Below are 118,585 nucleotides of genomic sequence, written 5' to 3'. Positions count from 1 at the left end.
AGTCGGCCATCTTGGATACAACTTTTGTTTTTTCAATAGGAAGAGGGCCATGTGACACATCAAACTTATTGGTAATGTCACAAGAAAAACAATGGTGTGCTTGGTTTCAACGTAGCTTTATTCTTTCATGAGTTTTTTTACAAGTTTCTCCTTGTTCACAGCCATTGACATATCAAAGAGGTTAACACGTGTCATGTTCGGAGGCAATAAGACGCAGGGTTCTCAAGCACGAACCACTTTTATTGGCTTGTAGCAGCAGTGTACGTCGCTACATCAATTTCTGGAAAACACATATACACACCGGTCTCCTAGCGACCTCTAGTGGCTGCCCTCATGGTAGCCTTACTAGGACAACATAAACAGATTTCACAACATCTCCCCCTTTAACAAAAGTACTTTAAACATAAAACAGTGTTGTCAGAACGCAGGACATCACGGGGATAGACTACCCTCAGTCCTGATAAGGGATTATTCTGCCCTTAGAACATAGAAAGGAGATAGTCCTCAGTCTCTGAATCTGAGAGGTACTTTAATTTCCCGCCCCCTGGAAGTCACTCTCACAGGTGTGGTAGGGCGGAGAGGAGACCCCGGGACAGGGATTGGCGATGTCTGCCTTACTGGTGGTTCTTGGGAAGCGGCCGCCCCTTTAGTTGGAGTAGTCGGCGTAGCTGGAACAGTGCTCTGCTGCTGCTCCTCAGGATCAGCGGTGCCTGGGACAGGCTGAAGGTGTCGTCTGTTGCGGCGAGTCACGTTCCCATTCGCCATCTCCACCAAGTAGGATCTCGGCTCCTTAGACTTACTGATGACCTTGGCTGGAGTCGTCCACCCCTTTTCCCCGTCAAGCTTCACTACAACATCCTGGCCTGGGAGAAGCTCAGGAAGTGGACGAGCTGAATGTCTGCGGTTGTAGAAGAATCTGTAAGAGTCCTTAGCTGCAGCATCTCTTTGGCACACTGTGTCCCTATTGACTGGACTGGGCAGCAATGTCTTTTCGAGTACTGGGACGGTGGTGCGGATTTGACGTCCTGTCATAAGTTGAGCTGGGCTTGCACCGGTTGCTGCAATTGGTGTAGAGCGGTAACTCATTAAGGCTAAGCAGGGGTCAGGCTATTTGAGAATGTACTTGGCCGTTTGGACAGCTCTTTCAGCAGCTCCATTTGACTGGGGGTAATGAGGGCTCGACGTAGTGTGGGTGAAGCCATAACTCAGTTTGAAGTCTTGAAACTCTGATGATGTGAACTGCGTCCCATTATCACTGACCAGTTCTAACGGGATGCCCCATCTAACGAACATGTGTTTAAGCTTGTTAATGACCTGTCTGCTGGTTGTTGTAGTGAGGGAAGCAATCTCAATGTCTCTTGAAAAATAGTCAACAACGACAAGAAAGTTCTTACCCTCAAGCTCGCAAAGATCAGCTGCAATCTTTTGCCAGGGGCCATTGGGCAGAGGAGTAGTCACGAGAGGTTCCCGTCGCTGTGTAGGCTTGTGCTCTCTGCAAAAGTTGCATGACCTCACCTTATGTGTTATTTGAAGTCCAATGTTGGGCCACCACACTGTTGATCTTGCGCGCTCTCTACATTTAGTTAGTCCTTGGTGGCCTTCATGTAATTGGTCAAGGACACTGGGTCTGAGTGCTGTGGGAATTACGATGCGATCGTGGTAGAGCACTAGACCATCTGATTCTGAAAGGTGGCTTCTAGCTGCATAAAAGCCTTGCAGTGGTGAGCTCTTTGCCATTCTCCGAGGCCACCCTTGTCTGGTGAAGATGATTGCTTTTTGAAGTTCTGGATCCCTCTGTGTTGCTCTACGAATTTCCTCCAACTTATGTGACTTGATAGGTTTGCTTGTCACTACGTTGCTCACATATGCCTTGACCTGGCTGTCTGTCTCGGACGGGTAGCATCCATGCAGTGGATGTCTGGAGAGTGCGTCCGCCACCACTAACTGTTTACCGGGAACATGCTCAGCAGTGACATTGAATCGCATCAGTCGCATCAGCAATCTCTGACATCTCAGTGGCGTTTTATCAAGGTCGTATGAGTTGATCAAAGGCACCAAGGGCTTATGGTCAGTTTGTAGATGTACATGACCCATGCCTTGGATGTAGCGGGTAAAACGTTCGCAGGCCCAGACAGATGCTAAACACTCTTTTTCGATCTGCGAATATCTTTTCTCTGCGTCTGTGAGCGTGCGAGAACAAAAGGCAACAGGCCGTAACTCCCCGTCATTGTCCTGTAACAGTGCAGCACCCAGGCCATAGCTGCTGGCATCCGCACTGACAACTGTTGGTCGGCCTGCATCATAATAACAAAGTGCTGGTGCAGCCACGAGCATTGCTTTTGCTTTGTTGAATGCTCGCTCCTGAGGCTCGCCCCACACCCATACAGTCTCTTTTTTGAGTAGATTGGAGAGGGGGTGCAGCACCGTGGACAAGCCTGGCAGGAATTTTCCAACATAGTTTATTAATCCGAGTACCTGCCTGAGTTGTTCTACATTGGTGGGGCTGGGCATCCTGGCAATAGCCTCCACCTTGCCATCATCAGGTTTCACACCATCCGCACTGATGATGTGACCGAAGAACTGTAGTTCATTCTTTCCAAAGTGGCACTTGGACCTGTTGAGCTTAAGTCCTGATGCTTTGATTGTCTGTAATACTGCACCTAAGCGTTGGTCATGTTCCTCTTTGTTAGCCCCGAAAACCAATATGTCGTCCATCACGACGACAGTCCCCTCTAGGCCCTTGAGCAAGGTGCTCATGAGCTGCTGGAAGATCTCGGGTGCTGAAGTTATGCCAAATGGCAGGCGTCTGAAGCAAAACCTGCCCATGGGATTTATGAACGTGGTTAGTTTTTGGCAGCTGGGATCCAGTGGTATTTGCCAGAACCCACTGGAGGCATCCAAAGTGGAGAAAACTTTAGCCCCTGCTAACTTAGGAGTTATGTCATCCAATGTGGGCAAGATGTACCGTTCACGCTTTACTCCCTTATTCAGACGTTTTAAGTCCACACACACCCTGACCTCATCCTTGTTGCGCTTTGGAGCAGGCACCATTGGTGCCCACCAGTCTGTTGGCTCGGTGACTTCCTCAATGATGCCAAGTTTGAGCATGCGCTTTATTTCCTTTTCCACTTTTGGGAGGAGAGGAAAAGGCACCCGGCGTGGGGTGGTTACACTGTACGGCACTGCATCTTCGGTCAGCTCGATTTTTACAGGTTCACAGTTCAGCAGGCCAATTTCTCCGAACACATCCTCTGTTAAGTCACTACTGATTTTGTTAACTCTAGTGACTAATCCCATTCGCTTTGCCACTGTCTTCCCCAGTAGGTTACTTGCATATTGCCCTTTTATAACTGTAATCCAGTACTGGTACTTTTGGCCTTTGTACTCTGTAGTAGCAAGGAATTTACCCATGCACTTGACTTTTCCACCAGGGCTGTACACAGTTGGCTTACACTGGATAAGTTTGGGTCTCTGCTGTAGCTTATTAAGGGTCGTTTCTGTCATAACAGTGGTGTCTGCGCCTGTATCAATTTTGAAATCAACTGGACTGCCATTTACCAATAGCTCAATGTCCCAGTCGGCATCTGAGCCTGACTCCTCAATGACTGTTGTTTTTGGCTCAATTACTGCTCCCAGGAAAAGCTCCCCTATGAAGAATGAATCCTCATCTGAGTCCTCTACAGCCTCAGCCCTGACCTCTTTTAGCATTTTGGTTTTGCATACAACTTCAAAGTGTCCCAACTTATTGCACTTTCTGCATCTTTTATTGCGGGCTGGGCAGTTTTGTCTTTTGTCATGCACCTTGTTGCATCTTTGGCATTTTGGTTTACTCTTACCATGTTGTTGCTCATGTACCTGATGAGGTTGGCAGTAACTCCTTCTCATGCTGTTATAATGCCTCTGTTTCACCTCATTCACCGTGCTTTCCACTCGGTCTGCACTTTGCTGTCTGACTTGTTCACTCTGGCGTGCTAGTTGAATGGCTCTATCCAAAGTTAAGTCCGCCTCGAGCTGGAGTTTTTGTGAAACATCTTTGTCAATTAATCCAATGACGATACGATCCCGGATCTGCTCGTCTTTACTGCCGCCGAACTCGCAGTGCTGCGCGAGCTCGTACAGGCTCCGCACGAAAGCCTCGACAGTCTCCCCGGCCCTCTGGCTCCGTTTGTGAAAACAGGCACGGTCGTGGATAACATTTCTCTTTGGGACAAAGTGCTCATCGAACTTTTGTATAACCAGATCATACTCAAACTGCGGACTTGGCCTGGCCTCCGTAGCAGCAGGAAACACAAATGAGCCATATATTGGTTCGGCATCTCTCCCCATGGAGTAAAGAAGCAAGTTCACCTGCACTTCGCCGCTCTCCATCCCTAGCTTGGACGCCACTCGAAAACGGGAGAATCTCTGCCGCCATATCGGCCACTCCGCCGGCTGTGTAAAGTCGAACGGCTCCGGAGGTCCAAATTTAGCCATTTCTTCGTGTAACTCGGCGTGAAGTCCTCAATTCTGACACCATGTCATGTTCGGAGGCAATAAGACGCAGGGTTCTCAAGCACGAACCACTTTTATTGGCTTGTAGCAGCAGTGTACGTCGCTACATCAATTTCTGGAAAACACATATACACACCGGTCTCCTAGCGACCTCTAGTGGCTGCCCTCATGGTAGCCTTACTAGGACAACATAAACAGATTTCACAACAACACGTGAGGAGTGGATTGAAATTGTGTTGATATTTGGTGAACGCAGTAACCAGGTCATTGTAGCAGATTTCAATGCAAGACACCCTACGAGACCACCCTCTAAAAGTTGCCCTTTTAGTAGAGTTATGGCTGAACCACATAAAAATATATCATTAATTTTAATCTCCCCAATCAATGATAATGTTATGTTGGAATGTTGTTAAAGAGGGTCAAAAAAGTTTTCAACCCAGTTTGTTTTGCAGATTCTGTACAGCAGCTTTAATATAGGGAGAACACAACTTCCAGATTGTACGAGTAAAATTAGTTGTTTGTTTGTTTTTCTTTGCCAGTTTAACAGTTTCTGTTTTGCCTGTCACTGTTCCCTGTCTGTTTCCTTACCTGTTCTTCCTGACCTTGTACTTTCTTCTCATGTTCCCCTCTTTCCTCTCTCCCTCTTTGGACTGACAATCATACACAAATAGATTGTATTCAATTAGATGAAAAAATTACATTAATATGAAAAAAGATACTATTAAGATCACTAATAAAAAAGTCCTCTCTCAGTGTACTTTCAACCAAAAGGCAAATAACCAAATCACATGTACATCTAATAAAAGATATAAATATTGAAACACTGATCCAACATTATCCTTGATTGACGGATCATTTGATTTTACACTTTTACCTGAATGTGGCTCCTTTTTTGAAAAAACTTCCTTATATCCATTATGAACCTGGCTGTCCCTCTGTACACAAAAACAAACACACACACACACACACACACACACACACACACACACACACACACACACACACACACACACACACACACAACAGGAGTTATAAGCAGGGCTGCACGTAAGTGGTCTGCAGGTGCGCATTCGCTGTCAAAATAAAAGACGCGCACCAGATAAGTTGGAATGCGCGTTTGCATATATAAGATGTGGACAGGGTGGAGCAACAGTTTGACAACCCTCGGAGTATGTAGCAGGGACTAAACACGATCGCAGAATTTAGAGGGAAAACCAGCACACTGCAGACCACGGCCTCTCTGTGTGAGGATCTAAACGTATTCTACGCTAGATTCGACACAGCGAACACCATGAGACCGGACAGTGTGCGCACCGCGGATGACGTCAGTGCGCACACTGTGTCTGAGGAGGATGTGCGGAGGTGCTTCAGGAAGGTGAACGCACGCAAAGCTACTGGTCCGGACGGGATTCCCGGCCGCGTCCTCAGGTCATGCGCGGCTCAGCTGGCTGGAGTGTTCACACACATCTTCAACCTTTCCCTCTCTCTGTCTGTAGTCCCAGCCTGCTTCAAAATGGCCACCGTCGTCCCTGTACCCAAATCCTCCACCATCTCCTCATTGAACGACTGGCGACCTGTAGCCCTGACCCCCATCGTAAGCAAATGCTTCGAGAAGCTGGTCAGGGACTTCATCTGCTCTGCACTACCCGACTCACTGGACCCTCTACAGTTCGCATACCGCCACAACAGGTCCACTGATGATGCCATAGCCCTGACACTACACACTGCCCTGTCACACCTGGAGAAGAGAGACACGTATGTGAGGATGCTGTTTGTAGATTACAGCTCAGCATTCAATACCATCGTTCCCTCGAAGCTGGACAGGAAACTGCAGGATCTAGGACTGAGCAGCTCCCTCTGCAGCTGGATCCTTAGCTTCCTGTCTGACAGACGCCAAGTGGTCAGACTGGGCAGCATCACCTCATCCCCCATCACACTGAACACTGGTGCTCCACAGGGGTGTGTACTGAGCCCTCTCCTATACTCACTCTACACCTACGACTGCACGGCCACTAACAACTCCAACATCATTGTGAAGTTTGCGGACGACACTACAGTGGTGGGTCTTATCACCAATGGTGATGAGAGGGCTTACAGGGAGGAGGTCAGCGCCCTGACCCACTGGTGTCAAGACAACCATCTCACCCTCAACGTCGCAAAGACAAAGGAGTTGATAGTGGACTTCCGGAGGTGCAGAGAAGTACACACCCCCATCACCATCAACGGCGCTGCTGTGGAGAGAGTGAGCAGCTTCCGGTTCCTTGGCGTACATCTGGCTGAGGATCTTACGTGGTCAGTACACACAAACAAAATAGTGAAGAAGGCACAGCAGCGCCTCTTCTTTCTCAGGAGACTGAAAAGATTCGGCATGAGCCCCCGCATCCTCAGGACCTTCTATCACTGTGCCATTGAGAGCATCCTCACTGGATGCATCACCACCTGGTATGGCAACAGCACCGCCTACAACTGCAAAGCTCTCCAGCGAGTAGTGCGGTGCTCTGAACGGATAATTGGAGGTGAGCTTCCCTCCCTCCAAGACATCTACAGGAAGCGCTGCCTGAGGAAAGCGGGGAGGATCATCAAGGACTCCAGTCACCCCAGCCATAAACTGTTCAGACTACTTCCATCAGGAAGGAGGTTCTGCAGCATCCGGTCCCGTACCAGCAGACTGAGAGACAGCTTCTTCCATCAGGCCATCAGACTGATGAACACTTCATAGACACCTCAGCTTCACTACTGGAACTTTAACATTATGCACTCCATACTGTACAGTAATGCCACTGTTTTGCACATGTCTCAACTCTGTATATTTTTTATATATTTTATTTATTGTTTACTCTATTTAATTTGTAAAATATGTGTACACACACACACACACACACACACACACACACACACACACACGTAGAAAAATATTTAGTATACACATCCAGAAACGCATATACTATTATATATTGTACATATATTTATTAGTTTCAGATGTAGCTATTCTTGTATTTTGCTTGTTTACATTATTGTATTTTGCACAACTCTGTTGCTTGTGAAGCTCGCACACAAGAATTTCACTCACATGTGCTGTACCAATGTACCTGCACATGTGATGTGACAATAAAAGTGATTTGATTTGAAGATGTTCTGGAGGAGGACAGACATTTGTTCAGAATTCTTAAAGATGTCGAAGAAGCAAGCTCCGTAAGCAATTACTTTGGTGTTCCTCCACCGCAAAAGAAGCACGTATTCTCTGAATTTCTTGGAATTTCCAGGAATACGCGCTAGGGTCTTATTTTGACAGCGAATGCGCACCTGCGGACCACTTATGTGCAGCCCTGGTTATAAGGTTAATGGGCATCCAGTCAGTTGGCTAGTTAGTACCTTAGGTTTAATGTTGGCACTGTTAAGGTTCAACATATTGGGGATGGACACCAGAGGAAAAACCCACAATAACAACACTGGTCCGGTCGGGTTGAGTCAAACGATGATTTAATGATCACACACGTGGGAGATGGACACTGTATGCAGACAGTCTCAGATCTCGTCTCAAAAAACACATCACCATAGTTTTATGAAATCAGGGTATTAGAACGCCCCTTCATGCGTAGTGACAGGTGCAATACAATCAATGTTGACAAGTTTATTTAACACAAAGAATAACATTGTTTCCTTCCCGAGGGCAGACGCTGACTGCCCCCGTCTCCTGGAACCGTCTGTACCCTGCTAAGACACAACATGGCAGCTACAAGGACTCTTTCATTTACTCAGACCATCAGTGTGTATTGCTCTAAATCAAGTATATAATATTAAATGAATATTGCTGGATCAGCTACTTCTACTTAAAACATATTAAAACATGACTAAGCACAAAATCACCAAGAATAACATCTTATAAGTGCTGTGTAAGCGCGTGCGGCCTTCCAAGCTCAAAGCCTTTGCCCTCCATAGATCAGCCAGACTCGCGCTGGCTGTAGCTTTTAACCTTTAATTAACTTGAGCACAACTCTAAAATAAGCAACAAACTGCAATGTGTATGGAATGATCAGGGTTACATCTGCAATGGAAAATCATGTTATTATTCTGGTACCTGCAAGGAAAAAGATCAAACTGAAATTATAGCCATCACTGTAAATGCAAAAGATAATGTAAGGTCAAAAACTTCAATTTATGTTTAATGCAAAGCTGGTTATATACTTCTAATGAACTAATAATGCCATATTAAAATAATGAATGAAAATGAGAAAAACATCCCCTCCTTATTTTACAGCACATATGACAAAATAACCAGCTTCTCTCATTCCATTTCAAACAGTACAGTGGTAACACAGTAGGCTGTGGACAATTGTAAGTTTTTGATTTTAAATAGGCTATATAAATTTCAGTGGGAGAAACAGGACGGTCAAATGTCGCTGATTTTACTACAGAGTAGGACGGATTGTAGGGTAGGGTAGCAAACATAACACATTTTCAACACTGCAGGTTACCTGGTGTAATGTTTTTCAGCTAAAAAGAAACATGGCCTGACTCCTACCTAACTATATAAAGAGTAACTGAAGGTTAAATTCAGCTAACATGTCCTATTTTAAGCCAGGGACTCACACCTCTGCTCCGCTGCGTCTCAGCCACCATAGCTCTTGCAGACAGGGCGCTAGAGCCAGAGAAGGCTGGCTGAAAAAAAAACTTTTTTGGGGGGGGGGGCGGATATCTATACTTTTGTTGTTAAACTATTACGTCTCAACCAAGTACTGTATGTTTTTTTATATTTTTTTATATTTTTAGTAGTGTGTTACACAAACAGCAAATATTGTCCAAAAACAGTAAGAAACCTTTGGGGTGCTTTGATTCATTTTGGGGGTGATTCATTTTGGGGGTGCTGAAGCACCCCTATCTTCAGCACCCCCAAAATGGGCTAAAAACGCCCCTGCTCTGAACCCTTGGTACTTCTCCAGCTTCTCGTGTTCCTTTTTCCTGATTTTGCTGTCATTCGGTATCGCAACGTCTATATCTCAGCCATCTTCCTCTCAGTGTCCACCACTACTATGTCCAGTTGGTTAGTCATCATCATTTTGTCTGTCAGTATCTGGAAGTCTCACAGGATCTTAGCTCGGTCTTTCTCAACCACCCTAGGTGGCGTGTCCCATTTTGACCTCAGGACTTCCAGGCCATACTTGGCACAGATGTTCCTGTACACTATGTCAGCCACTTGGTTATGGCGTTTCCATGTGTGCCCTGCCTGCTAGCATCTTGCACCCTGCTGTTATATGCTGGATTGTCTCAGAGTCATCTTTACACAACCTGCACCTGGGCCTTGCCTGGTGTGGTAGAGCCCAGCCTCAATGGTTTTTGTGCTCAGAGCTTGTTCCTGTGCTGCCATGATTAGTGCCTCTGTTCTGTCTTTCAGTCCAGGTTTGTTCAGCCACTGGTAGGCTTTCTGGATGTCAGCTACTTCCTCTATCTGCCGGTGGTACATACCATGCAGGGTCCTGTCCTTCCATGACGGTTCCTCCTCTTGCTCCTCTTTTTGGGTTTCTGCTGCCTGTGGTATTCACTGAGCACACGGTTGGTCATTGCCATCTTTCTGATGTACTCGTGGGTGTTCACTGTCTCATCCTGAACTGTGGTACTGACATTCACTAGTCCCTGGCCTCCTTCCTTCCACTTAGCATACAGCTTCAGGGTGCCGGATTGGTGAAACCTATCCATGCCTGGTCAGGAGCTTACCCCTCTTGATGTCAGTGGCTTCTATCTCTTCCTTTGGCCAGCTTATTATCCCAGCAGGGTACCTGATCATGGGCAGGGCATGGGTTTTAATAGCCCAGATCTTGTTCTTACTGTTCAGCTGACTTCTCAGGACTTGCCTGTCCCTCTGCAGGTACTTGGTGGTTGCAGCTGTCCTAGCAGCCTCTTCAGGGTCCCCGTTTGCCTGTGGGTTTCCCATGTACTTGTAGCTGTCCTTGATGTCTGCAATGTTGCCTTCTGGTAGTTTGATCCCCTCAGTTTTGACTACCTTCCCTGTCTTTGTTATCATCTGACTACACTTCTCCAGTCCGAATGACATTCCGATGTCCTTGCTGTAGATCCAGTTCGTCTCCTTGGCAGATCCCACACTTGATGGCAACCTGTGTTAGGGGCTTGAAGTTGGCCTCTAGTGTTGTAGGCCCCATTCCCATTGAGTTCCTAATGAAGGCTCTTAGGGTACTGTTGATCTTGTACAATTCTAGTTATTCCAGGATCCAGATGTGGGGCATCGAGTCATAGGCCTTCTTGTAATCAATCCAGGCAATGCACAAGTTGGTCAACCTAATCTTGCAGTCTTGGGCGACTGCTCGGCTACCAGTAGCTGGTATTGCACTACTCTGGTATTGCTGCCAATTCCTTTCTGTTTCCGCTCATGTATTGAGCCATGTGCCTGTTCATCTTAACCACTATGATGCCCGACAGGAGCTTTCATGTGGTACTGGAATCCTACTGGAATCCTACCCTGAGGTAGCAGATTATGCTGACTCAATGCTAGGCCGGCCCCCGACAGGGAGCCCTCCTAGGAACAGGCCAAAGGAGAGGCGAGCCAGACGGGGAGGAGCTGAATGGAAGCTCCAGCGCTTGGTTAGCAAAGGAAGACTAACCTTCCAGGGTCATACTGTTCACAAAAGTGAAATGGGTGAGCTCCACGATCGGATTTCCACACAGAGGGACATTCAGGATTGCCTCATATTGTGTTTCTGTGAAACCTGGCTGGGTGAAAGGACATCCAACGAGGAAATAAAACCAGATGACTACACGGCCTTTAGGGAGGACTGAAGGACAAAAACGGTCCACTCACAAAAACTTGACCATGTCGATCACAACAAACGCAGCATGTGGCAGGGAATTAAATCTGTCACAAACTACAGGAGAACCGCAACTACCACAGACACCCAAGATGCCACCCTTCCAGGCAACCTTAACATGTTCTACGCCAGGTTTGACAGTCTGAACACAGACACACCCTCAAAGGGCCCCAGCGACCCCATGGACACTGCCTTCCAGATGACACACACACACACACACACACACACACACACACACACACAGTCCTGAAAGCTCTGAAGAAGGTACACCCCCACAAAGCTGTGGGACCCTATAGAGTTCCTTCCAGAGTTCTGAAGGCCTGTGGGGAATGTGATATCCTAGAACTAAGGAACCACGGACACTATGTTGACCTCACAGTCACTTCTTTATTATTCGGAACTGGGGCATGTGTCAGTGTGTGTGGCGCCACTTTCAAACAACTGTTGCCCCCTGGTGGACAAATCCCTGCTACAACATAACATTCCTCCCCCATTAAACTGAAACTACTCTGTAGTTTTAATCACTACATAAAATACCCACAAATAAAAACGTCCCCTTTATTAAAATGCAACAACCCAGTCCCCAGCCTTTACTGAAATTTCACTCTGTAATAATGAACCTTTAGTCCAACAGTCTTAGGTTAAACTATAACAGTTCACCATAATCTCCTTCTTATTATTGTCAATCACGGCACAAAGTCTCTCAGATGCTCAGGAGGTCTCTTGTTTCTTTGCGATCGCCGTAACCCAGTGGCTGGCGACTCCTGTGAATCACTATTTTCCATGTGTGGCTTCATCACTGGTGTAACTTGCACCTCCATGTTCCTCTCATCATTGTCTCCTGCCTCAGCGCTGATGATGGGTGCTGCTTTTAGAGGCTCGCCCAGTTGGCCTTCAGGCATTCCTGCTGACAGGTACGGCTCCAGGCAGGCAAACAGCTGATCTACGTGACGCCTCACCACTGTCCCATTGTCCAGCATCACCAAGTAGGAAACAGGCCCCGTCATCTCCTGTATAAGTCCTGGTATCCGTTTGGGTCCTCTGCCATAGTTTCTGGTATATACTGTGTCTCCAATGACAAACGTGCGCTCCTTGGCATGTCTATCATGATACAGTCTTTGGCTATCTTGTTTTGCTGTCACTTTCTGTTTCAAGTCAGAGTGTATGAGATCAAGAGTACACCTCAACTTCCGGCCCATCATCAACTCAGCAGGAGACCTCCACGTTGTGGACTGTGGTGTGATTCGGCAACTAAACAGAGCCCTGTTTAACTTGCTTGCCCGTGACAGTGTGTATACAGATGTATTATATATAAGAAACAAATATTGTTCATTTAATATGTTGCCATTACTAAATTTGGCTCAATGCTTACATATATGGGTAAAAAGGAAATGTACGAGCTGTGATAACTGTTTCTGATAGAATGAAGAGTAGACTGATATATGAAAAATTCCTTTATTGGGTGAGAAAATCAGACCATGTCATAACTGCTTTAAGTCACACAGAATAGATATCAGAGCCTTAAACAGGCTGGCTTCTGCTAAATGGGTCAAACTGGGCAGAAAGTCTACAAACACATAACATCCTTATAGAATATGATGTAACACTATAGATCAACTTAGCTCAGAATATATAAAGCATATAAACAGTTACAGTAATATGATGCAACAAACACAGCAGCTACTGATCCAAAATACTCAAAGCTTCATAGAACTGAAACCAACATTTATTTTTAGCTCCATTCTGCTGCTGCTGATACAGACTTTAGGTTTCTGAACATTAAACTTGTTGCTGCCTTTCATAGTGTGTAACTTGAAGGCCCTGAGTACTTTCTCCCACACTGGAAACACTGGGATGATCACATTATTTGAACATTACCTAATAAGACTGATTCAGCACAGACAGTTATGTTAAACTTTCCTAGCAGTCCTTCACAAACAGGGAACAGTCTGTCTATTCTCTCCATCTGTCAGCTGCTGCTGGCTCTTCCTCCTCCTCTTCCTCACACACTGCTGAGTTTGTCCTGGTGGATCATCAGGGGTGCAAAGCCTCACAGATGATGTGCAGCAGTGGGTCCCTCAGTCTGTCCTCACTCTGGACACTTGCAGTCGTCACACATGGAAATCAAATGTGTGATAAGCTGCAGGATTCAAACACAAGTGTAACTTATAAACACATGTTCATACTTTTATTCCACAATCAGAGAGAAAGAAACAGAGAGAGTGCAGGACAGACAGACAGGTGACAGTCTCAGGTGTACACACTGCTACACAACAGCACCAGAGAAGCAGGATTTAGTGTTTGTGTTATTACGAGTGTAAACAAGAAGAGTTCCAGATGGTGCAGTGGACACGTGTGACTGCTGTGATTAAAGCATCTTTCTTTCAGCTTAACGAGTGAACCGTCAGCTCGTTCAAACACACGTTAAAGTCCGTTTGGCTCGACACCACCGAACAGAGGCAGCAATATAACACAGCTAACATTAACAGGGCAGTGAATCCTGCTTGTGTCGTGATATTCAGGACTGCAAACCGAGCAGCATCACTGACTTTCAGCCTGTTGTGTTCGTGGATATATGACTGACTTTAATTATCCACAAAATCATCACATTCTCTGTAAGATTAAGGTCGACTATTGAACGGCGTATATTTTAAAGTAAAGGCTTTAAAACCAAATTAGTACTAACATCACTAATGTCACATAACTTTGCCGGCATGTGGCCAACAGTAATGTTTTAATGTTCTTCATTATTAAACATTCGCACATAAATAAGTGACATCATATTCAGTACTTACTTTTGAAAGTTTACTCTTAGGCCGCTCCGCTTCAGCCGTCTGCCGTATTTTTCGGCAAAATTATCCATACCCACCGCCACGCTATGAATTATGGGATATACGGGACCACGAAGTGCACTTCAAATTTGGGGAAATCGACGGCGCATTTGGAGTACGCATTTGTAGAACGCATTTGTAGAACACTTCGGATTGGGACAGCCGTCGTCGCGTCGCTCTGACGTAATAGGTCTTAAGCACTTTCTTCATTGCACCTTTCTGCAGCTACAATAGTTAGCTAACCTCTCTCCATGCTAATAATAATAATATTAGTATCAATGACAATAACAGTAATAATAATAATAATAATAATATGTCCTGTTTGCAGCCAAAGTCTGTATGTGTCACCAGATCTGATATTTCATGTTAATGGAACAGCTTTTGATTTGAGACATTATAATATTGGAAGAGTATGACAGTATGAAAAGTACCCAAAAGAGATACACATAACCAGGAACACAGATCACATCACCGCACACAGCACTCACAGCCTGTTTTTGTTTTTTCATACTATTCTTCAGTCTCCGTTATTATGAAGATCTCAAGAAGTCCATGCTTTAATTTAATTTATTTAGAAACTCACAGACCTGTCACAGGTTTAAACGAACTTAAAACACCTGAGTTTCCTAACGTATTTGCAGCCTGTTATAATTCTAGACAACGGGGAGTAGCAATTTTAATACATAAAAATGTTAATTTTACAGTACTCGATACAGTTATAGATCCAGAGGGTAGATTTCTAATTATTAAACTATCAATATTGAACAAAAAACTATGTATTGTAAGTATATATGGTCCAAATGTTGATGAACCCTCATTCTTCCACGGATTTTTTAGTGCACTCTCTGAACACTTAGATGGCACACTCATTCTTGGCGGTGACCTCAACCTTGGACTAAATGAAGACATGGATAGGCTCAACACAACAGGAACTCAGCGTAATTGGCAGTCCACAAATATAATCAAACAGTATATGAGCGACTTTGGCCTTCGCGATGCATGGCGCTCCCTTCACCCCACCAGTAAGGAATATACTTTTTTCTCACATGTTCATCACTCTTACTCTCGTCTGGATTATTTTCTGGTCAGCAGCTCACTGCTGAACGACATTTCAGACACTGAGATTCACCCTATAGCTGTCAGCGATCATGCTCCTGTATCTTTAACACTAATGCACAAGAATAATACTACGCCAAGTAAAAACTGGAGATTTAATACATCATTGCTTAAAGATGAAGACTTTATTAAATATTTTAAAAAGGAATGGACTTCATATTTAGACTTTAATGACACTCCCGGAATATCTGCTTCTGTTCTATGGGAAGCAGGGAAAGCTGTGATGAGAGGTAAAATAATTTCTTTCTCATCACACAAAAAGAAAGAAGAAAACAAAAATATTCAGGAATTAGAAAAAACTATCAAATCACTAGAAGAAGCCTACGCGTGCGACCAAGATCAGGAAACATTGAACAAAATACGCAAGACAAAACTAGAATTAAATGAAACTATTAATAAAAAAACACAATTCCTTATACAAAGACTTCGCTTGCAGAATTTTGAACACAGTAACAAATCAGGTCGATTTCTAGCTAACCACTTAAAAATAAATAAAGAAAAAACAACTATATGTGCTGCTAAAGATTTATCGGGGAACACAATATATGATCCTGGAAGAATAAACAACATTTTTAGGGATTTCTATGAAACTTTATACTCACCACAAATAAACCCATCAAAAAATGAAATTGATCTGTTTCTTGACAATGTAACTCTTCCAAAATTACTAGACAGTCAAGCAATGGAACTGGATTCGCCACTGACGCTAAGTGAACTCCAGGAAGCCCTGATAAGTATGCCCAATAATAAGGCTCCAGGTCCAGACGGCTTCCCTGCAGAATTCTACAAAGAATTCTGGACAATTCTGGCACCAGTATTCCACAGAGTGTTACAGGAAATCGAGGAAAATGGCAGACTACCACCAAATATGAATTCTGCCAACATTAGTCTCCTGCTAAAACCAGGCAAAGACCCTTTATTTCCCTCACGCTATCGTCCAATTTCTCTTTTAAATGTAGACCTTAAAATAATCTGCAAAGCTCTCTCAAAGAGATTAGAGAAAATGACCCCCCTCTTAATTCATCCTGACCAAACTGGTTTCATAAAAGGTCGGCACTCCTCAACAAACACTCGTAGATTACTTAATTTAATAGACTACTCATACGATAAAAACATCGAAACCATAATATTATCTCTAGATGCAGAAAAAGCGTTTGACAGAGTTAACTGGAAATTTTTATTCGCAACTTTACACAAATTTGGTTTTGGAAACTCTTTCATAAACTGGCTAAGAATATTATACAATTCCCCAACAGCTCGTATCAGAACAAATGACCAGACATCCTCCAGCTTCTGTCTCCTGAGGGGCACCAGACAGGGATGCCCACTCTCCCCTTCACTTTTTGCAATTTTTATCGAACCTCTAGCAGCAGCATTTAGACAGGCTACAACAATTAAGGGCATAAAATGTAAGAACATAGAACATAAAATCAGTCTCTATGCGGATGATGTGTTGCTTTTTCTGCAAAACACACAAACCAACCTCTCTGAGGTAATTACTCTAATAAACTGGTTTTCAAGAGTTTCAGATTATTCAATTAACTGGCCAAAATCTACAGTTCTCCCCATTAACTGCTCCTTCCATAATTCTTCCTCTGCCCCACTGCAATCCGGAAATATTAAATATTTAGGTATTAATGTTTCTCCTAAGCTTTCAGACTTAACTAAATTAAACCACATCCCACTTCTAAAGAAAGTAGAAGGCGATCTGACTAGATGGAAATGTTTACCCATATCACTCATGGGAAGGGTCGCCACTATAAAAATGATGATCTTGCCAAAAATAAATTACTTATTTTTGATGATCCCTAACAAACCATCACAAGATGGCGCCGAGTATGGCAGCCTTGTCGCGAGCTCCCCCAAGCAACAGCTTTTTTCTGTGTTTAATTTTACTTTTCCTTCATTTTTTCGCGAGTAGCACGTCTCCTTGTGTACGACCGACAAACCTTACTGGACATAAAAGACGGTCTTTCTTATAACTTTCCGGAGTTCAAGTTTTGCAACACGGACACTCCGTTTGCAGACCCCCCATTCATCTCACCTGAGACGCCTTTGTTCTCTGGCCCTGGAGGCCGCAAACGCCGACGCAGAGGGAGAAGATCTGGCGTTCTGGTTCGACTGAGACGGCGCACTAACAGACCACCGTTACCCAGTTTATTACTGGCTAATGTGCAGTCTCTGGAGAACAAGCTGTGCGAGCTTCGGGCACGGATCTCATTCCAGCGAGAGATGCGGGACTGCTGCGTGATCTGCCTCACAGAAACCTGGCTATCGGACAAAGTACCGGACTCCGCAATACAACTACCGGGGTTCTCCGTGCATCGCGCGGACAGGTCACAGGATCTTACTGGGAAAAGCAGAGGCGGTGGTGTGTGTTTCATGATCAACAACAGTTGGTGTGATTATGCGAACGTGCACCCGGTGAATTCCTTCTGCTCACCGGACCTGGAGTACCTGATGATTAAGTGCCGGCCATTCTGGCTACCGAGGGAATTTACAGCAGTGATTATTACGGCTGTTTACATTCCCCCACAAGCCGACACTGACCGAGCACTCAGGGAACTGTACAGCGCGATCAGCAGCGAGGAAACCGCACACCCAGAGGCAGCGTTTATCACGACCGGGGACTTTAATAAGGGAAACCTGAAGAAAGTCTCACCCAAACTCTACCAACACATCCACTTTAACACTCGTGGAAATCGGCTACTCGACCACTGCTACACCTCTTTCCGGGATGCGTACAAAGCCCTCCCCCGCGCCCCATTCGGCCAGTCAGATCACCGCTCCATCCTGCTCCTGCCCGCCTACAGGCAGAAGCTGAAACAGGAAGCTCCAACCCGGAGGGCGGTGCACTGTTGGACGGACCAATCGGAGTCTGCGCTGCGGGACTGTTTTGATCACACGGACTGGGAAATGTTTCACGTGGCTGCTAGGGACATTGATGAATACACAGACTCAGTCTGTGGATTTATCAGGAAATGAGTGGAAGATGTCGTCCCATCCAGAACAGTTAAATCCTTCCCAAATCAAAAACCCTGGATTAACGGAGATGTTCGCGCGGCACTGGCGGCACGGAACACCGCCTTTGCCTCCGCGAACACATCGGACTACAAACACGCACATTACCAACTCCGGAAGACGATCAAAGCAGCCAAACGTGAGTACAGGGACAGGGTGGAGCAACAGTTTGACAACCCTCGGAGTATGTGGCAGGGACTAAACACGATCACAGACTTTAGAGGGAAAACCAGCACACCGCAGACCACGGCCTCTCTGTGTGAGGATCTAAACGTATTCTACGCTAGATTCGACACAGCGAACACCATGAGACCGGACAGTGTGCGCACCGCGGATGACGTCAGTGCGCACACTGTGTCTGAGGAGGATGTGCGGAAGTGCTTCAGGAAGGTGAACGCACACAAAGCTACTGGTCCGGACGGGATTCCCGGCCGCGTCCTCAAGTCATGCGCGGCTCAGCTGGCTGGAGTGTTCACGCACATCTTCAACCTTTCCCTCTCTCTGTCTGTAGTCCCAGCCTGCTTCAAAATGGCCACCATCGTCCCTGTACCCAAATCCTCCACCATCTCCTCATTGAACGACTGGCGACCTGTAGCCCTGACCCCCATCGTGAGCAAATGCTTCGAGAAGCTGGTCAGGGACTTCATCTGCTCTGCACTACCCGACTCACTGGACCCTCTACAGTTCGCATACCGCCACAACAGGTCCACTGATGATGCCATAGCCCTGACACTACACACTGCCCTGTCACACCTGGAGAAGAGAGACACGTATGTGAGAATGCTGTTTGTAGATTACAGCTCAGCATTCAATACCATCGTTCCCTCGAAGCTGGACAGGAAACTGCAGGATCTAGGACTGAGCAGCTCCCTCTGCAGCTGGATCCTTAGCTTCCTGTCTGACAGACGCCAGGTGGTCAGACTGGGCAGCATCACCTCATCCCCCGTCACACTGAACACTGGTGCTCCACAGGGGTGTGTACTGAGCCCTCTCCTATACTCACTCTACACCTACGACTGCACGGCCACTAACAACTCCAACATCATTGTGAAGTTTGCGGACGACACTACAGTGGTGGGTCTTATCACCAATGGTGATGAGACGGCTTACAGGGAGGAGGTCAGCGCCCTGACCCACTGGTGTCAAGACAACCATCTCACCCTCAACGTTGCAAAGACAAAGGAGTTGATAGTGGACTTCCGGAGGTGCAGAGAAGTACACACCCCCATCACCATCAACGGCGCTGCTGTGGAGAGAGTGAGCAGCTTCCGGTTCCTTGGCGTACACCTGGCTGAGGATCTTACGTGGTCAGTACACACAAACAAAACAGTGAAGAAGGCGCAGCAGCGCCTCTTCTTTCTCAGGAGACTGAAAAGATTCGGCATGAGCCCCCGCATCCTCAGGACCTTCTATCACTGTGCCATTGAGAGCATCCTCACTGGATGCATCACCACCTGGTATGGCAACAGCACCGCCTACAACTGCAAAGCTCTCCAGCGAGTAGTGCGGTGCTCTGAACGGATAATTGGAGGTGAGCTTCCCTCCCTCCAAGACATCTACAGGAAGCGCTGCCTGAGGAAAGCGGGGAGGATCATCAAGGACTCCAGTCACCCCAGCCATAAACTGTTCAGACTACTTCCATCAGGAAGGAGGTTCTGCAGCATCCGGTCCCGAACCAGCAGACTGAGAGACAGCTTTTTCCATCAGGCCATCAGACTGCTGAACACTTCATAGACACCTCAGCTTCACTACTGGAACTTTAACATTATGCACTCCATACTGTACAGTAATGCCACTGTTTTGCACATGTCTCACTCTGTATATTTTATCTTATTTTATTTATTTTATATATTCTATTCATTGTTTACTCTATTTAATTTGTAAAATATGTGTACACACACACACACACGTAGAAAAATATTTAGTATACACATCCAGAAATGCATATACTATTATATATTGTACATATATTTATTAGTTTCAGATGTAGCCATTCTTGTATTTTGCTTGTTTACATTATTGTATTTTGCACAACTCTGTTGCTTGTGAAGCTCGCACACAAGAATTTCACTCACATGTGCTGTACCAATGTACCTGCACATGTGATGTGACAATAAAAGTGATTTGATTTGATTTGATTTGAAGATTGGTTCAGATCTCTGGATTCATATATTTCCAAATTCCTTTGGAAAGATAAACCCCCGCGCATCAGCTTAAAAACGCTACAAAGAACCAAGGATAGAGGAGGATTAGATCTGCCTAATTTTCACCAATACTTCTTAGCCAACAGGCTTCAGTTCATCTCAGAATGGTCAAAACATACCTTCTTAGATGAGCCCTGGCTAGATGTTGAACAGGCACTATGCAAGGATCTAGAGATTTCAGATCTACCATTTATCAGCTCAAACATCCAACGACATGAATGCTTTAAAAGCATCAACATCAGTTCTTCTCTGACAGCATGGTGGGAGTTTCTAAAAATAACGGAGTCTTCATTAATCCCATGCAAACGTACACCTATCTGGAATAACCCTGACATATTACAAAACAATAATATGATTAATTTCCCAGAATGGAGTTGTAAAGGAATTAAATACTTAGAACATATATTAGAGGGAACAGAATTTATTCCATTTGACAGACTAGTTGCACAATATGGGATCAACAAGAAAAGATTTTTAGAATATCAACAAATTAAATCCATAGTAAAAAAGAAATTTAACCTCAGTCAAGTTGAATTACAAACACCACCAAGTGCGGCACATTTCCTTACTCTTAAACCCCCCAAATTATTATCTAAAATATACAGAATGCTTTCTAAATTAGATGAATCAATATCCCTTCCTATTGCAAAGTGGGAAGCAGATCTATCAGTCAGTTTAGACCAAAACTTCTGGTCTCAGATTTGCTTAAAAACCTTTAAATTGATTAAAAATCCCAGTCTGCAATTAATACAATACAAAATACTACATAGAGTGCACTATACAGGTCATCGGATGTTCAAGATGGGCTTTACATCTTCCAACAACTGCTCACACTGTCAAGGCAATACACCAGACAATTACATTCACGCTCTTTGGTTCTGTCCTCCAGTGCAGAAGTTTTGGCGCGAGATATGTGAAGACTTATCAAAGTGTCTGAAATGTAACATTCCAACCTCCCCCTTAGTGTGTTTGTTGGGCAGCTTAGATAATGTCACTTCAGAAAAGAATATAGCCCATATGGTTTTCACTGCCCTATGCATAGCCAAGAAAACTGTCCTCATGAACTGGAAAAATAAAAACAATCTTAATTCTAACCAATATAGAAATTATCTATTAGATTACATTAGTCTTGATACAGCCTCTGCCACCACATCAGATCAATTGCTCTGGGCTCCTTTGATCTGCTCCATCACCTAGTGGGGGTGGGGGGTCATAGTTTGGTCCCGCCTTCACTGTTGTGATTGGTGTGGGGGTAGGGACAGGCTTAGGGCGTCAGGGGGTTCCCCGGAGGCATCTTCCTTGGGGGGCTCAACCCGGGGTAGCGGTCATGTCCGGTTGGGGGCTCTTTTGGCTCTCGGGTGACTGTTTCCTCGTGGCTGCGTGCAGCGGGGCTAGGGGAGGGTCTGTGCTGACGGACGTGGGTTACTGACCTGGTAGCCTGTCTGCCCCTGGGTGGGTCCGGGATGGGCGTGAGGTTCTGGGGGCGCTCCGTCTCTGGGCTGGGGCCCTGGCCGGGCCTCGGGGCCTTGGGTCCTGGTTGGTGTGTTGCCGGGGTTGTGGGCGGGTGGGTGCATGGGGGCCCATCCCTGGCGCAGGGTGCCGCCGGTGCGTCGAGCCACCTGGGGGCTCTTCAACTGGTGGGGGAGATTGTCACACCTTGCAGGAGCTTTCCTCTCCTCAGGAACTCTCTGCAGGAGGGGGAGATACAGGAGAGGTGGAGGAAGATCTCAGCCTGGGCGTCTATTGTCTCATGTAGTCTGGAAGATGAGTGGATGGTGGGGTGGGTGCAGTTTTCTCCGTGGTGGGGTTGGGTGGACTGTCCCGGGCTCTGTGGGGCCGGGGGGCGCTGCTGCGCTGGGCCCCGGTCAGGATGGGCCTGGGCCCCCTTTCCCTGGCGGGTCGCGGAGTATGGGAGTGCCTACTGGGGTCAGCGGGGGAGCTGGCCCCAGGGAGGGGTCACCTGCCCCTCCCTTCCTTCCCTCCCCATCTCCAGCTGCCTCCCTCTTCCCGCTCCACCACAACCACCCACACATGCAGGGCCTTGGAGTAGGGGTATGTCACCAGGGTGCAGAGGAGGCTACCCCCCCACAACTTAGACATTCACATTACTCACACTCTCATTACACATACATATAGGATCTTGGGGATACACGAAGTCCAAATTACCATCAGGGTGTACACCTCACCCCTGGCGTCGTTGCCCACCTCTCAATTTTGAATACACGTAGACATTGAGGGCTAGCAGGAGGGGCTATGCGCTTACCTGCTGCTCTCTGGCAGGTAGCTCCATGCCCTCCTGGGTTTTAAATGCACCTTAGAACACACATGCATCAACACTACAATGAGCGGGTGGAGGGAGGTTTGGAGTCTTCTCTCACCCCCGTTCTCTGCGGCCTGCTGGAGCGGGGGGGCTAGGAGGAGGAGTTGGCCGTCCGACTGCGGTCTGGAGTGTGGGGCCTCCCTGCTGCTGCGGATTCGGGGCGGTCTGCCTCTCCCCACCGCAGGGAAAAGGGTAACACCACCTGGGTCTGGGTGCAGTTCCCCCTCCAGGGGCAAGGGTACCTAGACCCGGTTTGTAGAGTACGCTTGGGGAGTGTGATCGTGTGTACAGCGTCTCTTTATGTCTGTCTCCACGTTGGTTGAGTGTGGAGTGAGTGCATATGAGAGCATGAGGGTGGGAATGGATGTTTGTATCTGTGTGTGCCTGTATGTCTGTGTCTATATGTCAGGTTGGGTGTCAGGCGCCACCTCTCTGGGGACATCTTAGGCCCTCCAAGGTTTGGAGGCCTATCTCCACCCACCACCACTTCCCCTGCCAGTGGCGGACTCCCTCAGGTGTCGGTGCGTTGGTGGTTCTTTGTGTCTGGGGGTGGGCGTCCGGGTACACACCGGCTCACTCCTTGGCGGCCGCTTATCGGGGCCTGGAGCCTGGGGCTCGCTCGGGCCACTTCGGAGGTGGGGTGCCCCCGGCCTCTCGGCCTGGGGCTCGGTCACTCAGGCACAGCTGGCTGCCGGCAGAGCTCACGGGCGCGTCACTGCAACTCCCCCTGGCTTCTGCTCCGCGGCTGCTGAGTGAGCCCTCATCTGGGACTCTCCTCAGCTCTTTCTGGGACAGTGGCACGGCTGCCCCTCTGTTGGTCTTCCTTGGTCTCTTGTGTTCTGGGGGCCTCTGGATGTCTGGAGTTTTGATCTCCTCCATACCTGCTTCATACCCTGGAGGACGGGGCTGTGGCCCCCCCACACTCCCTAGCAGATCATTACATGGAGAAACCTTTGGAATGCAAGCATGCTGATCCACACAGGTATGCACACAGGTGTACACAAGGGTGTTCACAGACGCGGACTACAGCTTTCTTGGCTGCTGCCTCAAAGCACATTGTGCGCTGTCTATCTTGCGTGCTGCACAATATCGTTTATTATTTAGTATCTACTGATATCTACTGCTAGCTAGTTTATTGTGATGGTGCCGTTTTTTTTTATTATCTTGCTCTTTGTTGTTTGCTTTCTCTTCTGTTTTTTTTCTCCATACAGGTGACCCAGGTGTTTTTTGTTTTTTTTTTGTTTTGTTTTTTTGTTTGTTTTTCTTTCTTCCCCTCCTTCTCACCGTCTCTTCTCCCCTTTGGTTTTCTTTCTCTCCCTCTCTTTCTTTCATTCTTTCTCCCTGTCCTATCCCCCAGTCATGTCTGTCCCGTTTGTAGCAACTGAAAATAAAATAAATTCATAATTATAATAAAGGTCAATCAAATGGACCAATATGGCAAGGCCATGATGATCCACTTGGTAAAATAAATCCGCTTAGTATCTTTCTTGGCCTTAAGACAACAATTCTGATGGCTAAAGATCCAAACGGGACACAAAAAAAAAAAAAAAAAAAAAAGAATTTATTTATTTAGGACAGTGCATGTTAATGAACATAAATGTAAAAAAATTACATGAATGTAAACATACCAGATTATAGCCAAGGGCTAATTTCCATCTGTTGTCCATAAAACATAAGAATAAAAAAAAAAAATAGACATAATAATTCATAAAAAATTCATAATTCATTCATAATAAAAACTCCATCACCAAACTCACACATACACACCATTCTATTCCAAAATAAAACATTAAAACTATACAACTTATACATGATCACTCACTTGATTTGCCCATAACCAGTTTTTATTTAGTTTATTTCTCCAATTATACAAAGAAAAGCTATTGGTGAAGCACATTTGAAATATCTTCAAACTGCTCTGAGCTTCCTCATTGCTATATTAGCTCTGCTGTGCATAAAGAGCAGCCAAACAAGGCGTTGGTAATAAATATGGTGTAGCTCTTCCAGCACTGTTCTCATTAAATCCAAATTGAAGCAGCGTCTGGTCTCTGTGCACTGTCACTACATAGGAAATGAGGGTCATTCTAGTGAAGCATGTTTATACACTTAAAGCAGACAGTAATGTCCAGCTTACAGCTGAACTCTTTGTGGCGGAGGTGTGGTCTCTGGCTCAGCTGTGGGGGAGGGGTGCTTCAGTGAGCTCAAGGGGTAGTGCCAGGGAGGCTGGTGGGACAGGTGCATGGAGTTGATTTAATGAGCTCTGTCACTCTTCTGTTGTGATATAGTGAAGCCGGAGCAGAGACTGGAGGAGACAGTCAGAGTGCAGCTGGGCAGCTGCAAGCGTGGGTGCAGAGCCGAACGACACAGAAAACTGTCAGTAGTATGTCACATAAATAATGCAAGCATAAACACGGTCAGTGTGTCCGTTTGTGGTCTTGTGCTGTGACTGTAGTTCTTTTTCGGTCTTTGGAAATATGACCTACATCACCATCTTAAACCACATTAGACAAACTCTTTATACAAACCAATATTTATTCTTGTAATTCTTGTATATATATATATATATATATATATATATATATATATATATATATATATATATATATATATATATACCTGAAGCAGATTTATGATGTTATACAACAAAAGACTGTAAGAAAACAGTGCAACTTTTCAAACAAATAATTGATTCCAAAGCTTGTGAAGGACTGGTGTAAGTCCCGTGTTATCCATCCTCACAAAGAAACCCACATAAGCTAAAAAGCAAACTGGGTTTTCTATAAATAAACAGAAATGAGAGGGGGGATATTTTAAGAAAGGGGGCACATTTGCATTCTGGCCCACATTAGCCAGTACAACAGTTAAGAGGTCAGCATCTCCTCAGCTGTCAATGTCAGCGGTATGAGCAGACCGAGTGTTGAGGTAGAGGACCCAAATGCCGATGCATGGCAACAGGATTATCTTAACAAAAGGCAAGCTTTTTATTAGCCTGTAATCCAGAAAGAAAAACCGAACATAGAATACAAAGAAAAAACTTTCAAATTACAGGAACTAAATTAGATAAAACATTAGGAGGTGCTGGGAGAAACTGGGGGGAAATTAGATGATGATCCAACAAAGAACATTATGATTAGGCTTGACACGTACAAAAGGTAAAAAAAAAAAAAAATGAAAACATGACAGATTTAACATGGATGATACTAAGGGTCAAAAATACAAAGGTGATTGTAAGAGGACAGGAGGGGGACGCTAAAGGGTACTAATAACCCTAAAACATTTAAACTAATCTTGACATGTATAATACACTGTGAAAACAATATGCAGTTAAAATAATTCACAAACACAGGGAAACCAAGGTATAAGAAAAGAATCAAGGAACATAAACAATAAAGAAATAACAAGATTCAAAACAAAACACTGTGTCAAAGTCCCAGACCATGACATCAGCTGTTATCTTTTATAGGCCTCAGTCAGTCCACTGAAACCCACACAAAGCAGAGGCAGATGATACATTTCAGAGAGCAAAATGTTAATCCTCCCACTTATGTATGTCAGGAGAAAACCACTGAAGTGAATGTAGATGCAGATTAGCTGCAAGCTAACTCTGGTACAATGCATTTAACAGCAACATTTATTTTAAGATTGTACATGATTCCTTCTCAAATAAAATCAATAAAGAATATGTTAATTAAAAAAAAATCTTAATCCCAAACTACAAGCTGATATCATCCAGACTAATCTGTTTACAAGCCATCTGGCATGTTTGATTGCTCCCAGATATCCTCAACAAATTATCAGATCACACAGTAAGACCTCCACCATAAGTGCAAGTGCATCAGTGCTGCAACTGTTTATGGGGAAGACAGCAAAATGCTGCAAAAGAGAGGTAGCTGTGCAGAGACTTAACCCTCATTATGAACGGGCTGCATTGTGGGAAGATAGAGGAAACAAAGTTGATAAATTGATATATATAAATGACCCCGGAGGAGCCTGGAGGTTCTCAAACAAGGAACTGTCACATTTCCTCACATGACTCCAAGAGATACTAAGCCTGCCCAAAATGGTTAGAATAATATGATATTTGTGTCAGTGTGTTTCCAACCCAGTCTTATGTGGTAAAATAGCTACAAAAGTGCAGTTTATTTATCTGTCCTGGAAACTAAGATACAGTATTTCAGGTGGAAGGATGCTTGCCATCACCACAGTTTTTACAGACTTCTCTGAGGGGAGTCGTCTCCCAGGAAACAAGGAAACCAGAGCTTTAGAGAAAGCAGTGACACTCCAAAATAACCAAACAGGGAAGGAAACAGACTAACTCTAAGAGGCTTTTCTCTCACTGGCTACACATAGAGAAGTGTTATGGGAATTCAATGAACATAGATGCCATAAAGATCTGCTATGTGCAATCCCCCCCCAAATTAAGAGCACAATACTAGATAGTGAAAACACCATGCTTAGACTAGATGCTGACTGGTTTAATTTCAGCTTGAATAGAACATGGGATGGCTATAGCTGAATTCAGTGAGAAAGAACCATTAAAAGGTTGATTTTTAGAGCGTTTCTTAAGGAAAATACTAAAACATATGACATAATTACCAAATTCCAACTTGAAAATACCACTTATATCAACATCCAAGTCAGTTAAAGAGCAGTTAAAGAGCTGCTAATGCTATTGCAATTCAAGATTGTAGACCTAACAGACTTCTGTAAGTGCTGTAAAGGCTATGCATATAAAATTTAAGCCCATGCTTATTATTTCGAGATTTGTTTTTAAAAAGAGACATATAATGTTATTCCAGTACTGAGTGAATGAGTAAATATTTCTGCAGTCTTTACAGGAACATGATGTCATTTACTGAGAAACATTTGACTGTGACAGAACTGGCAGAGCTGGCAGTGAAGACAGGAACAACAGGAAGTGAGCCACAGCTCTTCACTTTATGATCTATCTGATTTATCTAGTCACTTGTTAAACTTGCTCAGTGACAGGCAGACAAGGCCTCATTAAGAGTTGAATTAGAGTCAGAATGCTTCTGTAAAACAAAGATTTCTGCCGTTGATTTGAATACATTTATGAGGTTGTCCAGAACCTTTCATTAGTTCATTTGGTTGTGCTTATTGAATAAAGCTCATAGCAAAATGTGCTATTTTTATATACTTTAAATAGATCTGAGATCAAACACACTGACATGTATAAAACACAAATTGGTGTGAAATGAATCAGCTGTAATTGTCATGGTCTCCGTGCCTGCCCGGTCGGCCCCACAAGGCTACAATTGCTGTTTCTGTTCTCTCCCTCTCTGCCTGGGCGGAGCTCACTGTGGGCTCCCGCCCTTGGCCCACACACACACCTGACAACACTCACCCATCATCACCGGGAGCACTATTTGAGGCTGGAACACAGATCCTCTCGTCGCTGGATGATTGTACCCCTAACGTTAGTGTTCTCACAGCTCTTGTGCTTCATATTCGTGATTTGTGATTAGTTGGTGACCTGCCTTCTCGTCTGCCTCAGATCTTCCCCCCCCCCCGGACCTGCGACCTCCCTGCTGCGGGAACGTGTGTGAGTGTGAGCGAAGAAGACGTGAGCGAGTTACCCTGTGATTCCCCCGGAGTTTTGGATCCCTTCACTGTACATATATTGCACTGGCACTGTAAATAAACTACACCTTGGAGATACCTTACCGCTCTGCGTTTGAATCCCTGTACCAGATCGTGACAGTAATGGTGCTTTGCTTTTGTTTTTAAGGTGTTAGCTTTTACTTTCAGACACCAGAGACGAGTTTAGTTTTCTTCTGGCTGAGAAACAAGCTAAAAGGGCAGCACCTACTAGTGCTGTGCAAAACTGCACATTTTGGTATTGATCTGATACCAAGTAAATTAGAGCAGTATTACCACCCATATGGAAAAGATATATATAAATCTTATAAAGTTTGTATCTGTCTTGTGTGAAACTTGTATGAAAACCATACAAGAGTGAAAACAGATATAAGATCCCTTGAAAAATTGTATAATGAAACTTGTATGTTTTGGATACTTACTAAAACAATATATGAAAGTAATAAGAAAGTGGCCACTTTCATGAGTAAATCATATAAGTTTTTACTATTTCTTTTCCATATGGGCAGTACCGATACCTTTAACCTATAAAGGGACCTTATGTAGGGGAGAGCAGTGTTTCATGAATTATAAGCTGAATCATCGTACATTTGCCACATCTTAACACATTTCAATAAACACCAGCATAACAGTGTTGTTATTTTAACTATTTTTTACTTTTTGAAGGACTTTGGGTCTACGTCTGTTGTTTAAATGTGCTCTAGGCTATGAAGAATTGACGTGGTGATATCTGCAAGAAGATGAATGGATATTTGTTCATTAAAAAAAAGATTTAAAAAATGTATTTAACATGGTTCAGTGGGATAAAGTAGGGTTACACTGTAAAAAAATGTAATATAAAAATATTTTACAGTGTATTTTACAGTTTTGTACTGTTCTTCTAGAATAGCATTAAATTTACATAAATAGACAGTGATTTTACATTTCAAATGTAAATTAACGTAAAATCACTGTAAATGTAATAAAACATAATTTTCTTGTTTTTTTTTTAAATGTATTTGTCTGTACATATGCATATTTAGATTGTTAAAATACATTCACAAATGTATCATAATTTCACAAATATTTGTCCGTTATTTGAAAGATTGAACTGTTAAATTCAAATGTAATGATATGGAAAAATATATAAAATCATTCTTATAAACTTTTTTTTACATCAAATAATTGTTATTATCATTGCTATTTAGGGCAATCATGGCTCAAGAGTTGGCAGTTCGCCTTGTAATCAGAAGGTTGCTGGTTCGAGCCCAGCTCGGACACTCTCAGTCGTTGTGTCCTTGGGCAAGACACTTCACCTACCACCTACTGGTGATGGCCAGAGGGGAATTATAAAGTGGAATTGTAAAGCGCTTTGAGGGTCTCAAAGAGCGCTATATGAATGCAATCCATTATTATTTAAACCAACTGTTAACTGTATATTTCTGTACATTGAAGTATTATTATTCATATTGCCGCATTCATTGACCTTGTTTATAGGTAATTTCATTGTTTAGTCACATTAAACTGTTCCTAATTTAATGTTTAAAAGCGCTTGAAAAAGGCAAAATCCCATGTAAAATTAGGGCAACAAACTGTATTGTCATTACTGAAAATAACCGTATTTTCATGTGAACGTTATTTTCTGTTATTTTCTGGTATTATTTTGGCGCCCCAGCTGCTGGAATATTACTGTTTTTTTAGGATTTTTTTTTTACGGTTTAGGTTAACTGGTGATCCTAAATTGCCCATGGGTGTGAATGTTAGTGATGTGTCGGTCGCGAACGAAACGGTTCTTAGAGCCAACTCTTTGAAGTGAACGACGCGAGCCGGCTCCTTATTGGGAGCCATGGGTTGTTTTTTTTTCTTTCTCGCTCTCTCGCACTTTTTTTCCGCTTCACTCCGCACGCGAGCCTTGTGCTTTATGCTGGGAAGAGGGGGGAGGGGCGGTAGTTACACTCGTAGTAGCACAGGAACAGAGCGGGCGGGAGAGAGAGAGAAAGAGAGCCAGGGACAACAACGTCACATTAGAAAGGTGATCATCCACAACTATTTTCAGTTGCGGATGATAAAGGATTCAGAAAGTTTATTCATACAGGCCCATATGACAGAGAATGTGCCTCTTCTTTTTGTTTTCATATTTTAATTTATATTTAATTGTGTTGTGGTTTGCAGTGTTTTGTGTTGTTTCACTTAAATATTGTTTAAAAGGAATAAGCTGAAAATTTAAATAGTTACAAGTTGAAATGTAAATAGCTGTTTTTTGTATTATATGATTTATTTATTACATTTTATGTGAAGTGAATAAATAAAAGTATATTTACGGTGGCCCCTAGAGACAAAGCACATACAAACTCCAAAACACGTACAAACTCTGAAGCTGTACAAACCCCAAAACACGTAAAAACTCAGAAGCACGTACAAAACACAACAGAAGTGCTCCAGGATGCTAGGGGCAGTGTTGAGCTTTTGTTACCTAGTAGCTACACAAGCCAGGAAATACCAACGACTGGATTTGGTGTGTGGTAGTAACAGGTAAATGTTCCTTTTGTGCATAATTTTATATTGTTGTTAATAATAAATTAATTAAAGCAACAAAGCAACCTGAAGAGCCGGTTGGGAGCCGAAAGAGCCGGCTCTTTTTAGTGAGAGTGAGCGGTAGAGTGAGAGGAAGGCAGAACATCTAGTGTAGTGAAAGAAGAAGTAGAAATTGTAGTAGTTCAACTGGAGAAATGTTGCCAATTAACATTACCTCTTGCATGTCTTCAATTTGTGGATGAAAAACCAGAGTACCCAGAGCATATTTAATATAGTATAGCCAGAGTCATGTAATATCTTGTAGTATGAATTCAATGAAGGTGTCTTAGTACACTTCTCAAATATATGTTCAAGTAAAAGATCAATGATGTTATAACGAGCTAAGATCAAAAGGTTCATCCCATCCCCAAACACTTCTCATCTTCACAGGAAATATCGACACACTGCCACAAACATGAAGACGCTCCTTCATTTATGCAGCATAACCTCCCTCTCACAGGCCTCTGTGTGACTACCTGGATCCACAAGCCTAAATATAGCCAGTAAACACACACGTGCTCTGAAAGCACACGCATTTAGATAAAGGACAGATGTCAGATTTTTAATAAGTATTGAGTTTTTGGTCTTATTTTCATTTACGGCATTTTTGTCTTTGTCTTTCTTACTATTGATCTTTTCATCACATTTCTGTGTTTCATAGTCTTTGGTTGCAGCTGAAGTGTTAAAATGAAGTCATGAGGTCAAGGAAAATTGTGAGAGAAAATTAAGGAGTTACAAAATACTTTAAATACAAAATACTGTTCTCAGTTAGGTATTCATGCAAGATCCTATTCCATTTACGACCAGATTGTTTTAACCCATACAAGGATTTTTGTAATCTACAAACTAAACCTTCCCTCTTTTCATAACCTTCTGGCTGGTTAATGTAGACTTCATAACCAATGGGAGCGTGTAAATACGCAGTCTTCACATCCATTTGATGGCGTAACAGGTTCTCCTGCGCTACTTTCTGTAACAGAACTCTTATGTGGGTTAAGTTAGCTGTTGGTGGGAATGTCTCCCCACAATCTATCCACATCTTTTGACTGTAACCCTTGGCTACGAATCTTGCCTTGTATTTGTCAGTTCCTTCAATGTCACTCTTAAAGCATCTGTTCCGTGTTATAGCTGCAGTTTGAATGGAATTTTGGTAGCTGGCTCTCAATTAGCATGCACTTGCCCATTTCAAAAAGAGTACGCCACCTGCTCTTGGCTGTACCGTTCTGATGGGGTGAGTACGGGGCTGATGTCTCATGCTTAATGCCATTTTTTTTTAACAGGGTTTGGAAATCTCTGCATGTGAACTCTGTGCCATTGTCTGATCTGATGCATTTTACATTGCCATATGGTGCAACATCCGCTAGAAATTTCTCTGTTGCCTGTAGCGTATCAGTTTTTGTCTTCAGGAAATATACAAACACTGAGTTTGAATAATCATCAGTGAATAACTGTACATATTTGTACCCGTCAATAGATTCAGTGGCTATCGGACTGCTAAATCTGTGTGTACCATCTGTAAAGGAGCCTTTGCTCTTGTATCAGGATCTCTATTTCGGGTTTGTGCAAACTTTCCCTGGATACACACTTCACATTCCTGGTCAGGTCTATCGGTTCTCCCCTTAATCTGCATACCATTAACCACACCCTGCAATCTTACTACATCTTCGTAGTTGCAATTACCTAATATCTCATGCCATGCCTGTATGTCATGACACGTGTTACACTTACAGTATCATTACCCTCAACTTCAGTCTGCAAATAGTACAACTTGCCATACACATGAATGTTAAAGTTAGTACCGTCTTTGTGGGTAAACATGTCCTGCCCTTGTGACTGTTGCTCCTAATGCAGTGGCTGACTTTACTGAGAATATGTCCTGGAATAAACGGCGCATCTTTAAGCGTTGCTTTGTGTCATTGGCCTGTATTGTCAATCAGGAACACCTCTGCATCCCCCCTCTGTTGGGTGATGCCTCCGCACTGGGTAACGTCTGCCAGTTCCACGCTGTGTGACTCCGGTCTGAACGCATCGTCAAAGCTCTTGAATTTGGCGATGTCATTACTGGGTAGCCCCAGTGTCCACCAACAGGCCTTTCTCCTCAATGCTGTATGCTGACCAGAGATGGGCAAGTAACGCGTTACAAGTTACTTGTAATGCGTTACTTGTAACGTGTTACTGTAATCCGATTACTTTTTTCAAGTAACGAGTAAAGTAAGGGATTACTATTGCAAAAACGGTAATTAGATTACCGTTACTTTCCCGTAGGAACGCTGCGTTACTGCGTTACTAAAACCATGATTTTTTTGCGAGATTGTCTCATGACAGTGACGTAAGCGAGTGCGACATTCGTGACAACAGCTGTGTGCAGATTAACAATGGGTAATATCTCGAGTGCGGGAGAGAGTGTGAGCATGCAGCGTTTAAAGCGTGGAAGTACTGACCTTACTTTGAGTTTGATTCCATAAAAAGTGACAAAAACATTAGTGTCCGCTGTGCGTGGGAAGAAAACTTCTTTTTACACCGAAAAAAACCCCTAAACTTCCAAGCAAGCACCGAGTAGCTACGACGTAATGGGAAACTCACAGAGAAATTCGCGGATTCTTCCACTGACCACGGCACACCTGCACCAGGGTAAACCTCCGCCTACCTCACTCCTGCTTTATGGGTGAAAATAGACCAAAAGGACCGCTGAGTCTTTGACTTTATTTATTTGTTTTACTTGCATCTATTTGAAAGAGTGAGTGTAAACACACACAAAAAAAATTATTTCATGTGCTGGAATGTGCAGAAAATAGGTTTATATGTTAAACTAATTTCTTCCAGTCAGAGAATGTTGCATATAATTAAATGTTTGCTTGATGCATAAAGTTAAAAGATTAAAACTGATAAAACAAGTTTTAAAAAGGGACTTTTTTATTTGTTTACATTTTGTATGATGGATTATGCAGAAAAAGTAGAATTGGGCTGAAAGATCTATCACTTTATCACCTATTCAGGTTGTAAATCGTGTTTTTAAAAAGTAATTAAGTAACTAAGTAATTAATTACTTTTGAAAATAAGTAATCAGTAAAGTAACGGGATTACTTTTTGGGGGAAGTAATCAGTAATTAGTTACTGATTACTTTTTTCAAGTAACTTGACCAACACTGATGCTGACTATTGGACTTTGATGTCTGCACCCTTAATCCTGAAGGCATAATCCGGCGTTTCTGCTTTGGATCCGTTGCCACTCTCATCTGCAACCTTCCGCGCGCCATCTTGTTTGTCTTTATGTCTACATGTGGTACCACTGTGTGTGTTGCTTTTGCAATGACTGCACCACGTCCTCCACGTGGAGCACACTTTTGCTCGGTGGCCTTTCCACACTTGAAACACACAATGTCCACATCACTCTCGTATCTGCATTCTGTGCTTGATCTCGTGTGCTCACGCCCGTTTCTTACTCCTGTTTTCATTACATTGTCGCTACACTCCGATGCGCTTGTCTTTTCGGTGTCTTCAAAACTTCGTAGCTTTGTTTTGAACTCAGCAAATGTCATATCTTCCTTATCGTGGGTCATGTGTATTGCAAATGGTTTAAAACTTTCAGGTAGTCCCTTTAAAACCATAGCAATCAGTAATCCATCACCTAAAGTCTCACCCGTGTTGCGCAGCGCTGTAATGGCGGCCTCGGCTCTGATGACATAGTCTGTGACATTCTCTTCCCTCTTTTTCTGAAGGGATGTCAGCGTGGTGTACAGGTTGATGATTCGGGGCTTCCCCTTTCCAGCGTAGTAGTCCCTCAATATTTTTAATGCTTTTCTCCCATTATCAGGGGCATCTCTCATAATCAGTGAGAGGCTTTTATTGTCCAAAAATTGGATTAACTCGGCGTAAGCGTCGGCGTTCTTCTTACCATCTGCCGCTACTTCAGCCTTACTGTTCGGTTCCTTCAGAACAGTGTCTTTTAATCCCAACAAGTGCAAATATCCTAGCACCTTAGTTTCCCAAAGTTCATATTTGGTCTCATCTCCGTCAAACATAAGTCGAGGCAGCCTGCTTGCTCCTCGTTGATCCATGTTGCTATTTACCCGTTAGCCTGCTATCCATTGCGGCTCCGGATCTTCATAAGAAAAAACTCCTCTTCGAGTCAGCCCTGGGCCCATAACCTGTTGAGACTGTGTTGAGTATTGCAGCATTGACAGCGATCAACTCAAAGGAAAATGACGACGGAGGCAAAAATGTCCTTAATATTTTGGGAACTTTATTCCACCTTAACACGCGGCAAAACCTTTACTCACGGGTGCCATTTTTGTTTTGGTATACTTTCTTTTCAGGGGCGTGATGACTCAGCATACGTGCCCTTACAGTGAAAACAGTGCCTCCTTGTGGTGACAACTAAAATATTGTATCTGTTAAACAACAGTAACCATAATAGTAACATTAATCGTCTCCGTCCTTTTCTCTCCCCACATGCCGCTGCCATTCTTGTCCATAGCCTTGTTACTTCCCGGATTGATTATTGTAATTCACTTCTTTCTGGTCTTACCCAAAAATCCATCCACAAGCTCCAACGCGTCCAGAACTCTGCTGCCCGTATTATCACCAGGACCCCTTCTATCCACCACATCACTCCTGTCCTGCAGGAGTTTCATTGGCTCCCGGTCAAATATCGTATCAATTTCAAAATACTCTTGTACACATTTAAGGCTATTCATCATCTCTCTCCTCCATATCTCTCTGATCTGGTTCAGATCACCGCCCCATCTCGGTGTCTTCTTCCCTTTCTCTCTCTGTCCCCTCTCCCCGTCTTGCCACCATGGGGAGCAGGGCTTTCAGCTGCTCTGCTCCTCAACTCTGGAATTCCCTACCTTCTGATTTAAGAAACATCTCTTCCTTCTCTCTCTTTAAGTCCCAGCTCAAAACTCACTTGTTCAAAATAGCTTATCCCACATAACCTCTCCACTCTGCTATTTTAAATTTGTTTCATGTCTTATGCTTTTATGATTGTGTAAACTGCTTGCTTTTATGTTGCTTTTATTATTTTACTGTGTACAGTGTAAATAGTAAATGGCCTGCATTTGTAAAGCGCTTTTCTAGTCCTAAGGACCCCAAAGCGCTTTACACTACATTCAGTCATTCACCCATTCACACACACACATTCACACACTGGTGATGGCAGCTACATTGCAGCCACAGCTGCCCTGGGGCGCACTGACAGAGGCGAGGCTGCCGGACACTGGCGCCACCGGGCCCTCTGACCACCACCAGTGTCCTTGAGTGTTCTGAAAGGCGCTTTCAAATAAAATGTATTATTATTATTATTATTATTATTATTATTACAATGCAGTTCAACACATTTTATAACAGGAGTACACACGATGTATATCTTAACAGACTGTTGTTTCTATTTACTTAGCTGATTGGTTCTTACCATAATATGAATTCTAACAGTTGTCAAATATGGCTGTCAGCTGTGTACCAACCTGACTTCTGCACAACACAACTGATGGTCCCAACCCCATTAAGAAGACAAGAAATTCCACCAATGAACCCTGACAGCCACACCTGTGAAGGGAAACCATCTCAGGTGACTACTTCATGAAGCTCATTGAAAGAAAGCCAAGGGTTTGCAACGCTGTCAACAAAGCAAAGGGTGGCTACTTACAGGAATCTGAAATATAGGACATATTTAAAGTCATTTACAATTCGGCAATTTGTCAAAAAATATATACCTTGAAAGGTATTTCATATATGACGCTAAAATTTCATCATAACTGGTCACATTTTCAACCATATTGTAATTTTCACCATTATGCAAATTGGAGACAGTCAAGCAGAAGGCTGGGTTTATTTAAGACAGACTGACTATATCTGTGTGTATGTATAGCAAACTATAGTTGTGAAAGTTAGACACTAGAAAAGGTTTTTAAAAGGGTGAGCATCCAGCACATTTATAAATCTGGAAGCTTCTTTCAGCAAGGCTGCTCTGCTTTTTCTGCATGTGATTTGGCAGCAGGAGCAAGAGTACCAGATTGCAGAACAGCTCGGTGAGCCATCTGGGAGGGTGAGGTGAGAGCAGCGTAGGAGGCTTCATACACAAAGAGCAAAAAAAATGACACAGATGTGCATGTTGGATGACAAAAACAGCAACAGTGATGTGAGAAACCAGTTTTAGATCAGGTTGAACTGTATTTAACATTTAAATTTAAAATAATTGATTACACGGCAGCGCGGAGTAGAAGTGCTGTAACTAAGTTTAAGAATATAATTCACCCACTGTTATCATCTTCAATGCCCTGTACCAACACACAGCAGAGCAGCTACCGACAAGCTACTCCAACAACAGAGGTCGATTATTTTGTTAATCATTTTTAACTCTTTACTACGTATGACTGTGGATGCTGTAGCTCCTGTGATAAAGAGAGCCTCAAATAAGAATTACTTAACTCCCTGGTATAATTCTCAAACACTTACCTTAAAGCAGATAACTTGTAAGCTGGAGAGGAAATGACGTGTCAAAAATTTAGAAGAACATCATTTAGCCTGGAGAAATAGTTTGCTGCTTTACAGTGGGGCAAAAAAGTATTTAGTCAGCCACTGATTGTGCAAGTTCCCCCACTTAAAATGATGACAGAGGTCAGTAATTTGCACCAGAGGTACACTTCAACTGTGAGAGACAGAATGTGAAAAAAAAATCCATGAATCCACATGGTAGGATTTGTAAAGAATTTATTCGTAAATCAGGGTGGAAAATAAGTATTTGGTCACCTCAAACAAGGAAAATCTCTGGCTCTCACAGACCTGTAACGTCTTCTGTAAGAAGCTTTTCTGTCCCCCACTCGTTACCTGTATGAATGGCACCTGTTTGAACTCATCATCTGTATAAAAGACACCTGTCCACAGCCTCAAACAGTCAGACTCCAAACTCCGCCATGGCCAAGACCAAAGAGCTTTCGAAGGACACCAGGAAAAGTATTGTAGACCTGGACCAGACTGGGAAGAGTGAATCTACAATAGGCAAGCAGCTTGGTGTGAAAAAATCAACTGTGGGAGCAATCATCAGAAAATGGAAGACATACAAGACCACTGATAATCTCCCTCGATCTGGGGCTCCACGCAAGATCTCATCCCGTGGGGTCAAAATGATCATGAGAACGGTGAGCAAAGATCCCAGAACCACACGGGGGGACCTGGTGAATGACCTGCAGAGAGCTGGGACCAAAGTAACAAAGGTCACCATCAGTAACACACTACAACGGCAGGGAATCAAATCCCGCAGTGCCAGACGTGTTCCGCTGCTGAAGCCAGTGCATGTCCAGGCCCGTCTGAAGTTTGCCAGAGAGCACATGGATGATACAGCAGAGGATTGGGAGAATGTCATGTGGTCAGATGAAACCAAAGTAGAACTTTTTGGTATAAACTCAACTCGTCGTGTTTGGAGGAAGAAGAATACTGAGTTGCATCCCAAGAACAACATACCTACTGTGAAGCATGGGGGTGGAAACATCATGCTATGGGGCTGTTTTTCTGCCAAGGGGACAGGACGACTGATCCGTGTTAAGGACAGAATGAATGGGGCCATGTATCGTGAGATTTTGAGCCAAAACCTCCTTCCATCAGTGAGAACTTTGAAGATGAAACGAGGCTGGGTCTTCCAACATGACAATGATCCAAAACACACCGCCCGGGCAACAAAGGAGTGGCTCCGTAAGAAGCATTTGAAAGTCCTGGAGTGGCCTAGCCAGTCTCCAGACCTCAACCCCATAGAAAATCTGTGGCGGGAGTTGAAAGTCCGTGTTGCTCGGCGACAGCCCCAAAACATCACTGCTCTCGAGAAGATCTGCATGGAGGAATGGGCCAAAATACCAGCTACTGTGTGTGCAAACCTGGTAAAGACCTATAGTAAACGTTTGACCTCTGTTATTGCCAACAAAGGTTATGTTACAAAGTATTGAGTTGTATTTTTGTTATTGACCAAATACTTATTTTCCACCCTGATTTACGAATAAATTCTTTACAAATCCTACCATGTGGATTCATGGATTTTTCTTTCACATTCTGTCTCTCACAGTTGAAGTGTACCTCTGGTGCAAATTACTGACCTCTGTCATCATTTTAAGTGGGGGAACTTGCACAATCGGTGGCTGACTAAATACTTTTTTGCCCCACTGTATAAGAAAGCCCTCAAAGCTAGAACATTTTACCCCATCACTGATTGAAGAAAATAAGAACAACCCTAGGTTTCTCTTCAGCACTGTAGCCAGGCTGACAAAAAGTCAAGGTGCTGTTTACAAGTAATGTTAACGTTAACTAGTAATAACTATATCACAAATAAAATTTTAACCATTAGAGAAAAATTTCAATTACATTTTCAATACAATTTTATTTGTACAGCGCCAAATCACAACAACAGTTGCATCAAGGAGCTTTATATTGTAAGGTAGACCCTACAATAATAAATAGAGAGAAAAACCCAACAATCATATGACCCCCTATGAGCAGCACTTTGGCGACAGTGGGAAGAAACCTCCAGCAGAACCAGGCTCAGGGAGGGGCGGGGCCATCTGCCACGACTGGTTGGGGTGAGAGAAGGAAGACAGGATAAAGACATGCTGTGGAAGAGAGACAGAGATTAATAACAAGTATGATTCAATGCAGAGAGGTCTATTAACACATAGTGAGTGAGAAAGATGACTGAAGAAGAAAAACTCAATGCATCATGGGAATCCCCCAACAGCCTACACCTATTGCATATAAATAAGGGAGGATTCAGGGTCACCTGAGCCAGCCCTAACTATATGCTTTAGCAAAACGGAAAGTTTTAAGGAAAGAAAAGTTTTTATCTTAAGAATAGAGATAGTGTCTGTCTCCTGAATCCAAACTGGAAGCTGGTTCCACAGAAGAGGGGCCTGAAAACTGAACCATTCTACTTTTAAATACTCTAGGAACAACAAGTAGGCCTGCAGAGCGAGAGCGAAGTGCTCTAATAGGGTGATATGGTACTACAAGGTCATTAAGATAAGATGGGGCCTGATTATTTAAGACCTTGTATGTGAGGAGCAGGATTTTGAATTCAATTCTGGATTTAACAGGAAGCCAATGAAGGGAAGCCAAAACAGGAGAAATCTGCTCTCTCTTTCTAGTCCCTGTCAGGACTCTTGCTGCAGCATTTTGGACTAACATTATCTACAGCTACAGTTTGAGTAGTAGTAGTTCAACCATTACTTACAAAAACATCTGGAGACCCAGTGGTCTTAGCTAATTATAGGCCAATCTCCTTCCTTCCTTTCATATCAAACATCCTTGAAAGAGTAGTTGTCAAACAGCTAACAGATCATCTGCAGAGGCTTATTTGAAGAGTTTCAGTCAGGTTTCAGAGCTCATCACAGCACAGAAACAGCTTTAGTGAAGGTTACAAACGATCTTCTTATGGCCTCTGACAGTGGACTCATCTCTGTGCTTGTCCTGCTAGACCTTAGTGCAGCGTTCAATACTGTCGACCATAATATCCTATTAGAGCCATTAGAACATGCTGTAGGTATTACAGGTACTGCACTGCAGTGGTTTGTATCATATCTATCTAATAGACTCCAGTTTGTTCATGTAAATGGAGAGTCCTCTTCACACAGTAAAGTTAATTATGGTGTTCCACAGGGTTCAGTGCTAGGACCAATTCTGTTTACATTATACATGCTTCCCTTAGGCAGCATCATTAGAAGACATAGCATACATTTTCACTGCTATGCTGATGACACCCAGCTCTATCTGTCCATGAAGCCAGATAACACACACCAATGAGTTAAACTGCAGGAATGTCTTAAAGACATAAAGACCTGGATGGCCGCTAACTTTCTGCTTCTTAATTCAGATAAAACTGAGGTTATTGTACTCGGCCCTGAAAAGCTTAGAAATATGGTATCTAACCAGATTCTTCCTCTGGATGGCATTACCTTGGCCTCCAGTAACGCTGTGAGGAACCTTGGAGTCATTTTTGACCAGGACATGTCCTTCAATGCACATATTAAACAAATATGTAAGACTGCTTTCTTCCATTTGTGCATCATCTCTAAAGTTAGAAATATTGTCATGGCTACTGGACGGACTCACGCACAGACAGTTCTTTCTTTCAGAACAAAAGGAGATTATTTATTTACAACAGGGATCACCTCAGTGCTATATATGTACAGTGAGTTGGGAGGGGGGGGGGGGGTCCAGGGCTCCAGGGAGAGAGGGGGGGAGGGAAATCCACACACGCTTCCTCTTCCACTCAGTCACCGCCACAGCTCCTCCGCACACCCGCACTCCTCTTCGGCCGCACTCGCTCTGAAACTCCACACACGCTGCCACACCCAGGCAGGTCCCGTGATTTGGTCCAGAAGATGGATATCTACACACAGAATTCAACGTTAGTTCCACAGCAAAATACACACAGGGGATTCTTTTGATAATGCCGAGAGCATGAACTCAGGAGGTTCAACGTTCCAACGATGAGCTGCTCTGTGCCACTGCCTTAAATAGCAGCTGGGGAAATCAGCCAGATCAGCAGCAGGTGGAGACAATCACACAGGTGCATGGGCCAAGAGCGAGAGCCTGTAACGAGCTCCACCCAGGCAGAGAGGAGGAGGAGAGACAAAGAAAACAAAAAATCGGCCACGGCCATCTGTTATGGCCTATGGATCATTTGAATTTAAAGGGCTGTAAAGCGAGATACCACCGGGTGATCCGGGCTTTGGGCTTTGAGAAAACGTCCCCCTGCCCTGTGTTTGAGGCGTCCGTCTGCAGGATGAATGGGAGGGGAAAGTTAGGTGTGTGGAACAGTGGCTCCCCACAGAGAGCCTTTTTCACCTGCACATTTGCCACTCTGTCCACTGGACCAGATCTGGGGTGTCCTTTCAGGTGAGATCGGTCAAGGGCCTGATTGGGTCCGAAAACCGGAGAAGAACCGGAGATAGTAACCAGCCAACCCCAGAAACGTCTCACCTCCTTTTTAATCTTTGGGAGTAGGCAGGATGCAGTACCTGCTGTTTTCTACATCTGTGGACACACCTGTCCGTCTCTCAGTGGTACCCCAGATACTGTACCTCCCTCCATCCAACTGCACACTTCTTTGGGTTGGCCTCATGGATTTTAGAACCGTGGCCACCCGCTGCACATGCTCTGCCCAGGTGTCACTGTGGATGATCACGTCATCCAGGTAGGTGGCCACATATGCAACGTGTGGCTGCAGCACCTCATGAGGCGCTGGAAAGTGGCTGGGGCTCCGAACAAGCCGAAGTGTGACAAATGGTCAAACTTCAACCCGTACGAAGTGGAGAAGGCTGTCTTTTCCTTGGACTCTGCAGACAAGTGAATCTGCCAGTAACCATTAGTTAAATCCAGTGCAGTGAAAAATTAAGCTGTGCCTAACCAGTCCAGGAGCTCGTCCATCTGGAGCATGGGGTAGGCATAAAATCGTGACACTTCATTTAACTTGAGGTAGTCGACACAGAACCATTTAGACCCATCTTTCTTCATAACTAAAACTATGGGGCTACAGCAAGCACTGTGCAACTCTTCTATAACTCCCATTTTCAGCATTTCAGTCAATTCTTTCTGAACAATTTGTCACCTCAGGGCCCTGGGGAAGAAGAGTGGAGGTAAATGGATTAGTGTACGCTCTGCAGTGGCAGGCCCAGGAGGCTTCCTCCTCAGTGCTGGCACAGGAGGTGGTTACGGCTCACCACTCCCTCTGGCCAGGCAGCCAGGTGATCGTTCACAAGGGTAACCGTGGCTTCCAAGCTCACCGGTCTGTGGCAATGGAGCCAGCGCACTGTTTCCCTGGGCAGGCCATCCACAAACTGTTCTCGGACCACCATTGCCAGCACGCATCCGTTCCCCTCCAGTGTGATTACTTCACCTCCCTGGCACCATCCCACCACACCCCTGCGACATCCTGTCTTCCTTCTCTCACCCTAACCGGTCGCGGCAGTTGGCCGCCCCTCCCTGAGCCTGGATCTGCTGGAGGTTTTTCCCGGTCAAAAGGGAGTTTTTCCTTCCCACTGTCACCAAAGTGCTTGCTCATAGGGGGTCATATGATTGTTGGGTTTTTCTCTGTATATCTCTTATGTAGGCTCTACCTTACAATACGCCTTGATGCAACTGTTGTTGTGATTTGGCGCTGTATAAATTAAACCCCATTTAATTATCCAATCCTCTTATGTTCACGTCAGTGGAAAAATACAGGCACTTTGTTGGTAGCATTAATCGAATATTCAACCCAATACAAAAAAAAAAACCAACCAAACCACACAATGATTCCTCACAAAATATTTAATAACAGAATAAAAAACCGGTTAAATACAAGCATTGTCGAATAATATGAAGCACTTCTTCCTTCACTATTCTATAATGTAACAATATGTAAATCCTACATGTCAGAGTTTACCTGCATCTTCACAATGAATACATCCATCTGAGGAAAGTTTGCATAACATATATTCTACCCTCTCTGTTGCTGAAAGACCAGCTGTGCTCAAGAGATGCAAGTCATTGGACATGTTGCATAAATTATTAATAAATGCATACGGTTGGATTATGGGATTTGAGACAGGCATTGCATAGGCTTTTCGAAAGGGATACATGCATACATATCATAGGACTGAGTAGAACAGTGCAGCAAGGAGCAATGCCACACAAGTTATTCTTGATTCAGCATACAATGCAACACACATGATAGAAACACGTATGCGTTGTGTTACTATGTAACTCGTATACTGTATGCGTGGTGCCAAATACAGCCAATCCAATCTTTAAGGCTTTGTAACTGGATGCCTTTACTTTTATGTAGTACATATTTTCTTAATTTTTGTGTAAAGCTGCTACATGAAGCAAATATATTGTTGATCACTCAAATAAGTGACAGAAGAAAAAAAACAAATAAAAAACTCTGTCCATTGCTTTTGTTTAATCACCACTGATAAACCAGTGTGAACCACAGTGAAAGTTCAAACTTGACATTGTCAGGGGTGACACTGGGTTCATAGCATACCAGAAAAAGTAGGCCTTTGTGGCATGTGGCCCACATTTTTTTTCCAGGTTTCATAACCAAAAATATGTTATAAACACTAGATGACTCTGTACACACGGCGAGCCTCATATTGTAACCAGGTTCTTGTTGTAACCTTGATATGATAGTACATAAAGTAACAAATCACGAACTGAGATCAAGACTTTTCTATTGAAGTCAGAGGGGTATACAGTTTTACTGTTTAGTCAGGTTTCACCATTTATTTTTTAGAAATGTCAAATATGTTCAAAGTTGGACTAGAATGTACACTTTACACACTTCAGCAGTGCTTGCCACTTGATAAATGTAAATAAATTCTGAGAAATTACATAAAAATCTAAATCAGGAGAGAAGTGATTTCCAGCTCGATACGTCATTAAACATGAACACTTGGCCGGCAACAGGAATACCCATCCACCCTTTGGCACATTTTACTCTATTCTGACATCATCAGTGCACTGAGCTATAGACTCTTTTGTTCTTTATTACAAGCAACGCCCACTTCTTTGATCGACTGCAATGGCCTGCTCCCTCTCATTCTCAGTTATTTCAGATGCTGTCCTAAGAAACAGATAAGACAAATGGAACTAGATAAGCATAGCATGACCTGGAGACTTTTTAAGACAGTATTAAAGAGTCCATGTTCCTCCCCAGAAGTCAGAATACAAGGGCGGTCTAATCCAAACTACTGTATTTACTCCAACAGTGACCACATTTAGCTATTCTGCTTTTATGACAAATTAAGGGAATGCATTACTGTGAAAAGTGGCCATGACAGGTATCAGAGAGTCACCAGGAGCTTCTCCTTTACTCTTTACGTAGATGAGCAGAGCATCAGCATGATGATCAACACAGGAACTGTAGTCAGCTGCACTGATGATGTCACAACTTCAAAACACAAGCAAACAGTAAGCATATTGAAACGGGAAAAAAAAACCCAGACTGTCTGCAAATATAATAAAAATGTTCTAAGTGACGATAAAAGTCCTGGAGCTTCAGTGGACAAACCTCGAATTTGTTTACAGGGCTTTTTTTTTGTTAACTATAAAGGCTCTACTTTGAGCCTTTAATATTCCTGTTGACTCAACCTTTGGCAACCATCAGAAATAAAGCTTTTAAATTGCGACAAGGGTTTATTTGAGGAAATATGGTAAGATATTTGTCATTTAAAATGTATAAATGCCAAAGTACCGTGTCTAGCATTGCTGCTATAGTCTTTGGTTTCAGCCTTCTTGTTCAACAATTCTATGTATGAACTGTGACTTTGGCTTATCATGTTGTAATTTCTAAATCTCTCTTTGGTGGATTTAAATGGTCAAACTAAAACAATTCCAGTCAGCTGATAATCAGTCTCCAATCAAACAAGCACTGATCCACGTCTCCTCAAATTTTCAAAGTAAGAAAATTAGATTTATGTGAGTCTGGTAAAAATGATACTAAATGAAAATAAATAAATAAAAGAATCGAACGAATCTAAAAGTCCCAAGCTCAAACTCAAAAGCATGTCAGGACTTGTATTTTATAGATGTTAAGCTTTCTCCTGTCTTCATAGACACTTCACATCTGTAAATGATAATATTAAGAATGACTGATGTGCCAATTAATACTTCTAATGGTGATGGGCAGTTTTACACATGGTTAAGAGATCATGGTTTCATATAGTGAAAAAACCTTAGAAGACATTTAACCATGCAGTGCAGAATGCAAAATGTTGTTTGCATACACACGATGCTCTAGGTTGCACTATTCTTTTAGACTAGATCTGTCACAGAGAGATATGCACTGCAGACTTTAGACTGATCTGAAGTTTGGGTAGACCAGCTCTGTGGTTCTAGTACAGTTACATATGATCTTCAATCACAGGGGAATGCCGGGTCTTAGGTAATCAAGTCAACATTTCCTACATAATCCACAGCCCATCATAGAGTTTTCTGTTGTCAGGAAATCTCCTATGTGGGTGGAGGTCCTTCGTAGCGGAGCATGATGTTGAAGGATCGGGCAAAGTTGTTAGAGAGAGAGCAGCTATTGCCTTCATCCATGAGGGGCAGCAAGAAGGCCAGGAGCAGCAGAGCGAGGAAGAGGAGCCACAGAGGAAGAGCCAACCGACAAACCCGCTGCAGCAGTCCAGGTTTCTGCTGATGAAGAAGTAATACAGGGTTACTGGAACACATAGTTAATCAAACAAATGAATCCCCATTGACACATGTTAAAATGACCAACTATACAGCACTAAAAAGTGTGCTTGCTGCCCAGCACAAATAATGCTTCTGGCCTATTCTTAATTAATCCATTTGGAACTCTCAGAGCTTAAAGTTGGGTTACTTTGACTGAAAAAAGCAGTTGTAGCTAGTTGCTAATAGCAATGTCCCATGCAATTGCATTGCTGGTGCCTCTGTAATGGAGCAATAGCATGTCCAAGTCTACCCGTAAATTTTGGTGAAATTCTAATATTTCTTCTTTTTAACTTTGTTAGGCAGCACATTTGCAGTTCATGAATACTGCTTGCTAACCAAGCTACCCAAGGCTGCTAGCAATACTTGATAACAACACTGCACCATCAGTCATCATGCCTGGTTAAAAATAAACAAAAACAATATAAAAAAAAAAGTCGATATCACAGCAATCAAAACCATGTTTTATTCATCTCTACAGTGTTTTTATTAGCATCTATAACGTGAATGACAACAATGATATAGTTCTGTGATCATTCATCAGCTCTTAAAAAGAGAAAACCTGTTCAACAAGGAAATCTGCACCATTGCAAGCAGAAAGCAGAAGACAGCTCAGTCACACAGTCAGAAACAACACATACCAGAGCAAAATGACTCAGCTCAGGCCTCTGCCTCTTTTTTCTCAGACTTGTTATTCTGTGAATCATGTTTACCGCCTACATCCATCTTTCACCTTCTGAACACTGTATCACCAGCCTCACTGGTGGCAATGTGAAAACAACAAAACTGAGGTCTACACAGTGTAATACCAGGAAAAAGGCAGAAAAATATTTAAGATGCTTTGTATTGGTGTGTAGTACAAATAAAACTTCCCAAAATACACCATTGTTGTACTTCCTCACGTCAGATCTCTGTGCACTTTACTAATAACAATACATACAGATGGCTGAGGGACAAATTGATAGAAAACGCATTAATGAACTGGAATGAAGTCTTTGATAATGATGATGATTATGAGAATATGCACAATGCCTAATGAGCCACAATGGTTTTGTGTCGGGCATCATTGTGTTGTGTTTAGATTCACATTTTATGGTTTTTACTCAATGAAATATTTGTCAATGGAAAAATAGTGTATAGATTATGGTCACTAGTTACCATTTTTTCAACTTTCTGGAAAAAAACCAACCCTCAAATAACAGCAGCTCCTTCAGGACAATAACTGCAACTGAGTAAATGTAATAGCACTGCAGCTGTCTGAAAGGCTTTTCCAATATGTGGCTATTACTGTTAAAAAAGATATTTGGACGTTTCTTTGGTCCACTCTTCTTTACAATGTTGTAGCACTCCACCAACCAGGACTGTATTGTTGCCAGTGCTAAGCCACTCCCCAGTAAAAGACATATGACAGCCTATTTGTCAGAAGGACTCTCAAAGCACGAGAAACAAAATTCTCTGGTCTGATGAAACAAACATTGAACTCTTTGGCCTGAATGCCAAGCCCTCACCAACTCTAAAGAGCAGACCCCCTCCAACCCCCGACAGGGGCCTCAAACTTGCACAGGAGCTCAACAGCTTCTTTGCTTGATTTGAGACCACCCAACCCCCACTCCCCTTGCCCCCCACCTCCCCCTTCTCCCTCCAGAAGCATGAGGTCAGGAGGTGACTGAGAGCAGTGAACCCCAGGAGAGCTGCTGGCCCTGACAGCATCCCAGGAGCTGTGGTTAAAGCCTGCACGGACCAACCGGCAGGGGTCCTCACCAGGCTGTTCTACTTCTCCCTGACTCATGCTCGGGGCTGCGTTCTCAGACTCCTACTGTATGCCCTGTACACATATGACTGTACACCAACCCACCCAACCAATGTCATATCAACAAATATGCCGGTGACCACTGTGGTTGGGCTCATCTCTCATGGAGATGAGAGAGGGTACGGAGCAGATGAAGAGACCTTGTCCTGCTGGTGCTCAGAAAATAACCTGAAGCTGAATGTCCTCAACACAAAAGAACTCACAATGGACTTCAGGAGGTAAAAACAGGTCCACTCCACTCTCATTATAAATGGAAAACGAGTGGAATTTGTCTCCACCATCAGGTTTCTGGGCACCCACAACTCCACCAATCTCACCTGGACCCACAACAACAATGCCCTGGTAAAAAAGGCCCAGCAGCAGCTGCACTTCCTCCATGTCACGATGAACAATAACCTAGACCAGAAGCTGCTGCTGGCCTTCTATCGATCCTCAGTAGAGAGCGTTTTCTCCTAATTTCTGGGTGTTTGGTATGCAGAGGCCATAACTAACAACACAAAGGCTGTGTAGAGGGTAATTAACAGTGCCCCCCCCCCCCCCCAAAAAAAATCATAGACTGCCCTCTGCTGACCCCTGGAGGCCATTGTATGATTCTCCTGTCTCAGGAAAACCAGGGCTAAAGTTGACATCTTGCATCCTGCCCACCACCTGTTTGACCCGCTGCCCTCTGGTTGGCACCTCATGTCAATCAAGTCCCACACCTCCAGACTCACAAACGGCTTCTTCCCCTGGGCTATTTGGCTGTTACTAAACACTATCCCCTGACTCCCCACCCCCGCCTATTCACCTCACAAATCTGAGCCATGGTTAAGAGTAACCCCCATCACTCTGGCCGCTCACACATGGACTAAGTCTGTTCTTTGCACTACTTCCAAGCACTTTGCAACTTTTCTCTAATGTGTGCTTCTCTCTCTCTTTTGTATATTTCCCTCTCGATTGTATATATTTCTACTATTTGCTATTTATTCCAGCTGTCTACTATTTATTTTATTCCAACAGAGCTGGTTTGGGGCACCCACAATTTCGTTATACATGTACAATGACAATAAAGGGCTATTCTATTCTAGTCTATTCTATTGATCAGTGGCCACTGACCACTAATCAATGATCATTAATCAATGGTCATGAGAACTGGATGATCTTGGATTGTCTAAGAATTTCATCTCTGCTTTCCACAATGATGTGGTTCTGTCGGCTTCATCGGGTCGTGACCTCCAGCTCGCACTGGAGTGGTTCCCCGTTGAGTGTGAAGCGGCAGAAATGTGAATCAGCAAGTCTGAGGCCATGATCCTCAGCCAGAAAAGGGTCAGAGACGAGTTGCTGCCCAAAGTAGAGAGTATACCCCGTTTTTGTTTACAAGTGAGGCAGCAGGAGATTGAGAGGTAGATCACAGTAGAGATGGTTCGGGCATCTGACAAGGATGCCTCCTGGTGAGGCGTTCTGGGCATGTCCCACTGGGAGGAGGCCCCGGGCAGACCCGGGACACACTGGACAGATTATATCTCACGCTGGCCTGGGCTTATCTGCTCAGGGTGCTGCTCCCACGACCCAGCCCCAGATAGGCAGAAGGAGAAGGATAGATGGATGGATGGACTTTTGCACAATATACGATTTTAAATAATTATAACAAATAAAAATATTAAGTTGCAACTAAACGGAAAAGAATATAGGCCATTATCATAATTCAGAAAGAAACCTAAACAAGTAACAAACCAGAAAACAAAACAGCCTAAATGAAAGTTCTACCAGTCTCAGAGAAAATCTCCACCTTTGCAGGAAGTTTGTGCACGATTAAATAATTTTTCTTTAATTTTCTTTTAAATTGTAGCTGTCCAAGAGAGTCCAGGCTTTGTTGATGAATAAAGGTGGTCATTTATATTGCCACATATGCTGTTTTTTCATGTATATTTTAGTGAATATCCTTGCAAAATATAAACAAAAGCGGGTTACTCAAAAGCTTTGCACAGTACTCTCAATACAGTATATTCTAACAATGGCATTTCTGATTTCTATGACCTCTAAGCCAAAAATAAAAACATCCCTGAAATATTTCATATATTCACAACATTTTTTGAAATGATTTATGTTAGAAAAACAAACAAAAACAAACAAAATTCAAAATCAACAAAGTTAACTTTTTGTGACCAAGTAATATATCACATGATGCGCTCACCTGAACTGTTTTTTATACCCCAGCCTTAACAGTTACTTGATTTCAGCACAAAAATGTTGTTTTCTTGATTTAGTAACAAATCTTCATAATCACATTTTTCGTTTTAATCAGTTGTTAAATCTATTTAGAACAATTTACATGTACAAGCTGGAGTAGGTAGCCCACAGACTGTGATATTTTAATCTTCCAAGACTTCAACCAACTCTGTAACTAAAGTGAAAGAAATATTTTTTGACCGAGGATGCTTGTAGTTGTCATTTGAACATATCTGAACTCTGCTCTTACCTTTCGAGGTGGTGCTGCAATGGCTGCATCCTCCTGAGTGGCTGAGACTCTCTGCAGAGAAAAAAAACCTGCCCGTTATTTTACAGTGTTTTACCAGACTGTGCGCTGTGTCCTTTAGGATTATATGTTTTTATTTATATAAATGTTTTTATATAAACAGCCGTGTCTCAATACCTAGAGAACGTTGTTAAAATGCGTAACTTTAACATCATTACACAGTCCAGTGAAAAAGTAAGGGGACAAATCTCTTGTATGTCACATAAGTTAAGAAACCATCATAAAGACAGCAATAAATGTGAGACTAGCAAAGAACAGCAATAACAGATTGTTTAAAATCAAACAACTACATTTGGGCCCCGGATACCTGCTGTATGTATGCAGAAACCAGTCTGTTACTTTTTACCTCACCTTTCTCCTGTTATATGAAATATACTTTGTTTTTGTTTACAAGATGGATGGATGCATAGTTAACACCATAAGATCCACATAGATTCCATCACAGGGAAAACACAAACATGCAAATGTTTCTAATTTGTTAACTAGATATGTCGAGTGTGATTCGGTTTGCAGACCTGAGTAATAAGTTTGCCCCAAGTGCTCTCACAACACATTACTGGTCCTCTTTGCTCTTTCTGGCTTGCCATGGTATGGCGCTTGCAAATCATTCTTACGCTGATGGATGCATCAGCATATTTGGCATGCAGACTAGAGCAGACAGGGGATTGTACCACTAACCTTCTGATTAATAGGCGACCTGCTCTACCGCCTGAGCTACAGCCACCTAGGTGAAGCCTCATCAATACACATCAATTAGACTTTTTCATTCTTACAGCAGAAGCCAAGAAAAATAGTTTCCTGCTAGTTTTGTCTCTATAATGTTCAGAAGCCAGCGGTCCTCTCACCTTGGAACTGATCCTGTTCCTCACATCTCCGACATCCTTGAGCTTAGACTTGTAAAGCATCCAGCGGTAGCGGAGGTCCTCCAGGCCGGCCTCTTCTTTTGGTCCAGTACCAGCCTCACTGCTCTGGCTATCCTGGATCAACAGCTGAAACTGCTTCTGACCCCAGGACAGGTCAGCTCTCAGAGACTGCAACAGGACACAGATTTGACTCACAGAACTAGTTTTAATAAAATAAACAGTACAGGCTTTTCCTGGTGTTTGGATTGCTACTTCTGAGGCGAAATGCAAGATTTAGAACAACAAAACTCAAATTTTAACCACAAGAGGTCAGTATAACAGTGTCTTTTAACTTGCTCTGCAGGCTGATCATTAAAAAAATCTGACTACAATCACTATGCAAAATAATCACTTTGACACGTGAACAATTGTTATGCAAGATTATACAAAGTTCTAAAACCATAGCCACTCAGCAGATGAAAAAAACCACGAGGTCTGGCTCAAGGTGAACCAGAGGTTCTGTTAGAGCTTCATTGTTATGGTAAATGTGGGTCTTCAGGCAAAACTGTTGCTGACATGTGGAATTCTTTCCCACAGTATCAGAGAGTGCAGTACTTTGAAAACATGCTGTAAAGATTCTGACTCTTGCATGGATAAAGAATGTGGGAGGACTGGTATTCACCCTGATGCAGGAAACTAGTATGGTTACTCCATTTTTTTCCTGTGACATGGCTTATACTGTTTTCTACATGGTCTAATCTACTCGTGTATTTACATATCAGGTTCCTTATTACAGCCTTACACACTATGATATGTCTATGCAGACATAAAAGAGTGTTGACACAAACAATAACATTGATGTGAAAGGCTCTTCTTTGCATTTTCAAACACTGGCTGGAAAACATCTGAGCTACACATGGGTACGGTGTTGTACCCATGAGACCTTCTCAAGAGAAACAACTGGAACCTTAATAAGTGAAATATGACGCCCTTAACAACCGGCTCTAGTAATAACTGACTGATAGCTAATATACCAGCAATAAATAACAGGCTTTAACACCCTCAGATTTAATGATGTAGTTCTAAGCGATATTCATTGTCAGCCTAATGTAGCACATCCCTCTCCTTTAATATCAGTTTCAGTCTGCATAATGTGCAGTCATTAGAAAACAAAACTTGTTTTTGTAATGACAACATTATTTACCATAATAACCAATCAGCCTCAATCAATCAGACTTGGCCCCTGCCTTTCCCTGCACTGTCACAAGGTACCGGATCCCTGCAGGGCTGTATTCTCTGCCTCCTACTGTACACCTATGACTGTACACCAACGATGGGTGGGTCATCGCTGATGGAGATGAGACAGCGTACAGAGCCGAGGTACAGAGTTAGTCCCGCTGGTGCGCAAGAAATATTAAATTATAATAACACACTGGACAATGTGAAGAGCAGTTTCAGCAACAGGTTCCTTTAACCTGGCTGCCTGAGGAAAGCTACAGGAGGTCATTCCTTCCCGCTGCTATCGGACTGCTGAATTCATCCACTTGGGTCAGATCCACACATGTGGAACAGAATGAATCACACCTCAATGCACCCTGTCGCTTTTGTAGACTGCAACATATATTTGCACACATACTTGTCCTTTTATATTTATAAGTATATTTATATTTACTCCTCTATCTCAATAGTCTTCTTAATACTTATCAATATCTGGTTCTACGTTTCGTTTTATATGAGTGCTTGACGTTTGTTGCTATGACAACTCAGTTTCCCTCTGGGATTAATAAAGTCTGATTCTGAAGTTGCAGTGTGTTGGGCTATCCATGTACTCACATCAGTTTTTAAAGCTGGAGGTCTGTCACTGAGGACTGAAGGCAGATTTGGATGTTGGGACTGTAGACATGTACTCTGGACTGAGCTTCTCTGTTTGCACAGTTTTCCAGTCACGCTCTTTATCTTCAGTAACATTTCAGAGAGGATTTTCTTGTGTACTTAAAGCAGGACGCTGCTGCATGAACTAACCTGCAGTTGTTTTAACCTTTATTTAAAAATTTTCAGCTATGTCTCTTATTTCTTCATTGTTAACTTTACCGTGATTGTCACTGAATAGTTTGTGCGGTGGACAGTAAATGCTTATCCAGCTTTTCACCCCTTCCGCCTGTGAAAGCCTTCTTACAACAGACGTGTTTAGTAGGTTACGCACATCTTAAGAGGTTTATTTACTGCTGTTGCCGACTGCACTGACACAAACAACATCCAGAAATTCAAATATCCAGACCGAATGTTTTCAAAATGCAAAACATTTCACTAAAAGTTAACATTCTGCACTGACCAATTTTTATTACTAGATTGCTAGTTTTTGCAAGTTTCTGAATGGGCCTCATTACTGTGACACAGCTGTGACAATCACCAGGAGACATGACGGTAATTTCAGCACAATCAATATTGACTGAATGAAGCATGTGAAGCATGTGGACACAGCACCACAAATCTGAATAGAAATGTGACATCTGAAAAATATGAACACTATGATCTACTGCGAGTTGGTCTGTGACAACAACATTTGCAACAGTGTGTGTAATAACACTGTGTTACAGCACAGTTTCAGAGATACCGGCTCTCAAAACAAATAATCAAAGTATCAAAAACATAGTCACAATAAAAAAATCAATAAAAAAATCAATAAATAATGAACTGGTTATTCAGAAAAATCCACTGTAGATGTGTTTTCTGATACCAACACATCTACAGTCTGCAGAGAGTTTATTATACTAGATTATTTAGATATGAAGCCCTGCTGTTCTCCTTCCAACAGCTTCATTCTCTCTTGTTGACAAAATCCTCCGTCTAGCTAGATGTGCTGCATCAGAGAGATTTTGTTCTGAAGCTCAAACAGTCTGTGCTACCTTTTCCAACATCATACCAGTAAAATTATAGTCTGTGATTCATTGGCTACGTTGTAAAAGGTGTAAACACATGTATGTTAGCATTTTAGACCTATAACTGCAGTGTGTGTCTTCACAGTCCCACCATAACAATAAACAATTGCAGCCAGGCATACATTATGCAAATTAGGGCAAATCTCAGATGGATATGAGAGAAATCTTTTTTTTCTTAAACAAAAATATCACAATACAAGGATTCATCGATTAATTCATCAGTTTTTTGCTTCAGTGCTTCATTTAACACGAGGCTGTGTAGAGCGTAGTTTCTCCCTCCTATTTAAGAGGTTTCCATGATGACAGAGTATAGACAATTTTATTTTACGCTTGAACATGTTTTTAAAGTGCTGAACACACATAAAATATTTCCCTTAACTTCTGATTGGGCAAGACCTCAATTTGGGTAGCCTGAGCTAAATCCAGCCTAACCGGTGACCACCACCTGTCCTGGCATCTTTCTGCAACAAAAACGTCCTGACTGTTTGCACATTCACAAGCTCACCTTGAGTGTATCCTGCTTGAGTCTGACATCTTTGGCGCTGTGTGCTGCTCCTTTGGAGCTGAGAATCTCAGAGAGGAGTTCATTCTGTTTGAACAGCCAAGAATCAAACTCCTTCCTCCTGGATTCATGGTGTCCTTGGCTCCCCTGGAAAACCCCAAACAAGTAATGAAACATTTACATGCACACTAAAACACCTTAGTTAAAACACCAAGTGAAAAATGAAAACCATTTAAAACCCAGATTAGTGATTTAATAAAATTTTAAAAATCTATTTTATATTAACACACAAACTTGAACTTATTTTATATGTAGAAAATGCATTTTCAGATTGCCAAAAAGTCTCTCAGTTTTAGTGTTCCAGAGTATGAAAGTATGTTACCAAAGTATTTTAAAGTGTATAAGTTGCGTCTTTGTTGCCAAGCATATTGGGCCTTAGAGTAAATGTAAAAAAATTGAAACAATTCATTGATTTGTAGATCTCAGAAACCTATATTTTATTCACCTTAGAACATAGAAGACATGTCAAATGTTTATTAAAAATATTAGCATATTTTGAATGTGAGGGCAGCAACATGAAACTCAAAAAATACCGGCAACCGCCAGCGCTACCCCTCAGCATCGTAGTCGACACACCTATGGTATTAGTTATTAAATTCACAAGGTCTTCAGAAAACATGACGTCTGACCTCAAGGTTGAGGACAATGAGATTCAAACTTGCCTGAGATTTTTAGCAGCTGCACCTATGACCTTATATCAACATAAAACATTTGGCGCACAATGAAATATAAAATATGAGGAGGAGGAAGACCCTGGACTGCTGAGCAGCTAAAATCCTCTATGAGACAAGAATGGGATAATTTTCCTCTCCCACAAGTTCAACAGTTGCATATGGACTATTGGTAAAAGAAAAAGGAACACCACACAACTTCTTTGAGATGTGTTGTGGGCAACAAATTCAAAATGTTCTTTTCTTAAAATTAGTACACTTTCTCATTTCAGATGTTTGATATGTCTTCTATGGGTTTCTGAGGTCTGCAAATCACTGACTTCTGTTTTTATTTACATTTTACAAAGCAGCCCAAATTTTTTGGTGTATCAGTGATTGTACTGGTGGTTCAGAGAAGCATTTTCTTTCCCATGATAGAGGCAAACCCAAAACAACCAGTTAGTGGCTTCAATTGTGGGAGGACTGAATAATGTGTTTCACACATAAACCCTTTTTGGAATTGGTTTATAAAAGTCAATGATGTTGTGTGTTTATTGTTTGTATTAGATCAGTTTGCATTGACGGTTTTGGTTATTTAGTTATGGAACATCCATCCATCCATCCTCTGCTTATCCTTGTCAGAGTTGTGGAGGGCTGGAGCCTATCCTAGCTTTCTTAGGCTGAGAGGCAGGGTACACCCCTGGACAGTTTGCCAGTCTGCCGCAGGGCCAGTTATGGAGCATTTAGTGCTCCATAACTGATATAGTGCACTGATACTTGGGCACTATAGTAGCATACAAAACATAACAGTAACTTATGCAGGAAGTTGCTGTAAGTTAGCTTGGTAGAAAATAACAAAATCCTGCACAACAGTACCATTGAGTATTGAACTGGTGTTGCTGATGCTTTCTTGGCTGAGGGTCTTCTGATCTCTCCCACTCCTCCTCCTGAGATGAGGCATCCCCCTGCTTCTGTGCTGTCATCTCCAGAGCTAATCATTGGCGGCTGAGGATAGCTGGCCTGTGTAAATAATACTGCTTCCTCTCCGTCTTCTGCCAAGACACTGCTGTTACCTCCTATTGGCTTGTCATTGGAGACTCCCTGCTCATGGCCAGAGAAATCTACTTCATCTGTTTTGAAGGTCAGTGCACTTCCCTTGACTTTACTTGATGAAATAGGATTTTCAACATCTGGTTCAGCCAATATGTGGTAACCTCGTTGGCCCTGGTTCCACCCTTCCTGGCCAGTCATTAATGCTTCCTCCCTCCCTATCATTGCCTCCGACTTTCCTCCAAGTGCATGCATAGAGCCAGACGTCTTGGCAAAGTCAGACTCTCTCTGCTCTTTGGAACTGTTCAACAACCTGAAAGACAAAGAAATCCAGGTTTCATGCTGTCGTAACTCGTCAGTGGTACCAGTGGACAGAAACTTTCATGTCAAACCTCAGTGCCTACTTTAAACACAAAACCTGATTTCTTGGTTGTTTTGATATATATTAAAAAACAACATTTAGGAAACAGATCTGTCAGAGTGAGCCAAACCTAACTGTTTGCCATCCTTTTCTCAAAATTTATGCAGCGGGGACGGTCTTTCGTAGTTTAGAGACACTAAATCTAATATAAGACACTGAAAGCATTTAGAGCATTAAGAAACAAAAAACACAACAAAAAATAAGCAGCAAATATTTGAGTAGACATCTACAGCCAGCTAAGACGGAGAAACAAAAGCTACAGACACTGGTGTCATCAGTTACTAAACAAATAACCATGCTGTCTTTGTACTCTTTTAGGTAAACTGAGGGTTTAGAGACATTTCTGCAAACAGCCAGCCTTGATAGGACGGGTTTGTTGAAACACATTTATAATTAAAAAATGTGTCTATGAAGGACTCAAGCAGCAGCTAGTGCTGCTAAGATGTGTCCTTTTGGTATAGACAAGGCCAGAGCGATAAAGGAAAACAAGCTAGGAGCAGTATTGTGATAATACCACACACTGTGTTAGTACCACACACTAAGCTAGGCTGAAAAAAGGAACTGCTGTGTGCTTTTCTTGTACCTGTGCAGATTCAGACTCATTTCGTACAGGGCCAACCAAGAGTCTTTTAGGCGCTTCATGTCTCCAAGAATATGGACCTGCCCCTCCTCAGAAGTCTTCTTTAAAACTCCCTGACCCTGAATATCCACCTGCTGCAGCTGGAGCTCCTTCTCTGGGAACTCTCCCAGTGCTCTCTGTGGAAAAAGGGAAAGAAATACTTATACATAGCGGACAAACTAGACAAAATATATTTTTGTCTTAGCACTAAAGCCACAGTATCTTCTTTTATTCCACTTGCTTCAGTGATGCATGTCTCATTTTTATCAGTGATACAAAGTCAAATAAAATACCAATGTATTCCATCCATATTCCATATTGCTACTCTGCTCATGAGTAAAGCTTTGTCCACATTGGTAGCGATTTCCTCATTGCACATCTCTTTCAGCAGAGCTCGTTAACAATTGGACATTCTAGCTCCCAGCTGCCCAAGTAACCCTCTAATGCATTTACTATCAGCCCACAGTCTTTCTATGGTATCTGGTTGTTGGGTTGCTGTGAATCACTTCCTTTGTGGATGCAGCTGAAACGCACTCCCATTACCACGGGGACCACCGTTACCTTCACCCTCCACATCTTCTCTAGCTCTTCTCTGAGCTCTTAGTAATTCTCAAGCTTCTTATGTTCCTTCTTCCTGATATTGCCGTCATTCGGTATTGCTACATTTATCACTACGGCCATCTTCTTCTGCTTGTCTACCACTATGTCCAGTTGGTTAGCCGTCACCAGTTTGTCCGTCTGTATCTGGAAGTCCCACAGGATCTTAGCTCGGTCATTCTCCACCACCCTAGTGCGCGTCTCCCATTTGGACCTCGGGACTCGGCACAGATGTTTCTTCTCACTTGGTTATGGCGTTCCATGTATGCCTTGCCTGCTAGCATCTTGCACCCTGCTGTTATGTGCTGGATTGTCTCAGGGGCATCTTTACACAGCCTGCACCTGGGGTCTTGCCTGGTGTTGTAGACTCCACCCTCTAAGGATCTTGTAATTAGCACTTGTTCTTGTGCTGCCGTGATTAGTGCCTCTGTGCTGTCTTTCAGTCCAGCTTTATCCAAACACTGGTAGGATTTATGGATGCCACCTTCCTCTATCTGCTGGTGGTACATACCATGCAGGGTCCTGTCCTTCCATGATGGTTCCTCCTCTTTCTTGGGTTTCTGCTGCCTGAGTACTGAGCACCCGTTGTTTGGGATCTTCCTAATGTATTCGTGGATGTTCGTTGTCTTATCCTCGACTGTGGTACTGACACTCACTAGTCCCTAGCCTCCTTCCTTCCACTTAGCATACAGCCTCAGGACGCTGGACTTGGGGTGAAACCCCTCCGTGCATGGTCAGGAGCTTCCTGGTCTTTATGTCAGTAGCTTCTATCACCTCCTTTGGCCAACTTATTATCCCAGCAGGGTAACTGATCACGGGCAGGGCGTAGGTGTTGATAGCTGGGCTATGGATAGCCCAGATCTTGTTCTTACCGTTCAGCTGACTTCTCAGGACTTGCCTGACCCTCTGCAGGTACGTGGTGCTTGCAGCTTTCTAGCCTGTGGGATCCCCAGGTACTTGTAGCTGCCTTCTATGTCTGCACAAGTTTCCTCAGCCAGTAGGCGTGTACCATGTCAGGGCCTGGTGCTGTCTAACTCTTATAAATGGACTGGTTCTTATATAGCGCTTTATACAACTTGTGCATTCACCCATTAGCACTTTAAAAGATATTACTGTTTGTGTTCTTTCTTGGGTGGTGCGTGAGTGGGACCAATTTCTTTTTGCGTTCAATGCACGCCGAGACTAAGAACGTAACATGAATTGGGGGGCTCATCCATCCTTTTTTTTTTGTCTCGTCGGGTTGACTTGGAGCGCGAGCTTGTTCGTTCTTTGTTTGTTGCCATTGTCGCGGGTAGGTTACCAGTGTCCTTTGTTGGCTCTGTTTTTCTGGTTGGCAGTTTTATCTTGTGTGGGGGGTATGTGTTAGTATGAAATTTAAATTGGAGGATTTCACTTTAAGTCCAAATGAGGAAAAGTTGAACAGATGTAAAAAGGATGACCTCATTCTTATTGCCAATTTCTTTGATGTGACTGTGCCATTGAATGCAAAGAAAAAAAGAGCTGAAAGAGCTCCTGTGTGTTAAACTGCATGAAAGGGGGTTGTGTGGTGAGCCAGCTCCTGTGGAAGGAGTTGAGCTGGGAGCTGTTGCTGGTATTCCTGCCCCACTGAAAAATCTCCCTCCTCAAACTGGCCCTTCTGCAGACGAGCTGCAGTTAACACTGCGCATAAAAGAGGCTGAGTTAAAAAAGCAGCAGTTGGATGGCTTCCATGCACTTAAGGGTGAGGGCTCTGGAGATGCCAGTCCTCTTACACCTCGGTCACCACCTCCGCAGTCACCACCTCCGCAGTCACCATCCCGTAAGCCAGAAGACAGCTTTGATGTAAGTAGGCACATCAAATTAGTCCCAGCATTTAGAGAAACTGAGGTAGACTCTTATTTCACAGTGTTTGAGCGCATTGCAGGTGCACTACACTGGCCAAAGAATGTATGGTCTCTTTTACTTCAGTGAAAATTGGTGGGGAAAGCTCAAGAGGTATGCACAGCTCTTTCACGTGAGGACAGTTTGGACTATGACGTTGTCCTGCGTGCATACGAGCTTGTGCCAGAGGTTTATAGGCAAAAATTTAGGAATATGAAAAAATCTGCCACCCAGACTTATGTGGAGTTTGCCAGAGAAAAGAAAACACTGTTCGATAAATGGTGTCACGCTACCAAAGTAAAAACCTTAGATGACTTGTGTGAGCTGGTGTTGTTGTGGAAGAGTTCAAAAGTCAACTCCCAGAAAAAGCGATAACCTACTTAAACGAACAGAAGGTTACAACCCTTGCCGCTGCTGCTGTACAGGCTGATGAGTTTGCGCTGACACACAAAAGTGTGTTTACACCTCCTATTCACAACACACCAGGTTCAGTTAGCCCAAAAAACAGGTCTCCAAAGAACACCTGTCGTACCACCACCGCATCCACTGAAAATAGAGAATGTTATTATTGCCATGAGCAGGGATACCTCATTGCTGCTTGTTCCGTTCTCAAAAGAAAGGAACAGTCTGAGAAGGGTAAATCTCCTTCCCCAATAAACCTTCTACAGACCAAACTTCATGTCTTAGAAGGTGTGACTGTAATTCGAAGTGATAAAGTAGATAAAGAGTTCAAGCCTTGTGTGTCAGAAGGTTTTGTTTCATTATTGGGAGAAGAAAAGAGGGTTCCTGTCAGTATTTTGCGGGACACTGGTGCAAAACAGTCGCTCATTCGTGAGTGTCTTACCGTTCTCAGCTCAATCCTATTGTGGTGCCGATGTGTTAGCGTGGGGAGTTAGAATGTGTGTAATGCGTGTGCCTTTGCACTTTGTGCAGCTCTCGTCTCAGTTTGTGTCGGGTGAAGTTAAACTTGGTGAGCGACCCCAGTTACCAGCTGCAGGCATTGACATCATCCTTGGAAACAATCTAGCTGGCTGCAAGGTTTTTCCGTTGCCTGAGGTAGTCGAAACACCAGTTACAGACAACAGTGGTTTTGATCTTGTCACACCAAACTCTGTTCCTTTGTTTCCTGTGTGTGCTGTGACACGTGCGCAGGCAAACAAACATGGAGACTTGGTGGCTCTTAGTGACTCTTTCCTGAGTGATTCAGATCCAACAAGCGCACCACCCGACTGTGAAAGTACCCCTGTTTCAGTAGAGCTTCAGCCTGATGAGGAAGCTATGACACTCTCAGTAGATAAAGAGAAGCTTATAGAAGCCCAGAGAAATGATGAAAGCTTGTCATCCTGTTGGGCTTATGTGAAGGAACCTGGGAAATCTGCATCTTACCTCATTGAAGATTGTGTGCTGATGCGCTACTGGACTCCCAGTTCTGGCTGCACCCATGAGGGAGTGCAGCAAATTGTTGTTCCGCAGTCATTCCGTTCCCAGGTCCTAAGCTTAGCACATGACCACATCATGTCCAGTTACTTGGGAATCACAAAAACATACAACCGTATCCTCTGTTACTTCTTCTGGCCTGGTCTTAAATCTGATGTAGTAAAATTCTGCCGCTCATGCCATACATGTCAGCTTGTAGGTAAACCTAATCAGGTGATTCCTGTCGCACCGTTGCAACCCATTCCAGTCGTTGGAGAACCATTTGAGCATGTTATTGTTGATTGTGTTGGTCCTCTTCCAAAAACAAAATCCGGAAACCAATACCTCCTCACCATGATGTGCACTGCCACCCGTTATCCTGAGGCCATTCCGTTGCGCTCATTAAAAACCTGTGGGATTGTGAAAGCACTTGTTAAGTTCGTTTCTACCTTTGGACTGCCTAAACGCATCCAAACAGATCAGGGCAAAGTCATGACAGAGCTCGGTGTTAACCATCACACTTCCAGTGCGTATCACCCGGAGAGTCAGGGTGCATTAGAAAGGTTCCACCAAACTCTGAAAAACATGCTTCGCAAATTTTGCTCCGAGTCAAGCCGTGAGTGGGATGAGGAGTTGCCACTACTGTTGTTCGCCGTCAGGGAGACATGCTAGGAGTCTTTGGGGTTCAGTCCAGCTGATTTCGTTTTTGGCCACACTGTGCGCGGTCCGCTATGTCTTTTGAAAGAGAAATTTCTCTGAGATAGGCATCGTCCAAGAGAAAACATTCTGGACTATGTTAGTTTGTTTAGAGAGAGGCTGCACAATGCCTGCAATTTTGCTCGTGACGCGCTAGCAAAGGCTCAGGTCAGAATGAAAACCAATTTTGATAAAAAGTCTGTAGGGTTTTTTTTTTTTTCTTAGGGGGTGGACACCTGGGCGTGCCTACTGAGTAGTTGGGTGGAGTCTCTTCCTGTCCTGAGATTGGTTGATTGGTTGATCACCCCCAGTATTTAACCACCAAATGACAGCCACCTGGCCCCCTCTCTCCTAGCCTCCACGATCCAACAAAGGACCTGTGATTTTGATTTGTTTGTGTCTTTGCCCATTGATTTGCAAGTATAACCAAGTACAACCTTTTTGTGTGTGTGTCTGGCGTTAGAACCTTAATCTTGTAAATAGATTTGTAAAGTAGCAATTGTGGAGTTTTTTTCACCTTCTATATATTGTCCACTGGAGCAGCCTAGTAGGTGTGAGAAGCCATTTTTGTTGATTAAGTTTTCTCCTGTTTTTCGTTTAAAAAGTTAGGTAAGTGAATTGTCCTATATCTATCTATCTATCTATCTATCTATCTATCTATCTATCTAATTGTTTTTAGCACATCCAGTGTAACTGGCAAACACACACGGACCTCAGCTTCATGCCGGCGCCCCTCTATGCTCCACTCTCCTGTTGGGCTGTGGAAGGACATCAGCTTCTGCTTCATGATCATCAGCCACTTCTCGATGTTTAGAAGGCTGTCATGGAACCTCTCATGTTCTGCAACAATTTTGTCACTCTCATCTACCTTTGCCTGTATATAAAAGAAAAATACAAGTTAGACAAGCTTTGTCAGGAAAAAACAACTTAGAATCCATGCAGTGCAGGATTTAAAAAAAAGATAAAAAAGAAAAGGTCAGGAAAGAAGAAACATGCATCATGGAAAGTAGCTTAGTAGTAGCTACGTAGAAGCTTAAAACTATTGCAGTGTAAGTAAGGGAGGATTCAGTGTCACCTGAAAGAAGTTTTGTCAAAAAGGAACATTTTAAGCATAATCTTAAAAGAAGACAGGGTGTCTGTCTCCTGAATCCAAACTGTGAACTGGTTCGACAGATGAGGGGCCTGAAAGCTGAACGCTCTACCACCCATTCTACTTTTAAATACTGCAGGAACAACAAGTACACCAGCAGTCTGATACTGAAATGCTCTACTGGGATACTATGAGGTCTTCAAGATAAGATGATAATTCTAGGACATTCAAGGACATATGCTCTCTCTATCTAGTCTTTGTCTGTACTCACTGCAGCATTTTGGATCAAATGGAGGCTTTGTGGAGTTTTTAGGACATCCTAATAATACTGAATTACAATACTCCAGCCTAGAAGTAATAAATGCATGAACTAGTTTTGCAGGATCACTGAGACAGGATGTTTCTAATTTTATAGATATTGTGCAAATGTAAGAAAGCAATCCTAAATATTTGTTTTATATACATTCAAGAACATATGTTAAAAAGTCCTCCTGCCCGGGCATGCGTTACCTGCATGGGAGGAGCATGATTCCCACAAGGGCCAATAGCCAGAGTCCATCCTTGATGCCACAATTGCAGGCAAGTTATGGATCTGAACGGAAGTGGACTAATGCTGGCAAGTGTGCGTTCATAGAAACAGTAAGTCACATTGGGAACATATTTTATTTCAGTTGCATTTAATATACCCATGTGGACAGCTGTTATTATTAGCTGTGTGTCAGCAGCTATACTGTCAAAGCAAAGTAGGTAGTAGCCTGGCTTCACAGGCTACTCCTCATTTCTAAGTTGTTTTCAGTTGTTGTGGAGAATTAATGTTCACAAAGATTTTCCTTGATGTAGTTTCTGTGCTAGCATACAAACCTGTTTTTGCTAAGAACCCCTGTGTAAGCATAACGGCATTTGAGTGAGCAATTGTGTCGAGGGTGGTGTCGAGTCACAAATGAGAGAATTAGCCTAAATTGACTATGATTCTGTGTTTATTCATCCTGTTATGTCGTTATGATAATCCTTTTGTGGTATCCGTTTCTGTCCATGCATAATTTGGTATGGTGTTCTCTGTAATACTGAATGTGAGAGATGCTGAACCAGTGAAAGAGATGTTTATGTTATTTCTTATTTGTATTAATTTCAGAACCACGTCATTGTAAATAAAGTTCTTCAACACTGTGACATTATTCCACGTCTCTGACTGGACCTTATTACCAGGGATCAGTACAGAATCACGTTTCAGAGATAGCTTACTAGTGTGTCTGCTATAACAACATATGCTGGTCAAGAACTTAGAAGTACTACTGAAAGTTAAGCTAATGCATCCAGAGTAAGCATCTGATTAGATACCATGTTTCTAAGATTTTTAGGACAGAGTACAGTAACAGTTAATTGAGAAAGATCAATTGGAGAAAAAGAGTCTAAATAAATATCAGTGGTATGGAAAGTAGCTGTACTAGGGATGTTCCTAGCGACTGCATAACATTTAGGAAAATAATTTACTGGCACTGGGCATCAATTAAATATTTAACAGTTAGATTAAACGACAAGTAAGTCAATACGGATATGGGCTGTTGTCAACAGCAAAGATTAGTCGGCTAACATAATGTTATGTTTGTGAGATTATTTTTTCCCCTCTAATAGTTAGAGCTTTAATCTCAAGAAATTAATGAAGTCATTACTACTTAAGGTTAAAGCAGTGCTTGGCTCAACAGAGGTCTCCCTTTTTGTCAGCCTGGCTACAGTGCTGAAGAGAAACCTGGGCTTGTTCTTCTCTTCTTCAATCAGTGATGAATAGTAAGATGTTCTAGCCTTATGGGGGGCTTTTTCTTTTCTTTTTTTTTTTTTTTTTTTTAAAAACAGAGCAACAAAGTGTTTTTCCAGGCTAAATGAAGACCTTCGAAATCAGTGAAATGCCATTTCCTCTCCAGCTTATGAGTTATTTGCTTTAAGGTGCAGGTTTGTTATACAAGTCAGTCAAGTACTTCTGATTGAAGGCTCTTTTTCAGAGGAGCTAGAGGAAATTCTTAACACAATAATCAACCTCTGTGAATAGAGTTGGTGTAGCTGCTCTGCACTGTGTCAGCACATGGTATTGAAGGAAATAACAGTGGAGGACTTATATCCTTAAACTTTGTTACAGCACTTTCAGAAAGACATCTACTGTGATGAAATGTATTTCTCACTGCTGTGTAATCCATTATTGTAAAATGAAATGCTATTAGAAACAGATAAGACAAAACAGGATTTTGGGAGAAAACTGAGGTGTGTGAGGAAACACTGTTAAATGTTCAAATGTTCCAATTCCAGAACAAGATGTATAGTGTGATTTAAGTGGTGGGTGGGTTCCTTTACATTGCCAATTGTGTCTGTAATAATAGATTGTCATTTTCAGTATCTGCATGGATGTTAAAATTACCAACAATAATTTCTTTTTCCTGAGCTGAGCAATAAATCACATAAAAAGTCAGATGACAACACCTAACACTGCTTTTTTCTCTCCAGAGCATACCCCCAGCTCTCCATGTTACCTTCCACCTGCTCTGACTACAGATCACAATACTGTCTGCAAACATCACAGTCCACAGAGACTCCTGCATGACCTCATCCATCAACCTGTCCATCACCATAACAAGCAAGAAGGGGCTGAGAGCAGATCAGTGATGTAAACACTCGAACCTTCAACCTATCTGTCAACACACCTCACCACTGTCTCATTATTCTCCCATATTTCTCTGCCACTCCTGACATCTTCATGCGCCACACACCCTATCATATGCCTTTTCTAGATCCACAAAGACATAGTGAAGCTCCTCCACACTTTATTTATACGTCTCCATCAACACTCTCAAAGCAAAGATCACATCTGTGTTTCTCTTTCTCAGCATGAAGCCATACTGCTGCTCACTGATCATCGCCTCTCCTTTTTAAATCTAGCTTCAACAACTCTATCACATCTTCATGGTATGGCTCATCAACGTTATCCTTCAGTAGTTACTACAGCTCTGCACATCTTTCTTATTTCGTTTTCTGGTTCTTCCGGCACCGTCACCCGAGAAGGAGACGTTGCAGACCATCTGTCCCTTCTGTAATCATTGGAAATGTGTGAGACTTGCTGTTCATGGGCTTGAATCAAAAACAATCTTGCCTGCTGCCAAGATAAAAGTGTTTTGGATGGTTGAGGTCATGGTGGGTACTTATCTTGTTATTCAACATGATCATATTACTTCAGGGTCACAGATAATCTAACTCCAGCAGAAGTCAAGTACCCAGTTCCAGGGGAGTATTAGGAAAAATGGGCTATTCACACTTCTTATATGAATGTCCCCTCACCTTGACTGCAATGTGCAGATGTTTCCATTCATCACAGAGTTTCTCAAACTGAATCCTGTTGGTCTGACTGGAAGAGACCAGAGTCTCAAGTGCCATGACCTGGGCTTCATAGTCTTCTACATCCTTTAGGATGACCTGGAGACACAAAAGCAAGTGTGCACATGAAAAATAAATAAATAAATAAATAAAATTTTGTACACATCTAAACTTCAACTGAAGTGAACTTCAGTTTCACTAAGGGAAGAGGTACAGGCAAGATCAGACATTCACAGTTTGAAACATTCAAGATAACCAAAAGACTAATCACCTTTTCATAAAGCCCTCCAGCAGTACACAACAAAATTTATCAGCCTTTGTAACAACTGGTCACATAAAATAATGCAATTATTGACTATTTAAAGATGCATTATAAGAATCCAGCTGCTCTTATAGTCTCTTGGTTCATCATGTTGAATGCTTAACGTATGGAAACTACAGTGTTGCTTCATTACAGTCCTCGCCCTGAGAGACAAGCACTACATCATTCTCCTTAGTAATACTGGGATTTTGATGAAACAGTGTACAGCTTCACTGAACTGAAATACAGCGTGTCATAATAACAGTACTTCACTAACACACAGGAGTGACAGTAAATAATATTAAGTGTCTTATATATATTGTACAGATCAACTGTTAGAAAGAGATGTTAGGTTTTCATCAAATAATTTGTAGTAATGCAGCTGTCCTCTGAGAAATCCAGCAGTTTCTATCACAACAGTTACATTAACACTATTTTTCCTGCCTTTTATTTATCTGAATTGTTGATGTTTTCAGAGAAAAACACAAACGGAAAACCAGGATTACACTGCTGCATTATTGTGATACGTACATTACTCCTTTATCAGGTCAGCTAGTTTTCGAGCTGATCATTTGCACTGCTCTTGGCAGAATGCTGCTTATAACTGAAATAAACTAGCTGCATTTGTATTAGGGCTGCTCAATTAATCGAATTTTAATCACGATTACGATCTGGGCTTTCAACGATCATTAAAAACGACTGAGCCGATTATTAGCCCCTCCCTCGTGCTTTACTCTCGCGCTGCTCCGTGTGGCAAATCGAGCGCACCTCTCTGCATTTCGAACACGCATCACAACAATTAAGAGGACCCGAAGGAAGCTCGGAAAGCTAAGCAGAAGTTATTTGGAGAGGAGAGTGACTGCCGTTGGTTGAAAAGAGAGGTAAAAAAAAAAAAAAAAAACTTCAGTGGTGTGGAAACTGTTAAGGTTCGTTCGAGTTAGGGAAGAGAAGAAAGCAAGCCCAAGTCGAAGTAGGTGTCAAAAATAGTGATCTTTATTACACACTTTGCGCACTTAGTGTGGGAAAAGACAATTTGCAATCGAATCCTCTCGTCAACTGAAGCATCAGTCTCCTTATATTGCCTTTATGACATCACAGTTGGATCTTTACTGGAAATGATCTCAAATGATAACAATTCCCCGCCTATCCCAAAGTTTTCCCTTATATAGACATCAACTGCTACTCTTAAGAGAAAAACAAGTGTGTATTACATTGTGCATTTTGTGAAAGTGTATTTTATCAGACAAACTGTCCTCAGATGACCCTCCTATTATTACTAAGTGTGTAGGTGAACGTGCATGTAAGTAGAGGCCGGCGTACGTGCAGAACTACACGCAGGCCTGCCAGGGCCCAACAGGACTCGTGGATCTGTATGGTGTGACTGCTCTGCTCTAACGTGCAACAACTTTATATAAACAGTCAGTGTGCATTAATATAAACAGTCAGTGTGCATTAATATTTGCTCACAATAACACAGATGTAATTAACAGATTCTACTGTCAACAGATTCAACAATGGTAAATGATTAATCAATGATAACTGATTGTGAGAATACAAAATAAAATATCTCCTGATCACACTCCTCCTCTTTGGCCTTTTGAAAAAAGGCCAACATTTAGAGATATTGTGTCACTCCTCCGTCCAGGCGGCTTCTCGCAACGGCATCATATGTTCCGGACCAGCTGACCCAGCTGAACCAGAAGCTATGGCCCTGCTCACCAGATTACCCAACACCTGCCTCACCAGAGGAATGAGACAACACCCGATCAGCAACAAACCTAGAAAAACTAGAAGAGAAAACATGGCAGACATAAACAATCCCTTATATTGCCCAAAAACAGATGTGAACCAATCTCCCAGCCTTGAGTTCACGCCTGATTGCTCATGCATGGTTCTAGATAACGTTTTCAAATTTTCCAGCGCCCGCGTGACTGTTCCGTCCGGAGCTGTATTGTTGGGAATAAAGGTGCAACATAAATCTCCGAACATCGCGCACACGCCTCCCTTCTCGGCCAATAACATGTCCAGCGCCATGCGATTTTGGATTCCCATTAACGACGTCGGACCTAATTGTTCTGCAAGACCTTCCACCGCGTCCCTGGTGAGATTAGAGAGTCTCAACACATTATAATGAACATAATTAATGCGATCAACATTTTTATTGGGAGTCACCCACAGAAACACACTTTCAAACCCGGCCGCTATCTGATCAACTAACTTATACTCATCTGGAACTCCTCGGGGAACTCCTATTGAGTCTATCCAGGTTGGCGAGTCCCGTCTTGGATCATACTTGTGGATAGCTCCTGCGGCTCTCCTCCGTCTGGCTGTAGACACATCCGCACCTTGCTGTGGGATTGTCTCTAGCCTACTGCCTATGAGCATCAACGGTGCAGCTAGGCGCACCAGAGCACACGTTCCCACACTCCCCAAGGGAACTTGCACCACAAGGGTGTACTCCCCACAATAATAATATAGCCCACCTCTCGCCCAGGTGCCTATAATTGTGCTTGGGTCACTTACATCATTGGTAGTCCTACCTGTGATTGTCCTCTGGCACCAGCTTGGATTAATCCTTCCTAGCCTAAATCTCACTCTGTCTGTAGAAAACTCAAAACATGTATAATTATCTCGTTTTGGTGTGAATGAACCTGGTTGTGTGCGTTTATCAATTGGCGGATATAAACCTGACAAAGTGGTGCAGTTACCTGTGTCCACCGCCTCTCTAGTTAATCTCATCATGCAATTATATCCCCACTCATCCTCTGGATACAGAGGAGCGGGTTCAGTAAACAAATGTGGTCGAGCGGTAGCACAAGCAACACAATCAACCACTTTCTGCTCCTTAGCATTTTGAGCCACCCAATCTAACCAAAGATTCCTATCTCCAAAACCTGTGGCACGCTCTATCAACTCCTGAGGTCTTAACCTAGTATAATCAGTGGCAACAAACCATTTTTCTTCTGGATCCTTGTAAGTAACTGTCTCTACGGGATCCGTTTGCACCGTGAGATTCAGTGCTGAGTCATTTCCCAGCGGTTTAAACCTGGGATTAAATAAATTCACCCGAATTAACCCGAATGGATCTGTCCCTACTTTATCTACCCCTACTACTAAATAAAACGCACCTCCATCAAACCCAGGTTCAGGGAGTTCACTCCATGGTCCTAGGGAAAGAGTAATAGGGTTATTTGTAACAGAATAATCTCTCTGAATAGCTATTCCTTCAAGGGCCGGTGGCACCGTTGGCTGCCATCCTACTCCTGTCCACGCGACCACATCCTGCCAAGAACACCACTGATCCGTTACATAGGTGTAGGTGTCACTATCCCATGATGGGCCCCACACCGACTTAGGGTAACACATCATTGGATGATAACAAACCCACACATTATATGTTCTCCAGCTATTCCCGTCACCCGAGCATTTAATTACCTGACACAAATCGAATGTGAACGCTGTTGTAGATCCATTAACATACCCAAACTCGACTCCGCCACTGGCTTTGAGACACCCATCATCCCCACCTGAACCAACCGCACGCTTGACTTTTTTCGACGATTTGATCGGTTCGGGCTCAGGAGCGGATAGACCTCTGTGTCTGGGCAATTCACCTGTCTGCCAAAAAACAAAGAAACACGTTATAACACTTATTAACCCCAACACCCCCGTTATTTTCCAATTTTCCCACAATTTCATGATGACTGTTCCCAGGCTCATTTACTTTTACTCTATACTAAAAAGATAAAGTTACAAAAAGAGTATAAGGTTATGAGTATAAAAATATGCGAGTAACATACAAAACTATTACGATTCCTTCAAACTATCAAATACTTTAGACTAGAGCCCTAGCCTATTTAAGAGCCTGTAATGGATTCCTCCTTGGCGCGTGACGCTCCTCTTCTTTCTTCGCCTCACTCAGGTAGACTACTGAGGAGGACCGTGGCACAGGTGGAACGAGTATTATTCTGGCTCTATGTTCCCTCCTGCGTCGATTGGGTGGAAGCTAGCTCCAACAAACTCTCGTCCGCGACTGCACACTGAGACCAATGGAACCAGGTCTCCCCTTTTCCCTTTAGACGGACAGCACTGGTGGTTCGGGCAATTACTTCGAAAGGTCCGGTCCACCTTGGGTCTCTCCACTTTCGCTTAATGACCTTCAGCCACACCGCCTTGGCATCGGGGATGGACCTGTCCTCCGCTTTCACCCCTTCTCCAACCTGTTGTGTGAAACTAGACACAAGAGCTTTTAATTCTTTCCAACATTCAATATGTTTTCTATTACTTTTTACACTTTCTTCCGCCGGAACTGTTGTCCAAGGACCTGGAAACTGTCGTCCTGTCAACAGCTCATATGGTGTGAAACCTGTGGATTGATTAACACAACATCTTATTATCATCAATGCAACTGGCAGGGCTGCTACCCAATTTAGCCCCGTGTGAGCTGAAATCTTAGCAATTTTATTCTTCAGATTTAGATTCATTCTTTCTACCTTTCCCTGCGACTGGGGGTGATATACCGTGCCAAATCTATGTTGTAACCCCAGCTTCTGTTCTACCTCTGCCAAATCTTTGTTTTTGAAATGAGTCCCATTGTCGGACCTAATCCGCTTAGGGAAACCATGCCGGGGGATGTAATGATTGATTAAACACTTAATCACACTTTTTGCATCCTCCCTCTTGGTAGGCCATGCCTCAGGCCAACCCGTCAAAGCATCTACACTTACCAGTAGATATCGAACTCCTCCTGGACCTGGATCAATCATGTCAGTGAAGTCAATGACAATCTCTTCACCTGGTCTTTCTGGAATGGGGAACTTACCTGCCTCTGGTTTAATCACTGGCTTCGGATTGTGCTTCCCACAGATCAGACACGTCCTAGCCTTTTCCTTGATCATATCCTTCAAAAAGGGATGCCACCAATGGCACAGATGTCTCCCCATCTGGGCGACACCTACATGTCCAAGGCCGTGCGCTTCGGCAATCTTCTGTTTTGCCAAGTTGGCTGTCAACACTGGTCGACCGTCAGGTCCTCGCCAGAGACCTCCTTCTTCCCAGGCTCCTCGACTCTTCCAGATCCCCTTCTCTTCTGGGGCAGCCTCCCCTTGGGCCTTCCTGGCCTCCTCTAGCATGTTAACTCCTGATTCTTCTTCCACCGTTATTTGTACCATCTGTCGTGATGCTTTATAACCCGCTGCCTCTTTTGCAGCTCGATCGGCTTCCTGATTTCCTCTGGCCATCAGGCCGGTCCCTGAGGAGTGGCCTTTGCATTTTATGATGCTCACCTCCTCTGGATCTCCCAAGGCCTGCTCAAGTTCTTCCATTTCCTTTTTGTGGCAGATTGGTGCGTTATCTGCTGTCCTGAATCCTGCTCTTCTCCATTGGGCTAGCTCCACATGAGCTGCTCCAAAAGCATAAGCTGAGTCCGTGTAAATGTTGACTCTTTTTCCTTTTGCAAGTCTCAAAGCTCGACTTAGAGCAATTACTTCTGCTCTTTGGGCTGACTGCTGCCCTTCAAGTCTTCCAGCCTCCTTCACTTCAAATGCCGCCCCTTTTCTGCAAACTACCGCGTAGCCTGCTTTTAATCCTTCATTGTCCCTGTAGCAGCATCCATCAGTGAACCAATCTTCAGCTCCTGTCAGAGGTTCTGCTTTCAAGTCTTCTCTTATCTTCTCGTCCACTTCAGCTCTCTTTGCGCAGTCATGAGGTTCTCCTCCTGACTCCATTAAATCTGCCATGTTAATTCCTTCATGTGTGAAAGTCAAGTTAGGAGCGTCTAAAACTCTACACACTCTCTGTTGTGTAAGAGGTGTCATGGTGAAGGCTTGTGAATTAACATATGCCACCACACTGTGGGTGGTCAGCACCTTCAACGGATGGTCCCTCACTATATGTGCTGTCTTTTGTATAATTTTTGACACCCCAATGGCATGCTGAGTGCATCTCGGGTGCCTTGTCTCTAATGAATTCAGCCTGATGCTGACGTACATAAGTATATCTCTTCCTCCCCCTTTTTTCTGAAACAACACCCCATTAGCTATCCCGTGTGTTTCAGAAACATCAAGATAGAAGGGTTGTTCGTAATTAGGGATAGCAAGATCAGCCGATCTAGATAAGTCCTGTTTTAATGCAATAAATGCCGACTCAGTGGCCGATGTCCATGGCAGTTCAGCCTTAAGATTTCTGACACCTGCCGTTTTTACCAAATCCCTCAACAGGGCTGTTTTGCCTGCATAATTTGGAATGAAGTGCCGGCTGTATCCCGTTAACCCCAAGAATGAGAGCAACTCCTTAACCGTACGCGGTCTTGGATGTGTCAAAATCTGATCACGATGAGTGTTTAGCAGACCCACTGATTTGTGAGCAATGACACGGCCCAGAAATGTTACTTCTGGTCGGACCAACTGCAACTTTTCTTTACTGACCTTGAAACCGCACTCAGCGAGTCTCTTCAGTATGGTAAGTGAAGCTGCCGTGCATGCCGAAGCAGACGGAGCTGCAATGAGCAAATCATCAACATATTGCACTAGTGAACACCCCTCTGGGAGATGGCATGGCGATAAAGCTTCTTTCAACACTTGGTTGAAAATGCCAGGGGAAAGTGCAAACCCTTGTGGCAACCTTGTGTATCTGTACTGTTGTCCCCCATATGTGAATGAAAAAATGTCCCTCAGAGACTCATGCAATGGGAGACAGAAAAATGCATTCGCTAAATCAATACATGTAAACCACTTCTGGTCTGGTGTTAATGCCGTCAAGGCTGTGTATGGGTTTGGGACTGGCACCGTGTCAGTACGTAAAATGGCATTGATGGCTCTTAAGTCATGTGCCATTCTGTACTTTCCTGTCCCATGCTTCTCTACTGGCAAAATAGGAGTATTCCAGTAGGATTGAGAGGGCTCAAGCACCCCTACTTTCAATAGCCCCTCAATGGTTTCTGCAATTCCCTCCTCAGCTTCTCTCTTTTGCCTATACTGTGGTTTCCAAATTGGCGTTTCAGACTTCAGCTGGAACAAAACAGGCGAACACGTGGCCTGGCCCACATCCGTAGGCCCTGCTGACCACAAAGTGTCAGGAAGAGTCGCAAGTGCGGCAACTGCATCCGCATGGTCTGTTCTTTCTCTCCCATGAATTCTTGAGATTTGTTGATGCTCCAACATCACTGTGTCCTCTGATTGACAAGTGATACGATAAATTTTGCATTTTGGCGAGTACCAAACGTCTGGAATCTGAGTAGCTTGCCAGCCAGGTTCCTCGAGGGCTCTTTTGACCATCGTCCCCAGCTCCTTCGCCTGATGACTCTCATGGACCGCCAATGTTATATGGGGCACTGAATCAGGTCCCATTTTGAACCAAGGCCGTTGTTCGTCGGTTAATTTTACTGCTGCCGCGACACCCTCCGGACCGACATAGATGTTTTGAGAACACACATTCCAAGTCTGGCCTTCAAGGTCAGACTGGAACAGGTCCCTGTAAATTTCATCATCATTTCTATCATAATAGAGGGTGACATGGAACGGATCCCTGGGGGGAGAGAAGACTGCCAAGGCCATAATCCAAGGTTTCCACAACTGATATTGTCTTAGTATGCCTTCTTCCACCACACGACCCCAATAGATGTCAGCGGTCGTTTGTTCACAGTCTTTCAGCAAGTACTGGTTCTTTGAAAATGTCCCCAGGCACGGAAACTCTTTTCCTCCTGGAAGTGTCACTGTTAGTCCATCAGCTGAACACATGATGGTGGCCCCCAATTTAATGAGCAGATCCCTGCCCATCAAGTTCACAGGCACATGGGGAGACACCACATAGCTGTGCTTCAATGTCTGTTTTCCCAGCACCGTCAGGGCTGGATTGGTTGTTGGCAGCGTCATTGGTACCCCAGAAAACCCAACAACACTGACCACATGGTTGGAAAGTGTGGCACTGTTTGGTTTTTGTTTCAGTGTTGAATAGGTAGCCCCAGTGTCCACAAGGAAGGTCATTTCATCTCCTTCCACACTCATTGACAACATAGGATCTGCCACCCCCATGTTGTCTGGTCTCTGTGGGTCCCGTCAGTACAGCTCCTCCTCTCCGCCCCAGTATCCCAGGGGATACTGAGCCGCTGGCGCCATGCCTGGGTTTGGAGCTTGATGTCCCCTTGTCTGGCCCACTCTGCCTCGAAAAGTTCCCTGTGCCTGGGGTGATGATGAATAAGCTGTTTCTGGTAGCCATGGCGTAGGACAATTACGAGCCCAATGTCCTCGTCCTCCACACCTTCGGCATACATTCGGGTCCAGCATAGGTCCCCCCAGACCACGGCCCCTTGGTCCACCTCCCCTTTGGGATCCACCACGTCCCCTCAGCGACCTAGTAGCCCCCCAATTCCCCGCGGGTCTTCCTTGCCTTGGGAATTCATTGGCGGGCCATCGGTCATCAGGGTACAGAACCGGATTCAAATCTGGCCAATCAGGCCCCGGATTGCCCGGTGGCTGCGCCACCAGCATCTTCTTAGGTCCATCTTTGGTTTCCTTTTTCTTTTCATTTAGTTTTTCTCTCGCCTCTGCCAATTTCAATTTCACTAACTGCCCTTGCGCCTCCTCCAGCTCCTGTTTTTTCTTGTTGACCTCGTCTTTCTCCAGCTCAAGTCGATGTATAATGTGCCTCTCCCATTTTGCTGAATCCGCCACCGCAAAATCAGGATTCTTTTGTAAATCTGTTCTTACTCGTTCTGGGAGACCTGCTAATACTGCAGATCGGAACCACGCCCTTGGTTCACCATTCTGCCCAGGATGTTCACCAGTTTGAAGAATCCACTGTTCTTTTGCATGCTCCATAAACTCTCTAGGGGAATGTTCTGGGGTCCAAACAATCCTAGGTGTAGTGCCCATGTTATGAGTCGGATACTTCTCACGCACTGCGTCAGAGAGAGCATTTCGCACCCTTGCATAGGGGACGTCGTTTGGTTGGCATACAGTTCTTGCTATCTCTTCTACATCTGCGAGGCCTCCTCCTCTGAAGGTCCTCCCACCGATAGCTCGGAAATCTCCCAGGGCCAATTCCTCTCCTTCTGTAAGACTTCCTAGTCTCCTCAACCAAGCGGCTCCTCCCTCCGTGATTGGGGGCAGCTGCTTCACCAGAGCCTCAAGATCTCTGATATTGTAGGGGTGGTAGACTGGTTCACCCCTTCCACCCGTCAATAAAGGCATTGTGAGGGATAATTCCTCCTCTGCGTCACACTGCCCTTCTTCAGTTGGCAATGCAACAGTCTTCCTCTGGTTCTTCTCAAAGATGGACGGTCTTTTATCTCTTGGTTCCTCCAGAACCCTCCCAGAGCGAAGGATCGTCCTTCCTGTGGGAGTCTGAAACTTTGGGGCAAATCCTCCCCTTTGCAGGTTTGACACTTCTCTGGATTTTCGTGTGTTGCTTTCTACTGAGGCCGCCAAGTCCTTTTCCAAGGCATAAAGTGTTTGTGCTACGCTACGTGGTGTTGCTACGCCTTCCTCCTCCAATTTTCTCAAGAGGCGTTCCAGCTGTATCACGGCCTCCCGATTGTCAGATTCTTTTCCAAAAACGTGGCCTTGCCACTGTTCTTTCTCAGAATCATCAACCGTTGACCTCTGATTAGTTTTTCGGGTCGCCTTTGATGGCGCCTTCTGATACTGCATTGAAGGTGAGTCTTCCTCTGAAGTCCAGGCCTCCTGGGATGGATTTTCCTGGCTGGGCTGTTGCAATGTCACCTGTCCGGTACTTGTAGACGCCACAGGTTGAGCTTCTTCTGTAGCTCTATCTGGGCTAAAAAGAGAGGGAGGAATCAAGATCAACCCCCGTGTAGTAATTCCTTGTGATGTCCCAGCAACTGGGTGCGGCTGACTTACCTCTGATGCAGCTGCGGCTGATTGAGACTGCATTGCTTTCTGTGCAGGTGCCCCTGATTGTGGCTGCACTACTCCTGTGTCTGCCTCCACTGTGGCTGGAGCAGATGTCGATGGTGGAGGATTCTCCTGCAAGTTGACAATTCCACCTGTCACTTTTCCTGTTTTTCCTTCGGGCCCCCACATAGTACCACCCTCCAGGGCCACCACTGGACAAATATAAGGTGGGGGTGGGCCACTCAGGAAGTCCTTCAGGCTGGGATATAGCTTTCCCTCAGCCTCAGCTTCCTTTTTTAAGGCTGGCTGGATGTCGTTCACTTCCTCTTGCATCCAGTGGGAAACACCTTGGGAGATAATCATAAGCTTACAATACTTACTTTGTTTTTCCATCATAAGTTTCTTTTCAGCCTTTATTTTTCTCCCCTGGAAACGTCCTAAAGATTCCTCTTCAAGCTCCTTGATTCTCTCTTCACATTTCTCCCCTTGTCGTTGAAAGAGGGAGTGCAGAGGGATTCTGTCCTCCAATGTCTTCTGTTGATTTTCACATAATTCCTTCACTTCTTTTTCTAAATCCTGACACTGACGAGCAATCTCTTTTGAAGACGTCCCTTCAGTCATTTTAATGGCTTTCTTCAATTCCTGTATTTGCTCCTTCAGTGGCTTGTATCTCTTTCCCCCTCCAGGGGTCGCCTTTTCCTCTTCAGCCATTTTGCTTTTTGACCTCACTTACCTTACCAAAATGGCCGGTCTTAGGCTCCTCCCCTAGGGGTTGCCTCGTTGTATTTTCCTTTCGGCAGTCAGAATCTCACAAGCTGGTCAAGCCGAACTTCCGCTAGGCTCCAGCCTGAGAGAGAGAGACCGCCCACAGACACACACACACACACACACCCTCTAATCCTCCTTTCAAGCTCAAAGCTTGACAAACGTCTAATATAACAGTTTTAAGCACGCAAAGCCAGCGAAAATTCACTCTCACATTCACTTCCCTGACAACTACAAAGTTTTCACATACACGAATAATCCAAACAATCTACCATGCACCGTTTTCCCTCCTTATACGAGAGACTCAACCAACTTTTAAAAGCTTTATTTACACAACATCAAATAGAGCACAGATCTCTGCCTTTTCCAGGTAGAGAAAGAAATACGACCCAACTAAAAATCTCCCAACAATCACCCAAAGTTCTCAAATCTTGTCAAGATATTTATCCCCGCACTCCTACCTTACTGGAGTTTTACACAAGGGCTCATTACTCATGGAATTCTATTAAACCATAATCACATTAGGAAATCACCAACACAAGACTACAAGGTTTAGTTTATTTAATATACTGAAATCTTTCAACCATACTTCTGAGACCCCCCTTCACCTAACGAAAAGAAGCTCAGAAGGACAGAAAGGGAGAAATAGGGCCGCAGCTGTACACACACACACTCCGCTCGTACTCGCGCGCGTGTGCCCGCTACTGCGCAGCACCACACTACCCCTCCCCTCTCCTTCAGGAGAGATACACACACACTCTCTGTTCTCTGAGAGCGAGAGAAGAGAAAGGCGTTTTCGTTTTTTCACACTCTGAATCCACACAGAAAAAATTCAACAACACAAGACAGTTTATACAATTTACACTTTTAAATGCACAGACACACGAGTAATTTATATACAGTATACACACGGGCCCCATAGACGTCATATACCAGAAGAGGTTACTCCTAACTTTTTTGACTAATTTAAAAGCACCTATAGCCCAGGCCTCGCCTTGCTGGTCAATACACACCTCGGGAACGCCCTCCCGATAGTGCTCAAATTCCTAAGAAAACACCATATGCCAGAACAACTTTATCTCACTTCTCTATTTCTCTGCTGGTGTTGCTAAATTTTTGACTAATTTAAAAGCATCTTTCAGCCCAGAGCCTCGCTCTTGCTGATCAATTACCCGTCTCAAGTACGCCGCCTTGAAAACGGCCTCATTACTAACGCTAGATAATTTAAAACCACACCCCGCCGGACACCTGGAACTCCACCAGCTGCGTGAAAGGCAATGAAATCCTGGCTCACGCTTTTGGCTATACTTAAAGTTGACAGGCAGCTGACGTTTTTATGGGAAGCGGCCGGTCCGCGACTCTATCTGTCAATCTGGCGCAGTAAAAGAAACGGTCTCCCTTCGACCGTTTCGGTTTATTCGGGGCGCCCGAATCCCCCTGGCAACCAACCAAGCAAATAGCCTAACGGTGCGTCCACTGTCAGGTGTCGCCGCCACAGCGCTGAGCTGAACTACGCCCTTAGGGGCCACGCCCCAGTCCTAAATTAAATTTACTTATTTTAAAAGCCTCACTGTGGGTACCCTGCCCTCCAGTTTAATTACCTGAGACCCAAAACCGCGTTTTTGCTACTCAATCAAAACCAAATTATCCCTACACTACCGATTGACTGGCTGGCATCCCAGTCAACCCACAGATAAACCTCTTAAACCGTATTTATTTGTTTCCACACACCTTAAACCGTATTAACTTAAACACATAACTTCTTAACTCAAAATTCACCCCCAAAATGAACAACAATGAATTTAGTCAGACTACTATGCCCTATTTTAAAACTAATTAGTCAAGATCACTATGGACCAACGCCAGAAGCCCAGACTGAGTGAATATTATTTAATTAAATTTAGTTTTAACTTCCAATATAGCGCCTTTGGATAAAAATCAACAGGTGGCACTCACCTTTTCTTATGTCGCCTGGCGTCACTCAGATAGGCTGCTGGCCTTCGCCCCCTTTGTCACCTTCCACGACGAGCTGCAGGTTGCAACTCCTCCCCACCCGGAGTTTCGGCACCAGGAATTGTTAAGGTTCGTTCGAGTTAGGGAAGAGAAGAAAGCAAGCCCAAGTCGAAGTAGGTGTCAAAAATAGTGATCTTTATTACACACTTTGCGCACTTAGTGTGGGAAAAGACAATTTGCAATCGAATCCTCTCGTCAACTGAAGCATCAGTCTCCTTATATTGCCTTTATGACATCACAGTTGGATCTTTACTGGAAATGATCTCAAATGATAACAATTCCCCGCCTATCCCAAAGTTTTCCCTTATATAGACATCAACTGCTACTCTTAAGAGAAAAACAAGTGTGTATTACATTGTGCATTTTGTGAAAGTGTATTTTATCAGACAAACTGTCCTCAGATGACCCTCCTATTATTACTAAGTGTGTAGGTGAACGTGCATGTAAGTAGAGGCCGGCGTACGTGCAGAACTACACGCAGGCCTGCCAGGGCCCAACAGGACTCGTGGATCTGTATGGTGTGACTGCTCTGCTCTAACGTGCAACAACTTTATATAAACAGTCAGTGTGCATTAATATAAACAGTCAGTGTGCATTAATATTTGCTCACAATAACACAGATGTAATTAACAGATTCTACTGTCAACAGATTCAACAATGGTAAATGATTAATCAATGATAACTGATTGTGAGAATACAAAATAAAATATCTCCTGATCACAAAACATTATGGGTTCGTGGAGTCAGACGTGGATCAAGTAGACACAGTGTGTAAACTTTGCTATGGTGTCATAGCTGCACCACAGAGCAACACTACAAAGTTCACTAAACATAGATGTTTACATTTTTCATTTATTTTTTATATTGCAAACATTTGCACTGTTATCAGTATTTGCACACTATTTTATATTATTTTTTAAAGTCATTATTCAATACATTGTTATTGTTAACCCTTTAAATCCCTGTAGAACTGGAGCCGCATAAGCTAGCGCAATAATTTGTTTTGCATATGAAACCGGAGGAGTTGTACTTACATCTTATGCCATCAGCTTGTCCTCGGTCCCGGTTTCCTTCCACATAAAGCTTTGCAAAAATTGCATAAAAAGCGCTTGCAGGAACAAAAACATAATATTCCAGAAACACTCTTTGCCGATCCGATCAGCTGTTCGTAACACTTCCCACAGTGAAACAGACGTCAGCGCGAACTGTCGCATGTTCGCCATTTCCTGTCCGAAACCGGAAGTGACGTCATTTTCGTGGAAAATGTAGTTTTTTACTTGTAGGCCTTAAAAGACTATACTGGTGCTTTTATAAGTCATGTTTGACTTTTCTGAATAGTTTCTGGGATGCTTAGAACTCGAATTGCACTGCTGGAAATAGTTTATTTTGATGCACCTGCTGTTTTCTTTGCAAATTTGCATCATAGGATTGTTTTTTGTTTTTCCTGCAGTATATAAAAATTGCTGTATCTCCAAAATAAAACTATGAAGAAACTCAAAATAAATTTCCTGTTGTTGTAAACTATTTTTTTGCAACTTTTTTGTATTTAAAGTTTTGAGGGATAAGCCTCTTAAATTTCTCCAAGTAGAAATATATGTAAAAAAAACAAAAACGATTTTCAATTTTTTTGCAGTTTATTGCACTTTTTTGCAATTAATGTAGTTACTATGGACTTAATGCATACATATTATTAAAATATGGGCTATAACAGTTGTATTGATGTATAGCAACTTGAAATGCTCCCAAAAATGGCACTACAGCATATAAAAAAATAATATAAGCTCTGGCGGACTTGGTTCTATGGTAGGTCTTAAAGGGTTAAATAAATATCGTCAAATAATCGAGATCTCAATTTCAGTGAAAATAATCGTGATTATCATTTTTGCCATAATCGAGCAGCCCTAATTTGTATGTTAATTAGTGCACTATTAGGTAACCCTGCAAATGCAGCATCAGGCTAATATACATTTTCCTGCCAGCTGACCCAGTAATACTACTATTACTAATAATAATACTAATAATAATAATAAAAATAAATATATAAATAAATAAATAAACAATAATTCTAAAGGCTGACAATACAATGACCTGAAACCTAAACTATACAGAAGCTTAAGCACACTTTAATTGATTAAAATACATCAGAATTTTGGTTTACAGCGCTTGTATAAAGCTACGTTCTTCATGGAAGGCAACAATTTAACAAGAAGCACATTTTGTTACAGTTCATAGTTAACATGTGCCTTTAACAGGCCATCAGTAAGTTCTGGCATGAAATGAAAAATGCAGCTATGAGTAACATTTATATTTGGATGATCTTCTCTACTTTGCCAATCATTCATCATCTCCTTATAGAGTCATCTCTTCTCCTTCTATAAACCCTCTGCTAAAGGAAGCATTAAAGCTCCTTTTTCAGTATTTGGAGAATGTCAATAGCCTTTTTCATGGCCACCACACACGCGTTACTTCACCTTCCCGAGAGAAACAGACTATTTGAACAAAACTTCTGATGACGAGAAAGGCATTAAAAGCAGTGGACGACTATTTCATTTGCTTTTGGAATTGAGAGCAATGATAAGAATTTCATTTTCAGAGTGAAATGTTGCTTCAGACGAGTGATTTTTGGAACCTTACGGGACTGAAAAACTTAAATGAGGCAATTGAATGAAATAATATGAACAGACAGCGTTTCCTGACATTGACGGACTAACTCATATTTAAAGGGTTTACACTTTACAGTGTGACTCTTCATGTGAACTGAAATTAAATAAGCAAATACAATACAATACAGTCTAACTTTCAGCATACTTGGACAACTATGTACCAGTAAGGATGAGAAAATTTTTGAGGAATGCAAAGAGCGACATGGCTTTGGACCTGGCCTTCAAACCAGCCAGATCTCTGATTGAGCACTGAGAGTGCGACAGGCCAGATGCCAAACAGGATACAGACAATCTATTCCAAGTGCTGTCCATGCCCATACAGGTCACAGCTGTTTTGTCAGCTTAGAAAGATATAGTCATAGAAGACGAGTCAAATTATAGGCAGGTGGATTTATGGTGTGGCTGGTTAATAAATGTCTAACCCAAAGTCTGGCGGGTGAAAAAACTCACCCCAAACTGGTCTGACTGGCTTTTTTTGGCGAGAATGTCAGGCTGTAGACCATCAGCTGTCATCAGTCTGCCTTTGACACTGGACAACTTTGAGCACATCAGCTTGTAGGTGTCAGTGAAGTCCTTGGTTCTTGAAATGAATGCCTGTGAGAAGGAAAATGTCATTAAGTGTGTTCTTATCATTTATCCCAGTCAACTTAAAGTCTAACAGTATTTTGTCAACCAGACGTCTTCATTCTTTGAAGATGAGTTTTCATTTCATTCACCTAACCATAACCTAATTGTAACCCTGACACTAAAACCACATTTTGAGTCTCAAAAATGCCTTCAAAGTCGTGTAAACTACCAAGTTTTGGTCCCCATGAAGATGTTAATACCCGTCCCCACACACACACACACACACACACACACACACACACACACACACACACACACTTTATTGAATGAGCCATAGTATGAACACAACATTGAGTACTAAGTCCAAGATTTGACACTACAGCAAGTGCTTTTACAGTGCTTTTAGTATCTACTTTGATAATTACACCAGATCCTGCATGTACTTACTAGAATGCATTCATGCACACTTTAGTAAATGCATCTGATGATTTCAGTTTCTAAACTGTGACAGCTCACATGTGTTGCACAAAATCTAATGAGTGACGTTGTTGTTACACTGCAGTAAATAAGATTGGTATGGGCAAAGCGAGACAGAAGGGCATTCACCAAGACAATCTTGTCTGTTCACTGACACGAACTAATTACAAAACAGTTGCCAGGTTACTTATCGTTCCATAGTCTGATATCAAAAGGCAAACCCGTGATTGTTATGTAGCCTCTGAAAATATTTACTGATTTGATAGTCACATTCTCTTTTAGACTGTCTCTTGGACAACTCCGCCCTCTTTTCTCATCGCTCTCTGTATGCATTTCTTGTCAAACATGACCTGTTAATGATTTCAGGATCAGTTTAAAAGTCCAAAAGGTTTGTCTTGGTCTTTTCTTTAAGCCTGAGGGATACGGTAAAGCTTTGAATAGACTGACACTCAAACCTAAGACAAAACAAAGCTCAGTGGACGACGCCAACACGCGCATACCTGTAGCCTGCTCTTCCTCTGCTGCAGCTGAACATGCAACAGTTCTCTGTTCCTCATGGCAGTGCTCAGTTCGCTCTGCAGTCCATCAGACCTCTCAGGACCAAACACAGAGTCTAGCAGGTCCCCTTTCACTTCCAGTAGACTGAAGCGCTCCTGCAGCTGGACACTTTCCTTCAGGAGACACTAGCGCAGAGAGTAGAAAAGAACATATTCACACGTCTCATTCCTGAACGTTTTAGTCAGCACCCTGGACAGATTGCCAGTCTGTCACAGGGCAATTTAGAATCATCGATTAACCTAACCCAACTAATTGCACATGTTTGGACCATGGGAAGAAGCCGGAGTACCTGGAGAGAACCCACTCAAACTCCATGTGCAAATCTTACATAGAGTTGCATAGATGCACATAGATGGTGGAGTCAAACTGAGGACCTTTTTGCTGTGAGGCCACTATGCTGCCCAGCTAGCATTATACAACTTCTCAAAGTCCACATATTTACATGAACATTCAAATGAAACTCTAAAAATTATTTCTATGCAGACTTTCACACAGAACTTTTCACTGAGAATTTTGACTGTCCTACAGTGCAGACTGAGTTACGCAACTCAAAACTTTCCAAAGTGAAGAAAGCTAACCAGTTATGATACAATTATCTTATGAATACAAACAAGCACATCAGGATAACCAAAGTGCAGCAGACAATAGAATCGTATCTTCCCACCGAGGTCTTTGTAGAATGTAGAACGAACTGGGTTGAAACCTTTCTATGTGAGTGTTCATGTTCTCCCTGTGCCTGCATGCCTTTTCTCCATTTGTGCTCAGTTTTTCCCTACAGTCTGAAGACATGCATGTCAGTAGGGCTGGGCAATATCATACCGTTCACGGTAATACCGGTGTAATTTTGGGCAACGATAGGAAAATGACATATCGCGATAGAATATGGGTAAAACGCGCATGCGCAGTGCCTTTGTTTACAGACGCACATGCCGGCAACGCAGAATGAGAAGAGTGAAAGTGGATCGTTGAATGAAACAGATGAACCAGAACTGGTTTGTAAAAATGCTGCAACTTCAGTGGTGTGGAACTGGTTTAGCTTTCGTCCGTCAGATACACAACAAAGCACTATTTTTGGTAGAGCATGCTAGCGGGCCGTCGTTATTACACACGGTTAAAATCAATCCTTTGATTTTTCTGAAAGTCGACAGCGCCCCTTATAATCCCGTGTGCCTTATGTATGAACTCTGGTTGTGTTTACTGACCTCGAAACGATTTTATGTACACGGCGCTCGAAAATCTGTCAAATGTTTCAGTACGACTTTGCTAAGCTACGAAGCTGCACCGCTTGATGGATTGTTGGAGCATTACGGCTATCGTAGGCAGGAGCCTCGCGGAGTGATACGTACTGTGCTTCAACATAATATTACCGTATTGTGTGTGTATCACCTCTTTTTAAGTTTTGTGGATATTATACATGGTTATGCTGAGGATATGTCGGCCAGTTTCCACTGGAAATGCCTTTTGGTTAAACTGTCAGCGAGGAATTTGCATTTGCACTGTTACATTTTTATATAACTTTAATGCACATAAAAAACAGCTGCTTGTTTAAGTGAAAATACATTGATTTTTTTTTTTGTTTTGCACTAATAAAGTTGTGGAGTTGTAAAGCATTTTGTCTCGTGTCAATTATATCGTCAGTTATATCGTTATCGCAAATTTTCAAATGTATATCGTGATAAATATTTTTGGTCACATCGCCCTGCTCTACATGTCAGGTTAAAGAGCTGATTCTAAATTGGTAGCAGGTGTTGATAGCAAGTTTTGAAAGCCCATCTGACCTCCCAACCTGTATGATTGTGTCTGCTCCGTTTGTGTTAAGCTAGTATGAAAGTTTTTCTTGGTTGCACCAAACAATTCAAATTGCAGGGGTTAACATACACAAATTTACAAAGGTGAGGAATTTTTCTATATGAGCAAAAAGTCCTTCTAAAGATAATGCATTTGTTTTACCTCAATCTTCTGGACTAACATGGCAACATGGGAGAAGTCTGTGACCTCAGCAGAAGTTTCCAACACCTGAGAAACCGTATCTTTCCATTGGTCGTAGACCAGTAGCGGGTCTTGGAGGATGTTTCTCAGTCCCAACTCGGACTCTGAACACAGTCTAGTTGCTCGACATTTCACACTGAAACACAGCACATATGTACAAATGTACAACTACAATTTGAAAAGAAGTTTCCCAGAAGCCCTAAGGTGTTATGATTTATCCTTACAGTAAATAAACAGAGTCAGATTTTGCAGCTAATAAGTTCCACATTCCTGCTGGTAGTTCCATATTTCTCCCTAGATGGAGAGCTACTGCTGGTGACACATCAGTGAAGATACACTACCAGTCACAGACACAGCTTTTAATTTAATAGGAAGACAGGAAATTTCACAAATGAACCCTGACAAGGCACAGTGGTGAAGTAAAAACTATTTCAGGTGACTACATCATGAAGCTCAGTGAGAGAAGGCCGAGGATTTGCAGAGCTGTCAACAAAGAAAAGGGTGGATACTTTAAGGTATCTGAAATATAAGACATATATAAAGTTTTTATCCATTTTTTCTTTGCTACATAACTCCATATATGCTTCATATATATTATATTTGCCTTCAGTATGTATCTACAATGTAGAAAAGTAGTAAAAACATTAAATGAGAAGGTGTGTCCTAATTTTTGACTGGTAGTGTATGTCATGCAAATGTGTTTGAAAAAGGTGCTTCGACTTGTGAAAATTTCGACTTACCAAAGACCCTCTGGAACGAATTAATTTCGTAAGTCAGGGTTCCACTGTATAACTAAACACAGCATTTATAATGTAACACACCCACATTTATAAAGTGTGTGCATTCTTCAGATTATTATATTATATTTTCAACAGATTTATTATAGCACATACATTTTCACTTTTAACATTCTCATTTAGATAACAACAGTAATCTAAGGAAAGTAAAATGATTAATTTTACTAAATGATTAGTCATCATGGGGCCTTATTTTTAGTTTTGTTTTGGGGTTTCAAAAAACTCCCACACAAACACAAACACAAGCTCCCTAGCACATACCTTTGATGTTCTTTAACAACAGCCAAGACATCATGAGAAAGGTGACGCGAGTCCTCTGAGAACCTGAAGAGCTCCCTGAGCTGAGCCTTGAGCAGTTCCACCTGGGATTCTTCCCCTGCTAAAGTATTCCTCACACCCTGAAACACACAACAGAATATAAACAGTACAAGAGGAGTACAAGTAGCAACTCACACAAAAAGTAACAACCCCAACGCTCACTGAGCTATTATATAATCCTGCACTCTAATCAATCCCAGGGTTAATTAAAGGCCATCCACTTCCTAGTTCTAACTCCTAGCTGAAATACAAAATACTAAAAACGTACAACTTACAGACTGAGTACCCTGAATTACTGATACAAGGCAGGATACATTAATGGTTTCATGTTGTTTACACCAAATTCTGACACTACCATCTGAATGTTGTAGCAGATTTAGAGCTTAATGAGACTACCCAATATTTTACTGTCTAATATTGGTGAGCCTGTGTGAACTGTAGCTTCAGCCTCCTGTTCTTAGATGACAGGGGTTGCAGCTGGTGTGGTCTTCGACAGCTGCAGCCTATCTGCATGAAGGTTGGACGTGCTGTTTTCTACTGCCTTCAAGGATTCTAGCGATTCTTGTCTGAAGTCAACAAGACATTTTCACCCAGAGAACAGCCACTTACTGGATATTTTCTCTTTTAAACACCATTCTCTGAAAACTCTAGAGATAGCTGCGTGTGTTTGCTTGTCGAGCAGTTGCTCTTGACTTTCAACTCTTGTCCCTAGTGTGGTGTCACACAGGCAATATGGTTCAATAAACAGCACTATGTAAAGGCTTTGACTCATTCTCATTTCTTTATATCTCTGTGGATACACAAAGGAAACACAGCATTTCCAAGGGTCAAAAATGGAGTGAGAATTATCATCAAGAAATTCAAAGAAAACCACAGAGTGCAGAACAAGCCTGGCAGAGGTAAGATGCAAGAAACAAAAGTAATCAGAGACATATATACAGACCTTACCTTAACATGAGTAAATGACCTAGCCAAGTTGGGAATTGTAATATCAAAGAAAACAACCCCTAGAGCATTGCACAGGAATGGACTCCAAGGCTGCAAACTAAGAAAAATTCCACTTCTGCAGAAGAGACTGTGGGGATGAACAGAAGAGTATTTGACCAGCATAATATAATCTGCAGTATGATCATTGCTTTAACAATGTAACAGATAGCTTTAAGATGGCCTTAAGATGTTTATGATGATGTTAACTTTGTATTTCAGGTGCAGTTATAACTATTTTATACATATTGCATATCTGTGCTTATTTGAGTTGATGTTCAGGTTCTTTAAAGGTCGTAAGCCTCACTGACGTGACTGTTCAGGTGATACATGCTGAGGGAAAACTAGAACATAGAAGGAATTGCAATACATGCTTACAAAACACTTATATCAGGTCATTTTATATTAAGGTTTTAGTAGAGGTTCTTGATTAAAACATTTATTTAGTAGAAGACATACACATAGTCTCAGTGAGCCTCTGGTCTGGTAAAAGGTCAGAAGTGCGAGAGGTGACATCGAGGCTGAGTGAGGTCGTGACACACACACTTTAAATTAGACTTATTTAGAGGAGAGGTTAGTTATGTTTGGCTGTAACTGCAAAATTGTCTCGGTAAAAGAGGAACCGTTTCTTGGTGTCTCGGCAAGAAAGAGGAATAGGATAAGAACTGAAAGGTACACAGGAAGTGCCAGCCATGAAAATAGACGATGATGTTCTGTGTAAAAGGTCATTGTGGTGTTGATTTGACGTATGTATAAAATGTATCTGTGACGCATGAAGGGGCGTCAGTAAACAAACCCTGATGTTATAAAATAATTGTTTGTGCTTTAGTAAGTCGAAGATCAATTGCTGTTTTCAGTGATCTTCCCACGTGTGAATTAAAATCTTCGTTTGACTTCACCCGGCCGGACCAGTGTGGTTATTTTTCGATCACCTCTTGTACCCTTTCTCAACTTTTGAATCTTAACAAGACACTTTCAAAACAGACTGAAGTATGCTTAGAACAACCTGGAGAAAGATTATGCATACTGGAAGCATCCTTTGGTCAGATGAGACTAAACTAGAACTCTCTCTGGACAATGAGGCACTGTTTACGCTTGGATAAAGAAAGAAGAGGGATACAACCCAAACAACACTTTAACACTCCCTCCACAGTGGAAGGAGTGTTATGCTGAGGGGATGCAGCATACATAATACCTCCATAATAAAGTCCAAGGCTCATGCCAGAAGACCATCAACTCTGGAGCAGCGCGAGAGATTTGCTAAAAAAAAGAACGGGCTGAGTTTGCTCAGGAAGCATGTGTGACAGTTGCTGAAAAACACACAAAAAAATTACTCCAGGATGTTAATCAAAGCTCTTCTTTGTTGCTGTGTTTGGGATCACAGTCATGCTCAACAATAAAGTCCTGCCAATTAGACACTATTCAGATGCCGTGGTTGATGAAGATCTTGTGGTACTTTTTTGCATTTATAATTTCATCAATTTTACAAAGATGTCCAACTAACATCACAATTGCCAGTCTTGGTAGCCAGGGATCAAGTCCACCACGGTCTCCACTCCTGGCCGCCGTCCAACACACAATGCACCCTATCCCTATGGCGCCTGCAGGTGGTGGGCCAGCAGGAGGATGGGCCCATGTCCCCTTTTCGTGCTCTGCCCGGCCGGGCCTCTTGGACTAAGGGCCGGCTACCAGACGCTCACCCTTGGGTACCATCTCTGGGCCTGGCTCCAGGGCGGGGCCCCGGTAACCCTATCCTGGGCTGGATGAATTGTTCCCTCTATGGTTTTCTCATAAGGGTCTTCTGAATCGCTGTTTGTCTGGTCCCTCACCCAGGACCAATTTGCCATGGGAGACCATACCAGGGGGCAGAAGCCCCTGGACAACATAGCTCCTGGGATCCCTGTGACACACAAACCCCTCCACCACGATAAGGTAGCGATTCGCGGAGGGGCAAATCTGAGGCCGTGGTTCTCAGCCGGAAAAGGGTGGAGTGCCCACTCTGGGTCGGGGGCTAGTTCATGCCCCAAATGGAGGAGTTTAAGTATCTTGGGGTCTGTTACCATGGATTTCCAATGCAGTTTTCATATAATTTGGCATACCTGTGATTTTGTACCAGTCCCCTAACTTAAGTATGGCTCCTTGACTGCCACCCTTCCCCTGAGTCTGGGAATGAACTTGATCCTACTATCTTTTCTCCCGACCTTAAGAAAAAAACCCTCATAAGATTGCTTCAAGGTGAGACGATTATACAGATGAATACCCCAGATCGTCTGGCATTCCAGACACACCTAACAGAAGCCACTCCACAGGTACAGAGCTCGTCTGCAAAAAATAAATCTGGCTACGTCTCTAGGAACGCAGATAGAACTAATAATGTGACTGACACACCTCTCTGAGGAATCCGGTGTCTCAAACAAACATATCAGACAGTGGAGAATACCTCGAAATGGCAAGAAATTAAGTGAAAAGAGAAACTTGTCTATAAAATAAAATTTGCAATGTACTGTTTGGAAACATGTTGTTTGTGTTCAGGACTACCAAAAAAAACAAACAAAACTATCAGACTAACTATCATGACAATTTGGGAGTAAAGGCACATTCAAACAAAGAACCAGTTAAACTCTGGTGTTACTTTCTTTTAACAAAATGTTGACAAATGACAACTTTCAGCAAAGATGTGATAATTAACTAAACTAAAAACTACAACTAGATGTGATTTAGTCTTTGGTTTAGTCTGCTTCTCGGAACAACCAGAAGCATCTGACCAGCTGAAGTTAAAGTTCTGTTCTTAGTTTACTTATTTAAAAGTTCAGAAAGGTGCTAATCCATTTAGTGCCTTAAAAATGCCTATTGCCTTAATTGCCTTGTGACGGAGTCACCCCGTCCCGAGCCGCCGACAGCTGATCTGGGCGCATACACGCACCACCACCATTAGTTTTTACAATTACCGGGGCTGCGCGGCTTTTCGGCGACCGGGCAGATAAACAAAAAGGGGTGAGAGGTATAGTTTGAGCAGCGCAGAAGGTGGCCAACGTATTTTCCCACTTACCTTCCATAAAGCCGGTCGCGGAGACTCGCTATGATCGCCGAATTATACGGGGGTTATGCAAGCCGATGGTATGGGGTTCCGGGGTTTAAATAGTGGGTTCGCGCGCGCTTGAAGAGTCACGTGAACTGCATTATTCTTTTGGTTTGTTTGGTGTTATTGTGAAACACTGTAGGCTGCCGGGAAGTGGCCATAAATGTCTGTATATACATATATGTATTGTAGGACTACAGCAGGAAATAAGCTGAGGGGGAAAGACGGTTTGATAATAATAAAGAGATGACTATTACGCCTAGTGGGAGGGGCTATGGGGTATAAGAGAAGGCGGTCAGGGCCCACCTGTTGCTTTTGCTTTCTTTCCAGTGAGCTGTTACAGAGAGGGTAACATGCAGACTGTGTTTTGTATATAGATATTTGTTTGTGCTGACTTAAGTCAGTTCTATTTCTTTGTAAATAACTTTTTGTGCACCTGGGAGGCCGGCAAAATAAATAAATTATCCACACTGAATGCTTTCCGACTACGTCTGTATTTGTTCGGAGGAAGTTTAGGAGAAGGAGCCCACGACATATGGTGGCAGCAGTGGGATCGCTAGTCGGAAGAGGAAAACGTGCCTCCCAGTTAAGCGCACAGGGCTGCAGTCCCAGCAGCATGAGCTTCCGGCGGGGAAGACAGCAGAGGAGCTGGCATGGGACACAGTGCCGTCATCTTCTTCAGCAGAGGAGGAGGAGGTGGTTTCGGGCAGAATTGGTCCAGAATTGCCGACTGCTGCGACCGCAGCACGTGACCCAAATGGAGAGCTGATTGCGATGATGAGGGACTTCCTGGCGGGACAGCAAAGGAGAGAGGAGGTTTTTTTGGCAGAACTCAGGGGGCTGAGGACTGTTTCCCCTCCCAATGCTCAGCCGCATTCAGGTTTTGCTGGTCAGCAAAGTCCAGTCCAAGCACCAGCCGGAGCAAGCACCACAGCAGCAACGGCCACACCAAGCACGGCAACAGCAAGCAGCCCCAGAATGGTTCTGCCTACACCTGCACGTCAAAGAGGATACCGGGATCCCCCAGAGGAGGTTCCCTCTCGTCAGTCACAAGCAGTGACCAACAGCCTCGACCAGTCAGTCCCAGAGTGGATGCGATCTGCTGGGCCAAAAATTCCACCCTATCAGATGGGGGAAGACATTGAGAACTATTTGTTGCGTTTTGAGCGAGTTGCCAAAACCTGGAGATGGCCAGAGAGTGAATGGGCCTGTCGTCTAGTTCCACTGCTATCAGGGAAGGCGTTGGAGGCCTACACTTCAATGGATGAAGAAAGAGCCCATCGTTATGAAGATTTAAAAGCTGCGTTGCTAACCAAATTTGACATTTCCCCTGAGACGTATCGGCAGAGGTTTCGGTCCAATACTGTTCCACCTGGTGAGAGCCCCACAGAGACCTATTATCGCCTGAAGGGCCTCTATCGGCGCTGGATCCGACCAGAGCAGCATACGAAAGAAGAGATGGGAGAAGCTATCATCATGGAGCAGTTAATCCGCGTACTTCCAGGGGAGGTGAGGACCTGGGTGAGGGAGCATGAGCCAGCAGATGGACTGACCGCCGCTAAGCTGGTGTCACAGTACTTCAATGCGCGTAAAGGAGCACCACCTGCACGCTCATCTGGGACGCCACAGCGACCACCACTCCCATCATCGGGTCTTCTGAAGAGGGAGAGCAACCCAGAGCCACCCGGGAACCCCAAGGTATTCAACGTACGAGGGCCGGGTAAGGACTTTCTTTGTTATTATTGCCAGCAGCCAGGTCATAAAGCCTCGGTATGCCCTATCCGGAAGGCTAAAGTCACTGGTGCCTGCTATGCACCCCGGCTGGAAATGGAGCCCACAAGGGTCCAGCCAGTGGATGTGCAACGCTATAAAAAAGTGAAGGTCAATGGTCAGCAGGCTACTGCTTTGCTGGACACTGGTAGTTTTATGTCTTTAATTAAGCATAGTTTGGTACCAGTGAACAGTGTGGACTATAGCAGACAGGAAGAAGTTTTATGTGTGCATGGTGATAAACATCCATACCCAAAAGTGGAGGTAACAGTGACTATTAATGAACAGCCATACCTGTTATCAGTTGGGGTGGTCCAGAACTTGCCTGTAGAGGTTATTCTGGGGATGGACTTGCCTGTACTCATGGATTTGCTGCAAGAAAAAGAAGAACAGTGGACCGAGACTGATATGGGGGATAAGGGGAATGCTAAATTAAATGTGTCTGGCCCAGTGGTCACTAGAGCCCAGGCGAAGGCTGGATGCCAACCCTTGCCAGACTTTGACGGTAGTCTGTGCGAGGGTGGCACTAAGGGGCCAAGAAAATCCCGCCGCCAACGCCGCTTTGAAAAGCAGCTATGGTCAAAGGGGCCGGACACTAAGAACATGAAATGGGATGTGCCAGAAAATATCACTTTGTTGCAAAGGGAGGATGAAACATTGAAAGTTTTGTTTGCTAATGTGACTGAAGGGGGAACTGGGAAATGGGGAGGGAAAGAGAAGTTCATTGTTGACAAAAATGTGTTGTATGCAGTTGACGGTGACCACCAACGGCTTGTGATACCTTCTAGTTGTAGACCCCTCATTATGCACCTAGCACATACCCTCCCCTGGGCAGGTCATTTGGGTCGCCAAAAAACCTATATGCGAGTTAGCTCACGTTTCTTTTGGCCGTCAATGTACACAGACATACAGAAATATTGCCGTACATGCCCTATCTGCCAGAAAACATGTCCAGCTCGCAAGTCTGACAGGGCTCTGCTACAGCCACTTCCAGTCATCTCCACCCCCTTCCGTAGGATAGCTATGGACATTGTGGGTCCTCTGGTAAAAAGTAGTCGGGGTCATCAGTACATTTTGGTGGTGTGTGATTATGCGACTCGTTTCCCGGAAGCTTTCCCCCTGCGTACGCTCACGGCACCCAATGTTCTGCGTGCACTGGTACAGCTGTTCTCCCGGGTGGGGATACCAGATGAGATTTTGACTGACCAAGGGACTAACTTTACCTCTAGGTTGATGCAGCTCTTCCACAATCAGCTAGGCATCTCTGCCATCAGGACGTCACCTTACCATCCACAGACAGATGGGTTGGTGGAGAGGTTCAACCAAACTTTGAAGAGGATGTTGCAGAAGTTTGTGTCAGACACTGGGAAAGACTGGGACCAGTGGCTACCCTTCCTGCTGTTTGCGTACAGAGAAGTTCCCCAGGCTTCCACTGGTTTCTCACCATTCGAGCTACTCTATGGTTGGGATGTGCAGGGCCCGTTGGATCTCCTCCGGAAGGGTTGGGAGTCTCCTGCTTCTGCTGCAAATGAGAAAGGAGTGGTGCAATTTGTGCTGGAAATGAGAGATCGGTTAGGGAGATACCATGAAGAGGCCGAGGTCAACCTGCGAGACGCTCAACGAAGCCAGAAGACCTGGTATGACCAACAGGCCCGGCAACGTGAGTTTCAACCTGGTCAAAAGGTGTTGTTACTTCTCCCCTCAGCCAACAGTAAACTGCTGGCGAAATGGCAAGGGCCATACACAGTTCTTCGCAGAATGGGGCCAGTGACCTATGAGATTCATCATCCTGAAAAGAGAAAACAGAAGCAGACTTACCATGTGAATCTCCTGAAAGAATGGGAAGAGCGTCCCCACCAGGCCCCTGCGAAAGCTCTGATGGCAAGAGAAGTGCCAAGAGAAGGGAAGACCGAACCCGAGCAGGGAGCCGATCCGATGTTTCCGGTGTTGACTCATCTCCCCCTACAGCAGGCGGCGGAGCTACTCCAAATCCTTCGGGAGACTCCCTCTTTGTGTTCAGTTAACCCCGGCAGGACCACCCTTGTCGAACATGTGATACGCCTAAAGGAGGGACATCCCATCCGCCAACGGCCATACCGGATTCCACAACACTTGGTGGAGAAACTGCGACAGGAGGTGGAGAAGATGCTGGAGCTTGGGGTGATAGAGCCGTCCTGCTCAGAGTGGTGTAGCCCGGTGGTCATCATCTTCAAGAAGGATGGCTCCCTACGCATCTGCATTGATTTCCGGGAGCTAAATTCTATTTCAGAGTTTGATGCCTACCCCATGCCTCGAATCGAGGACTTGCTGGAGAAGATCGGAGCGGCCAGGTACATCACCACCTTGGATCTGTGTAAAGGGTACTGGCAAGTGCCACTGGAGGAGTCTTCTCGACCGTACACCGCCTTCAGGACCCCTGCCGGCCTGTTCCAGTTCACAGTGATGCCATTTGGCCTACATGGGGCACCGGCCACCTTTCAAAGGCTGATGGACAAATTACTACAGGGGTGTGACCCCTATAGTGCTGCCTACCTGGATGATGTAGTGATCTTCAGCAACACCTGGGAGGAGCATCTGCAGCACTTGTCCGAAGTCCTGGGAAGAATCCATAAGGCAGGATTGACCCTCAACCCCTCTAAATGTGAGTGGGCACGGCAGGAGACCCGCTACCTTGGCTACCAAGTGGGCAGAGGTGAGGTGCGCCCGCAGATGGATAAAGTGGACGCTATCCAGAACTGCCCTCGGCCTCGCACAAAAAAGGAAGTCCGGTCTTTCCTGGGGCTGGTTGGCTGGTACCGAAGATTTGTGCCCCAGTTTGCAACTATTGCGGCCCCTCTTACTGCATTGACCAGCAAAGACCAACGGAATCCTGTCATATGGACAGCGGAATGTGAACAAGCCTTCAACGGGCTGAAAACCTGCCTGTGTACGACTCCAGTTCTCAGGAGCCCCGACTTCAGGAAGAAGTTTCTGGTCCAGGTAGATGCCTCCAAAAGTGGCCTGGGAGCAGTGCTGGCCCAAGGGGACCCGGGAGATGAGCATCCGGTCCTATACCTGAGCCGCAAGCTGCTGCCACGGGAAACCAACTACTCAACGGTGGAGAAGGAGGCTTTGGCCATTAAGTGGGCACTGGAGAAACTCAGGTATTATTTACTTGGAAGAGAGTTTGAGCTGGAAACTGATCATCGAGCGCTCACCTGGATCCATTCCATGAAGGACCATAACAGCCGACTGACACGCTGGTACCTTTCACTGCAGCCTTTCAGATTCATCATCCGTCACACACCAGGCAAGCTCAATGTAGTGGCAGATTATCTCTCCAGGTTGCCGCACAACGCCAACCTCCGGGTGGAAGGGGATGATGTGACGGAGTCACCCCGTCCCGAGCCGCCGACAGCTGATCTGGGCGCATACACGCACCACCACCATTAGTTTTTACAATTACCGGGGCTGCGCGGCTTTTCGGCGACCGGGCAGATAAACAAAAAGGGGTGAGAGGTATAGTTTGAGCAGCGCAGAAGGTGGCCAACGTATTTTCCCACTTACCTTCCATAAAGCCGGTCGCGGAGACTCGCTATGATCGCCGAATTATACGGGGGTTATGCAAGCCGATGGTATGGGGTTCCGGGGTTTAAATAGTGGGTTCGCGCGCGCTTGAAGAGTCACGTGAACTGCATTATTCTTTTGGTTTGTTTGGTGTTATTGTGAAACACTGTAGGCTGCCGGGAAGTGGCCATAAATGTCTGTATATACATATATGTATTGTAGGACTACAGCAGGAAATAAGCTGAGGGGGAAAGACGGTTTGATAATAATAAAGAGATGACTATTACGCCTAGTGGGAGGGGCTATGGGGTATAAGAGAAGGCGGTCAGGGCCCACCTGTTGCTTTTGCTTTCTTTCCAGTGAGCTGTTACAGAGAGGGTAACATGCAGACTGTGTTTTGTATATAGATATTTGTTTGTGCTGACTTAAGTCAGTTCTATTTCTTTGTAAATAACTTTTTGTGCACCTGGGAGGCCGGCAAAATAAATAAATTATCCACACTGAATGCTTTCCGACTACGCCTGTATTTGTTCGGAGGAAGTTTAGGAGAAGGAGCCCGCGACATGCCTTTTGCAATAATAAAGCCTGGATAAAACGCAGACATGAATTGTTTTCTTGAGGTTAAGAGGTAAGAGAATGAACAGGTTAACAGAAATACTAACTCCAGTATAAAGCAGAGCTGGAGTGCATCTGAGATTCTTTCTGGAAAAGCAGCTGAACAGTCAAAGGGACTACAACAACAGCAACCTGGAATGTTAAAACACAAGACGCTAGGGAGGGGCTAAGTTACAGCTAGTTGGTAAGCAGTGACTGTCTGTTTCAGAATGATACTGTTCTCTCAGACAGGTACAACAAAATAAAAACAAAAACAGTCTGAAGTGATTCATCAGATATACTTGGATGGCTGTTAAAGTACCCTCTGACCTACTCAAAGTCTGGGATACAAAGCAAAAGCTAACAATGAGGCAGCTAACCATAAACATGGCAATTATAACTCAATATGTATGTAACAAACACATTTTTCATTTTTTATGACCCAATGTGTAGGTTTGTACACTGCTCTGTGCAACATCTGTTACCCTCAATCATACACTGGCCACTTAAACTGGAACCTAAACTGAGCTTTCTTTTTATTGTTTACATCAGGACATCCCAGACAGTATACAAATCGATCATCAGCACATTAAAAGAACCACAGTAACTTTGTTACAGAAACGGCAGGAAAAGGAGAGGTAGGACTTTCCTGTATTTATCTACATCTCCACTACCCTTTACACTATAACACTGCTGATATGGTTAATAACCCTACCGTGTATTTTGTCCACTGGCCAACCATTTGCTCTTCAGTGTGGTCAATGCGATCCCTGCAGTCCTGGGTCTCCTCCAGTTCCTGGTCCAGCCCTTTGAACAGCTCTCTGAGGCGGCCGATATCGTCTCCCAGCCGCTGGCACCGGGTCATGTACTGACTGTGAGTATCCAGGCTGGAGCGGAGGCCTTCATCTGCCTTGCAAAGACCCTCCCTCAGTCGCTGCCAGCCCAGCCTCAGTTCCTCTGCCTCTTCAACCACTTCTTCCACTCCCGCAGGAGAGGTGTTGGGCCTGAGGCTTTCCACCATGCCTTCAATATCCAGCAGGGCCTTCTCCTCACAGGCCACACTGTCATCCAGAGCCTGAAAAAGGTAAGAGACAAAACATTGCATGATGGCTGGTGCAAAGATATACGACAACCTACCAAGGTAACTCAAATTTTCAGACCTCACATTCAAAAATGTGCACCTCTTGACCTTTTTCAGGCCAGAAGCTTTGAATCATTCTGTAAAAGCCTAATTTTACAGAGTGATTGAACCAGCAACCAGCTCTCATCTGGAACAACAATCTAAAATCTAATCTAAGTTACCTCTAATCTAAGGTAAACATAGCAGCAGAATTGCTCTAGACGTGCACAATCAGTTAGGAAATCAGTTCAGTTTCAGGGTCTCACTTTTAATGCGTTGAGCTTTTCCTCAGCTATGTCATTCCTCCCCATCACTTCAGTCAGTTCCTTGGTTTTTGACAGCAGCCAGGACTGGAACCTCTGAACACAACCTTGGTATGTCTGGTGTTCCTCGCAGATCTTCTGAAGCAGTGAAAGACGTTCCTAGCACAGCGGGAGATATATCTCTAGGTAATTTTTAGCATTGCACTGTTCAAAACAAACGAACATCTTAAACCACATTTGGATGTCTGAGTGAGAAACCTGAATATGAATTTGTATTCTTCTGCGAGACCTTCTGCTGAAAAATAAAAGAGAAGAAAAATACTAACAAGCGTTTCCAAGTAAGAGAGGCTTCCAGGGAATATAATCTCATTAGAAAAACAAATAAAATAAAAAACACTTATTTAAATCAGACGTTTCCCATTTGTAGTTAAAAATACAGCACTGCAAGCAGACTGATCTGTTCAGCTTATAAAAGCAGTGTGTGGGAAAATGCGACTGACATTTTAAAGAGCTATTTGAAAAGGGAAAGAGGAAGAACACTGTGTGACTCAGGGAACAGCACAACAGCCTGCATGTGTTTGCTCTTACTGACTAATCCAACGTTGTCTTCACTAGTAAGGTAAATTATTCAGTCAGTAAACTTGCAGTCCCTGGATCAGATTACAGGTGCACAGAATAAATATCACCACATATCTTCATTGACATATTCATCCAGACTGCACCCTTCACACAGTCATGTCCCTTGAGAATATTTCAAATGTTTGACCAACTATTTGACCCACCAGTAGTCTGTGTGTAGGTGTTTGAATTTGTGCGTGAAGTGGTTGTCATCATTTCAGCTCAGGACGACTACATCTGTAGGTGTTTCTCAAGCTCCATGCTTCCTGATGCAGAGGAACTGGACTGCACTGGAGGCTTTACTTTTACGTCCACCAATCAACCACAACATTAAAACAATTGTTTAACATAGTGTAGGCATGCTACTAAATGAGCTCTGTCCATCAGTCCACACCCACTCCTCAGTCTGTGCTTTGAAGATTATGACAATTATTATGACTCTGGGGTGTTGATTCATTTAAACTAACACAATCATCCTCCTGTAACCAAGTTTCTATAAGGTAGAATAAATCGATTTTTTGGTCAATTATTAATTCATGTAGTGACAGACACCTAATGTTTAATAATCCACATTTCATTTGTTTACTCTTTTGTGCAGTTGTGGATACTACACTGTTCTTTCTGTGTTTTTAAAAAAAAATTTAAATGATTTTTTGCAGATTTTTGCTTTGTTTTTGTTGGTTTGGGAGCTGACGCTCAGTAAGGCTACGACTCTGCTTCCTGGTCCCAACTAACAGTCAAGAAAGGAAATGGTTTTAAAAAAGAAAAGAAAAAATAGACTCAACGACAAACTGCACTGTGACTTCTGAACTTTGCCTACAGAGCGGCCACCTTACACTTTTCATAAGAACCAGGTCAAGTAAGTGCCTCACCTCAGCTCTGTCTCTGACATGATTGTACGCTTCCTGCAGTCTCTCCTGGGCCTGAGGATCCACACTGGGGTCCTGGGTTCTGTTGTGCAGTGCAGCTGCCTCATCCAGCAGCCTCTCCAGTAGCACCGCCTGGCCTTTGATATCACTCACCACCACCCTCTGCTGATCGACCTGCCAAAGCTTCTCTTTCGCTCCCAGCTGCGCTTCTAGCTCGACATCATGGCTTCGTTGCTGCTTTGTCAACCACAGCTCAAACTCTTTGTAGGCCTCCAGGTACTCACTCCAGTGCAGCCACACCCACTCTATGCGACTGTTTTTAAGGTAAAAACAAGAAAGAGACAATTTGTGTCAGGTCCATTGTTTCAGTAAGTCCTATTTAATACGTTTTTAATTAAAAGTGATAGGTCTAACAAAGCACATTTGTTTCTACAACTAGACATAGGCTGCTGTCAAAGTTTGTTGCCTTTAAAAAGACATTTTTAGCTTCCTGAAACTGGATTTTATTTACCTTCTCGCTTATTTGCTACATTTATTTATTTGTTTGCTGGTTATTTCAGGAAACCATCTGAGGGCCATACATGAATTTCGACCAGCACGTGTTATCCTCCCCCTCCATCACATACCCCAACATTGTAAGTCAATAAAGGGTTCCTAATCCAGCCATGAGGGCATTTATGCATATCAAGGGGCTTTTGGCCGCATATGAACAATCACAAACCATGAAGGTCTAACAATTAAACTGAAAATACAGAGGTTTAACACATACATGCTAGACCTCTGCATTGTTTTAACACAGCTTCAAGCAGCAGTGTGTGACAAGTGCTGTACATTATGTTCAACTACGACATAACTGCAGAATTCTTTACTTGTTTAAGAAAAAACCTTCGAAGGCAAACTCAGGATGCTTGTAAGAATCAGGAGTTGTCTTCATGATGTCAATGTACAGGGTGGGCCATTTCTATGGATACACCGTAATAACATGGGAATGGTTGGTGATATTAAAGTCCTGTTTGTGGCACATTAGTATATGTGAGGGGGCAAACTCCTCAAGATGGGTGGTGACCATGGTGGCCATTTAGAAGTCGGCCATCTTGGATACAACTTTGGTTTTTTTCCCCAATAGGAAGAGGGCCATGTGACACATCAGACTTATTGGTAATGTCACAAGAAAAACAATGGTGTGCTTGGTTTCAACGTAACTTTATTCTTTCATGAGTTATTTACAAGTTTCTGACCACTCTGTGTTCAATGTGCTGCCCATTGTGTTGGATTGTCAATGCAACCCTCTTCTCCCACTCTTCACACACTGATAGCAACACCGCAGGATTTATGCCAGCACAGGCATCCAGTATCCGTAGTTTCAGGTGCTGCACATCTCGTATCTTCACACCATAGACAATTGCCTTCAGATGACCCCAAAGATAAAAGTCTAAGGGGGTCAGATCGGGAGACCTTGGGGCCCATTCAACTGGCCCACGATGACCAATCCACTTTCCAGGAAACTGATCATCTAAGAATGCTCGGACCTGGCACCCATAATGTGGTGGTGCACCATCTTGCTGGAAAAACTCAGGGAACGTGCCAGCTTCAGTGCACAAAGAAGGAAACACATCATCATGTAGCAATTTCAAATATCCAGTGGCCTTGAGGTTTCCATTGATGAAGAATGGACCCACTATCGTTGTACCCCATATACCACACCAAACCATCACTTTTGTTGTTCCAACAGTCTTGGAGGGATCCATCCAATGTGGGTTAGTGTCAGACCAATAGTGGTGGTTTTGTTTGTTAACTTCACCGTTCACATAAAAGTTTGCCTCATCACTGAACAAAATCTTCTGCGTGAACTGAGGGTCCTGTTCCAATTTGTTTTGTCCATTCTGCAAATTCTGTGCGCCGATCTGGGTCATCCTCGTTGAGATACTGCAGTAGCTGGAGTTTGTAAGGGTGCCATTTGTGAGTAGCTAATATCCGCTGAAGGGATGTTCGACTAATGCCACTCTCCAGGGACATGCGGCGAGTGCTACGCTGTGGGCTCTTGCTGAATGAAGCTAGGACAGCCACTGATGTGTCCACATTTTGGCAAATCCAACACTGAACCAGTTTCACGAAACTTAGCAATCAGTTTGCTAACTGTAGCATGGGAGATGGGTGGTCTCGTAGGGTGTCTTGCATTGAAATCTGCTGCAATGACCCGGTTACTGTGTTCACCAAATATCAACACAATTTCGATCTGCTCCTCACGTGCCGACTCCTAAATGGCCACCATGGCCACCACCCATCTTGAGGAGTTTGCCCCCTCACATATACTAATGTGCCACAAACAGGACTTTAATATCACCAACCATTCCCATGTTATTACGGTGTATCCATATAAATGGCCCACCCTGAACATAACAAGGGTTTACAGTAAGGTACAAACCACCGGTTACACACAAGCACAGAAAGACCAGATTAGACTTTGCCAGAAAATATCTAAAAGAGATGTCACATAAAAAGAGATGGCGTGTGCAATAGTTAGGGTTTAAAGTTGCTTGTTTACTTTGATTGTTTGTTTGTTTTGTTTTTTTGCACGACACCAGAACAACAGCAGGTGTCCGTAAGTTGCAGTTGCGGTACTATGGCACCTAGCCAGCCCTACAGAAGAGGAGGGGACTTAAAGGGAGTGATTTTTTTTAAGTGACAGGTAATTTGAAATGCAACATTTCTATCAGCTCAAAAATCAGCAAACACAAAAACTGCTTGTGCAGAGTTTGTCTCAGTGTGTTGCAGCTAAAGGTCCAGCTGCTGTATTTGACAGGGAGAGAAAAGAAAGAGATAACTTTCCATCAGAGATGGAGAAAGATAAGAAAGACAGGACAGGAAGGAGAGGTTAGATTTAAAGGTAAGGACTGCTCAGTGGGGTTTGATAAACTGGAAATTTAAAGCTTACATGCAAGTCCTTATGTTTTCAAATCAGAGGTCTGTGCACCTAACATGTTTTTTTATATTATGAAACATGCTGTAAATTGAACGTTAGAGGTAGACTAACTGTGGCATTTAAAGACTGCATGAAAATATTCTTTAGGTTAGTTTGGTGTACTGTGATGCATTTAAATTCAAGAACAGTGTGTGACTGATACACAGTGGCTGTGGCCATGGTCAGAGTTAGGTTACATCGAGTGTAGCAGAGATTAATGTAAATTTAAGCTGATGATGCTGAGATTCATTTTGACTGAATTCCACCTTCATACCAACTACATACCATCTAGAAAAATACAGTATACTGTCAATGAAAAGGATGGAAATCAGCGAGGACAACTCATGACATGTCTGCTTACATCTTTCTGAATTTAGTTGTGCAAATCCACAAGGAGCAGTGTGTGACAGCAGTAGCCCAGATCAGCTGATCACAGCCTGTAGACCAAGAAACTCTAACAGAGCTCTCAATAAAAATTATTGTGAGTTGTGATTCTTCCCCACACTATGCTACTACAACTGATTTTAGGGTTCCCTCAGCAGCTGAATCCCACTTCAACTCCTGACTGTGCTCATTTTCCTGTTTAGAGGCAGTCACACTAATGTAGGCATAAGAAAATCAAGTTTAAAAATGTTGCTTCTTCTTCTTCTTTCTGATTCAAGCTGAGTACTGTTAGAATTAAAAATTATATTAAAGTTTGTATTCCCATTTTCTAATATTATTTTATTATTGCATTAATATAGCACACGGCTCAGTTAGCTTTGCACAGAAAGCTGGTAGAAACTTTCTTTAAGTACATTTCAAAGCCTGTACTTCTTTTTTACTTTTACTTGAGTAAATAAGTTTAAGTACTGGTTCAACTGTTAACACTAGTATCTGTAGGGCTGCACGATTTTGCATAAAATGAGAATCACGATTTTTTTGCTTAGAATTGAGATCACGATTTTCTTTTCCAGTATAAATATTTATTGCACTTATTAACTGCACATCAACTTTGTAACAGTTGAGACTGAATATAAAAACAATAAATAAACATAAAAACAACAAATGTCTCACGTTTTGTTGTTGCCGCAAAATGTTGTACTGCTTGAAATCCCGTCTCCACCGTTGCTCGACGCTGCGTGTATAGAGCAGGTAGTGCAACAATAGAAAAATAGTTGCGGGACAGCACTGTGTAGCGTTTGTCTAGGGTGTTGATCATTTTCCCAAATCCCTCATTTTGCACAGTGTTGATGGGAGCCATATCTTTGGTCAGGTGATAAGTGATGGCCTCCGTGATTTCTTTGTGCCTGCGGGAGGTCGACGGGTATAGGGAAGCGCTGTATAAGGTTCCCGTTATTGATGTTTGGGTGGTTGACCGGGACGGATTTTCTCCTGTCACTTTCTCGTCATCCCTGACGTGCTCTCCGTTGTTTTCTCCCTGCTAATTTTAGCAGCCAGCTTCTGTATCACGTGGTATAAGGCTCCGCCCTTGTCATTTGTTGAGCAGGAAGAGTGAGCGCTTGTTTTCATGCAGAGTACGTCCCGGATCAAAATGCGGTACAATCGTCGTCGTCTTTTTTCTTTAAATCGTTGTCATTTGGAAATGAGATCGCACATAAGTATGAATTGAGATCGCGATTTTCTAACGATTAATTGTGCAGCTCTAAGTATCTGTACTTCTACTTAAGTAGAAGAGGCGTACTTTCACCTCCTCTGCTAATAATAGATTGAATGCCACGTTGAGGCCGTCATTTTTTGTATCTACTCCCATCCAGAATTTTCTGAGAAATGTCAGAATTATGAGATTTTTTCAAGCTACACGAAAACATCACTGTGTGTTGTAACAGGAAGTGATACTCTAACGCAGAGAGAGGCAACACCAAGTAAGAGCCTTTTTCTCTAGTTTAGACCCACTAAGCTGAGCTTATACGGTAAGGCAATTCAAAAACAGAACATGAAGTCAAGGCTGCCCTCAGGCCAAACCAACCAGTAATGCTACACATTACCACACATCCTGCACTCCTGAACAGTGTAGATGACCACCTGTGACAGTGGGTGATGTAGGTGCAGGTCTCTTCCCAGAGGCCTTTCAGGTCTTTGAGCTGAGTATGGGTGTGGTTCCTGAGCTCTTCATTTCCATTCTGCAGAAGCTGCTCAGCAGCCACCAGCACCATGTCCATCTTCACACGGCCTTCTTCCTCTGACTGGCGGATCTTCTGTTGTCGAGAAAGGTGGAATTGAGAGAGAGAGAATGAACTGTGGATAAATCTAATTTTAACAAAATTGCCTGAGCTAAATAAAACATGAAGTGAAGTATGTTCATATGTAATGGAATTTGTTAAGTATAACATGAAAACAAAAATAGATTTTAATGTTTAAACTTTTTTTGAATCATGTACAAACCCAAATCAGAAAAAGTTGGGCCAGTATGGAAAACACAAATAAAAAAAGAAAGTAGTGATTTCTAAATTTACTTTGACTTCTATTTCATTGCAGACAATATGAACACAAAATATTTCAGGTTTTGTCTGGACACCTTCATTTCATTTGTAAACATACATAATTTTCTGTAGTTCAGACCTGCAACATATTCCAAAAAGTGTTGGGGCAGGAGCAATTTAGGGCTAGTAATCAGGTAAATTGGTTAAATATGTTACGTTAGACTCTTTTTCTCTAATTGATCTTTCTGAGTTAACTTCAATAATTACTTCCTCCAAACCATCAACGTGTCTTTTAGACCCCATTCCTACAAAACTGCTCAAAGAAGTCCTGCCATTAATTAATTCTTCGATCTTAAATATGATCAACCTATCTCTAATGATCGGCTATGTACCACAGGCCTTCAAGCTGGCTGTAGTTAAACCTTTACTCAAAAAGCATCTCTAGACCCAGCAGTCTTAGCTAATTATAGGCCAATCTCCAACCTTCCTTTATATCAAACATCCTTGAAAGAGTAGTTGTCAAACAGCTAACAGATCATCTGCAGAGGAATGGTTTATTTGAAGAGTTTCAGTCAGGTTTCAGAGCTCATCACAGCACAGAAACAGCTTTAGTGAAGGTTACAAATGATCTTCTTATGGCCTCTGACAGTGGACTCATCTCTGTGCTTGTCCTGCTAGACCTCAGTGCAGCGTTCGATACTGTCAACCATAATATCCTATTAGAGCGATTAGAACATGCTGTAGGTATTACAGGTACTGTGCTGCAGTGGTTTGTATCATATCTATCTAATAGACTCCAGTTTGTGCATGTAAATGGAGAGTCCTCTTCACACACTGAGGTTAATTATGGAGTTCCACAGGGTTCAGTGCTAGGACCAATTCTGTTTACATTATACATGCTACCCTTAGGCAGTATCATTAGAAGACATAGCATACATTTACACTGCTATGCTGATGACACCCAGCTCTATCTGTCCATGAAGCCAGATAACACACACCAATGAGTTAGACTGCAGGAATGTCTTAAAGACATAAAGACCTGGATGGCCGCTAACTTTCTGCTTCTTAATTCAGATCAAACTGAGGTTATTGTACTCGGCCCTGAAAAGCTTAGAAATATGGTATCTAACCAGATTCTTACTCTGGATGGCATTACCTTGGCCTCCAGTAACACTGTGAGGAACCTTGGAGTCATTTTTGACCAGGACATGTCCTTCAATGCACATATTAAACAAATATGTAAGACTGCGTTCTTCCATTTGCGCAACATCTCTAAAATTAGAAATATCCTGTCTCAGAGTGACGCTGAAAAACTAGTTCATGCATTTATTACTTCCAGGCTGGATGACTGTAATTCATTATTATCAGGATGTCCAAAAAACTCACTGAAAAGCCTTCAGCTAATCCAAAATGCTGCAGCAACAGTCCTGACAGGGACCAGAAAGAGAGAGCATATTTCTCCTGTTTTGGCTTCCCTTCATTGGCTTCCTGTTAAGTCCAGAGTTGAATTCAAAATCCTGCTCCTCACATACAAGGTCTTAAATAATCAGGCCCCATCTTATCTTAATGACCTTGTAGTACCATATCACCCTATTAGAGCACTTTGCTCTCGCTCTGCAGGCCTACTTGTTGTTCCTAGAGTATTTAAAAGTAGAATGGGAGGCAGAGCCTTCAGTTTTCAGGCCCCTCTTCTGTGGAACCAGCTTCCAGTTTGGATTCAGGAGACAGACACTATCTCTATTTTCAAGATTAGGCTTAAAACTTTCCTTTTTGCTAAAGCATATAGTTAGGGTTGGACCAGGTGACCCTGAATCCTCCCTTAGTTATGCTGCAATAGACGTAGGCTGCCGGGGGATTCCCATGATGCATTGAGTTTTTCCTTTCCAGTCACCTTTCTCACTCACTATGTGTTAACAGACCTCTCTGCATTGAATCATATCTGTTATTAATCTCTGGTTCTCTTCCACAGCATGTCTTTATCCTGTCTTCCTTCTCTCACCCCAACCAATCACAGCAGATGGCCCCGCCCCTCCCTGAGCCTGGTTCTGCTGGAGGTTTCTTCCTGTTAAAAGGGAGTTTTTCCTTTCCACTGTCGCCAAAGTGCTGCTCATAGGGGGTCATATGATTGTTGGGTTTTTCTCTGTATCTATGAAGCGCCTTGAGGCGACTTTTGTTGTGATTTGGCGCTATATAAATAAAATTGAATCGAATTGAATTGAAATAAGGATGTGATGTCAACAGATGATTGTAATTATGATTTGGTACAAAAGCAGCATCCAAGAAAGGTCTATTCCTTTAGGAGCAATGATGTGCCGAGGATCGCCTGTCTGCCAACAAATAGGTAAAGGAATTATTAAAATGTTTAAAAACAATGTTCCTCAAAGAAAGATTGTGTATAACATTCTTAAAGGATTCAAGGAATCTGAAGGAATTTCAGTGCGTAAATGATAAGGGCGCAAGCCCAATATGAACAACCGTGATCTCTGATCCCTCAGGCGGCACTGCATCAAGAATCGTCATTCATCTATAAACGATATTACCACATGGGCACAGGACTACTTTGGCAAGGCTTTGTCAAGTACCACAATACGTACCTTTGTCCACAAATGCCAGTTAAAACTGTTCTGTGCCAAAAGGATGGACCATCACACAGTAGAAACGTGTTCAAACGAATTTCTGTATTTCAAGTATTTTTGGGGAGAAATGGACGCCGTGTACTCCAGACCAAAGAAGAAAATGGTAACCTAGAAGGTTACCAGCAACAAGTTGCCCTTAAGACTTGTTTGCAGAAAGAATGGGACAAAATTACACCTGAAAGACTTCATCACTTGGTGTCTGTAGTCCCTAAACGTCTTTTAAGTGTTATGGTAACTGGTAAATGCTTTACTGTTCGAACCTTTTTTGTGTCCCAAGAACCAAAATTTGAATACATGTTAATTTTGAAAACAAACAAACAAACCCCATAAAATTCATGAGGAACACATTAAATAATGCGCTGTTGTATTGTTTTCAATGTAATACAGGTAAAAGATAATTTAACAAAGTACTGTTTTCAGTTTGATTTTAATTTAACACACCGTCCCAACTTTCTGTGATTTGGGGTATGGGTTTTTTTTTGTTTTGTTTTTTTAGTCACAGAGTGTATGATAAGGTGTGGTTGGACATCCGGTGATTAGATATCGCAGGTATTGAAAGTTATGTGAAAAAGAGATATGGGGTTTTACCTTTTTCTTCTGCAACACGAGCAGTTCAGAGTAGTCCAGCAGAGACGCCATAGGACATTGACAGCTGCCCAAATTGTGAACTTGCAAAACTGTTTTGTATTTTTTGGCTTTTTCTCTGCTCATTTTTGCCGTGTTAGATTATAGATTAGGGAGGATTTAGATAAGTGCATCTTCAGATCTGATTGTGCTTATCCTCACCTCCAACCTTTCTCCTCACAAAAATTAGAACAAGGTCGGCATTAGTAGGTTAATTAGACAAGTATTTTGTTTCTGTCTAAATTGTGGCATTCCCTTTTAGCCCTTTGTGAAACAATATTTGGTGACCTGTAATTTTTTATTTACTCATCTGAGAAAACAACACCATCTTTGATTATTTTGAAAGTTCAACTAACCGATGTGTATGTGTACTTTATTAATCCCCGTAGGAAAATTACTCCTCTGCATTTAATCCATTCACTCAGTGAAGCAGTGGGAAGCCAAAAATCCAGTGCCCGGGGAGCAGTGTGTAGGGACGGTACTTTGCTCGGGGGTACGTCAGGGTAGCCGTTCGGTGGATTTGAACCCCCAACCCTTCGGGGCAAACACTCTACCTACTGAGCTACCTCCTTCCCCCACCAGCCCTGGCCTGCCTCATGTTTTCCCGAATGGCTGGCATGATGTAATTCCAGCAGTCCTTGAGATCAAATAGCTGCTTTCCACCGGGTTATGTCTCCTCAAGTTAGACCCTGTCTGAAACTGGTCAGATGTATAACAACACAGCATGGGTCAGAAGGGAAGGGTCAAGATTAATTTTACCAACCCACCTCTGTCTCCCTAAGTCTGGCCTCCAGAGCCTGACGGGGGCCCTGCGTGTTGTCATTGGCCTTCAGCCTCTCTTGGATGGCTGTCATCCAGGACTTGGCTGAATCCAGGTTGTCTGTGAACTCCTGCTGCTCCGGTAGAGTCATGACTAGTTCTGGGTCTGAAAAGAACAACAGCAGGCAGTTTTAGTAGACACTTTCTACTGAAGAGGAACTTTACCAGCTGTAGGTTGGTGACGTTTTGAGAAACAACTTGAACAACACTTTGATATGAACAAGAGTAGAATCATTGCATATCCACTTCAGGTTCTTGTTACAATCAGTGACTCCGTACATATGGCTGTGCTCGTTTGCAGCAAAGCAGTGAGGAGTTTTTTCTGTAAAAAAATCATGGTCAGACTGAAGGTTTCTAAGGGGTTCTATATGGTCATTTGCAAAAACTTCACGCTTTGCTCCAAGACATAAAAACTATCTATCTATATTGTATATATTGACCGCCCACAGGGGCGAGTGGGGAATTTATTTTTATTTTTATTATAACAAAAAAAAACCAAAAAAAAAAACCACCCAGCACACCCCTGCGGGCGGTTTATCCTTCAAGCTCGGGTCCTCTACCAGAGGTCTGGGAGCTTGAGGGTCCTGCGCAGTATCTTAGCTGTTCCCAAGACTGCGCTCTTCTGGACAGAGATCTCCGATGTTGTTCCCGGGATCTGCTGGAGCCACTCGCCTAGCTTGGGAGTCACCGCACCTAGTGCTCCGATTACCACGGGGACCACCGTTACCTTCACCCTCCACATCCTCTCGAGCTCTTCCCTGAGCCCTTGGTATTTCTCCAGCTTCTCGTGTTCCTTCTTCCTGATGTTGCTGTCATTCGGAACTGCTACATCGATCACTACGCCCGTCTTCTTCTGTTTGTCTACCACCACTATGTCCGGTTGGTTAGCCATCACCATTTTGTCCGTCTGTATCTGGAAGTCCCACAGGATCTTAGCTCGGTCATTCTCCACCACCCTTGGGGGCATCTCCCATTTTGACCTTGGGACTTCCAGGTTATACTCGGCACAGATGTTTCTGTACACTATGCCGGCCACTTGGTTATGGCGTTCCATGTACAGTGGGGCAAAAAAGTATTTAGTCAGCCACCGATTGTGCAAGTTCCCCCACCTAAAATGATGACAGAGGTCAGTAATTTGCACCAGAGGTACACTTCAACTGTGAGAGACGGAATGTGAAAAAAAAAAAATCCATGAATCCACATGGTAGGATTTGTAAAGAATTTATTCGTAAATCAGGGTGGAAAATAAGTATTTGGTCAATAACAAAAATACAACTCAATACTTGGGGTTGAGGTCTGGAGACTGGCTAGGCCACTCCAGGACTTTCAAATGCTTCTTACGGAGCCACTCCTTTGTTGCCCGGGCGGTGTGTTTTGGACCATTGTCATGTTGGAAGACCCAGCCTCGTTTCATCTTCAAAGTTCTCACTGATGGAAGGAGGTTTTGGCTCAAAATCTCACGATACATGGCCCCATTCATTCTGTCCTTAACACGGATCAGTCGTCCTGTCCCCTTGGCAGAAAAACAGCCCCATAGCATGATGTTTCCACCCCCATGCTTCACAGTAGGTATGGTGTTCTTGGGATGCAACTCAGTATTCTTTGTCCTCCAAACACGACGAGTTGAGTTTATACCAAAAAGTTCTACTTTGGTTTCATCTGACCACATGACATTCTCCCAATCCTCTGCTGTATCATCCATGTGCTCTCTGGCAAACTTCAGACGGGCCTGGACATGCACTGGCTTCAGCAGCGGAACACGTCTGGCACTGCGGGATTTGATTCCCTGCCGTTGTAGTGTGTTACTGATGGTGACCTTTGTTACTTTGGTCCCAGCTCTCTGCAGGTCATTCACCAGGTCCCCCCGTGTGGTTCTGGGATCTTTGCTCACCGCTCTCATGATCATTTTGACCCCACGGGATGAGATCTTGCGTGGAGCCCCAGATCGAGGGAGATTATCAGTGGTCTTGTATGTCTTCCATTTTCTGATGATTGCTCCCACAGTTGATTTTTTTCACACCAAGCTGCTTGCCTATTGTAGATTCACTCTTCCCAGTCTGGTGCAGGTCTACAATACTTTTCCTGGTGTCCTTCGAAAGCTCTTTGGTCTTGGCCATGGCGGAGTTTGGAGTCTGACTATTTGAGGCTGTGGACAGGTGTCTTTTATACAGATGATGAGTTCAAACAGGTGCCATTCATACAGGTAACGAGTGGGGGACAGAAAAGCTTCTTACAGAAGACGTTACAGGTCTGTGAGAGCCAGAGATTTTCCTTGTTTGAGGTGACCAAATACTTATTTTCCACCCTAATTTACGAATAAATTCTTTACAAATCCTACCATGTGGATTCATGGATTTTTTTTTCACATTCTGTCTCTCACAGTTGAAGTGTACCTCTGGTGCAAATTACTGACCTCTGTCATCATTTTAAGTGGGGGAACTTGCACAATCGGTGGCTGACTAAATACTTTTTTGCCCCACTGTATGCCCTGCCTGCTAGCATCTTGCACCCTGCTGTTATGTGCTGGATTGTCTCTGGGGCATCTTTACACAGCCTGCACCTGGGGTCTTGCCGGGTGTGATAGACCCCAGCCCCTCCCTCTCTCTACATAGATAGCTCGATAGCTAGATAGATAGCTAGATAGATAACTAGATAGATAGCTAGATAGATAGCTAGATCACAGATGATGAATTTACTATTAAAAAAAAAGACAAGACTCAATCAGCAAAAGTCCTCTCTAAACCCTCTTGTGTACTGGTAGTGATTCAGAGATGCTCCTGAGAAAATGGGGAGTAAGGATGGGAATTGATAATAATTTGGCTTTTCTGATTCTGATAGTCATCACTTGTCAATTCAATTCCAAATTGTCATTTGGTTCTCCTTGGCTCCACTTTCAGAGTCACCACAGAGTTGAGCTAAGCAGCATCAAAGACATTACATTCGTGCAAATTAACTGCATGCTGTGTGGTCAAGTGTTTGTCATATTGGAGGCGTTCAGTCTTTGTTGTGATCAGTGTTGAAATTGCTACTGAAAAAAAGTAATAATTACACATATTACACAGAACACTTTTCTTAACAGTAATGCAGTATGTTACTAAATTACACCCAGGAGAAAGTAATCTGTTATACTGCTCATTATATTAATTATGCATTTCTGTCCTGGATGCAGTTTCCACTTTGCACAAAAAGACAACAGAATGATAATAAAGTAAAAGTAATATCCATATCCATGCTGTAGACCAGCGGTCCCCAACCTTTGTTGCGCCACGGACCGGTTTATGCCCGACAATATTTTCACGGACCGGCCTTTAAGGTGTCGCGGATAAATACAACAAAATAAAACTAGTACCGGTACCGAAAAAAAGAAGATTTATTCATAACACACGTTAAAAGACCCAGGAAAACCGAGTTAACAATAAAAACGATAACAAAATAACGCTGAAAACCAATAAAAACCCTGAAAACCATACATTTCACACCTGAGCCTCAACTCTCGCTGCCCGGTACCAAACGGCTCACGGACCGGTACCAGTCCGAGGCCCAGGGGTTGGGGACTGCTGCTGTAGACTATGGCAATATTTTCATCCTCCAGCACACAAACTGAAATCAGTTTATTGTAGCACAACAGCAAAAGATTAAATGGGATCGAAAGTTCAAGGAAGTGTAGCTCAGGTGGCAGAGCAGACCACCTACCAACCGGAAGGTTGGTTGTTTGATCTCTGTCTGTTCGTCTGTATGCCAAATATCCTTGGGCAAGATACTAACCCCATGTTGCTCTCCGATGTATCCATCTGAGTATGAATGCATGTGAATATTAGATAGAAAGTGCAAAGGAAGCAAGTGCTTGTGTGAATGAGGCAAGTTTTGTAAAGTGCTTTGAGTGTTCAGACTAGAAAAGCCAGTCCACCATGACCAACAAATTCCAAGGAATTGAACTAGCGGTTCTTGATTCACATTCATAATCTCTGAACTCGACTAAGAATTGGGATCAAAACCAAGATTCGTTGTGGGCTAACCTGAGAGACAAACCTGAGGACTCTGAGAGTTTAAGTACATGCTGTGGTAAAAGTAAAATACACCAAATAATAAGATGATCTAAAATTCTGTGCTCAACTTATATTAGAATTTATAAAGAACAGTGTCTATTTATTTCAGCATAAATGTAAAAGCTTCATTGCTGCTTCCACACTTTATTGTAGATCAATTACAAACAAAACCTGAACCTCTGCCCTGGACGATTAGAAGTCCTGATGGCTCTGACATTCTCAGGCCACATTTTGCTGTTATCCCAACAGAAGGTTGGTAACGCCTAGGGTTAGGGCTGCAGCTACTGATTATTTTATTAATCGAGTAATCTATTGACTATTCAGTCAATGAATCAAGTAATCAGATATGAAATACTTCTGTCTTATTAGTGACAAATGATAAACATTCAAAAGACAAAAAAAAACAGCTATTTAAAAAAAAAATCATTTATTTTCATTTTAGAAATTGCAATGTTTTAAAGTTCAACTGCATACAACTGTCAAAAACAAAACAAAACACAAAAAAACTAGAAGCTGTGACTGTATTTACTTTCTATATTTAAATTTCATTTTTTTAAAGAAAACATTTTTTTAAATGCAAAAATATTTAAAGAATCTCAAATGTGCTCAAACGTCAAAGCCAAATAAAATAAGACAGCGGTCCCCAACCCCCGCGAGAGTTGAGGCTCGGGTGTGAAATTTAGGGTTTTCAGAGTTTTTATCATTAACTTGGTTTCCATGGGCCTTTTCCCGTGTTGTAGTTGTGCGTCTTATTTTGAAAGAAATATTTACGCGTTACCATAGCGACCAGAGAGCATTAAGGGGCAGAGAAGAGGATGTTACTCTCAATGTTGTTGGCGCATTTCAGGAGGACGCTGCTAATAAAGTTACACAGTGAATTTGGGTTTATTATTATATTTACAAAATACCACAGTTTTTGTCTTGGTCGTGTCATTTTATTTTGTTGTACTTATCTGCGACACTTTACAGGCCGGTCCATGAAAATATACATGCAATCTAAACTAAGGCATCAAATATTTATTTCACCTCTATAACTTTGTCTCTCAGGTTTTCTGACATTAATCTGGGGTGTACTGACAGTGTATTATCTCCTGAATGGGGTAGATTTGGAGTGTGTGTATTCACATTTATCAAGCAAGTGAATAAGTAAGTTTGCCAGTTTGTTTTGATGCAGAATTTTTCTTCTGCTGAAAACAAAACGTTATGATGGTGTAGATGTTAAAAATTAATATTAACAATATTAACAAGCCTTTTGTTGATCTACATATTTTATTTTATTTTTTTTACATTATTTACATTTGATCTTTTACATTGTATATAATGTCTATTGATTTTATTGTTTATTTTAATATTTTAATATTTGTGTACAGCGCTTTGTGATTGCCTGTCTGCGAAAAGCGCTTAATAAAGTTTACTTACTTACTTACTTACAATAATTCAGTGGGGGAAAAAACCTGAGGTCAGGGGACTCAGAGTTTTACTTTCCCCAAGTAGATTTTTTACTAAATAAGTAAAAGAAAAATCTTTTATGCGAACATGCTGAATTAACTTAGCAAATTCATAGCCTGCTTCATGTGACTGACTGCCAGGCCAAGTGAACCCAGATAAGAGAAGAATACTCTTATTATGACACTTTGTTATGATCTGGCACCTATCTGTCCATCATATATATGGAACACATGTGGGTGATTTGCTCCAACTTCCACAAATGTAATAAGGCCAGCTCAGCACTACACACAAAGTCACTGTGACTTCAGAATGCGTTATAAGGAAAACACAAGTTACAGAATGAGAATATGAGTAACTGTGATGAAGTTCACTGCAGAAGCCAAAGCCCAAAAAAGAAAAAAAAAAAACCCAAGGGAAAATAGAAAGGCAGCACAGGCCCCTCTCATGAGTGACTCACTTTTCCCCACCACAGCATTCCTTCTAACAAATATCTGCACACTCTACCTCAGACTATGGAGGCTTGCTAATACTTAGGACTTCATTTCCCGACTCAAGATAGGAAATTTTAAGTCTTTGTTTATCCTTGCCAACACCCACGTGCTTTTCCCTTATTAAAAATTGTTTCATCTTCATTGCTAATGCCTTGTTTCATTAGAACTGGCGTTATATTTGACGACTAAATGTAGCTACTAGTATACTAGCTGGCATCCCCTTTTATTGCTTTGTTTGTTGTCAGGTGAGTCAGCAACGCAGCGAGTTAAAAAGGAAATGCAGATGTGTTCGGGTTTGCTCACAACAAGCAACGTTGCCAAGTTCCAACGAAAACTTTTCACTTGCGTTGTAACAAATTCTTTCTCTCTCACACACACCGAGCAGCTGACACGTTTTGCGCCCCCGCCGGAACCTTTGTTTTGGTTTGCTTGATTGTATCATGGCTGTAGTGACACCCCGCTTCCTTCCTCACAGCTCGTGCGGTCAACTCGCATTACCATTATTTCCAACTTTTACACGCATCTACAATTGACGGCGGTACAATTAAACAAATTATCTGTCATGCTAAGCCAGGTTCCCATGCTCATTTAGAATTCAAAGGCACATGTGAATATTCATACATAGTTCAACTTCCACACCTAACTACAGTCTCGTTTTTAACGACTTTTATGCTATGCTATGGTATGCTAAACTATCAGGCAAAATTCAAGGTCGGTGCCCCACTGGTTTACTGTTAAAAGCACATACATACATACATACATACATACATACATACACACAACTAAACCATGTGCGTTCATTTCAGTTCTACCTAACTCTTTCTTGCATAGTATTTTAACAGAGAGCAACTCTAAGTACAGTACAGAGAGTTATCCGTGTTTGTAGCTAGAGCTAGTTCTGTGATTCGGCTATCTCCACGACGGTGCATTTACTATCATGTGGCATAAAAAAAAATACAATAAAAACTTACAGCTTTGAGTTCATCAAGTGAGAGAAGCCACCGCCGCGATCGCTGTACTTCTATGTTGTGTACAGCAAAGTTACAAAAGGCAGGAAGTAACCCTGGCCTTCGGGGGCTGGAGTGTACGGCAAGCAAGGCAGCCTGCCTTGCTGCCTTCAAGGACACCATGTAAACTGCAAATGACCTGATGTTTCAAATTAACCCAGAAATGTGCTTCAGACGCAGATAAAAACAAACAAACAAAAAAACACTAAAGGAATTAAATACTGTTAAATAATATTGCTAAGGTTTCTGAAAAGTGGGATGAAAAAAGAAGATTTTAGATTTGTCAAAAGAAATACAAAAACAAATGCAAAACTACACAGAGAAATATCTCAAACAAACCGAGTAAAAGTATGAAAATTCCTGTAGCATTCGACATGCTTAGAAGGAAGATAGTACATTTTTGCCTATTCCTCAAATAGAGATAGAAACAGTAATCGTGAAATCACAATTTTATTTGACACATTCACGAAAAACATGCATACAGGTTTTTGTTGACTGCAGATTTGCAGGTTCCACTAATATGGTATTTCTGACCGTTAATTGCATACCGTTCTCAGTTCTAGTCGTATTACTAGAGTGTTTCCGCCAGAACCTGAACTCAACAGATTGAACCAGAGGACTAAACAAACCCGGAGCAGCTGCTGAGTCCGGAGGGGTGTAACTACGAAGCAAGATTAATGGCTTAGCGCGTGTCGAGTTATCTGTGTCGCGAAGTTTTAACCGGCTAAATCACCATGGTAACTTACAGACTTAAGTAGAAATACAGATACTTCTGTTAAAAATTTCAGTAAAAACAGATCGGACAATTCATAAGATAAGGGATATAGAAACTAATCAAATAATTTATGACTCTAAAGAGATTGGAAATCAGTTTAGGAACTACTATAGAAAGTTATACAGTCAACCTCTCTCCGCTGACATTGATCAAATAAAAGCTTTTCTTGAGAAACTGGATTTACCCTCAATTGGGAACAATCAAAATGACCTTATGACCTCTCCTATTACAAAAACAGAGATAGATAAAGCAATAAATAAATTAAAATCAAATAAATCTCCCGGCAGTGACGGTTTACCCTCCGAGTGGTATAAAACTTTTAAAGAACAGCTTATACCACTACTCGAAAAATCATTCAATTATACACTCGAACATGGTGAAATGCCCCTTCATGGAAAGAAGCGGTTATAACAGTGATCCCCCCAAAAAAAATCAAGTGAGATTTATTCAGATTATAGACCTATATCAGTACTCAATGTTGACTATAAAATATATACCTCAATTATTTCTAAAAGATATGAATATTTTATTAGAGATATTATCAATGAAGATCAGACAGGCTTTATAAAGGGACATCAAACCCAAGACAATATAAGGAGAACTTTATATATTATCAATCATATTCAACAAAAAGGAAAATGTGCAGTCTTTATAAGCCTCAATGCAGAAAAGGCTTTTGATAGCGTAAATTGGAATTTTCTATATCAGGTACTTGAGAAATTTGGATTTAATGATAAAGCTATCAGATGTATTAAAACGCTTTATCAAAACCCAACTGCAAGGATAAGAATAAACGGCAGTTTAACTGAGAGTATAAAATTAGAGCGGTCTACCAGACAGGGCTGCTGCCTCTCTCCTACTTTGTTTGCAATCTTTATAGAACCCCTTGCACAAGCAATTAGGCAAAATAGAAATCTTAAAGGAATAGTGGTGGGGGATGAGGAACATATTATAGGACTTTTTGCAGATGATGTGATCTGTTTTTTAGAGGATCCCGACATATGTATTCCCATATTAATTAAGCAACTCGACATATTTGGGTTTTATTCAGGATACAAGCATAACTTGAATAAAACTCAGATTTTAACATTCAACTATCTCCCATCCAAAACCATAAAACAAAAATATAATTTGAATTGGAGAGCAACAAAAATGAAATATTTTGAGGTAACCTTATCACAAAACGTTGAGGACTTATATAAACTTAACTACGTTAACTTAGATAAGGAAATTAAGAGAGATTTGGATAGGTGGGCTACTCTTCCATCAGATATTGGCGCTCGAATAGAGACGATAAAAGTATGTGTCTTACCCCGACTTCTCTACTTTTTTCAGTCACTACCCATTGATATACCTGAAAAACAATTTAGATTATGGGACAAAATTATATCCAAGTTTATATGGAATGGTCATAGACCAAGAATTAAATTTGAAACACTACAGATAAGAAAGGATAAGGGGGGTTTGGCACTCCCAAATCTTGAGGCATACTTTTATGCTGCACAAATCATTTGTTGGTGTGACAATGATTATGAAGCCAAATGGAAGAATTTAGAAAAATCAGCACAAGGAAGAGAAATTCAAAGCCTTACAGGAGACAGAAAAGAAACAATGAG

The 118,585-nt window shown here is 43.1% G+C and overlaps 1 protein-coding gene across 2 annotated transcripts; it reads right to left on the bottom strand.

Moving 5' to 3' along the window:
- Positions 1-43,255: 43,255 nt before the first annotated feature.
- Positions 43,256-116,303, bottom strand: syne3 (spectrin repeat containing, nuclear envelope family member 3). Of its 2 annotated transcripts, none has more exons than XM_080871184.1 (18): positions 116,159-116,303; positions 109,150-109,307; positions 104,725-104,897; positions 99,741-100,050; positions 98,254-98,409; positions 97,583-97,942; positions 86,838-86,974; positions 85,741-85,915; positions 83,733-83,915; positions 82,639-82,782; positions 66,560-66,694; positions 62,861-63,022; positions 57,544-57,716; positions 56,366-56,852; positions 54,783-54,926; positions 51,342-51,527; positions 50,440-50,490; positions 43,256-46,135 (listed from the first exon to the last, which is right to left on the bottom strand). In XM_080871184.1, the coding sequence occupies exons 2-18, from the start codon at positions 109,291-109,293 to the stop codon at positions 45,950-45,952; spliced, it is 3,306 nt and encodes a 1,101-aa protein (XP_080727310.1). In that variant the 5' UTR covers positions 109,294-109,307; positions 116,159-116,303; the 3' UTR covers positions 43,256-45,949. The 2 variants fall into 2 exon arrangements, with proteins under 2 accessions (XP_080727310.1, XP_080727311.1); XM_080871185.1 differs by having other exon boundaries at positions 43,256-46,132.
- Positions 116,304-118,585: the final 2,282 nt, after the last annotated feature.

Source organism: Rhamphochromis sp. 'chilingali', assembly GCF_963969265.1.
Source record: "Rhamphochromis sp. 'chilingali' genome assembly, chromosome: 21".
NCBI classification, from domain to species: domain Eukaryota; kingdom Metazoa; phylum Chordata; class Actinopteri; order Cichliformes; family Cichlidae; genus Rhamphochromis; species Rhamphochromis sp. 'chilingali'.
The sequence above is the reverse complement of the archived record's forward strand: the minus strand, read 5'-3'. Positions and strand labels throughout refer to the sequence as shown.

What these genes read in the sequence shown, in the direction of transcription:
- syne3 (XM_080871184.1), bottom strand. Translation starts at nt 109,293, where the DNA reads ATGACTCTACCGGAGCAGCAGGAGTTCACAGACAACCTGGATTCAGCC. An exon ending in GTTGTTAAAGAACATCAAAG is followed by an intron (nt 85,916 to 86,837) that starts GTATGTGCTAGG and finishes GCTGTGTTTCAG; the next exon opens with TGTGAAATGTCGAGCAACTA. An exon ending in ATGAGTCTGAATCTGCACAG is followed by an intron (nt 56,853 to 57,543) that starts GTACAAGAAAAG and finishes TTTGTCTTTCAG; the next exon opens with GTTGTTGAACAGTTCCAAAG.